This window comes from Palaemon carinicauda, chromosome 32 (assembly GCF_036898095.1).
Source record: "Palaemon carinicauda isolate YSFRI2023 chromosome 32, ASM3689809v2, whole genome shotgun sequence".
Taxonomy (NCBI): domain Eukaryota; kingdom Metazoa; phylum Arthropoda; class Malacostraca; order Decapoda; family Palaemonidae; genus Palaemon; species Palaemon carinicauda.
Window position 1 is genome coordinate 24,029,574 of NC_090756.1, and position 132,513 is coordinate 24,162,086.

General features: G+C 39.8%; 2 protein-coding genes and 1 long non-coding RNA gene across 6 annotated transcripts in view; 2 read left to right on the plus strand and 1 right to left on the minus strand.

Moving 5' to 3' along the window:
- LOC137625334 (serine-rich adhesin for platelets-like) overlaps positions 1-35,892 on the plus strand; it is a 109,399-nt gene extending 73,507 nt beyond the window's left edge. The window contains exons 7-19 of one of the 2 annotated variants that reach the window (XM_068356177.1): positions 1-85; positions 1,091-1,255; positions 2,004-2,190; positions 5,065-5,181; positions 6,447-6,517; positions 21,793-21,946; positions 23,307-23,469; positions 25,282-25,467; positions 26,294-26,473; positions 28,238-28,373; positions 30,896-31,171; positions 31,707-31,920; positions 33,740-35,892. The exon at positions 1-85 is cut by the window's left edge and continues 6,836 nt beyond it. In XM_068356177.1, coding sequence (XP_068212278.1) covers positions 1-85; positions 1,091-1,255; positions 2,004-2,190; positions 5,065-5,181; positions 6,447-6,517; positions 21,793-21,946; positions 23,307-23,469; positions 25,282-25,467; positions 26,294-26,473; positions 28,238-28,373; positions 30,896-31,171; positions 31,707-31,920; positions 33,740-33,917 — 2,112 coding nt within the window. In that variant the 3' untranslated portion in view covers positions 33,918-35,892. The remainder of the gene's footprint in view (positions 86-1,090; positions 1,256-2,003; positions 2,191-5,064; positions 5,182-6,446; positions 6,518-21,792; positions 21,947-23,306; positions 23,470-25,281; positions 25,468-26,293; positions 26,474-28,237; positions 28,374-30,895; positions 31,172-31,706; positions 31,921-33,739) is intronic. The other variant, XM_068356176.1, reaches the window with a different exon arrangement.
- Positions 35,893-48,251: 12,359 nt separating this feature from the next.
- On the plus strand, positions 48,252-85,526 carry LOC137625336 (uncharacterized). 3 transcript variants are annotated; one of them, XR_011040838.1, is made up of 4 exons: positions 48,252-48,313; positions 69,129-69,333; positions 71,337-71,552; positions 85,473-85,526. It is a non-coding gene; the product is annotated as an uncharacterized lncRNA (long non-coding RNA). The 3 variants fall into 3 exon arrangements; XR_011040840.1 differs by having other exon boundaries at positions 69,160-69,333; XR_011040839.1 differs by lacking the exon at positions 85,473-85,526 and adding an exon at positions 71,786-72,455.
- Positions 69,409-120,348, minus strand: LOC137625335 (tRNA (32-2'-O)-methyltransferase regulator THADA-like). The gene is made up of 16 exons (XM_068356178.1): positions 120,232-120,348; positions 118,415-118,533; positions 117,896-118,001; positions 117,165-117,304; positions 114,531-115,199; positions 113,272-113,455; positions 112,177-112,361; positions 111,251-111,423; positions 94,692-95,793; positions 94,432-94,563; positions 94,152-94,302; positions 93,358-93,587; positions 91,150-91,362; positions 89,508-89,675; positions 85,743-85,903; positions 69,409-71,484 (listed from the first exon to the last, which is right to left on the minus strand). Exons 2-16 carry the CDS (start codon positions 118,490-118,492, stop codon positions 69,441-69,443), a joined length of 5,736 nt encoding a protein of 1,911 aa, XP_068212279.1. The 5' UTR covers positions 118,493-118,533; positions 120,232-120,348; the 3' UTR covers positions 69,409-69,440.
- Between the last annotated feature and the right edge of the window lie 12,165 nt (positions 120,349-132,513).

Here is a 132,513-nt window from a genome sequence, read left to right on the forward strand (position 1 = left end):
CCTTCCTTGTTCAGGAAGTTTGATAGGAAGAGTAGGAGCAACACGCAGTCCCCGTCTCTCGATGACCCCAAACATGGGGAAAAAGGTAACGTCTCTGACAGCCCTAATCGAGAAGTAGAGAAGACCCGCTCTAGCCCTATATCAAGTAATGGCAAAACCCGCCCTGTTATTAGTAGCCCAGTTAGTGTGAGGCAGGTAAGTAAGCCCGTGGATGTGGGCGTAGCAAAAACCCTCCGTAGAAGTAGCGCTGCACTTGGTACCTCAGGATCAGACAGCGAGAGTCCCGCTGGGAGTCTTCAGTCTTCTCCTAAACGTATTATAAGCCATCCCCGCAAAGCTAGTCTCGGAAACCAGCCGTCCCCTAGATTGTATAGACATGTTCTTACTCGCCATCTTTCGAGTAGTCAGGAATCTGTAGACAATCCCCTTTTGTCTTCAACTCATTCCTCTCCTCAGTCGTCTCCGCACACTTCCCCCAAAAGAACTAAGATGCCTGCTTCAGCCTCATCATATAGTCTTCCTGCCAGTAGAGACATGAGTCCCCCAGCCCCTGTCATGGGGACGCGAGCACTTCGCGGATCCAGCAACAGCTTTTCAGTTACCATTGGCTTTAAACCTACGGTTGAAAAGCGAAATAGAACCATGAGCGAAGGGGCCGATCTCAATAAGACCTCTCTTTCACCTGCCAAAAGAAAAGAAGGGTCGCGCATTTTAACACAACTCAATAAACGATCCTCTTCCATGGAAATTCTTGTGTGTGGTAAAATTAGGGAACATTGCTCAGATGGAGGGAAGTCACCCGGGGGAAGCCCCTTCTCTCGTGAAGGTAGCTTTCGCCTCCACAGAGAAATATCGGTAGAGACGCTGTTCGAGCTGCCAGAAACCAGTCCCAGATCTAGTCGTACACAGAAGGATTATCAGGAATACTTAGAAGAAATACATGCTCAGAATGATTCACATCATGGGTCATCTTGTAGTTTGTTTGAAGATTCAGAAATTGACAGACATTCAGAGTACTTCCATAGAAGGAGTTCTCACCACAGTCCCGCCGGTAAGAAGCTCAGTTTACCTCACAATATGCATCTTTCAGGCCTGCGTGAAATAGCAACTTCAAATCCAAACCTTCAGCGAACCGGATCGCCGTTTGTGCGGGGCATTCCCCACAGTTCAAGTTTTACCTCCAGCCCCTTCAGAAGACCACATTCCTCTGCTGCTGTATTCTCGCCAGCAAAGAGAGGACTTACATCAACACCAGGTAAGAGGGAGGGTTTCTTATGGTATCCATTGTTGCATTGATAGGAGATATTCAAGTTGCAAGAAATATTTGGATTCTCATTCTTTTGGTGATGTAATGGTGGTAGAACATGATGTATAGTAATGTAGGATACTTGCACTATGTAGTACATTATGTAGATTAACCATGTATTTCTCCATTTAAGCAGTTTTCACTCTTTCTTGGTTGACCTTTATGTCACATTATAGTCATAAATGTTATCAATCTGTGCACATGTTGGAAACTTATTACTCAAGACTGATGTGCAAATTATTGATGTCCAATATATTTCTTAGAAATTTGTCATTTAGTGCCACCTTTATGCATTAAGAAAAAAATTAGAAACCATGATCATATTTAGAAATACACTTTAAATAGTCTGAATATATTTTTCTTTACACGTAATTTCATATAGAACTTTCAGCCATAGAAACTTGTTAGTGCAGTAGATGTAAAGCTGTTTGAATGAATGCAAAAGAGAATACAAATGAATTCACTTCTTTTAAAAGTATTTTATTTAGAATATCTGTAGGAGTTCTCTGTACGTATTCGGCTAGCTCACTAGTGTTAGCAAGATCAGTAGACGAGTTAGATTAGGGGATTGTGGGTTGTAGCCTGAATGTTGATCGTGTTGATTTGATAGTTGCTAATCACCTGTGCCAGATTTATATTAATATTTTGACATATATGAAAATATAAAGGTGCTTTTTATAAAACAATTTAATTTTAGGTGTTCCACCACCACTAGATGGTACCCCAGGTTCTCAGTTAATGCGTGTCGAAGAGGAAGGACCTTGCCGGAAGAATTTGGATAACGAAACGGAGAAGCCACCGAACGTTCTCATTTATGCAGCCAATAAGATGGATTACTTTGTGGCCATCAAGGAAACGTTAAAGAATTGTCTGAATCAGGACAGGTAAGAAGATATGTTAATAATTTGAATAAATAGATTGTCTTTACTATAAGGTTCGGTATATTGTTCTGAAGCATTCGCTTAGCACATAGTGAGACAAATCAAATACATACAGTACTTCCTTATCAATGTCACCACACAACTAATACTTTATATCAGATGTTTCCTTTACATTGTTGGAAGCAAAATTGATTTTTCTCTCCATTTATTTTCTTCTGCATTTTCTCTGATTTTCCATCAAGGCTGTATCTTTGTGGCCCTATAACAGGAGAACTTTAAATTGTAGGGGAGACAGCGTATACCTTGAGTCTACCGATGGATATTTTGTTTTAAATTGTGTAACTTCTATGTGTTTTACAAGATGTTCTTGTGATCAGGGTCAAACCACTCTGCCTTTGTTTCAGTGCTCTGCATGAGGATTAAATCTGGTGAAACTTCTTCCTCTTTTCATCAATAAGTAGAGTCAAAAGGTTGCATTGTAGTTTTTCAAAGTCTACTTAAGTCTGACTTTGATGAAAAACTTGTTTGTCCAGTCCAATATCGTCAAGTTTAGGTTCCTCTGTCACTGTGGTTTCCATTCTGGTGTAACCTTGAGAAAAAATAAAGTTTGGGTGGGTGTGAAGGTTCCAGTTACTCCGCCCATCTATAGCTTACACAGTACGTCATAATTCATGTCTACTGCAGAGGGTCCGGGCTTCGTCAAAGTTGTAGTCTAGTCGTAAGTATAATCTCCGGGTGTAAGAGTAAAGACACTTATTTATTGTGTAGCCTACACTATGTTGCTAATGCTGCCAGTGCTATTGTTGATTGAGCAATATTCCTGTCTCTCTTTGTTGCAAATTCAGTAGCTGTTGATAGCACATTCCTTGTCATTAACTTCCACAGGACCAGTTTAAATCTGAAAACCAAAAACTTCTGTTTGAGTTTTTGCAGTTCTGACATCTTTAAGAATATAGCTTACTTGTTTTGCCAATATTTTTGTACAGTTGTGGCAAGTAAGGTGACAAAAATGCTTAGAAAATACTGTCTAATTAAGTGTATGCAAAAAGATTCTCCAATATTGAAAGAGTAAGATGACAATTGTAGAATTAACAGCTAAGAGAATTTTTTATGTGCTTAATCCAAAAAAGCAAGTTTAGATTAAGTTAAGAATAGAAGGTATTAATACAATATTAAGATATTAACCCTTTTACCCCCAAAGGACGTACTGGTACGTTTCACAAAACTCATCCCTTTACCCACATGGACGTACCGGTACGTTCTTGCAAAAAACTGCTATTTAAATTTTTTTTTGCATATTTTTGATAATTTTTTGAGAAACTTCAGACATTTTCCAAGAGAATGAGACCAACCTGACCTCTCTATGACAAAAATTAAGGCTGTTAGAGCAATTTAAAAAAGATATACTGTACTGCAAAATGTGCTTGAAAAAAAATAATACCTGGGGGTTAAGGTTTGGAAATTTCCAAATAGCCTGGGGGTAAAAGGGTTAAAACTAGTTGGTTATACACTCAAGAAAACTCACTTAAAAGAAATACGTAATTTGTTGGTGGAAATGAGTGCTTGCTAGAGCTAAGCTGCATTATAAGGAGAATGGAAGTATAACTGTACAAGTATGGTACACTGTATCATACAAGGAATCCTTATAGAATGAATTCTTAATTCATGCAGTCTTAGAAAATATACCATGTGATGTTGATACAGCCATATACTGATATACATTATATCATACACAGAAAAAGTTCTAAGAAAAAATACAGATGAAGACCCACTAACCAAAAGGGAGAAAAAAATTAACGTTCGGCATTGAGCAAAAAGACCATTGTAATCTTTATAAAGTAAACAATTCATGCATCACACATGAATAATGTATTGTTAATCAATATGATAGCTGAAATAACATACAATATTATTTAGGAGAGTAAAAAAAATTACAAATTATTGCTTACTAAAGAATTTTAGAAGTCAGAGACTCATGATCTCAGCACTGGAGAAATAAGGTAGTAAAAGCAGAACTTGAAAAAGCTTCTTGAAAGTACCAGTAATTTGGTGAAGAGAACTATAAAGTTCTACAAATCATTGAAAATATTATTATTGGAATGCTGCTGTCTACATACATAAGGATAAAATGGCATATTAATGAAGGAAGGAAGTGAAAAAAAAAACAATTTTAATACTCACCAGGCATTCATTTCAACTTCCCTCCGCCTCATCCTGACTAGTGAAGTCAAGACATCAAAACTAAAGCATCGTGGTGATATGATACTCAATTGCTCTTCTTACCATTCACAGCCATATTATTGCAATAATAATTATAAGGGGCAATTATATTACAGTAAAAGAAAATGGAAAGTTTCTAGATTTTATGGCAGACTTGTGTATTTAATTAGCTTTGAAGGGAAAGCTATGTGAATGCCATAGGAGGTTCTTAGAAATAAATGGAAATGTGTTGTGGCTCATAGATTCTGAATGGCTAGAGAAGTGGGAATTTCCAGTTGTTAAGCAGTTAACAGACATACAAAGACTAATACGGTTAAGCACCAATATCCTCTTGTATTCTACAAAGGGAAAACTAGTTTGGGATTTATGCCTGATGCATAAGTAGGCCAAGTGAAAAGATGTAATGGATTGGTAGTAAAAATATATTTCCTTTTCAAGAACAATTACTTAAACTTGGTGAGTTGCAGGAAATATTCCAGAAAGAATTTTTTGGGGGGATTTGGAAATGGAACTTTCCATCTAATGGAAATTGCTTTGCAATTAACCCATTCTTTGAAATTAAGTAATATTCATCATTAACCCTGATAAAAGAATTAACCATATTGTTCTGTAATTGTTTAAGCTTTGTTTAATTTCATTTTTCTTTTTCTCTTTAAGGTACACACTATATCAACTCACAGACGAAATGGCTTTCAAGTCTCCTTGGTCAGGAAGCACCACGCTACTGGTAGTTTGCGGTGATGTGCCAGCCCATATTTCTACAGCCTTTATCAGGTAAAATTGATTCGATTAATGAGTTGGAGAATACCTGTGTCCAAGATCACTGAACCTGTTGTATGTAACATTTTTCCATTTGTATGAAATTTAAACTTGGAATATTCAACTAGAATATTTTCCTCACAAATTAATTGGTTTTTATATGTATAGTTTCCAAACTTTTATCCTGATCAAAACATAAGGAAACCAAATTAAATTAGAAATGTACTACATTGATTATAAAGTGGCCTTGGAATGGGTAAGCAATGACGTTAAGCTACACCAGGTTAGGAGGAAGAAAGCATGAGTTAAAAGAATATTTTCTTTACAAATTCATTTGTTTTTATTTGTTGATCCGTTATCTGCATAGTTTCCAAACTTTTATCCTGATCAAGACATGAGGAAACTAAGTTGTAAAGGGGCCTTGGAGTAAACAATGACGTTAAACTACCCCAGGTCAGGAGGAAAAAAGGAAGAGTTAAAAGGAAGGTCCAATGCTAAAAGAATTTGTAGACACACGTGTAAGTTGTGTCCTGCGTAATCAGTTTGATGTTTGTGGGATATTTTGTAAAAGTATTCCAAGAATAAATAGGTTATGTTGCTCTGTATTTCTAGATAGCCAGATTTTTAGTCTATCAAAAGTATCCTTTTAAAAGTAATTTATTATAAACATCAAGCCATCACAGAAAGAGCCTTAGCTAATAGATTTTTTACCATCAAAAAGTATCCTTTTAAAAGAAACGTTATTTCTAATCTTCACAGGAAGACCTAAAATCGGCTTCTCATGTATGTCCTAACCTAAAGTTTTTTTATGAATCTGTCATCTTTGTCTATGGGTTTTTGTCATGCCATATCTATTACCAAGTTTACGCTATTGATAACACTTCATGGCTCGCTGTATCTGAGTAAATCCTTGACATCTAGTTAACACAATATTTAGCATCTTGTCATATCTGAGAGCAAATTTCCTCAAAGCAGTTCAGTTGCATCACATTCTCTCTTGGGGTTACTGTGATCAGTGTATTCTAGGTATTATAAAGCAGTCACATCAGCACTCCTTCTATTATACCTTTTTTCCAGCTTCCTATCTCCCACAGTTGCACCTCTGCACTTAATGGCTCCAGCTCCTGTCCATTTGGTAAAAATTCCATAAGATCAAATCAAATTCTTTTATAAATTTTCCAGTAAACAAGATATGTACTTCATTCCATGCAAGGAACTATATTCTATTAAATTGTTTGATAATTTGGGAAATTAATCTTTCAAATGTCTCTCGCCAACAGATACCTGCTACAAGGGGGCCGCGTTCTCTCTATCTGTTCCGACTTCTTGAATATGGCCGTCCCACTTTTCGGTACGTGAGACTGAAATTTTTTTCTTTTTTTCTTTTGAGATGAGATGCATTTGAGTTTTATGAATAAGTGTACACGGTGAATGCTTTTTCATTTTAACGGATTTTACATTTTAAGAATCTTTTTTTATTCATTTAAGTCTTATCACTGCTTTTAGTATAGAGAACAGAGGGGTAAGATCATCACCGTGATGATTCCAAGAGTAAATATATCATGTTTACCTAGTGGCTAAGTGTGGCGTTATAATTTTCAAAGATCATTAGCATGATATTCTCTGGATGGTTGTGGTACAGTAATTGTGCTTTTCTCTTGATTTGTGAGATATAAAAAAGGAGCTTCCATCTATTCCCCAATGCTTGCAACAGTTGTATTTAGACATGTCAACCTCCTAGAAATTGCTTTTTGAGAAGTATCCCCTCTTCCCAATGTTATTTTCCTGTTGTAGCGTTCATAGTGGGATTACTCCCGTTTTGAGTGATCGTTTCCCGTAGCTATATGTAAGATAACTCTTTTCTTCGAAGAGTGGTAATGGAATTCATTGTCTGGTAGTTTTTAAAGCTTTTTTGTATAAATTAGATGATTTAAGCTTTCACCTTGAGAGCTCAGTTTCAGTTTTGTGTATTCAAATTCAGACCCTTTGCATAATTTAGACAGGCTAGAATATGCTGTTAGAATCATAAACTCCTTTTTATAACATTTATTTAGCTGTTAGAATATTAAACTCCTTTTTATAACTTATTAGTTTAGTAATGGAGTCCATTGGAAGCCAACAGGTATTTTTATGCTTTGAGGGTTAGTAAGCAAGAGGCCAGGGAGCTAATGATAACATTTCTGTTCTGCAGATTTTTTTTTAAAGTTTTTATCAAATACCTTTATTTGGTAAATTTCATGAACTTAATAACTTATGATGACCCTATTGTAATTATTCACAAATTGTTATGGTTACTGAGGAAAACTTACAGCATATTCTACCCCCTGGATTATACTGAGGTGCTCCCAGCGATAAATATCAGCGCAGAGGTTGGCATGTACTATGTGATGAAATGTTATATCCTTTAGTCTTTTGTTATTCTTCAATGAGATGATTAAATGGCTCTGGGTAAGAATGTACATTTTGCATTCATTTGAACAAAACATGATTTTTAGTTAGCGGAAACATTTTGCCAAAGATAACAGTATTTTCCCCTTACAGTAGATTAGCTGAGAGATTTTCACCCAGAAGCCAAAGACTTTTAGAATGAATGAATTAACCTGATAATAATATGATATTCTTCTTCTTTTTCAATGTTTTGGGTATGTAGCTTTCGAGCTGCCCTGGACTTCTAGCCTTGTAGCCTCAGGTACTATTATGATTACCCCTTCGGAGATGTTTTCTTAAAAAGACCCTTACACTTGAAACGAGTTTGGTGTAGGAACCCACTAGTCTGTGTTCTTAGAGCAAACGAAAGAATGCAGTTACGACCGACTGTAGTTCCTTTTGAGTTTAGTGTCTTGCTTTCTTTGGCACCGCATCCCTTAGCCGCTTGTGTTGTCGAGCCTTCTCGGTTATAAGGATGATGATGATGATGCGTTTTAAATAGTATAATAGTGCAAATCGCTACTCAACATATGGTCGGTGTCATGTTAGCTAAGCGTGTTCTTAGACCCTTGAGATTTTAATGGTTGCAATTTACAACTTGTGTGGAAAGAGTAAGATAACTTTCTGATGATATATATATATATATATATATATATATATATATATATATATATATGCATATACTGTATATATATATAAATATATATATATATATATATATATATATATATATATATATATATATATATATATTTATATATATATATATATATATATATATATATATATATATATATATATATATATATATATATATATATATATATATATATATATATATATATATATATATATATATATATATATATATATATATATATATATATATATATATATACACACACATATACATATACACATAGTATTTATATGTATACATCCAGCTTGTAATTAACAAGCAACAAGCATCATACCATGAAAAATTTATAATTAATTAACAATAAAAAAGAAATATTTCCATTCCCATTAAAATTCAGCGTGAGATTTGGCACTCATGAATCTTTGGGCCAGACAGGAATCTCAACGGCTTAAGTTCACTTATCATCACAGCCATTTGTAAAGTATTGGTTTGTATATATGAATTATTTTTATATATTCAATATTGAATTATTTGCAGTTCATAATTCTGCTAGAGGGGATTTTTAAAATTTTATCTTTGGGCTTTCAGATTTAGGGTTAAGTCATGGAATATATATAAAGAAAAATATGAAATTTTAAAAAATTATGTTTGTACACTTAAACACGAATTCCTGGCCTATCTCAATACAAAGAAGTACACTCTGACACAAGCTCACTGCTCGGCAAATAACAAAGAGATAGTGTAGGGAGAGATTGCAGAGGTGGTGGGCAGGGCTACACTCAGGAACGCGCCACGCAATAAGGGTGTGACTCGGTGCACTTCCTCAGAACGAGGTGTGCCAAGGATTCGTGTGGCCAACTGTACATAATGTCAAATCGGAATTGGAAAAAGTTATTGATGAAGTATCTATTGATGAAGTATCTTGAAGGGCAAATTTTAATCTCCAGTATGAGAATGTACAATTCACGAAAAATTTTATTCATAATTTGATTTGTAATATTTTTCTCCAAATTGATTCCCTTAAAGATCATCCTTATAATGAAGAAAATATTTATAAAGGCTTTAGAGAAATTATGTTAAAAGCCCATCACATAGATGGCGTAGATTCTGCATATGTGGACTGCGCAGAATGAAGAGCAATGTGGCTGTTATTACTTTTTCTAATTTAAGAAAATAATATATGTGCTGAATGTTAACCCTTTAACTGTTACCCGTGGCGAGAACGACTTCTCGGCCCTGGCGGTTAGTTTAACGTATGCTTGGTGAACATTCCCGGTACCCAAATTGTCGGCGAAAAGCACTAATGCAGAAACGTGTCGAGACTTCGCTATGAACAGGCTTGAGGTAGTACTTCTTGAAGAGTATTCTATACAAACACTCCTTCGTAAAGGAAGCAAACACTTATTCTTTTGAATTTCTTAGTTACTCAACATGCTTTCTGATACAGTAATTTGATTTCTCTCAGATGCTTTTTTAATTTACGCTTATTATCCATTTGCTTTTTTTACGTCTAGTTAGTGTTGCTCTTAAAACACGTTTTACTCATTGCTATTACTATTATTAAGCATTTCAACTTTATTATACGTGTATCTATTCCATTCTCTCTCTCTCTCTCTCTCTCTCTCTCTCTCTCTCTCTCTCTCTCTCTCTCTCTCTCTCTCATATATATATTTACTACTTTTTCACATACTATTTACTATACTTTATATATATCTCAATGTTCATCCTTTTTGTAAATGTACTGTCTTCCACTGTCTAACATTTTTGTACATGCGCATTACAGTCTTCCAATCTTTACCCTTTTTTATACATGTGCTGCATTTCACTTGTTTTATCTATTATAATAAGCTTACACCTGGCAATGCTTGTAAAATAATCTTGGCTGCTTATTATTAATAGCTTGTTTCTTGATCCCCTCCTGCATCAGAAATAAAGCACTAAATGATCTCAAAGGCCCCAGCACTGGGCTGTATTGCCTAAATTTATTCATCAGTTATAAATGGAATAAAGTGACTGTAGGGATGCACAAGAAAGCTACAAGCCAAGAGAACACATGATCAAGAGGAACTGATCTCGAGGGGAATCTCGGAAAAATAAATTATGTGCCGTTCGAATACCTCAGTTAAAATGACCGCAGTCCGCGGATATAGAGACGGGTTACGTACATGTGTATTTAACAGTTAAAGGGTTAAAGTAATTACTTTTAAACAAGGTACAATACATAACATTAAATTCTTTCACATTGTTGCTAGAAATATCACTACAATATAAGTCAGCCTCATTTTCAATTAGGCACACTGCATGTCTTGTCATACTGCACTACGTGTCATAGAGCCGTCTTAGCTGTCCTTCAATACAATTACCAGTCTCTAGATGTCACAGACATTTTGAGTGTATTTCCTACAAAGGAATTTTCTATGCTACTTTCACACGATCATAAAGTGTTCTCAGCTATTGGGAATATTGCTGTTATAATTTTAACGGGTTTCTCTTTACAGTAGTTCATTTCATTGATATTCAGTGTGCTGTTTTCTAATGTTTTTAATCTTGTTTTATTCACATTTTCTAATTTTATTTCTTCACGTTTTTTATGTTGCTTTTAGCCAAATTTTCTCCTAATTTTTTGTCTTATATTTATGCTGATGTAATGTCATTACTTTTTACTATTTGCGTGTTTCTTCCAACAATGACTCCAAGGCACTTCTTAAAATTGCTTATTCGTCTTGATTAGGAAGTTTATTATCTTTGGAGACTTGTATCTTAGGAAATAGCCAAGACCTTGGTCTCTATGAGTTATTTTAGTGTTTATGAGAATTAGCCCTTTTACCCCCACCATAAGGTTAAATTTCAAGCACATTTTGCTATATATTATTTGTAAATTGCTCTAACAGCCTTAATTTTTGTCATAGAGAGGTCAGGTTGGTCTCATTCTCTTGGAAAATGCCTGAATTTTCTCAAAATATTATCAGAAATATGAATTTTTTTTTTTTTTAATAGCAGTTTTTTGCAAGGACGTACCAGTACGTCCATGGGGGTAAAGGGATGGGTTTTGTAAAACGTACCAGTACGTCCTTTGGGGGTAAAAGGGTTAACATGCCGCTAAGCAAATTATGGGGTGGCCTGGTGGTAGCGTCCTTGCCTGGTGATTGCCAGACTGAGGTTCGAGTCCCGCTCAGACTTGTTAGTTCCTTTGGTCGGTGCAACCTGACCATGCTTGTGAGTTAAGGCTGGGGGACTTAGGGGAGCCTATAGGTCTATATGCTGAGTCATCAGCAGCCATTACCTGGCCCTACTTGGTGCTAGCTTGGGTGGAGAGGGGCCTTGGGTGCTGATCATATGTATGTATGGTCAGTCTATAGGCCATTGTCCTGTACATTGCCTCTGCCATTCATGGATGGTTTTTCCACCAGACTTTTGGTAGGAGGTTGGATTTGTAAAATTTACTCTTGTCACATTCATATTTATCTAAGAAATTCTCAGTAAGAGTAAAAGATTTTGACTTTTTTTTAACCCTTGTGTAAAGTGCTAGAAATAGGAATGAATGGCGAGCGATTGTGACGCAGTTCCGGTAAGCCCTGCTGCTTCCTCCGGTGCCTTAGACGACCGCGGAGGTAGCAGCAGTAGGGGACTCAGCAGTATGAAGCTTCATCTGTGGTGGAAATGTGGGAGGTTGGGCTGTGGCACCCTAGCAGTACCAGCTGAACTCAGCTGAGTCCCTGGTTAGGCTGGAGGAACGTAGAGAGTAGAGGTCCCCTTTTTGTTTTGTTTCTTGTTAATGTCGGCTACCCCCCAAAATTGGGGGAAGTGCCTTTGGTATATGTATGTATGTATGTGTAAAGTTTTTATATATTCCATGTTCTGCGGAAGGAAAACTTCCATCTTATTTTACTTCTGGACTTAATACAGTACCGAGTTAAGATTTGAGCGTTGTCTGGTGTCGTAAATTTTCAACACGGTTGATCCCAGGTTGTCATTTCTGGTTATTTACTATGTCATCATGGTAGATCTGTTATACATTCATTGTTTAAGAATCTCAATAAAAACAGTGGTCTACCATAGATGTGAAATATAATTTTGCATAACTCATATTACCTCCTCTAACGAAGTTAGAAAGAGTTTATGTTTTACCCCTGTTTTTGTGTTTGTTTGTGAACAGCTTCCTGGCCACAATTTTAATTGTAGAGCAATGAAACTTACAGGGATTAAGTGTTATGTAAAAAGCTGGAAATGATTAAATTTTTGGAAGCTCAAGGTCATGGTCAAGCAAAATTTCCAATTCACATAATCAGCCATAAGTTTTGACATTGTTGTCACAGAGACTTCAAACTTGGTTCATAATTGAATGTATGGAAATCCACGCCACTTAATACATGTTAGGTCAAAGGTCGAGCAAAAGTTTGAGAAATAAGCTGCTGCGGCAGAGGTCTGCGCTCTACCGAGTGTCCCTCTAGTTGGATCTTGTTATATTCAGTCTTAAAAAAACGATGTGTTCCATTACATTATAGGTTTTATACATTTTGGGGGGTAGCCGACATCAACAAATGAAACAAAAACAAAAAAGGGGACCTCTACTCTCTATGTTCCTCCCAGCCTAACAAGGGACTCAACCGAGTTCAGCTGGTACTGCTAGGGTGCCACGGCCCACCCTCCCACATTATCCACCACAGATGAAGCTTCATAATGCTGAATCCCCTACTGCTGCTACCTCCCCGGTCATCTAAGGCATCGGAGGCAGCAGCAGGGCCTACCGGAACTGCATCACAAATAGTCGGGGAAAAAAGATATTAAAGTTATATTTTATACTTTTAAGAATTGCCTGTTGTCATTGTGATGGATATTTTATTATTGCTTTCATTTCTGTTGCCCCAACTTTGTAACACCTTGGCATTAATGGATCTATTTGTAATTTCACCAAATGTTTTTGCCCAGAAGTACAAACCATTGCTCTGCGAAATTTAATGTTAAATTACCATAAAACGAAAAATGGTAAAATAATGTTTTATATCAATGAAACAAACTTTTTTATTTCTCAGCATTTGTGTTTCAAAGCATCTGCGAGCTTGAAGCCAGGTCTAGTAGCTTTGTTATGAATGGCATGCTTGAAGTTAGATTTCGTTTTGTGTGTGAATCGTTATCAAGCCAGACTTACCATAAGCTCACTAAACTTGAATTTTCGGAATTAAAATCCCATTAAGATTTTATTTTCAGGACTATTTGATTGTCATTTACTATTTGGCCACCCTTTGCCCTTTGTTTTCTCAAGCCATCTCATAATTTTTATTTAATTTAAGGATACAGAAGGTCCTCAAATTACAAACTTAGTAGGATCCAAGAATCTGTTTTCAAGTCCAATTTTGTTAAATTTTCGCCTAGGCCTAATCTTGATTCCATGCCTATGATTTCCAGCTACAAAAGTCAACAAATAATCAGATTTCATATGAAATAGATATCAGGTTATTAGAAATATCATTTTCCTCTCTGTATTAAATTATATAATATGGTTTTATTATAGTATTTCTTTATATTATCTTTGTTATTTTAAGTTAGATTTGTGTTTGTATTTCCAGATGTTTGTAATTCGAATATTTGTAATTCAGGACCTTATTTACTAAACGCTATCACTTGTGTCACATACAGTCACTCTAATGAACCTCTTCCATTTAATTCCATATGATTTTTATGGCGATAATGTGAGTGCTTAAACTTCTAAATAAGGTTTGGTGATGTCTAGGAAAAACAGCTGCCCTGAAAATGTTAGCGCTGCATTGTTCTGTAGACGAGAAAGCCCCGTGGGGTGAAGATACTGTCTTTAGAAGACATTGCATTCTGCTCATAGCATCTGTCATGCGATAGTCACTTTTCAAATCGCGTCAGTAGTAGCTAAGCTTTGTAGGTGCATGTTCAAAGTCAGATATTTGCTACATTTTGAAAAAGAAATTTTGTTGCCTTGTGGTTATACATTACTGTGTATGCTTTATCTAGCGAGAAATTAATCTACGTTTGGTATTGGCCTGTAGAGTATATGGTCAGCAAAGTGATAAAATTAATGTGGTTTGGTATTGGACTTTCATCATATGTGCCTAATAAAGAAAAAGATACACTACATACATACATACATATACCAAGGCACTTCCCCCAATTTTGGGGGGTAGCAGACATCAACAAATGAAACAAAAACAAAAAAAGGGGACCTCTACTCTCTACGTTCCTCCCAGCCTAACAAGGGACTCAACCGAGTTCAGCTGGTACTGCTAAGGTGCCACAGCCCACCCTCCCCCGTTATCCGCCACAGATGAAGCTTCATAATGCTGAATCCCCTACTGCTGCTACCTCCGCGGTCATCTAAGGCATCGGAGGAAGCAGCAGGTTTTTGTAATTAGCCTTGGTGAATATACAGTGCTTATTCTTAAAAATTATACTGTATTTTTTATTTGTTGCTTTGCTCAAAGTTAGAAATCCACAATCTGGTACAAGATGTTTTGCTTTGGATGAAGTACCCGGTAATTACCATTACAATTTCCTCCATTGAGGGGATGACTCGAGAAGTGTACAGCCTTCCAGTTTCTTGGCATGTCTTTAGGGACAAGGTTATCACCTCTGCACTTTTTCTTGACCCAAGTGAACATTAGTAGATTGAGAGCAAACTACCTTCCTGTATTTTATAGGAACAAAGCTATATGATCACTTATAGCTGTATTAAATTTCAGTTTTGTACTTGTTGTAGTTTTCAGTTTTTCAACAAACTCATTACCTATGATTACCTTACATTCAAGGTCTTCCGATGTCAGGATGCCTGAAAACTTTAAATCATTCATTCAAGGTCTTCCTTAATGTCAGATCCTTTATTCTTATTCCTGAGTCGGAAGAAAACTAACACTGCCAATGCACCCCTCTAATCCAGAGGTTCAATGTTTCAAAATAACCATTTTCATGAATTTAGTCTCTTGTTAACGAAGCTTCCGTTTCCCTTAAAAATTTCGCAGATTGTTTTGCCAGAATTAATCTTTTCCATTCTCTGCTAAATGGGTTGATCATCAACTCTTCCTACGCCTATTGACGCAAAGGGTCTCGGTTAGATTTCGCCAGTCGTCTCTGTCTTGAGCTTTTAATTCAATACTTCTCTATTCATCATCTCCTACTTAGCACTTCATAGTCCTCAGCCATGTAGATCTGGGTCTTCCAACTTTTCTAATTCCTTGTGGAGCCCAACTGAACGTTTGGTGAACTAATCTCTCTTGGGGAGTGCTTTTATGAATCTTGTTGCTTTCTTTAACTTCTGTATGAAATAGAATTATGAAATTTAAAGGCAAGTTTATCACCCTTATCCTAGATTGTACTTTGCGAAAAAGAACACTTTTAAGCATAGTTTCCCTTTGATTTGAAAGGTCAATGCTGGTCCAGTGGGATATTTTACAGTTCTCCATTGTTTTTGTACAGTATTTGATGCCATTAAGTGATAACAAGTAACAAGAGATGAGTTATTTAATTTTCTAATTAGTTTTTTCATGCTGCCGAGTTGATATTACACCTCTTGAAGTTTGTAATGTTCTTACATTTCATTCTACTTTCCTGTCATCTTTCTGCTGAATGCCTGTAGGTTCCAGGCATTTGTCAGCCTTTTTGGGAATATGTCACTTAATTGGCCGGGTGTATTATTACACTTTTTAGTAGCAGTGAGATTAATAAAAACTTATTTCAGTTGAAGATTGTCAAATTCAGTTTCATTTAAACATGGCCAGCACCTCACGGATATATCTTTTATCCCTATCAGCCAAATTTGAGGCTTTTATAAGTTTAGTCTTTTACATCTAAAATATAATATTGGCTAATTAAAAGAAGGTTCCAAGAATAACATAGACTACTCCAGGTTAGGTTGCTGGTATCTCAAACTCATGGCCTGACAGTGTCTTGTCTATGCATACATCAACATTGATACTAATGCCTATAATCCAAGGAAATGGGAATTTATTAATATATAAGGGTTTATTAAAGATAAAACATACACAATTGCATCCAGAAAAAATACTGAACAGTACTGTACAGGAAAACTTTCCTGATATTTACGAGAATTTTACAGAATAGGAATCAGGAAAGTAGATAGTAGGTAGTGTTTGGATATGAATGTACTCTATGTGTGTGCTTAACTGATATTATGTATAAGGGGTACCTACTGTGAAAACATATTTCACAATGTAAGTGCATTCTTATGCAAGTATGCCCTCTGTTTAGATTTTTGGGGGTTCATTTTTTACGAGGTGTGATTTCTATCCCTTCTAACTGCCAGTAAGGATGAGTACTGGCTTACACTCAACAGTGTGAGATTATGGATGAGTGAGTTCTTGTAACTTAGTCCTACTGCTTTTCTTACTGCAGCTTTTCCAAACAACTCAAAAAATTAAAATATTTTCAGCCTGGGACCAGGGTATTTATATTAGGAAAGGTACAAGGAAGGACCTTTTTCACCGGGCGTCACAGGCCTCTTCCCAGAAATAGATTTTTCCTTCGTCAAAATCCCTTTTATGGGTACCTTCTTCGGGTCTTTTACGCGGCGAACAGTTCTCCTTTAAAATAGGAAAGAAATGTATAGGATTCGTGAAGACGATGACCGAGGGCTAATGAAAAGTGATAAAATAGTTTGTATGAAAAAATCAAATTTATGCTTGTGTAACTAGTTAGCAATTGATATTAGACTCTTAGAAAGTGCAGAGATTTTATGAGTGATCAGAATATCCCTCCCATGTCCATACTTATAGTCCATTTTTTTTAGCGAGGCAGATTTGCACCGACTCGCAGCGGTGCCCTGTTAGCTCGGAAAAGTTTCTTGATCGCTGATTGGTTAGAATTATCTTGTCCAAGCAATCAGCGATCAGGAAACTTTTCCGAGCTAAAAGGGCACCCCTGCAAGTCGGTGCAAATCTGCCTCGCTAAAAAAAATTGACTATAGGTATTTTATGTTTTATCTCATATAGCTACACAAATAGTAGTTTGATTTTGCTAGATGATAATGAAACTTCTGGATATATACCTATGCAAAAATTCTGTTGATGAAATTACCAAAATAGTATGGATCAGTAAGAACATTAACCATTTAATGGATAGGTAGTTACATATACTGTATATCTGTAGGGGATTGAATCCTCATTATGATCTAGAAAATACGTTGATTAGGTTGCTTAATTTGTTTTTATGTCCCCAACTCGTTATCGTAGTCAATATTTATTTGGTATCTGTCCTTATCCCTTTAGTACCAGTTAAATGATTCAGCTGATGAATGCCCATGTCACTTCAGCCAGTGGAGTTTCCAAAGACACCAACTGTTAGATACTTTGGTAACACTGGCTACGGATTGTCATTGTGGCATCATCCGTTGTTGATTAACCCTTTTACCCCCAGGCTATTTGGAAATTTCCAACCCTTAACCCCCAAGGGTTATTTTTTTTTCAAGCACATTTTGCAGTGTATTTTTTTAAATTGCTCTAACAGCCTTAATTTTTGCCATAAAGAGATCAGGTTGGTCTTATTCTCTTGGAAAATGCCTGAAGTTTCTCAAAAATTTATCAAAAATATGCAAAAAGAAATGTAATTAGCAGGTTTTTGCAAGGACGTACTGGTACGTCCATGGGGGTAAAAGGATGAGTTTTATGAAACGTACCAGTATGTCCTTTGGGGATAAAAGGGTTAACGTAAAGCCACCAGCTGTTGGATTTTGACATCACATAAATTTTGAATGTTTTCTATTTTTTGCCTTCATAGAACCAAGTACTATGAGGAGTTGTGTCAAGGTTGTTTATTAAGAGTTGACAAATGCAGCATGAGATACCTAGTATAATAACAGATGACTGGTTCTAAGATACAATACAGTACATGAAGCCTATTATTTGTTTACAGTAATTTGTAGATTATGAATCGGGGGTTTTTACATACCATGGACCTGAAAATAAAATAGGGTTAGCTAGATCTCTCTTACTTTCTCTGGTACTTTATTTGATTTCATCGCTTCCTCATCCTCTTATTTGGTTGATATCCTATACTCTCTTCTCTTCTGAGCATTTTCCATCGTTTCTTTACGCAGGGTTAGGTACACTGTTAGTCTTTCGATCCTAATTTGTAGGCAGGTATTGTAGGGCATAGTGGTTGCAAATGATATTATTATTATTATTATTATTATTATTATTATTATTATTATTATTATTATTATTATTACTACTATCCAAGCTACAACCCTAGTTGGAAAAGCAAGATTCTATAAGCCCAGGGGCTCCAACAGGGAAAAATAGCCCATTGAGGAAAGGAAATAAGGAAATAAATAAATGAAGAGAACAAATTAACAATAAATCATTCTAAAATAAGTAACAACGTCAAAACAGACATGTCATATATAAACTATTAACAACATCAAAAACAAATATGTCATAAATAAACTATAAAAAGACTCATGTCCGCCTGGTCAACAAAAAAGCATTTGCTCCAACTTTGAACTTTTGAAGTTCTACTGATTCAACCACCTGATTAGGAAGATCATTCCACAACTTGGTAACAGCTGGAATAAGACTTAGGGCTCTTCCACATGAAGGGCAAATGCACGGCGGGTAGACACTGTTACCTGTTTTGTTGTATGGGTGATAATCAAGAGTGAAGATGACATCATAGATGAGGAAACAAACGGCAAGCCATCGAAGTGCCCGAGCCTGTTGTTGAGATACTGGGTGGGCGCCTAACTATTGTCTGACACAACTCTGGCTGAACTCTACCTGGCGTCTGGCCCAAGCCATGCATTCACATGCCTTGGACTGTTGGATCTGGGAACATTGCTTCAAAGCGAGAGAATTACGGGCAAATCAGAGTGCCCGCCCTGCATTTACCCCTCGTGTGGAAGGAGACTTAAGAGTTGCATTACTGTCCAGCTTAGATACCTATGTTTAGCCTTGATAAGTATACACATTAAGTAAGGATCCTTGAAGATAAGTTCTTGGTATCCATGTTTAAAGTTGGAACTTTTGTTTTGTGGATTTCAAAAACAAATTGGCCTTTTTAAGTCTAGTCTTGCAACTGAGATGCTGTTTACTCATTAAAAGAAATTTCTCATATGTTCAAGTCTATCTTGTTTCCCATGTGGTAAGGAAAAACAAAATTGTAGTTTTAAACCTTCGTTTTTATTGGTGTTTTTAACCACTGATTTTCTGAGGTGAGACCTTTTTTTTATTGTTCTTTTATCTTGCCTTTTTTATATTGGCAAATCAGTTGTACTGTATATCTTCCATGGAGGTCACAGGTAACAGGTTTTATTTTTGTCTGCTTTTACATTCATGCTTTGATTGTACTGTGTAACAATATTGTAATACAAAACTCTGTATTAGATGTTTTTATCTTTAATCCCAATATCACTGTTTAATGCATAATGGCTTTTGATAGTTATAAAATGTTACTTTCTTCACATTTACTTTATCCAAAATAAAAACCAGCTTTAGGTTAAGGCAGATCATTTCATGTGTATTATTGTGTTGTTTCTGAAAGAGATGAAACATAGGGTAGAATTTCTCTGTGGGTAATGGTTTCATTCTCCCTCTAAGATTTGTGACAACAGAAAATATTTAAAAGATATTGGTATTTAAAGCATTGGAAGCATTTTGTTCTTACGCCTTTCACTCATACATCTACTGATTGTGTAAGGCCTTATTCATGTGAAATCAATCATTGGCAAACCTTTTCCCTTGCTGAATTCAGCTGTCTTCTAAGAAACATTAATGAAAGTTGCTATTTCTTTTGACCATCAAAATTGCTTATTTCTCTTGAATGTTAGTTCATCAGTTGATCAGCATATCAAGACTTAGCTTTTTGCTTCGCAAGATTCTCAGAAAATTTCCTTTGATGTTAGCTTCTTTTGTTGCTACGGCAGTAATTCTCTGGACCTGTGATTGTCCTGAGACAGGTTTCAAACTTATCTCTTATTCAATCTTCTATGTTCTAAGACGTTTCTTAAGATTGAAACGTTTATTAACTTGGATGCTTCCCAAGGTTAACTCTTAACGCGTTGTTGTCTGCTTTGTCGTGCTTTTAGCAGGATCTCAAGAATTTCCAATTCTATTATGTATGAGCCTCATGTCAATCATTTTTATGAATTGAAAGGGTTAGTTTTGGAAACGTCCCTTCCTGGCAATCTGCTGGACTGGGGTTCCAAACCTGCTCAAGCTCGATAGTTTCTAGTAGTGTTAGCAACCTTACTATCCTTGTGAGCTAAGGACAGGGGATTTGGAGGAGCCTGTAGGTCTACCTGGTGAGTCATCGGCAGCCATTGCTTATCCCTCCCTGGTCCTACCTTCGGTGGAGAAGAGAGCCTTGGGTGTTGATTGCCTGTATATATGGTCAGTCTATAGGGCATTGTCATTGTTCCTTGAATCTGCCGTTCATGAGTGACCTTTAAACCAACCTTGATGTGTTAACTTAAGTAAGGTACATATATTATGAGAAAACACAAGTAAAGAATCCCGTATCCTGCAATTTTATTTATTATTATTATTATTATTATTATTATTATTATTATTATTATTAATTGCTAAGCCATAACCCTAGTTGGAAAAGCAAAATGCTATAAGGCCAGGGGCTCCAACAGGGAAAATTTCCCAGTGAGGAAAGGAAACAAGGAAAAATAGAATATTTCAAGAACAGTAACATTAAAATAAATACCTCCTATATAAACTATAAAAACTTTAACAAAACAAGAGGAAGAGAAACAAGATAGAATAGTTTGCCCGAGTGTACCCTCAAGCAAGAGAACTCCAACCCAAGATAGTGGAAGGCCATGGTACGGAGGCTATAACACTACCCAAGACTAGAGAACAATGGTTTGATTTTGGAGTGTCCTCCTAGAAGAGCTGCTTACCATAGCCAAAGAGTCTCTTCTACCCTTACCAAGAGGAAAGTGGCCACTGAACAATTACAGTGCAGTAACCCCTTGGGTGAAGAAGAATTGTAGTTCCATCCTTGTATCACCTCTGATTACCATAGCATGTTGAAGTTTTACGTATCAAGAAGACGTAAGTTAACCTTCTGTGCCTAACAAGGAACAAAATTGGTTTGATATCAGTCTTCAACTAAATGAAATTTGCATTTTCCTTGACCTTATGGACATTACCAGATTAGGTTTTTGTATGTAAAGTTAACTAACTTATTTTTCTCTAAAAGCTTTACTTATTTGTTTCATAATAGATATCTGGCGACAGCCATCTTAAACTTGATTGAAAGCTAGTAATTTTTATATCTTGATAAGGGATTGAAGTGACTTTTGATGTTTATTAGTGAGAAAATAGTAATATAACTTCTTAAATTTACATTAATCAATTTAGAGTAACTTTGTATCTAGTGATATAATTATATTTTAATTTAGGTTTGGAAAAAATAGGCAATTTCAATTACTGAATAAATTTACGTATTGTTTGCCTTTAAGAAAATTAGCCTGGAAACTTGACAGATGAATATGACTTCAATTATTGAAGCTTTTCGAGCTGTTATGCTATTTATTTACTCGATTAGAAGTTCTTGAGAAAGGCTTGTTATTTTAGGCACAGTGGAGGTACAGGAACAAGCAGTTGTGTCTGTGAGTTACCACCAGTGGTCAGGAGTTCAGCTGTTACACCACCAACACTGCTTCCATTCGTCGCCCCAACACAAGCGTTTCTCCAGGGAAGTAGACAAGCCGAAACCGATTCCAAGCAGGTGAGGGGATGTTGTTTAGTGTTGCATTACGAGCCGGCTATTGTAAGTGGCGTAAAGTGTAAGATTAACCCTTTTACCCCCAGGCTATTTGGAATTTTCCAACCGTTAACCCCCAGGTGTTATTTTTTTTCAAGCACATTTTGCAGTATGTTTTTTAAAAATTGCTCTAACAGCCTTAATTTTCATCATAGAGAGGTCAGGTTGATCTCATTCTCTTGAAAAATGCCTTAAGTTTCTCAAAAAATGATCAAAATTATGAAAAAAAATGTAAATAGAAGTTTTTTGCAAGGACATACCATTACGTCCATGTGAGTAAAGGGATGAGTTTTGTGAAACGTACCAGTACGTTCTTTGGGGGTAAAAGGGTTAATAATAGAAGTGCCAATTCATTTCATCTTCGTGACAGATTCTTTTTGTTGATCCCAGAAAATTCCAATCTTTGGACTCATTTAGTGGAAGTTCTGTGTAAAAGTTGTGTAGATTTTATTGACCTTTACACTGACATTTTACACATGCAGTGATATCCACGTGTTTCAAAGTGGTCAAGCTACTACTTTCACAGATTAAATAGAGCTTTAGACGCACAATTGTTTTGAAGGTTTTGAGAGCTTTTATACAGTAGTATTCATTATTATTATTATTATTATTTGCTAAGCTGCAACCCTAGTTGGAAAAGCAGGATGCTATAAGCCCAGGGGCTCCAACAGGGAAAACTGTCCAGTGAGGAAAGGAAACAAGGAAAAAATTAATTGTTTTATGAACAGCAACAATCTTAAAATAAATATTTCCTATATAAATTATAAAGACTTTAACAAAACAAGGAGGAGGAGAAACAAGAGAGAACAGTGTGCCCGCTTGTACCCTCAACTAACAAAACTCTAAGCCAAGGCAGCTCTCATGTTGAGAGCTTTTTGTAAATGTTACTATTGGTAGTCTATTTACCACGGCAGTTCCCATAATTTTGGTGAGTAGCTGACATGAAAAAAAGGAACGAAAGGGGACTTTTCCTCTCTTCGATCCTCCCAGCCTGGTGAGGGATTCAGCCGAGTTTGGCTGGTACTGTCAGGGTGCCATAGCCCACCCTCCCCCATTGGTAGTAGTTCAATGATAATTGTGCAAAGCATTCAAAGGAAATTCCTCTAAGCATTGTCTGTGATGTAGGCATTTTTAAACTTATTTCTATTTTTATGAGTCCATTAAATGTTTTTGTCATTGTTATCTTTTATCTCCTTTGAAATGTTTGACCTAGTTTTGTCTTTTGATTATATACAGTGCCTTGAAAGGAAATATTAATTGCCTCATAAAACTTGGAGCTGTTAATCAATGATGATTTCTTCTTTATATGTTTTATGCTGGACAGATCTGCTGTGAGTGTCGAGCCTACTCACGTTGAAATAACGGACGAGTGGGGTGGACGCCATCGCCTCAACCTGACCATTCTTGCAACAGATGACACGTGGGGAGCTCCGTCCCTCCTGTCGGCTAAGCTTCAAGGAAATAAGGGAAAAGCTGTGTTTTCTCAGGTGAATTACAAGGAAGTTATAAAGCACTGGACACTACTGTACTGTAAGACAGTAGCATTTTCCAGCCTGTGATAGTAGAAAGTATCTGCTCAGGGTAAAGTACTCATCAATCGTTTGACAGCAGTCATACCTGCCATCGTTATGGAAATGTTTAGAAATTAAAAGCTTGGTAAGAGAGGAATACAAGGGGTAATGGTCAAGGAAAGACTGCCTGTTTTAATGTTGGATGTAGCACCTGGTAGGCAACATATAGATGCGGCTCTGTCAGTTTGAAACCCCCCTTACCCCATGAAAAAAAGTTTTGAAAATATATCTTTTATTATAAAAAAAAAAGTTTTTCAAACCAAGAAAAAAGGATTCTAGCCAACTTAGATCAGAGAAATTTATATTTTTGAGTTTTATATTATGATTTAAAATAGAATATTTTTATTATTAATGTTAACTGTCCAGGTACTTGGAAAAATTGCTTACCTTTATCATAAAGGGTAGTGTAAATAGAATCGTTGTCTTAGAGTTCCTTTAACTTCTTCAAAATGTTATAATGATTAGACAAATTTGGTAGAGAAAACACTTTACGACAGAAAATCAGTGGAAATAATAAAAATACCCATATCAATTGACATTAAAAGACTCCAAATGGAGTGATATATTTCTCTGAAACATTCAGTATTGAACAAAGTTTTAAAGATGATTGAGAACTTTTAGCCACAATTTGCTTAATATTTTCCCTAACTTGGAATTCAAAGGTCATTAATAGAAAGAAATGTGATAGTTAATGTATCTTTTGCTTTATTCAACTTCAGTTTTATAGGACAAGTGTACAGTGATGCCTCAGCATACGAAAGTAATCCGTTCAGGATACGGTTTCGTATGCTGATTTTTTCGTATCCTGAGTCGCGTTTTACATGTAAATAGCCTAATCCGTTCCAAGCCTTACGAAAAGACACCTTTTCTTTCATAAACATGCTAAACTGTAGTAATAAACATGCAATGCAACCATTTCTATCATTCAATAATTAACCCAACCGTTAAAAACAGCCTAATCCATTCCAGAAACCACCATGAGGTTATTCAATAATGTAGTTATAGCCTAGTTATCCCCTCCAAGCCCTAAGAAAACGGTCCGTTTTCTTTACTACTGTATAAAAGTTACGGTACTGTATGTAAAGCATTTGGATCAGTGAAGGTGTATTGTTACCTGTACACCTAAATTAAGGGTTGATACCCTGAAAAAAGGTACTGTACTCTCGGTGACGAGTTGGGATCTCGTAAGCTTTTCGTATCCTGAAAATTTTTTCGTATACTGGGGCATAAAAATCTTTGTATCGCTTTTCGTATCCTGAATTTTTCGTAAGCAGAAACTTTCGTATCCAGAGGTATCACTGTATTTTGATTCTTATTTTCGTATTTCAAGCATTTCATAGGGTAAGGAGCGTTAGCCCAAAAATTACGTACTGTACTTACTTTTACTTTATAAGTGCTTGGGTGTACGAAGATTTAAAAAGAAATAATTTTTAATATCGTCACCCTCATAAACTAACTGCCTAAGTCATTTTCTCCACTTGTTGGGAAATAAAAACAACCTTCTCATTTTCTAATTCTTTATATCATTGTGTCGAGCTTCAATTAACAAATTCTTCTGTTAAGAATTTGTGAATTGAAACTCAATACGAAGATATAAAGAATTAGAAAATGAGAAGGTTTTTTATTTCCCAACAAGTGGAGAAAATGACTTAGGCAGTTAGTTTATGAGGGTGACGATATATTGATTTAAACTATGATAAAAAAATTTATTTTTATGATAATTTCTAGGTGCACTTAGAACGAGATCCGAGAGAATGTTTTGGAGCATCCGAGGTCAGTGCCAAGCTGTCGTCCAGTAATGAAGCACGTCTGGAAATTTTGAAAGACCTCTTGTCCACGGAACTGAGTATGGACACCACTCAGACAAATGTTGCGTCATTGTACACAGCAGCGTACGCTTTGGGCAGACACGAGGTAAATTAATTAGTTTAATGAAATTTATTGTACTTCTTGATCAATTTAGAAGGTACATACATACATATACCAAGGCACTTCCCCCAATTTTGGGGGGTAGCCGACATCAACAAATGAAACAAAAACAAAAAAGGGGACCTCTACTCTCTACATTCTTCCCAGCCTAATTTAGAAGGTAAAATATGTAAATATGAAGAATGTAACTCTCTCACCCTTAAAGAAAGCATTTATATTATGCTCTTGTGTATTGTATTACCAAAGTCTCAAGTATGATATTTTTCCTAACTTTACAAATCTAAGATGTTTAAACTGCCCTTTATCTTCAACCACTCAGTTCAGTCTTTGGGGCCAAAAGTCAAATGGGAATTGATATAGTCAGGAAGGTAGGTGTCTTCTTCCACCTTCCTCCCGCTAACTATCAGATGAAGATTCAGTGGCCATTTCCACTTGCATCGAAGACATACTCCTTTTAAGAATTCTTTATCAATGTTAAGCATTCAGCCTAGAGGTTATTTTGGTGTTTTAGATTTTTTTAATTTTTTACTATTTTCTATATCACTTTAATTTCAAAATATAGTTTATGAATTATTTAGTACCTGATTTTCCTTCGATTAAACAAGTTTCAGTCTCTCAATTATGTAACTTAAAGTAGCTAAAGGAAAAGCTATATAACTTTATATGCAAGAAACTGGGTTCTGATAAAAACTTAGCAATGGCATCTTACTCAAACTCAAGAAGTTAACGATGGTAAAAGGATATTGCACATTGTTTCCAAATATAGATCATGTGATACGCACTCCAATAAAGCATTCTGTGTTCTATACAGCTGAAGCAGGAGCTCCTAAACCACCTGAAGCCCCACATGGAGGGACAAGAACTGAAACGTCCTCAGCTAACTATCCAGTTCCTTTCCTCCGGAGAAACCCCTCAGAAGCCGGATGAACATATTCTTCCAATTTATATGAACTCTTGTCCCATGACTTTTTCTACTGTTAAGTACTTTGAAGTAAGTGGGTTCTTGATTAATTTGGAAAATTAAATGGGGAAGTATTTTGAAGTTAATGGGGTCTCTCAAGTATTTCAAAGGGAATTGGGTCTTGATTAATTTGAAAAAGTAAATGGGGAAGTATTTTGAAGTTAATGGGGTCTCTCAAGTATTTTGAAGGGAATGGGTTCTTGAGTAATTTGAAAAAGTAAGTGGGGAAGTATTTTGAAGTTAATGGGGTCTCTCAAGTATTTCGAAGGGAATTGGGTCTTGATTAATTTGAAAAAGTAAATGGGGAAGTATTTTGAAGTTAATGGGGTCTCTCAAGTATTTTGAAGGGAATGGGTTCTTGAGTAATTTGAAAAAGTAAGTGGGGAAGTATTTTGAAGTTAATGGGGTCTCTTAAGTATTTCGAAGGGAATGGGGTCTTGATTAAAATGGAAAAGTAAATGGGGAAAGTATTTTGAAGTTAATGGGGTCTCTCCAGTATTTCGAAGGGAATGGGGTCTTGATTAATTTGGAAAAGTAAATGGGGAAGTATTTTGAAGTGAATGGGGTCTCTCCAGTATTTCGAAGGGAATGGGGTCTTGATTAATTTGGAAAAGTAAATGGGGAAGTATTTTGAAGTGAATGGGGTCTCTCCAGTATTTCGAAGGGAATGGGGTCTTGATTAATTTGGAAAAGTAAATGGGGAAGTATTTTGAAGTGAATGGGGTCTCTCCAGTATTTCGAAGGGAATGGGGTCTTGATTAATTTGGAAAAGTAAATGGGGAAGTATTTTGAAGTGAATGGGGTCTCTCCAGTATTTCGAAGGGAATGGGGTCTTGATTAATTTGGAAAAGTAAATGGGGAAGTATTTTGAAGTGAATGGGGTCTCTCCAGTATTTCGAAGGGAATGGGGTCTTGATTAATTTGGAAAAGTAAATGGGGAAGTATTTTGAAGTGAATTCGATCTCTTGGGTATTTTGAATTACATGGGATCTTGTGTACTTTGAAGTAAGGTCTTGAGTACTTTGAATTAAGTAGGTTTTTAGGTAGTTTCAAATAAGTTCAGGGTTGATTTGGTCAAGGGAAAATTGATCCTTCTTTTATCTAGCATGGTTGTGAATATCAAAAAGTAATTCTAATGGGATTCATAGACTTTTGGAAAGGTAATTGGATGTTTGCAGTGTCCTATATTTGATGGTCAATCATAATTATTTTAGAGTAGCTTAATATATTTTTCATGATCCCCAATTTAGTTCTTGACTCCTGAAGGTTGTCTGTAATCTCCATAAGAATGTACAGCTTACAGTATGGTTTGTATGGCTTACTGTAAACAGATATAGGCCTGTTTCTAATATGCCAAAGCCCCTGACAGCATTTCTCCTTGTCTTTTAGTTTTTATTTTCCTAGCTGTTCCCTTAAACTCTTCTTGCTCTAGTTTTTGCACAGTATTTAAAAACTACTAATCTCTTTAGCCAGCCACTTTAGATATGAGAAGTGTAACTCGCTAATCGTGTCAAACTACATTAAAAAACTATTTTGTTATTAAAATGTTTAGGATCTTTGGACTTTTGAATTTTTAATTTGAAACCTTAAAGACGTTGTTATACAGTTGCAAACCAGCACTCTCATAACAGGTTAGTTTTGTTGTAGAAAAACATTTATTAGGCTCAGGATCAGGAAAAATATATTCTACTGCATATGTTTCTAAAATAATTCATCAATACAGTAATTAAAAAAAAAAAAATTGTGATTTTCAGTATTACACAGAATGGATGTTAACCAAAGACATTTTTGCAGGCCTTAAAGACAACATCTGTGGGGCGTTTGCTCATATACTGTGATGTGTTGACGTCGAGTATGAGGGTTACTGCCGGGCATCCACCCCTTTTGAATGGGCTGGTCGTTCTTCCTTCTCAACAGACACTAGGCAAAGGTAAAGATGAAAGATATATTATGGGGTCTTGCTTTTATTATGCCAAAACACACGAGATTGGTCAACAGAAATGATTAAAAACTGCTTGAATGAAAGGCTGAGAAAAGACTGTAATGTGTGTTTCAAGGCTGATCCATTTGGCTTATGGCTTGCAAGTTTAGGTAAATAGAAACATTGACTTTTTTCTTTTCAGTCTGAGGTTTTCTGGGTAAATTAGCATTGCACTTTTCTGTGAAATATGATATCATGTTGGATGGTGTGCATAATTTCATAACTTGATCTTTTTACCCCCAAAGGACGTACTGGTACGTTTCACAAAACTCATCCCTTTACCCCCATGGACGTACTGGTACGTCCTTGCAAAAAACTGCTATTTACATTTTTTTTTGCATATTTTTGATAACTTTATGAGAAACTTCAGGCATTTTCCAAAAGAATGAGACCAACCTGACCTCTCTATGACAAAAATTAAGGCTGTTAGAGCAATTTAAAAAATATATATAGCAAAATGTGCTTGAAAAAAAAACCTTGGGGGTTAAGGGTTGGAAAGTTCCAAATAGCCTGGGGGTAAAAGGGTTAATATCGGATTTCAATAAACTCAAATTTACCTTTGCATGTATAGATGTGTAAGTTACCCTTTGCCGAAAGACAAATTATACATCACCTTTATAATTGAACTAGAATGCCAGTTTGCAGCAATAATTCTCTAGAGTCCTCGGTTCTATTCTTACCCTTCTCATCCCAGGTTTCCAAAATCTCACGTGATTTGTAGTTGTCATCTAGTAATCCTTCAACCTTTATACTTCTACAGTGAGATCATGGAAGCAATTTATGTAAATAAATTACTTTATTAATTACATACAAGTAAAAAATAATTCTTTCATTATGTCATAACACTTATATTCAATTCAAGGTCAAAATGTGTTGTCCTAAATGGTATTTGGTCTGAAGTAGCATTTTTTTGTGAACTTTAATATGTGATCACCTTTTTATTTTGTGATAACCTTGAAAGTTGTTTATGTTGCTATTTAGTTTAATATATCTTTTCCACGTCGGGAGTTCTTCCCCGTATTACGATTCCTCCCAATCTCTTGCTCGCTAAAGTTTCTCTCCGTAGATATGGAATTCACCCCTTTGGTGTTTAATTCAAGAATAATTACCATACTCCTTTCTCCTCCGTCTTGCGTAATTTCTGCCTGAATTTTCATCTAGGGCAAATCTTTATCTTTGTTCTTTCTCCATGATGTCCTTGGCTTTTCTGCTGTTCTTCTTGCCACTTCCATACCTGGAACTTCTCTGGTTAACTGCTTGTCTCGTTTGTCATTTTATGTATTTGCCTCTGCTTTGAAGAAGCCTTGAATTCTCTTGCAATTCTTACATAGTTCAGTGTTGTTTTAGGATTTACTCCTTAGGGGAAGCCAAACGCTGTTGCCTTACAAAAACAAAATACAGGAAATGTTGGATGATAAAAGGTCCAAGTCAAAGGTAAAATTAAACTGAAGATTACTGAGATGATGAGAGTGTCACGACTGAGATGGTGTGAGCACGTGTTAAGGATGGATGGTGGAGAGGGAGTGAGGAGCGCTTGGGAGGAAGATCAAGAGGGCGGCAGAGAATTAGATGTCGAGATAAGGTGAAGGATGATATGGAGAATAGAGATTTGGTAGAAGAGGATGCCTTTGATAGAAGGCATTGGAGAGGGTGCATCAAGCAACTGACCCTTTAATGTAGGGATAACGGCGGGGAAGATGATGATTTATATGAAATGAAAAGTATTAAGTTTATTTTCACATTGAAGTAGATAAAAGTCCCTTACTTCTGTTTGGAATAACCACTTTCCGTCCTCATAAAAGGGTACGCATCTCTAATCCATTAACAAGGTCAATTAATTATCGTTTAATGGGTGAGAAGATGATCCCTGAAGTGAGGGTGGGCTACTACAACTTTGCATGCTTTTTGTACACCCAAATGTACATTTAGTTATGATTAAAAGTAATTAGTAACTAATATGGTGTAATTTTTTGTGAAGAATTTGAAACATATATGGCAATTCTTATTCATAATCTATACTTTACAGGTTTTTTTTTTATAGAAGGCTAAACATGTAATGAATGTCGTCCAATATTTTTTCTAGCTCTTTTCAGGTTCTCATTAACATGATTTTGATACGTAACAACTCATTGCATCAGAGTTGACATTATTATTATTATTACAGCATTATTATGATTATTATTATTATTATTATTATTATTATTATTATTATTATTACTTGCTAAGCTACAAACCTAGTTGAAAAAGCACGATGCTAGAAGTTCAAGAGCTCCAATAGGGAAAATAGCCCTGTGACAAAAGGAAATAAGGAAAAACTACAAGAAGTTTAAGAGCAATAACATTAAAATAAATCTTTCACATATAAACTATAAAAAATTGAAAATAACAAGAGGATAAGAACTTCAGAATAACAGGAGGAAGAGAAATAAGATAGAATAGTGTGCCAGATTTTAACACTGTGAATTTTTCAGGTCGTGGTGGGAACACTTGGTTGTCGCCACTAGGCTGCGCAATGTTTACGATCCAGTTGCACGTCACTCTTTCTTCCACTCTGGGGCAACACCTCTCCTTCATCCAGCACTTGATAGCAATTGCTATGGCTGATGCAGTGAGGGAGCAGCCCGGTTACGGCGATATTCCCGTGTGTCTGAAGTGGCCGAACGATATTTATATCGGGAGAGATATTAAAATAGGCGGTGTGATAGTTGAGGCCTCGACCCTGGGAAACGTGGTCATTGCAAATATCGGTAAGTGTGTTTGTAGTGAGATGAATAATTTCTTTGGCTAATTTATTGTTAGTCTTATGAAAAATTATTCTAATGGAACAAGCCATGAAATATTTTATTAAGTTGCCAAAGAGTTGAATGCTCATAATGATAAAAGCAAAGGAACAAAGGACAGGTGCAAAATTGGATGTGCGTAACTAATACCAAACAACTAGAATGTAATTAGCAGACAAAATTTCAAGTGATTAAACAGAAATATACATCACATCACTAATTGATGATTAAACTGTTAGTGATGAAAGAAAGTTTGATAGATACAGTATATACAAAGGAATTTTTTACATTATGAGGCAGATATAAATGATTAAATTACTTGTACATGTGCACATATTCTATTACAATTCATAAGAGTATTCTGGCTATTGATAAATTTTGCTTTTATTTACATTTTTTAAAAAATGTAGAATGTTTAGTTATTCTGTAAATGAAGAATGCTATGATGCATCAAATATTCAATGGTCTCAGTGGTTGAGTTTTCAAAGTGCTTTTCTTACAGGATGTGGTGTAAATCTGTCTAATAGTAACCCGACATACTGCATTAACGATGCCATCCGACAACACAACAAGGACAACGACGACAACCTTCCGGAACTGGAGCGGGAAGTCTTCTTCGCCAGAACCTTCAATGCCTTTGAACAGCTTGTGGAGGTTTTCCAGAAGAGTGGACCAGAAGCAGTGGTCCAGAAGTACTACAAGTATTGGCTACACAGGTGAAGTACCCAATAGGTTTCTCAAAAGGGCTTCCTCTTCCTGTATCGTTGCATAGTTTGGTCGGGTGATGAGATGGGACGAGGAACGGGGAAGAAGTTGTCGGTAAAGTCCTAAGCCTTGATATGAGTTCAGAAACATAGAACAGAAGAAAGTGGAGAAGATTTATTTCTCATCTAATTCCTGCTGCTGCCTCCGATGCCTTAGATGACAGCGGAGGTAGCAGCAATAGGGGATTCAGCATTATGAAGCTTCATCTGTGGTGGATAATGTTGGAGGGTGGGCTGTGGCATCCTAGCAGTATCAGCTGAACTTGGTTGAGTCCCTTGTTAGGCTGGGAGGAACGTAGAGAGTAGTGGTCCCCTTATTTGTTTTTGTTTCATTTGTTGATGTCGGCTACCCCCCAAAATTGGGGGAAGTGCCTTGGTAGATGTATGTACAGTATGTATGTAATTCCTCTGTGTTTGAAATCTTTCTTCTAATACGTTAAAGGGACTTTTTATGTTAGATCTTCAGCAAAGTCAGTCACTAGTATCTGGGTCTGGGGGAATGAGTTGTAGATTGAAGAAAGAGAAGGGATAAAATTCAAGAAATCCTGTATTCTTTGAATGATAGTAATTACAACAAGCAAAGACTTAAGATCAGTATATAAAGGTACACTGGAAATATGGCCACTGTTAAAGAAAATGAAGGTGATCTAGTAAAGGTATGGCTATACAACTTTAAGATTCAAAGCGAGAGTATGTTGGGAACGTCATTTTGAGAATTAGGAAGTGGATGCTTGTGATTTCACAAGTCTGGGAAATAGATCACGATCTCAGAGTTTAAGACTTCAAACATGTCATTGATGGTAAGGAATGAAGAGCAATTAGTCAGAACAGCACTAAGTATAGAACTAGCTGAACAAAGACTTGTTGAAAGGGCTGGGAGTTAGTGGAAAGATGTAGACCTGATGTGATCCCAAGCAGAAAGAAGAACACAGGACAAAGAGAATGAATTTCATACAGGAAAAAGCTAACTAAAAATGTTTCTGATGAGAGGACGAAGATTGAACTAATTGTTGTACTGAGCAGTTACAATGTTTGTGATAATTTCATAATATACGTTGATACATTTCCAAATTTTGTAATATTCAATGATACATTTCCAAAGTATGGATGTGAATGATATATAATCCTTATGGAAAGTCTGATGAGAGCTTATATTAGGTGAGTAAATTTGGTTAAAACTATGAACACAGTTGATGTCTCGCAGGATGTAGATACAGGAGCTAGAGTGGATATGAATGTGTTGAGGTGGTTTGGCCATGTTGAGAGAATGGAAAATGGCTGTCTGCTAAAGAAGGTGATGAATGCAAGAGTTGATGGGAAAAGTACAAGAGGAAGGCCAAGGTTTGGGTGGATGGATGGAGTGAAGAAAGCTCTGGGTGATAGGAGGATAGATGTGAGAGAGGCAAGAGAGTGTGCTAGAAATAGGAATGAATGGTGAGCGATTGTGACGCAGTTCCAGTAGGCCCTTCTGCTGCCTCCGATGCCCTAGATGACCGCGGAGGTAGCAGCAGTAGGGGATTCAGCATTATGAAGCTTCATCTGTGGTGGATAATGTGGGAGGGTGGGCTGTGGCACCCTAGCAGTACCAGCTGAACTCGGTTGGGTCCCTGGTTAGGCTGGGAGGAACGTAGAGAGTAGAGGTCCCCTTTTTGTTTTTGTTTCTTTGTTGATGTCGGCTACCCCCCAAAATTGGGGGAAGTGCCTTGGTATATATATGTTTGTATAACACAGTAATAAAAATCCCATACTAATAGACTCCACATTGTTACAGCAATGCTACAGTGATTGTACAAAACGAGAACTTCAAGTCGGAATCGGCCGTCATCACTGGTGTGGACAACTTTGGCTTCCTCGAGGCACAGTTGATATCTGGGGCTTCGATAACTCTACATCCCGACGGAAACTCGTTCAATATGATGGAAGGCCTGATCTACTCAAAGTGTCGTTAATAGATATTCATTACCGAGAGGTATTGAGGACTTGATTTTTTGAGGTTATGTCAACCTTGATTTTTCTCTCTTTCTCCCTCTGTTTTCCATAGTGTGTTTGTGAGAGCATTCACATGTAAATGGAATGGGAGTAAAGGATAAGGCAGAAGTATGACCTGATGCAGGTTTTTGAAAGGATCCATCCTTCACGACTCGACTGAAAGGGTCACGAAAAGGCAGAGCTGATGAGAATTTTTCGCCCGGCGCGTTTTGGCTTTGGAATACGATACGTGGCAAAGGATGTTTGATTATGCATAATGTGTTTTTTCGAATGGTAATCATTTTACATTTTAGTGTTTTATACTTTCTTATAAGTATGAAATGGAAAATCAAGTTTTAAGTGCTTTATGATCAGTGTATAAATTTGATATGTGCCGTAGCTTTCCTATCGTCGATTTGTAAAGCCCCTGCGGACTAAGTGCTTACGAAAAATGACTGCAGTATTTACGAAAGGCGACGAGAATATTTTTCGACGGGGAAAGTGACGTCGTTCGCTCTTCAGGGACGGGAGAGAAGCTCTTAGAGAGCCGAGAGTTCCAACGACGAGAGGCGTGACGTCAAATACCAGCGTACATGTGCATTTAACTCTACTTAAGTGTTTTTTTATGATTTAGGGCTTTATATTGTTACAGGTGCAGCAATAAACCATTGCAACAGAAAATTTATACAGGACTCAAATATTGTTTGGCAGTCCAATGTACAGGACAGTACAGGCAACGGAGAATAGAGAAGATTCATTCCATTTAACCACATGTTCATGACACTTCTAAAGTCTCCGTAATGTTGTTGTTCCAAAGAAAGAAGATGGGATAGAAACCATTTATTATATGACGAATTATTATTCTTCAAATTAGATGATTATATGCTAAGATTTAGTTTCCCTCATAGCCCCTCTTATTCATATTAGTGTTTATAGTTTATTTATTACTCAGTGCAGTAGTTTATTAATTAATAAATAAGGATGAATAGGTGTGCACTTTTCAGGTGTAATTTTACCACAATGCACATGGTTTTACATTATCCATTACTGAGTTTTCAATTCAAGGAAGTTCCTATTTATTTCGACTTTGCTCGTCTTTTCATTATAAACTACTGAAAAGAATGTTTTCATTCCTTCTGTAATTAGACTACAGTATGCTTCATTTTGTAATTTTGTTCATCTTTTGAATGCAGTTTTACTTCCATCCATGTTACTGATGTAAAACAATACTGTATATATATCTTTACCTTCCTGAACCTTGTTTGTCGGGGGGGCAGAACGCGAGTTGTGCGATGGGAGACGGGTATGCTTGAAATATTTTTGTCCCTATGTATAATTGTTGGAATTTAATTGTATGCATCATCAGTTTTCCTCTCTAATTAAGGAGAGAAGGAAATGCGAAAAGCAAACGGTTGAGGATCCTTACGCAGCGTTTGATTGCCAGGTACAGCTTTATCCAGATAATATATGTGTTTGAGGAATGTGCAATTAGTAGTTGGGCAGTAATTAGGAGGAACCTTATGAAATGTGTATGGCTAATAAGGTGGGAAATGGCAGATATTGCAACGGTAAAAGAAAATGTATGGATAAGATATAGAAGTTGGAATGAGACGGGCCTGCACGAATAGCTTTGTCCCAAATAGGACAGCTTGAGAGAGTAGTCTTTTTGTGGTTATACTGATAAATTTATATCTAGAAAATTATATCCTTGATATAGGATAGTATAGATATTGATCTCTGAAGAAGCATATAAAAGGGATTACTATTGTTAGATCAACTTGCACAGGATTGACCATTGCAGGGAAGTGGGAGGAAATACTTAGGTGTATGTAAATATGTGGGAATTTGAACTGCAGCAGGGAAAAGTGACCTTTTGATAAAGCCGTTTAAATAAACACACTACGAATGTATGTTGTTTTAGACGTAAGTATGTCTGGTCTTCTGTAAATGCTTAAAGACAATGTAGGCTTCATATTCAGAGCCGAGTTTCTAGCAATGCATTGGAGCAGTTTGTTTAATTTGAAATTTAAACTAGATGTTGAGATACTTCGGGAAATCTTTGTAGGAGTACCGTACTTATTCTATTTGAGGTCCAAGGTTTTAGAGATTTTGAAAATGAGACTTTATTTGTGTGGGTGATTCATTGCCAGAGGAACTACACCAGAGGTTCTCTATTGAAGTTTTGTTTCCCTTCAAAGTAACACATCTGTGAACAGTTGTTTGTTGTTTACTAAACTTAGGATAGGTTTATTGTAGTTTATTGTATCATTATTATGCATTTGTTATCTGGATGGAATATAAATTAAATACTGTAGTCAACTTTGATATATTATTACAAATTTATAACTTCTGTTTGTTTGATTGATTTGAATGAAATTTGATGAAATTTGGGATACAGATACTGTATTCTTTTGGGGGTTTCATGCATTGCTAGTTTCCAAGATTTCAGTATCCAGCCATTCCATTCAGCTACATTGCGCTTACATTCATTTCAGGAAAGCAGGTTTAGTTAAACTCGCTTCTTTATCAACAAGTCCTCTTATGGTCGAACCCCCGAGGCATCGTAACAGCTTGGAAAATGATCATGGATCATTTGATACAGTAAAAGATTTGAATAAATTTTTTGTTTATAAATTAATGCTGGATGTTGCTACTCTGTAAGGTTAGTAGGCCATTTTCATTTATCTAAGGTTGCATTATCTCTTGTGGAAAATGACATGACAACAACCAAATTCTTTTTATTGGTACCATATTCAATATTTTGAAGATTGTAAAAGAAAAGTCAGGGAACGAGAGTAGGAGAGAAGGGAAGGACAAGTGGGAGAAGGTTAACCATCGTCATTTATATGCAGATTGATAGACTTGTTTTTTTTAGTTTGATACAGAGTGATTGATAATGTCATTATTGAAGAGGAGAAAGGATTCAGTTTCCATGAAGGGGTGACAGAGAGTCGCCTGTAGAAGTGTGTAAAAGCACTGTCGGGTAGGGAGAAGGTGACCAAAGGCTGAAGAGAGATCAACGATACTGATTTGACATAGTGTCTGGTCTAATCTTGCCCGTAAGAAAGAATGGAAGGATTCAAATGTTTGATTACATGATCAGTTAAAGTCACTTAAATGAGAGAGATTTATTGTTAATTTATTCATCAAATAATGTAATTGGATTGAGATAAGATAGAATAAAATGATGTTGGCAGTAACTCCCTTTCATCGAGTTGAGCTGCGGTTAATTTTTGTCTCTAATCCGCCGGATATGAAAGCAGGATTTTCAGTAAAATTGTTGTCAAGAGAGCACTGTAAATGAGTTTGAGGATATTGTTGATAAAAAGAATCGGTATAATGTGAACTATGGAACCAAGTGAGATTGTTATAAAAATAGAAGGAAGTTATACAAGGTATGATCTTTTCTCAATTTTACTTTACATTTAAATGCAGTCTTTTTTTTCCCCCACCTTTAGTTCTGTTGGTAAATAATGTTGTTTGACGGGATGGATCTATGACAGCATTGTGTTCTTAGGATATATGTCATGTGGGTTAAGCTTCAAAGTACTCTAGACTCTAGAGGACTGGAAATGTATGCATTACATAATTCCATTTGATATTCCAGTCAATTGAGCCTTTTCAAGATGAAAGTTACGTCAGCATAAATTAGGAAACCCGGTGCTGAACGGGACTATTGATAAGTCATGTTACATAACTGTTTAAACTTGAGCATTTGCTATTCTCTGTTGTTGCCTGAACGGTGATGTGGTAGTTATGTGTAGCCACATATTAAACTTGAATATATTTTGCATTGAATGTCTTTAGTATGAATAAACACTCAACTCTTCTGTGAGCTCTTTAAAAGTGGTAGGTAGGAATATGTAAATAAATATATTTGTTTAAAAATTTTATATTAAGCAGTATGTAATTGTTGTTGCTTTTAAATTTTGAACTACTACAGTAAACATGATCTCTTTGTGGAGCCTTTGGTTTTTATGGTGTGGAGAAACAGGCCTTCCACCTTGAAAGGCAGTAGTAGTCCTCATGAACTTTTCATAATTGTAGCAAAATGTTGCTTGTTATGTAATGTTTGAGAGTGATTCCGGAAAGGAAATGGCGCATGAAAGGGGTAAATTCTAGTGGACTTGTTACACATTTTGTCCGCTGTTTGCGGGATTCTTTTGTGCGACATCGTCGCGCCTGAGAGGATTCGCCTTGTTTTGTTTCTGAAAGAACTGTTTTTGTAGAAGTCTTTGTACTGTATTTTCTTTCAGAACTTTAGTTAGCGTTTGGTGTAAGACAAGCCTTTTTTCTTGTGGTTTATTTTGTAGTGTAGAGCAATATGCTTCCATTTACATCAAAAGAGGTATCGTAATTGTTATTGATTGCTTTGTTGGTCGGCAGTGATATCTGTAGTTCCTAAAAGGGAAGAAGAAGATTGGTATTTATGAGGAAGTGATCTACTTCACTCTTAGTGTTGACTTTTTAAAATCTCTCTTTGCATCTTAATCTGTTCATTCATGAACTTGTAAGGGTTCTGAGAACTGCTATAATCATATTGTGTGCTGTAAATGATTATTATTAGATGGTATGTACATTTTCTCTTCTTGAGCAGAAGTAAAACTTTTCCACATGTCCTGGAAAATCTGGTTTGTGATGCAATTTGTCCAAATAATTGTCAAGTCTCAGAAGTGGAAGAAAGTCGCAATAAGTTGTCGGATTAATATGAATTTATATTTATCGATTCCTTTTTCAAGTAAGACGTGTGGAGGGAGCAAACATCATCCACCAGGGGAGATGACAGAAATTGCTTTACCTGCTTGCGATGTTATGTTGCCTGCTCTCGTTTTTTAACTTTGTGCAGTTCAGGAGTTCAGGACCAAACGTGAACTATTAAACTGAAATATTTGCATTAGTTTGAAGTGTTGTGGGTCTGGTAGTAGTAAGGATTCAATAAGCCTTCTTCTTTTCCAGAGAGAACTGTTGGTTCCGTGTTTGGCACGGCATATCTTTCTGAGCGACAACCACTTGCAGCCTAGGCAATAAATAGTATACCGTAAATCCAAGCAAGCTGGGATCTTTGTGCATTACCTGTTTAATCCATATTTGTATTATACAATAAAGTAGTTGAAAATTAATTGTTTTACAGAAATTTCTCGTGATTTTGTTTATTTTGGGCTTGAGGCATGTCGTCCCAATGGAATTCCTCAATGGCAGCTTTTACTTGGGATATTTCAGTATCCCAAGTAGAAGTAGCCATCGAGGAACTTCCATCAGGACGATATGGCTGTCTCACCCAAAAATAGATTTTTCCAATGTCAAAATCTGTAATATATCACTTACAAGATCATAAATGAGCTTTGATGTTGTAAAAGAGGTTTTTCTCTTCATTGCTTCGAATAGCTTCGTTGTATTATGATAAATGTGTATATATATGCTGTATATTTATATGTATACACGCAGTATACCTAACTAGAATATACATTCTCCTATGGGAAACAATAATGCCTGATTGTATTGATGCAAATAATGGAAATGTAGTCCGAGGTGCAAAGGAAAATAGGAAAAATGGAGGGATCTCTTGACCCGTTAGCATTCAAATATGAAATCCACGATTAATGAAATTCTCCTCAAGGCATTGTTGTTTTTGGAATTCCTCCAGGTATGCATATCCAGTGTCCTACACCTTTGCTGGTTCATTGGTGACTAAAGAATTATATTTTCAGACTTTAATAGAGTTGAAATGTCAGTTTGGAAAGAGTTTTTAAAAATATCGTCACCCGTAGATTTAAGGTTTAATGGCAAGACAGAAACCATGCAGAAAAGGCTAAGCGAGGCCTCGGAGAATTAATTTGGGGCTGTTGCTGCCTGCTGCGTTGGAGATTTAAGCGTACGTTCGTAACTTTTTCAGCGAAACTTCCCTACTGTTGATGTTCTTATCTTTTTCGAGAGTGTTTTTAAACTACAAATATGGTAAGATCATCCAAATGTTTGTGTAAACTAGCATAGAATTTGCTAAATATTTGAAGGTTGTACAGTACTGTACATGTGTTACAATTGTGTGTGTTTGCTGTGATCATTATTTTGTCAATTCAAGTATTGGCCAAAAAGTTAATTTATAGGTATTTTATCATCATGAATCTCTTACACCTGCTACAGTTTGGGTCTTCTCTTGTATGGTCCTGTGTATATATCATTTACTTGTGGACTATAATTTTGCATACCATTTTACCTTGAATTTTACCAGGAGGATAAGGTACTTACACACACAAATGTTTACATGGTGTTAGTATGCACATTGTAATTAGGTATTTTTGTCCATGATTAATCACAAATCCAATCATTTGAACTTATTAATATTTGACAGTATACAGAATATTTGTGTACTTCCTGCAAATTCTATTTATCTTTCTATCTGTACTATGTATCTATTTTCTTGGTCTTTATTGTTAAAATCTCTAAAAATATATATATATATATATATTTTCTTATAAGTATCTCCAATGGCAGCCATTTGTGTTCCAAGGTAAACGCGCTTTTAGCTCTTACCGACGGGTAAGTGGCGCCCAGGCGCATTTCCTTGGTCAGGTCCATTGTAAGCTTTGTTCCAGTGAACAGGAAATCCAATCAAACCGTTCTGTTGACTGGAAGGTCATATCCGCCGGAGATCCGAGGAACTGGTCGAGCAGAGCCGAGTTTAGAAGACTGTACCTGGTTTAGTTAATAAAAGAAAAAGATATATAGGGATAAGATCGTACTACGGATTTGTCGGAGCCCTATGCATCTCTTTTACAGATATATTCAGTCGTTTTATAAATTGATATGGATATTCTTTAAACATAGGATTACTGCGTCATGAGCCAGGTCACATCTGTCTATTGGGTAACTTACAGATGCATACGCTTATAGTCTGTACTCAAACGAATTACAGCACACATGGAAGTCATGCAGAGTTGGCCTTATTTAATACTTATTTCCTTGCAAACCTGTTCAGGAAAGTATTTCTATTCTGTGTTCCAGATTTCAAAGGAATTAGAGCTCGGAGATTTTAACTCACACAGATACTTCATTGGCTTAAATATTATAATCAAGTTCTACATTAAGGATACAGTAGTTAAGTTTTGTAGAATTCCACACTAATCACAAAGAATCAACCAGTGTTCTATCTCATGTATATTATATTTTCTTTTATCTGATGGAAATTGTAAATTGGTTTACTGTTCCGTTTGCCAGAATATGTTTATGATAAATTAAGAACGTCTGCTAAATTACTTGAAATGTATTTCAGTCAGAACATCCAAACATTGGAAATTTAGTTTCATAAATTCCTGGGTTATTTCCTCAATTATATTTTGGTATTGATGGTGGTAACTGGTAAAACTTAGGCCTCTCATGTAGAGCTAAGAATTTGGGGTCAGTTGTTTACCTAAGATATTAAAAAAAATCAATGCATACAAGTGGGTGTCTCTGAATTCTCTTTGATCTGCAACACCGAATAAGAGTCAATATCATACCTTGGTTGTGAAAGGGGTTTCCAAGCAGACAAATTATATGCCGAGAGCCAAGTCTATTTTTATTGTATCCGGAAAGCAAAGCACCGATTCCCTTCAATTATATTACCTCTTTAGTTCTTCAAGAATTGTTTTGATACTGTGATCGGGCTAGGGGAGTCGTAATCCACTCACACTAAATGTATGTAATACTGTGATCATTACTGAAGTCAGACTTATTTTTATAGTCTCCTGTAAATGGATTATTCACGGTTTGCCTTATATTTTCCTCCATGGTAATAATTACTTCAGCATCGGGTGTTAACATTTCATTCTTCGGATCATTTTTTAGATCATTTTTAGATAATCTATCGCATCATTCGACAAAATAAGTTAGTAAAAAGACAACTAAAGACATCTTAATTGGTACAAAAGTGCTAACATTGGAGTGAGGGAAGGGATATATATCTTAAACATTTTCTTGAGTGGTACAACCCCTCTGCACTGAAGCCTTTGTGGTAAGGTCCCCCTTTCTGTTTTGCAAAGTATGTAGTGCCAAATACACGTTAGTTGCCGATGTTTTGATTGTTGGGAATTTTCAGAGAAAAGTGTTATTTTCTTCATAGTGGTTTTTTTTTATGAATATGACTTAGAGGTTACAAGATGAATGTTTTCTATGATACTGCATCTGCCTTCTCTTTCTACTGACAGAATAAAATGGTTGTAATTTTCATGTGTAGGTGTAAAATAATTCTGTCATCGTCAAGATTTTAGTTCATTGTTCAGTACTTGTACAGTTTAATTTTTTTGAAATTGTGATTTACAGAGACAACCTTGTTTATCCCCTTGGTTTGTTAGTTGAATGTGGTCTTTTAAGAGCAAAAATTGCTGTCTGGTAATAAATATTTTTGATGTGTTATAATGGTAACGTTCACTCTAATATGAATCATTTTTATCATGTCAAGCAATTGGTATTCATAACTGAAATGCTTTCGAATAATATACAGTATACTGTGCTCACTTTAGATGATTTGAAGATCTTTACATTAATTTTCATAAATAATTTAACAAATAGTTTATCGAAGCAGAAGTATCAGTTAAACTGCAAAATATTGCAAAGAAATACTTTGGTAATCTTTTCTTTTTAGAGTATTTCTACATTTGCTACGAAAATCACCAAATCAAACACTACTTCTGAGATGCAGTGTCCCTTCTGAGATGCAGTGTCCCTTTTGAGATGCAGTGTCTCTTTTGAGATGCAGTGTCCCTTTTGAGATGCAGTGTCTCTTTTGAGATGCAGTGTCTCTTTTGAGATGCAGTGTCCCTTTTGAGATGCAGTGTCCCTTTTGAGATGCAGTGTCCGTTTTGAGATGCAGTGTCCGTTTTGAGATGCAGTGTCTCTTTTGAGATGCAGTGTCTCTTTTGAGATGCAGTGTCCCTTTTGAGGTGCAGTGTCCCTGTCGTAATACCATAGATCGTAGCCTCATCCCAGTAGCTCCTTACCACACAGGCTTCATTTAAAAAAAAAGATAATATATAATGTATATATACTGTTGACTATTGTTAAGTGGCATAGAGGCAGTACTGCACAAGCATGCACTGTGTAAGAGAATTAATGTCAGCAAAGATATCTCCCAAAATTTTTTGCTAAAGCTAGAGAAAATAAAAAGTGTGCAATTTTTGAAGATTAATTTCTCAACAATATTCAGGAAATAAACTTATGTGCTTGTGTATCAACAATCTGTATGAAATCATGTGAATGCATTCCAGTAAAGGAAGTAATGTAAATCAGTTTTATTTGACCCTTTCCTATGGATAAGATCGATACATACTTGCTTCGGAAGTGAGCTTCAGAATGTAGGTTCAAGTGGTTCAATTGGTAGAACTTCAAAAGTTCAAACTAGTTGCAAATGCATTTCTGTTGAAGAAATTTACAAAAGTCTTGTTTCATAGTTTATATGTCCCTGGTCTATTTTAATGTGACTGATTTTAATATGGGTTTTATATTTTTATTTCCTTTATGTAGTATATGTTATTTCTTATTCAATGCACTGAGCTGCTCTCCCTGTTGGAGCAATGGCTGTTGTAGTGCACTGCTTTTCTAACTAGGGTTGTAGCTTGGCTAGTAACAATAATAAGGTCCAAGCTGAATTGCATTATATATTTCCATCAAATTCATTCTTTTTGCTTCCTTTATTCTTAGCTAGTCCAACTACAGTACTTTATTTTTACTTTGCTCTAATTGTAAATCATTTGTTAAGAGTCCCTCAAGAGTAGAATTGTAACTTATAAAACTGATTAATTCAAGTGATGATTCTAACGATAGTAGCGAGTTACATTTTGTTTAAACCTTCATGTGATAAGATAACCCATCATTCCCGTGACTTGTTACATTCTTGATCATCAGCTGTAAGTATATATTAGCTCTTTTAGTTTTGCATAATCTTTTATGTTTTCTTGCATTTATTAGGTGTGTGTGTCAAGATTTGGAGACAAACTGTTTACTTGTGTATTTTTTATTGTAGAGTAATTTTTACGTGGCTCAAAGTGGTTGACAAACCCTAGTCAAGGAGACTTGCAGTGCGAACGATTTGGTTTGGTAACAACAAAATGTTAGAACAAAGTAATATGGATGCAAAACGCAAGTGACCCTGCAGCCACTTTGGCTTAGGAGGAAAAGCCTTTAGAAGCCTCTACTGGATGACGGTCTTACGTTGCAGCATATCTGACCATCAATTAATTCAATGTGTTTGGAAAGTATTAAGAAGCATTCAAAGCCCAAACTTCAAGATATGTAAAACAGATCTTTTATACAGCACCCTTAAGCTAGAAACTGACTGTATGTAAATGATAAATATAGGGTTGATAGTGACAAACATTGATGATGAAGGGTATCGAAGTTGGTGGCAAGACTTTTAAGAGTTGTGATATGTCACAGCTGTGAATTTTTTATGCAGATTCCTGCTTTATGTGAAGGAGGATGCAGAAGGGTACAAAAGGATCACCGGGCACACAGGATTTTTGTTCCCTTTCTATTAGCCCATCTTAGTTTTACAAGTCATGGGTTAGATTTCGTGATATTACGTTTAGCATCACAACTCTCGAAACTGAATGGAGGAAAGGTGAATTGTCAGCCAGTGTACAAGCATCTAGTTTTAGGGATAGAAAGCCCTAATAAGGAGATTCAATCTAAGGCATTCACCTCTCCATCCATACTCGAGAATTCCACTAAGGTATGACAACGTAGAATGAAATGAAATGAGGATTTTAATGAAAAGGACTTCACTTTCATCCTTTTAATTATTTATAGCAAATATTATTTTGCTGGTGCTATTTTCTTAATGTGTTCCAGTTATACCTCCTCCCGTTAATCCTTCATAGTTCTCGTCTGGGTTTTTATATATATTTCTTTTAACCACAGCACATAAGTGTGGTTTTCCCTCTCTTCCTTTCTTCCCAATATTTTTTTCTAGATATCCCTCCCATTTGTCTCCTTGTTTCTTTCTAGGGTTTGCTACATTTCCTGTAGGAGAAACTATATAGTCAACATTTGGCCGGGCTTCAAGAATATGGAATGGTGCTGGTTCCAGAATTAAATACAAAGTTAGGTACAGTACTGACGGAAGGCAGTTCAGAGGAAATTATTTTAGAGTGGGGTTCCAAAAGAGGAATATTCAGATGCATACTTTGGAGAAATGAAGAGACAGTGAAAGATGAAAATGGAATGTTGCTGAAAGAAGATAAGGCAAGGAAAAGGTAGGCTGAATATTTTGAAAGGTTGCTGAAAGTTGAGGATAATAGAGAGGCAGATATAATTGCTGTTGAAGGTGTTGAGGTGCCAGTGATGGGAGATGAGAATGAGAGAGAGAGAGAAAGAGAGAGAGAGAGAGATCAGAAGAGCGGAATTGAAGAAAGCACTAGATGAAACGAGAGTAGGAAAAGCACCTGGTATGGATGGTGTGAGGGCTGATAATTATAGGAAGGGGTTGTAACTACTTGAATGGTTGGTGAGATTGTTTAATATCTTTTATGTTGTCAATGGTACCAGCGAACTTGGTGTGTTCCTGTATTGTTCTGCTATACAAAGGTAAGGGAGATGTGTAAGAGTTTTGTAACTCTAGGGGTATTAGTTTGTTGAGTGTGGATGGAAAAGTTTCTGGTAGTGTGTTAATTAATAGCATTAAGGACAAAACAGAGTATGCAATCTTAGAAGTGCAGGGTGGTTTTAGAAGAGGTAAGGGATATATGGATCAGATTTTTACAGTTATTCAGATATGTGAGAAGTATTTAGCAAAAGGTAAGGAGATGTATGTTGCATTTAAGGATCTGGAGAAAGCTTATGATAGAGTTGATAGGGAACTGATGTGGAATGTGATGAGGTTATATGGAATTGGTGGAAAGTTGTTGCAAACACTGAAGAGTTTATACATAGTGTGACGGCGCCGAGTAAGGCTGTGAACTCAAAGGCAGGTTGGAAACGACTGAGTTCACAGCCTTACTCGGCGCCGTCACAATGGTGACCCCGGAGTGACACGAACACCCAGCCATCTGACTCCAGATCAGAAGGCTGGGTGTTCATGTCACTCCGGGGTCACCATTGTGACGGCGCCGAGTAAGGCTGTGAACTCAGTCATTTCCAACCAGCCTTTGAGGTCACAGCCTTACTCGGCGCTGTCACATTACGGCGCCGAGTAAGGCTGTGAACTCAGTCGTTTCCAACCTGCCTTTGAGTTCACAGCCTTACTCGGCGCCGTCACAATAGGCAGTAAAGCGTGTGTTAGTATTGGAAATGAAGTGAGTGACTGGTTTCTAGTGAGAGTGGGGCTGAGGCAGGGATGTGTGATGTCACCATGGTTGTTCAATTTGTTTGTTAATGGAGTGGTAAGAGAGGTGAATGCTCGAGTGCTTGGTCGAGGATTGAAACTGTATTGGTTGCATTTTAGTCTTTGTCTTCACCTTCAATCCCACTACCTCTCTTCAGTATGACTGCATAGACTCATACATCTTAGTGGATTATATATACTCCCCAGCACTTGGCTTACTGTACTAAGCTCCTTCAGTTAAAACATTTCAAGGAACTAAAGTTATTGACCTAAATTTCGTGTGAAGTAGCCAAGTAATGGACAGCTCTTCTAGGAGTAGGACACTCCAAAATCAAACCATTGTTCTCTAGTCTAGGGTAGTGCCATAGCCTCTGTACCATGGCCTTACTCTGTCTTGGGTTAGAGATCTCTTGCTTAAGGGTACACTTGGGCACACTATTCTATCTTGTTTCTCTTCATCTTGTTATATGTTTTTATCTGGTTATTTTGAGGTTTTTATGGTTTATATTTGAAAGGTTTATTTCAATATTATTGTTCTTAAACTCCTCTTGAAGGTTTAAAGGCTGCTCGTGAGTTGCAGAGGCAAGGGAAAGTGACAATGAACTAGCAAGCAGGACAATGTCCTAAACTCTGATAGGATCAGCGCCCAAGCCCCCTCTCCATCCAAGCTAGTACCAAGGAAGGCCTGGCAATGGCTGCTGATGACTCCGCAGATAGACCCTTAGGCTCCCCCAAACCCCAACATCCTTAGCTCACAAGGATGGTGAGGTTGCAGCGACCAAAGAAACTAACGAGTTTGAGCGGGACTCTAACCCCAGTCTGGTGATCACCAATCGGGGACGTTACCACATCAGCGACCACAACCCTTGTATTATATTTCCTCATTTCCTTCCGTCACTGGGCTATTTTCCCTTCTGGAGCCATTGGGCTTATAGTATCCTGCTTTTCCAATTAGGGTTCTGGCTTATCAAGTAATAATAATAATAATATTAATAATAATAGAATTGAAATATGGAGGTAGTCTACAAAGAGGAAACATTATATTAGAAATAGTTTTTTTCTTTTCATGTTGAAAGGGAGAGGAAAACATGAATAGGCATTGAACAATAGATGGGGTGAAAATGTGATTTTAATGTGTGGGCTTTGATAAGATTGTAAGGGCAGGGGTTAACTACTGCAATGTAATTGTTCAGTGGCTACTTTCCTCTTGGTAAGGGTAGAAGAGACTCTTTAGCTATGGCAAGCACCTCTTCTAGGAGAAGGACATTATAAAACAAACCATTGTTCTCTAGTCTTGGGTAGTGCCATAGCCTCTGTAACATGGTCTTCCACTGTCTTGGGTTAGAGTTCTCTTGCTTGAGGGTACACGCGGGCACAATGTTTTATCTAGTTTCTCTTCCTCTTGATTTGTTAAAGTTTTTATAGTTTATATAAGGAATATTTATTTTAATGTTTCTATTCTCAAAATATTTAATTTTTCCTTGTTTCCTTTCCTCACTGGGCTATTTTCCCTGTTGGGGCCCCTGGGCTTATAGCATCTTGCTTTTCCAACTAGGGTTGTAGCTTAGCATTTAATAATAATAATAATAATAATAATAATAATAATAATAATAATAATAATAATAATAATAAAATGCACTATATATATGTATGTGTGTGTGTGTGTGAGATGATCATCTGATGTTTCAAGTTTTCTGCAGTTAAAACAAGAATAATTGTTTAACTATTTGTCTTGGCTTTCTTTAGAAGCCATCATGTTTTAAGGATAATACACACATACCAAGATATATATATATATATATATATATATATATATATATATATATATATATATATATATATATATATATATATATATATATATAAATATAAAGTAAAATAGATTAAAATTATCACAATTAAAGACAAAAAATGTAAAAAAAAAAAAAAAATATCACGTCAGTTGCCGGTTAGCCAATTTTGCCATTTCACGATCCTTGAAGTTCATACACTTCTTTACACTGGTATTATGGTATAGGCCTACATTCGGAATTTCGGAAAAAGCTCAATGGACAATTTTTGGATTCAACACTTGAGCTATAGGTGAGAACATTTATTATCAGTGACTTGTATTATTGTAGTAAATACTAAAGAAGCATTTCTGTTTGTGTGATATCTTGAGTTTGTAAACTGTAATAGGTAAGTTTTAATTATCATTAAACGCTGTATTTCGCTGCATTAATTAAAATTTCATATAATTTCTTTTACTGCAGGAAAACTGTATTTAGACCCACTATAGTACTGTGTTATGTCTCGTCCTAGCCTTGGTAACAATATTGGGTAAATCTATGATACTTTGATATCTAGTCGGTTTTTACTGTAGTTACGGACAGGGTAAACTTTAATCCTTTAATAACTAATGTATCTGTATATTATATAACTATTACTAGAAAAACGGGAATATCCTCTTAGGAAATGTACGAGTGCTGATTAGTTTGGCATTTTTGGTTACATGTTTAGTAGGGTTAGGGCGTAATAACTTGCGTATATTTTCCCAATTTGTGTTTATTTTCCATGTTTGACCGTCATTATTGCTGCAAATCATTCGTTTTTTTGTAGGAAAAACTCATTTTAATAGGAAAGTTTTCTCTGTCCGTAACTGTAAGAAAACCTTATTAATTTCCCTTTCACCGATAATTGTAAACATCTCAACCTAACTTCTTAAATGGTGTTTACTTAGTTAAGCTTCTGCCTTACCTTAGCTGACCTAAGACGATGACTCATCCTTGCAGAGGTGGTAATTTTTTATTGTATTACAGGGTGAGATTTTGAACAGAAAATATGTTTTCCTATCGTAAATAACGTGATTTAACCGAATTTGCTGTTCATTTCAATCGGAAACAAACAGATCAACCAGTTCGGCTAACTTTAAGTTGCACGGTGTCACTTCTCTTACGAATGTACTGCGAACGATAACATTAGCAACGTTACCAATAATACACAGTGTTACCAACGTTGACGTATGGTACACAGAGTTACCAACGGCACGCTGACATTACTAACGATAGCAATGATAGATATTTCCATACGTATTTTAAATAATTTCTCCATATAAGTTTTACCCAATATATAAAAAGTACAAAAAGGGCACAGAACCTAACAAACCCACCTAACCTAGCCTAGTAGTATGACAGGTCACAAAATAACATTTGATCTACATTGGACGTTGGCAGCACTGGTTACTGTATTTTTTCATGACATAATCTTTGCAACGGTGCCTCCAATGTTTATTCAGCTATACTGTTTTGTATTTTCCTCCGGTTATTATAATTTCAAGAAGGTAATGAATAGAGAAGAAAAGGCTTGTTTTACGTTTATATATCGATTCCCCAGTATGTTTTCCCCACCCAAAACCCCGATTTCCCTCTGGGGGTCGCCCATTATCGGAGGATATAGATGTATATATATTTCTGAAACTATTCATTTGCGACGGGAACGAGTGTCATTTTCGAAGAGAGCGTAATTTTTTATATAAGAAAAAGTAGTTGTTTTCCTAGGTTACATCGCCCTGTAATACACTACAATGAAACCTTACTGGTTACGTTTTCCGTGTTTAGTGAAACTAGATTGGTCATTCGTTGTAGGTAAAACCTCGGATGTAATTCTTCTCGTACCTATACAAGCCTTTTGTCCATTAAAATAGCAAATGTCTTTAGAAGAGCTGGAAGATTCGTTGCTTTGGGGGCTATGATTGATGGTGTAAGAGCCCTCGCCTGGAAATAAAGACCTGGAAATTTGGGTGTGTGTGCGTGCATTCATGTGTGTGCATGTGTGCACGCCTGTATATTCGTTGCAATTATGGGAGTTAACGACAGATTGTGAGCACGTACAAATAGCTTGACAAAGACTGCTTTTTTTCTTTAGCCGTAATGAGTATGGACTTAATGTTGTGTCCTGTTTAATTTTCTCATAGTTTTTAGTTGCTCTTATGTGTATAAAAACCTTTGGTCCTTTAAAATGGGTAATTTATTTTTTAGTTGAGCTGGAACCGCCGTTGAAATTGTTATAAAAGTAATTAACAACGGATGGCGAGCGCGGGTGAGTAGACCCACCCACTCGTCTGTTAGATGTTCTTCACTTTTGTCTTTGGCCCGAAAAAGTATGGCCGTACTATTGCGACCTATCGAAAGTCTTTGATTTTCTTTAAATGCTGGCTGGTGTTGCAGTTGCAGTATGTTTTTCATATTTGGCATAGAAAGGGTGGATTATGCCACTTTTTTTTTTTTTTTTTTTTTTTTTTTTTTTTTTTTTTTTTTTTTTTTTTTTTTTTGAGTAAACGGGTTGCCGATTTACACACTGCATTTCCTGTAGGTGGTATGATTTTATTTTTTTACAATCATTCCTATTTGTTGAGTCCAGCTCATAGCCTCCTGTGCGGTGACAGGTGTATGCCTTGGAAGGAAAGACAAGAGCTAAGCCTTCTCTGGTGTCGGTTTTGGCAATGCCCATAAAGATACCAAGAATGTCTGCTACCGCTACTTTTGTGCCTACTGTACACCTCTGGATCAATCCCCGAGGAGTATGCGGTAGTAGCGAGGTCTTGGATTTACATCACTGGGTTTATCAGGCTCTGGTGGCTTGTGGAGTACCCCCAGTGATCGTCGGACCCCAAACGGAGATTGGAAGCTCTCTTCCTGTTGTTGTGCAGTCTGCCGATGAAAACTTTGACCTAAGGATGGTTGGACCTCCTTAGGTCAGTGATGGAAGGCATTGGTGATGTGACTTCCTTGCCAATGATGACTCCCCTGTTGGTCCCCAAGCCCAAAAGAACTGGTTGTGCCCACTCTTATGTAATTGTACCTGTGCCTGTGAAAAAAGAAACCTTCAGCACAGACTGGAGCCATTTTCAAAGGTGTGTGTAAGTTGGCATTGGTGCAAAATTTATCGGTGTGCATTCGTCCAGTACCTGGTGTTACTCTGACCCCTGTGCCCATCACTCCGACACCTGTGCCAGTCGTTCCGGGCCTGTAGCCCCAACCCGCTCTTATATATGAAAAATCTAAGTTAATGTTATTACTGTTTTTAAAATATTTTATTTTGATTATTTATTACGCCTCGTAGCTTTTCTATTTACTTGTTTCCTTTCCTCACTGGGACATTTTCCCTTATTGGAGCCTTTGGGCTTATAGCATCTTGCTTTTCAAACTATGGTTGTAGCTTAGCTAGTAATAATAATAATAATAATAATAATAATAATAATAATAATAATAATAATAATAATAATAATAATAATAATAATAATAATACTTCTTACGCACAGGTTCTATTTCAGATGTGTCTCACATATTCTGTGTTATATTTGTTTTATTATATATGCATTAAATACACAACTTAACTATAACTTGCATTTCGTAAATGTGTGTACAGTAGTCTTAAAAGTGACCTCTGTTTATAAAATAATTAAATAAGGAACAAGCTATATAAGTATAGATAAGAATATAGGTAGTATTATAATGATCAGTAGGCCTATGATTTAATACAAATATATTGAAAATAACTTTGAAAATAGACAAATTATTAGATATCTGTTATGGTAAAATTTGAACCCTTTGAAATACCAAAACCCGTGGAGTTTTTTTAGTTGGGCACATTAGCAATAGGTGACGCTGATCAGGGACTTGGAGCACACAGGTTTTTTTAAAGTTAGGCTTTCCAGTCATCCCTTTATGGTCTTTGCTGTTACAGCAAACAGTGTGGTTTCTACCCTATGGGGAGGTGTCGTTGTCGATGATGGTTCAGTCTTCGACTCTCCGTTCAACCTATTGTGTGGGGATTACACAGGCTCATGTTGTCCTTGGCGGCTTCCAGGCCAAATGGTACAGGTATTCCATTCTACCCTGTTGAGATCCCAAGGCAACTCCTTAAAAAATATCATAGAAGGTATTTTTCTCTGATAGTATCTCTAGAGCAGATCGCAGATTTCTAATTTTTCTTTTTCTAAGAGAAGTTCCTCTCAGTCGATGCTGTTGGGCCACCAGTCGGCTTTGAGCTTGGTCTTTCGACAGATGGGAATAGACCTCTCCTCCTTGTAGGAGTTGTCTGGTTGTGAGGAGCTTTGAAAAGTCTTGATGATCCCAGGACCTTAGGACCCGGAGGGTGATGTATCCCTCGTTCTGAAGGCATTCACTAGTGTCCGTTTGAGCCTTTACGAAGGTCATCAGTCAAGGTTTAGACTCTCGAGACTCGCTCTGCTCCCTAAGTATCCGTGAAGAGTTGCACACTGTCTCTGCCTTAGTTTCCAACTCTGAGGGGTGGAAGGAGCTCCCCTAGTTTTTAGTGCCACGTTACGTGTCCAAAACTCTAAACCTGCCAGGGTATGACCCCAGGCATGAATCCTTCTTTATCTCCTCGATATGTGATGTGCCAGGTGGCACAGAGAGGAGATTCTTTTATATCCCATGAGATCTCGCATTGCTGCCTGAAAACCCAACACCTCAGACCTTAGTGTCTGTGACTTCCTTAGCACTGGCAGAACCAAGAAAGAGATGTCTGGGCACACATTCTTATTCTAACTTTGTGAGATAGTTCGTACTGCATATGCCTCGACTGCCAAGAGGGTTGAGGTACTAGCTAGGACCAGAACTTGCAAAGTCATGGTTTTGGTCCCACCCTTCCCTTCAAGAGGAATTTTGCAGTCTGCCAGGTGTTGAAGATTGAAGGTTATATGCACCAGACCACCTTCATGGCCTTATCGAGTACCCACAAGTACCTTGATGTCTTTACACTTGTTCTTGTGATGGCTGCTCAAGTAGTTTAGTAGCAAACCCAGCTTCCAAACAGGATGGTAAAATAGAATTAAGATAGAATGACTGGCTCTTTTCCTTCATCTCTTTCTCCACCTCTTTTGAGGACAGAACGGTCGAAGCATTACTCGCTGGCTGTAACTTGATGCTTGTAAACTATACTTTCGAACTCTGTTCTTCAGAACCTGGAGAAGTTATCCCACTTCCTCCCTAGATGAGGGGGAGTATTGTGGAATGTATACCAACTTGATCGTCATCGCAAATAAATTTTTTCAATATTAATCTTACCCGATGATCATGTAGCTGTCAACTCTGTTGCCCGACAGAAATCTACGGTCGGGATACGCCAGCGATCGCTATACAGGTGGGGGTGTACACAACAGCGCCATCTGTGGTCAGGTACTCCAGTACTTCTTGTCAACACCACCTCAATTTTTTCCTCTGTCGTGCCACCGGCTAGACCTACTTGAATACGCTGTTGATTCTGGAGTTATTGTTCACGATTTGGTGATGTATTTGCTCTAGAGTTTAGCCTTCGCTATTCAGGAAGCTTTATCATTAGCTTAGCAAGTTTTTGGAATTAATTTGATTTAATTTTGGTGACGAAGAGAGTATGAACTCTCTTTCACTTTTAAATGGCCGACCCTTTCCTTAGTCGGAAGTGTTGGTGTCGAAGAGAGTATAGACTCTCTTTCTTTATTTTGCTTAACAAAGTTATAGATTTATTTTATATCTCTCCGCCTTTTACAGGCCTCTTCGATTAACTTCCTTTTATTATAAACTTATTAAAATTAATTTTTATGTTTGTTTATATGCGACCTTTCCTAATAGTAGGCGGTCTTTTCTTGGAACCGAAGTTAATTAACTTTGAGCCCGTCATATCGTTTTTACCTGTTAAGATTTTATGCTATTTTAATTTTAATGTTTTTGAAAGAATTTCTTTGATAGTCTCGTACTGTTTTCAAAGTTGAACTAACGTTTTGTTTTGTCTCCGCAGTTGTTGACGTTCAGAACGTTCACCTTGCGCTCTATCGTTACGATAGAGAGAGAGTATTCACGGTTTCACGTTGCAGTAAGAGTAAACCGATTCTAGCGTTTTGTTCATTCTTTTTTAGCTTAAATGATGTTGTGTGTGGGCCATAAGCCCCTCAGTTTGAGGCATAGCCTCCTCAATTTTCTCGTAACACTCAAAAATAAACTATGGGAGAAAGGAAACGACCTTTCCGTTTTCTCTTTATTCCTCTCTACTCTCTACTACAGATTCAAACAAGAGCTTGGGGGAGCACGCAGGTCCCATGGTTCCTTTTTGTAGAAAACTTCACATAAAAAAAATAGATAACATTGCGATACAGACAAGACAAATCCATTTAACCAGCAAATTCTAAATTTCTCACTTTTATTCTCTTTAAAGCTTCCCCAAAGGTAAAAAAAATACAAATATGTGACGAAAACGGGAGAGGGGAAGTCCCGGCTCCCATCCACTCGGGAAATTAATACAGTTTTCACAATATAATCACAATTCACATGGATTACTCTTTATAATTGTAATGACCCAATCATAATAACATATCAACCTTTCAAATAAACATATTTTTCAATAAATCAACTATTTCGATAATGTCAACAAACCTGGGTGCGTTCTCATTGGACAAACACTACACTTACCAGCGTAAACGAACGTTGGGTGCGTTTTCATAGGACAAACAAACCAACATTTAACATCCTCCCCACCATAGGAGTGTCTCAACACTCCTATCATCATCAGAGCCTTCCAAGGCTATCTTATTACCTTAATCTACAAGTCAAGTTTAATAGGAACCTTAATAGGTCTTCCCTTTCGGGACTTACCAACATTAGACACTAAGGGTGATTCTACAGGCTCCTGTCTAAGATTCTCAAGTCTCTCCTCCTGGGAATTACTACCCATTTCACCCTTCAAATCTGTTATTTCTAGATTATACAAATTTTGCACAGGTCTGGATATAAATCCACGTTTGGTTTTAACCTCAACACTTCTAACAACCCCATCTTTTCCAGGATACAACTTAGTAATAACTCCAAGAGGCACCTTAACCTTGGCACCCGTTCATCCTTTACTAGTACAACAGAACCCTCTTTAAGGTTACAATTTGGCTTGAACCCCTTCACCATACAAGGCAGGTTTCTAAGATACTCAGTCTGCCATATTCTCCAAAATTTGTCTAACTGACCCAGACGCACAGCTTCTCTTACACACAAATCCTTTGAGGATACACCACAGTCTGGATCATCTACTAACTCTAACTGAAAACCTGCAGAACGGCCAATTAGGAAATGGGAAGGGGTAAGAGGATTTGCGATATCAGGTTCCTCACCTACAAATGTCAAGGGTCTAGAATTAATACAAGCTTCCACCTCATGAAGTGTAGTCTCTAATTCACTCTTGGACAAAGAATTAGTGCCCAATGTTTTCCTCAGTGCAACTTTCACAGATCTAATGAGGCGTTCCCACCAGCCTCCCCACCAAGGAGCATTAGGTACAATAAACTTCCATTGGGGCGTCAACGAGCCATAATGTTCTCTTAACAGGTTGGAGACACTCACAAAGGTTCTAGCATTGTCAGAGTAGAACACTGTTGGAACACCCCGTCTAGCTACAAACCGTCTAATGGCCAAATTACAATCAACAACCGAAAGAGACTCGGTGAGCTCTAAATGAACAGCTCGAATGACAGCACAGGTAAAAAGAAGTATATACAATTTCTTGGATGGAAAATCAATACAAAATAAAGGACCAGCAAAATCCAGACCTGTAACCGTGAATGGAGGAGCCGACTTAACTCTCAACTCGGGAAGTGGCCCCACAGGCTGGGAACAAGCCGAGGCATCACAACGCCGACAAGCCACACATTCTCGACAAACCTTCTTTGCAATCTGACGAAGGCGAATGATCCAGTAACTGTTTCGTAAAGTGGATACAAGTGTAGCAACACCAGCATGCTTGAGCAACCTATGCTGGAAACGAACTAACAGTAAAGCAATGTGGGTACCAGGAATTATTATAGGGTGCTTACTCTCAAAACTCAAGTCTGCATTCTCTAAGCGCCCTTTTATTCTCAGTAGCCCATCCTCATCTAGGTAAGGATCAAGTTTAATCAAAGAAGAACCCCTTGGGAGGGGGAGAGATCTACTCAGAGCATTTACTTCCTTTGCAAAGGCCTCTCGTTGCACAAAGTACAGCAGTTGTACCTTAGCCTTCGTCAATTCTCCATAGGTTAAAGGTCCACTTAATTTGCGGGACGAAGGTCTGCAATTCCCAACAAATCTCAGTACCCAACCTACTACATTAAGGGCCTTTGTAAAGGAACTCCATCGGGTGAATTCAAATAAGGGCGGCTCATTTTCAACTGCAACACAAACTGCGTCAGTATCACATATCTCTTCTGAAGGAATGTCCGCCCCCCTGCCTTCCTGATGAGGGAGCGGGGAGGAACAGAGCCAAGGAGGACCCTTCAGCCAAATATCAGACTGCAAAAGCTGCTCAGCAAAAACACCTCGAGATACAAGATCCGCTGGGTTGTCCTTGCCTGGACAATGCTGCCAACATGAAGGAGGTGTCAAATGTTGAATCTCAACAACCCTGTTAGCCACAAAGGTTTTCCATCTATTGGGGTCCCTCTTTATCCAAGCTAGGGCTACTGTGGAATCCGTCCAACATTGAACAGAAACCTCTTTACCCAGCTGCAAGGCGGACGTCACAAACACAACGAGTCTAGCACATAACAGGGCTCCGAGTAATTCAAGCCTAGGAAGGGAAACCCTTTTTATAGGGGCTACCTTGCCTCTTGCAACAACCAGCGATACCTTGAATTTATCCCCCTCAGGCACTCTCACATAAACACAGGCACCATAACCCTTTTCTGAAGCATCACTAAATGCATGGAATTGAACATTAGGAATTTCCTTAAAGGGTGACTCAGAAAACAAGTACCGATCTACTCTAAATGACTCAAGCACAGAAAATCCTACAACCCATAATTTAACTCTGCCTTGCATAGCCTCGGGTAATAGCTCATCCCAATCTAAACCTAATCTCCAGATTTCTTGAAACAGTATTTTTGCATGCATAACAAACGGGCATATGAGCCCCAAGGGATCAAAACACCGAGCTATGAGGCTTAGCACATTTCTTTTGGTACAAACAATATCTCCAAAGGGGTCCAGGTTTTCAACCTTAAAGGTAAAACAGTCAGGGGAGGATACCCAGTGGAGGCCTAGAACCTTGACACTCTCTTCACTAGAACCTTCAGTTATAGTTAAAGTCTTACAATTAGAAGTACACTTTGACAATGACATACCAGCCTCCTGCAGGATACCATAGGCTTCTTCAAATCTTAAACTTGCTTCTGCGGGACTATCAGCCCCAGATAGCCAATCATCTACATAAAGATTCTCATACAGTTCAGAAACCACCTCTGTGAGAGGGTATTTCTTTAAATGAAATTTTAAGGTGGCATTTAATAAAAAAGGACTACTCTTATTACCAAAGGGCATTCTTATAAATCTGAAATGTTTAACATTGTTCCCCTCTTTCAACACAAACCTATGAACATCACGGTCCTCCCTTCTTACCTTTATTTGAAGAAAAGCCTTTGTAATATCAGCTGTTAAGGCCACCCTCCAACTTCTAAATCTTAACAACACCTCAACTAAATCAGGGTTGAGTGAAGGACCACTTTCTAAACAATCATTCAGAGATACTCCATTACTGCCACGTGCAGATCCATCAAAAACAGGCCTCACCTTGGTGGTTAGGCTCCCTTCCCGTACCACAGGCCGATGAGGCAAATAAAATATAGGATACCCACCTTCCCGTTGATGGGAAGGAATTTCTTCAATAATACCCTCCTTTTCATATTCATTAAACACCTTAAAATACTGCTCCTGCAGACAGTGGTTTTTACCTAACCTATTATAGAGACCTTCCAATCTTCTCAAAGCATGATGTTCATTATTAATCAAATCTAATTTCATATTCTCAGATTTCCATGGTAGGGCCACTTCATAGCGACCATCTTTAAAACTTACCAAATTCTCAAATTGAACCAAGACTGGGTCAGGGTTCATCGCCTCAGAATGTAGTTCGTTGGGTTTTATGCCAACAGACTCTAGATCCCAAAATTGACTCAAACTACACTCTTGTACATTCTCAATTGCTAACAATTGTACACTTACTCCAATATTACCTTCAGACCTATTAAAGGATCCGGACAAAATCCAACCAAAAATTGTCTCCTGGGCCACAAGCCCTTCATGATACATAACCTGGTTGGGGATCATCATCTTCCAATATAAATCAAGGCCTATCAACATATCAATATGTAAATTTCGATGGGATCCATACTCATCGATCAACTTAAGGTGAGAAAAAGGTTCTAAACACTTAGGGTCCACTTTGGACCTAGATAATGGAGGACAAATTACATCAATCTCAGCAACCTTAAAACTATATTTGTGATCATTTGCCCCTACACTCATTATTTCATAAATACTACACAAATCTGCCTTAGAGGCTTTCCCTCCACCAAAGGCAGAAAATGATAAATACTCAGAAGTCAGCCACTTAGGCTTGACCCGCTTGACCAGTTCCCTTGAAATGTAAGACCGATCTGACCCTGTATCAAACATTACAGTAGCAAATGTGATACCCTGATGGCCTACTACCCTGACTTGGGCCGTCTGCAATACACAACACCTTGAATTAACCTTGTTTTTCACCTCACAAGGTGCTACCCCCACATGGGTCACAGAATTTGACCCCTCTTGCACTCCCTCTACTACAGGGTTATTTTCACTAGCTGTTACGGAGGGTTTCGTTTCAGATCTCCGACATACAAGGGAGTTGTGATTCCCAGTCTTGCACTTTGAACACTTAGCCCAACAGGCCTTGGCATAATGGCTTTTAGATAAACACTTAAAACACAAACGCCGATTACGCACGGCTTCTTCTCTTTCTGCAAGGGGGAGCTTAGTTATACCTAAACACCTTTCACTGGGATGCAGCTTTCCACAGAATGCGCAAAACGTCTTCGAACCACTTTCTTCTGATGAAGTTTGAAGGGCAGAGGCTGAACTGGGAGTGTGCTTTTTAGTCCGTCGTTCTACACTGGGTTCCTCGGATTTTCCAAGGCTTAGTCTCTTGATAGCCTCTGCCCTCTCTCTGCCTTCCACTTCTCGTTGCAAGAACTTCAGCAATCCGTCGAGATCTCCTCTTTTCCGTCCACTACGCGACCAGTCCAACCTTATGTCATGAGGTAACAGAGCAAGGATCATAGGCACCAAGATCCGCCCGTACTGTTCACCTCCAACTCCAAGGGCCTCCAAACTGCGCACATGGCCTACTAACTCATCCTGTAATTTCCGCAAAGAGGACGTGTGAATTTCAGTCCTTGCGCTCCTAGATGAGCTAAGTTGCATTAGGGCTTGAAGGTGAGCTGATATAATGTTTTCTGGATCGCCATACCTTTCTTCTAACAACTCACAGGCTATCTTGTAATTAGCTGTTGTTTGGGTGAGGCCCTGTAGTACACCCCTAGCCTCACCCTCTAAAACAGATTGAAGATACATAAATTTGGAAACAAGAGGCATAGGCTGATCGTCCACAAGTGCCATAAATTGGTCCCAAAATGGCCGCCACTCTGTTATTTTCCCGCCAAATTTCACTAGCTGGAGTTTAGGCAATTGCACACTAAAACCCTCATTACCGACTTCACTGCCTGAATTAATATCTTCACTGGACCTATTAGCAACCAAGTTTCTGTCCTTGCCCAGCCTCTCTAAGGTAGCTGCTGCTTCAGTACGGATTTTTCTTACCTCTTGCAGAAAATGGTGGTCTTCAAGTATTCTTCTCTGGAGCTCGTCAACATCCTCTATAGAATTCTGGTCTCGCTGAATTATTTCTTCCCAGTCGGCCTTCTTATTATCGTAGTCTTTTACGAGACTTGTAATTTCATGCCAGGTCGGATTACCGGCCATGGCTCTGGTCAAATCTTCTGAGGCACAACGCAGCCATATTGTTGCCTTCTCTCTCTGTAGCACTGCTCTCCTAAGTTGATTTATGTCGTTGGGGAATCCAGTAAATTCAGCCTCGCTCTCATCTGATTCCCGGGTCTGGGCACCATGTTGTGTGTGGGCCATAAGCCCCTCAGTTTGAGGCATAGCCTCCTCAATTTTCTCGTAACACTCAAAAATAAACTATGGGAGAAAGGAAACGACCTTTCCGTTTTCTCTTTATTCCTCTCTACTCTCTACTACAGATTCAAACAAGAGCTTGGGGGAGCACGCAGGTCCCATGGTTCCTTTTTGTAGAAAACTTCACATAAAAAAAATAGATAACATTGCGATACAGACAAGACAAATCCATTTAACCAGCAAATTCTAAATTTCTCACTTTTATTCTCTTTAAAGCTTCCCCAAAGGTAAAAAAAATACAAATATGTGACGAAAACGGGAGAGGGGAAGTCCCGGCTCCCATCCACTCGGGAAATTAATACAGTTTTCACAATATAATCACAATTCACATGGATTACTCTTTATAATTGTAATGACCCAATCATAATAACATATCAACCTTTCAAATAAACATATTTTTCAATAAATCAACTATTTCGATAATGTCAACAAACCTGGGTGCGTTCTCATTGGACAAACACTACACTTACCAGCGTAAACGAACGTTGGGTGCGTTTTCATAGGACAAACAAACCAACATTTAACAAATGGTTTTAATTCTAATAAAGGAACTTTTTATTTGGGAAATCTTTCAGTTTTTTTCCTTTAACAATAATATGTTTTAACGATATATATAATTGGGCTCATCTCTCAGGTTCTAAGTCAAGAGAGAGAGAGAGAGAGAGATAGAGACGGAGGGAGAGAGAGGAGGATAAACGTTTCGTTCAAGCGGGTAACGTTATTATCGTTTTTGCTCTTCTCCCTAGTCTCTTTAGGGGAAGAAGGTAAACGTTTCTAGAGTTTTATTCTTGTTCCCAGGCTTTATGCGGTGAGAGATTTTAAACGTAGTTTATTTGATCTAGTGTTTAGTCTCTTTTCCAGCCACTGAATTTTTTATCTTTCATTATGTTTTTCTGTTACATTGTAATACTGTTTTCGCAATTACTAACTTTTAATGAAGGATAGAATTGCGTGTTTCAGGTACAAACCACTTAAAGTTTCGAGTTCAGTGAAATAAGTGCAAACAGAAATTCAAAAGTGATAAAGTGATAAGTGCAAAGTGTTACAGTGTTGCGTTCGAGGGTTCGTCTGTTCGTGCCAGTTGTTCGCCTAGTCTGGGACCTCTTACAAGCTCCCAAGCCCAGGGGAGAAGTAACGTCGAAGGACTTATGGGTTCATCAGGCCTTTATCGACGAACAGACGTTTCCCTCCGTGGTTTCGGGTGTACCCACTCACGTAGCCGACGTGATCACCCCACCCACACAAAGACGAGAGAGCCCATTTATTCCTCGTCTGCGGAAGAGGTTTCTCGCAGAAACCATGGACCAAATCTTGCAGCTTTTAAGTGCAAGTCGGTCCCTTCCGCGCAAGTCCAACTCCTAGGTGTAGCCATTAGCACTGGGTCAGTTCGGACTTGCTGCAGTACGACAACTGCACACCTCCCAGAGAGGCAAGGTGGTACCGCAACAGGCAGTAACTCCGTCTGTTGCCGCACCAGCTGTTTTAGACCCTCAGTCTCAACGGACACCGTTTGTTGTTGTCTTTCATAGACCCTAGTGGTCCATGCTGCAGACTATACAGTCTCAGCTTGCTCCTTCATACAGGAGTATCATGCTGGAAGGTTGACAATGTAGCCTGTTAACCTACAACCCGCTGAGGTTGTGCGCTCAGCAGATACTGCGGCTGCCTGCTCCCACCCTCCACCTGTGAGAGCTCCACCTCCGATGCGCAGTCCACCCTGCCAGACGCATGTTCTTGCTGCGCCTCCTGCTTTCATGCGTGAGTTGCCGCATCGGGAGTTGCCGGGTTCCAGCACTATGAGGCAACCTCCTCAACCCATGAGGCAGGAGCCTCATGCTATGCGGCAACCTCCTCTACCCATGAGGCAGGAGCCTCATGCTATGAGGAGCCTCAGGCTATGCGGCATCCTCCTCAAACCATGAGGCAGGAGCCTCATGCTATGCGGCAACCTCCTCTACCCATGAGGCAGGAGCCTCATGCTATGCGGCATCCTCCTCAAACCATGAGGCAGGAGCCTCATGCTATGCGGCATCCTCCTCAACCATGAGGCAGGAGCCTCATGCTATGAGGAGCCTCATGCTATGCGGCATCCTCCTCAACCCATGAGGCAGGAGCCTCATGCTATGCGGCATCCTCCTCAACCCATGAGGCAGGAGCCTCGTGCTATGCGGCAACCTCCTCTACCCATGAGGCAGGAGCCTCATGCTATGCGGCATCCTCCTCAACCCATGAGGCAGGAGCCTCATGCTATGCGGCATCCTCCTCAACCCATGAGGCAGGAGCCTCATGCTATGAGGAGCCTCATGCTATGCGGCATCCTCCTCAAACCATGAGGCAGGAGCCTCATGCTATGCGGCAACCTCCTCAACCCATGAGGCAGGAGCCTCATACTATGCGGCATCCTCCTCAACCCATGCGGCATGAGCCTCATCCCTTGCAGCATGAGCCTCATCCCATGCAGCATGAGCCTCATCCCATGCAGCATAAGCCGCATGCCATGCAACATGCTCTGCATACCTTACAGCATGCTCTACATACAGCATGCTCTGCATACCTTACAGCATGCTCTGCATACCTTACAGCATGTGCATACCTTACAGCATGCTCTGCATACCTTACCGCATGCTCCTCAGTCACACATCTTTGGTTGTTGCCAACTCACAAGACTGTCAAGCAGTTTCATAACGTTGCCTTCTGGTCTGCTGCTTTTGCACCAGTGAAACCCTCACTGAGAGAACTTAGCTTTTCTCGGATATGGTTCCTGTAGATGAGAAAGTGCTATTCTCCCTCCTTCTGATATTCCCTTGAGGACTCTGTCATTTGGAGAGGAGCCTTAAGCTGCTTAGCCTCCTATGGACTTTTATTTAAGCATAACATGCTTCCAGGGAGGGTAATGGTTCCGCTTCAGTCGCTAACCCCGTCTGTTGCCACACCTGCTCCCATAGACCTTGAGGTTTGTTGCAAGACATGCAGTCCAAGCTTAGTCCTTGTTAGAGGATTTTTTGTTTACGGAGTCAGTGTGTCACTGGGAAGACGTTCAACAACCAGCAGAAGTGACTTGTTGTGACGCAGTGCGGCAACCTCAGCAACCCGATAAGGAGTTGTCTGTACGACCCAGATAGTCTAGACAGTTTCGGGTTGTCGCTGTACTTCCTCGCTTCCCCATGGTTGACAGTTCACAGACTGTGCAGCAGTACCATGATCTTGTGTCCGGCTCCGTCAGACGACTGGCTTTTAAGAGCTCCCACAAGTCGTCGCTCTCTGGAGATTCTCAGATGGACTATGGATCTGACCAAGGAACTGGGCCTCCTGGTCAATTTTGAGGAATCCCAGCTCGTCCCATCCCAGACCATTGTCTACCTGGGTATGGAGCTTCAGAGTCGAGCTTTTCGGGCTTTTCCGTCGGCCCCAAGGATCTACCAAGCCCTAGAATGCATCCAGAGCATGCTGAGAAGGAACCGATGCTCAGTCAGGTAGTGGATGAGTCTAACAGGGACACTTTCATCGCTGGCCCTGTTCATCGAGTTAGGGAGACTCCACCTCCGCCCCCTTCAGTATCATCTAGCTGCTCACTGGATAAAGGACATGACGCTAGAGACGGTCTCAGTTCCTGTTTCCGAAGAGAGGAGGTCTACTCTCACGTGGTGAAAGAACAGCTTTCTTCTCAAGGAAGTCTACCTTTGGCTGTTCAGAAACCCGACCGCCGTCTCTTCTCGGACGCATCAGACACGGGCTGGGGTGCGACTTTGGACGGACAGGAATGCTCGGGAACATGGAATCAGGAGCAAAGGACACTTCACATCAATTGCAAGGAGCTGTTGGCGGTTCATCTGGCCTTGATAAACTTCAAGTCCCTCCAGCTTAACAAGGTGGTGGAGGTGGACTCTGACAACACCACAGCCTTGGCTTACATCTCCAAGCAGGGAGGGACTCATTCGTGGAAGTTGTTCTAGATCGCAAGGGACCTCCTCATCTGGTCAAAAGATCGAAAGCTCACGCTGGTAACGAGGTTCATTCAGGGCGATATGAATGTCATGGCAGATCGCCTCAGCCGGAAGGGTCAGGTCATCCCCACAGAGTGGACCCTTCACAAGAATGTTTGCAGCAGACTTTGGGCCCTGGGGGGTCAGCCAACCATAGATCTGTTCGCTACCTCGATAACCTAGAGGCTCCCGTTGTATTGTTCTCCGATTCCAGACCCAGCAGCAGTTCACGTGGATGCTTTTCTGCTGGATTGGTCCCATCTCGACCTGTATGCATTCCCGCCGTTCAAGATTGTCAACAGGGTACTTCAGAAGTTCGCCTCTCGCAAAGGGACACGGCTGACGTTGGTTGGCTCCGCTCTGGCCCGCGAGAGAATGGTTCATAGAGGTACTGCAATGGCTGGTCGACATTCCCAGGACTCTTCCTCTAGGAGTGGACCTTCTACGTCAACCTCACGTAAAGAAGGTACACCCAAACCTCCACGCTCTTCGTCTGACTGCCTTCAGACTTTCGAAAGACTCTCAAGAGCTAGGGGCTTTTCGAAGGAGGCAGCCAGAGCGATTGCCAGAGCAAGGAGGACATCCACTCTCAGAGTCTATCAGTCTAAAGGGGAAGTCTTCCGAAGCTGGTACAAGGCCAATGCAGTTTCCTCAACCAGTACCACTGTAACCCAGATTGCTGACTTCCTGTTACATCTAAGGAACGTAAGATCCCTTTCAGCTCCTACGATCAAGGGTTACAGAAGTATGTTGGCAGCGGTTTTCCGCCACAGAGGCTTGGATCTTTCCACCAACAAAGATCTACAGGACCTCCTTAGGTCTTTTGAGACCTCAAAGGAACGTCGGTTGTCCACTCCAGGCTGGAATTTAGACGTGGTCCTAAGGTTCCTTATGTCATCAAGATTTGAACCTCTCCAATCAGCCTCTTTTAAGGACCTCACATTAAAAACTCTTTTCCTCGTGTGCTTGACAACAGCTAAAAGAGTAAGTGAGATCCACGCCTTCAGCAGGAACATAGTTTTCACATCTGAAACGGCTACATGTTCCTTGCAGCTCGGTTTTTTGCTAAAACGAGCTTCCTTCACGTCCTTGGCCTAAGTCGTTCGAGATCCCAAGCCTGTCCAACTTGGTGGGGAACGAACTGGAGAGAGTACTTTGCCCAGTTAGAGCTCTTAGGTACTATCTAAAAAGGTCATAACCTTTACGAGGACAATCAGAAGCCTTATGGTGTGCTATCAAGAAGCCTTCTCTTCCAAGGTCTAAGAACTCAGTTTCTTACTAATTCAGGCTTCTGATTAGGGAAGCACATTCTCATCTGAAGGAAGAAGACCTTGCTTTGCTGAAGGTAAGGACACATGAAGTGAGAGCTGTGGCTACTTCAGTGGCCTTCAAACAGAACCGTTCTCTGCAGAGTGTTATGGATGCAACCTATTGGAGAAGCAAGTCAGTGTTCGCATCATTCTATCTCAAAGATGTCCAGTCTCTTTACGAGAACTGCTACACCCTGGGACCATTCGTAGCAACGAATGCAGTAGTAGGCGGGGGCTCAGCCACTACATTCCCATAATCCCATAACCTTTTTAACCTTTCTCTTGAATACTTTTTATGGGTTGTACGGTCGGCTAAGAAGCCTTCCACATCCTTGTTGATTTGGCGGGTGGTCAATTCTTTCTTGAGAAGCGCCGAGGTTAAAGGTTGTGATGAGGTCCTTTAGTATGGATTGCAGCCCTTTATACTTCAGCACCTAAGAGTCGTTCAGCATCCTAAGAGGACCGCTACGCTCAGTAAGGAAGACGTACTTAATAAAGGCAGAGTAATGGTTCAAGTTGTCTTCCTTACCAGGTACTTATTTATTTTATGTTATTTTTGAATAACTAATAAAATAAAATACGGGATACTTAGCTTCTTTGTTAACATGTATGCTGGTCTCCACCCACCACCCTGGGTGTGAATCAGCTACATGATCATCGGGTAAGATTAATATTGAAAAATGTTATTTTCATTAGTAAAATAAATTTTTGAATATACTTACCCGATGATCATGATTTAATTGACCCACCCTTCCTCCCCATAGAGAACCAGTGGACCGAGGAAAAAATTGAGGTGGTGTTGACAAGAAGTACTGGAGTACCTGACCACAGATGGCGCTGTTGTGTACACCCCCACCTGTATAGCGATCGCTGGCGTATCCCGACCGTAGATTTCTGTCGGGCAACAGAGTTGACAGCTACATGATCATCGGGTAAGTATATTCAAAAATTTATTTTACTAATGAAAATAACATTTTCGAGACTGCTATCCCCTTTGGGGGAGAAGGGATCCGTCTTTAAGCACATACCAATCTTCTTGGATAGTCTAGGCCAGGCCCAATCAGGTTATTCTTCCATATGATAGATGGTTGAGAAGTTTCTGGTGTCTTCATCTTTGTACAGGACCAAGTTGATCAACACTTCCAGGGGAGAAAAAGAACATGCTAGTTCAGTTCTAGGGGAACTTCTGACCCACCAATCAGCGGGTTTCCTTAATTAAGAAAGGTTCGTATTTTGCGTAGGAAATAATCTTTAAATTGAACTTCCCTCCTCAACCACCCCTCCCAGTCCTGAGTTGAAGGTCATAAATGAAGCCAGGGCTCCTTGCCTTTGCTCAATACCTGTCTTTTAACTACCTCATGAAATGATTACAATGGCCATCCAGCTTATCCTGAAAAACCTATTCCCCTGCAAAGATTCAGGTTTGTATAGCTAGGATTTTTTTTATTTTTTTTTTTTTTTCAAATTTGTGATATTTCTTTGAGTACCTGTGAATAATTGCATTTTACTCCAGTTTTACTTATTTGGTTGAAGGTATATCCTGCTCGCATTAAGTGTACAAAGTAGCTCATAATAAGTATTGTTTCTACACGTATACAAACGGAGTCATTTTAATGGGGTTACTTTTGGTGAAGCTAGTTACAGCCAGTTGAAGAATTATAAAGGGTCTGGCAGCCTGTATGGCAGCATCACTGCCTCGTACCATATAGGTAGGTACTGTATGATGTTGCTAGTGGCTGATAACTTACTTGTAGCCTGGTCACTGAAGCAATTGGACATCAGTTACTGGCCTCCACTTTTCTTGGCTTTTTTAATGTCTTTCTTTTCTGTTACGGAAAGTGTGAGACAAGTGTGTGTTATGCGTACTTGCCCTTGTGGGACTTTTATGAGCCACCTTGACGTTGATCTTCATCCATTATGTCGTACCCTAGGAGATGATTGTTCATCAGAGTCCCCTTGTGTTGTGTAGTGATTGGTCATCCTCCTAATGGTTGAAGTGCCATGGCCGATGGAAGAGGATAAATGTGAACGCTCTCCTTTGATTGCTCAAGATTTGAAGGAGAGTAAGAAGTTTAGATCTTCCCTTTCAAGCCCAGTTCTTCCCCTGCCTGTCCCTTAGTTATCAGGTCTTACCCAAGACCGAAGACACGGTAATGGAGGATGGAGGCAGTGTGTTTATTATAGATTTCGACGACATAGTTCCGGCCCTCGTCTCTGATCCTTTAGCTTCAGACTTCACTCCAGCTGGAGATCTTGCTATGGCTGATTCTCGCTGGTTACCAGGTGAGGTACTTCATCCTGCTCATTCACCATCTTCTCCTATGAGCATTCTTGGATCATATGAGCAGCTCTTCATCTCTAACGTGGGTTCTGAGTGATTTTTCTGAGTATATTCCGGAAATTTCTCCTCTGTGTGCAGCGTACACACTGCCATCTTGGTCCTGTGCACCAACTATCCCAGAACTTACTGAACTCCTTCCATCTCTGTTGAACATATTCCTCTCAAACCTCGGTGACTTACAGGAATTCCTCTTGCCCCTTGAAGACCATTGGTTCTCTCTTCTCCAAATAGACAAATTACTTTTACCTTCTATCCTAAGGGGTTGAAGTTTCAGGCTCACAAAAATCAATGTACAGTATTGTATCATGTTTGGAGCACCATCCAAGTCTGTTCTGTCTTGTTTTGACTATTGTTCGATTGTTTGGTCATCAGCTGTTGATTTTCTTCTTAATTTGTTGGACAAAACTTATTCTCAATTAAATTCCTGATCTTTATAATCTCTCGCACCGTTGTTCAGTTAATTCTTGTGCTTATTGCATACATTTTTTCATAATTTTGACGATCCTTTGCATTCTGATCTTCCCAGACTGTACCATCTTGTACGTAGTCCAAGGTGTGCAGTTAATTTTAACAGTTTTGCCTTCATCATATGGCTCGACAATATGCGGTATTCTAGAAGTTTTATTCCAGCTGTGATCAGATTGTGGAATGATCTTATCAGCCAGCTGAATTACTGAAACTTCAGAAAATAAAACTTTCAGTGAATGTTTTTACGTTGAACGGGTTAACTTAAGTCTCCCTTAGTTTATTTTGGACAACTATCTTAATGTTGTTACTGATCCCAAGATATTTTCCTTTCCTCATTGGGTTAGTTTTATTTCCTTGCCTCACCGAGCTATTTCCCCTGTTGGAACCGTTGGGGCTCGTAGAATCCTGCTTTCCCAACTAGGGTTGTAGTGTAGCTAGTAATAATAATGCTTGGGGTCACTGGAAAAAATTTCCAGTGGCCAACATTTACCTAATTACAGTAACAGATATTGACAATCAGCAATAGTTTGTATTTATGACATATTTATCGAGAAATATTTTGTATTCTAATATTTAATGCAGTTTCTCCAGACCATTCTAAGTTTGGTGTTTGTAGCTTCGGATTGCCTCTGGCAAGCCAGCCAGAATTTTATAAACAGTTTGTACTATTTTAACTAGATTATGTAGAAAGTTAATGACATTGATTCTTTTAGAATTATCCATAATAATGTTGGAAAGTTATCTTTGTTCAGATATTCTCTTATTGTTATAATTTGATCGGAGATAAACTAAACCAACTACTGTATATTCACAGTTACTCGGATCAGCTTTACATACTTCATCCATGAAAAAGACAAAGGTTTACTTGATGGACAACTGCTATTCAAGACTATACAGTCAATGCTTATAATAAGGACTACTACAAAGAATGTGCAGGAGAGACTATATCAATACCCCTAAACCCACTGAAAATTAAAGTAAATAAAAGGTGAGGAAAAAGTCCAAAATTATAGTATAAAAATAACTTTATTTGATACAAATACATTTATGATTTTAACCTACAGTATTTTGTCTTAAAAAGGTAATAAATTATAGTTATAAATTTAACCAATAGTATTTTCTGTCTTTTAAAGGTAGTGAATGACTAAAATTAAAATCTAATTCAATATTAATGTTATCACTTATAGATGAAAGGGTTTCTTGTGCTTTAATACAAATTAATTCTGCCACAAGATATCTCCTATCAGTCAATCTGTCCTCACCGGTTTTAAGGGAGTCCATAAGCTCTTTGGATCGTTTCTCCAATTCTTCATACTCTCCTAGGACCCATTCAGAAAGGGCATCTTTGGCAATAGGTTTATCAGTGCGTTCACTTGTTTGATTAACGTAATCTCTAATTACCCTTTCGAAGGCCTTTCTTATCTGCGTTCCGCAGTGTTTTTGTTCGCTGTATAAATTAACAGATTGTGACTGGAAGAGACTCAATTTTGGTTTATGTTCACTCTTTATATCCTCGTACTGTGATCTCCAAATGGACCGAAGCAGTTCCCAGTCGTTGTGGTGGATGCTGTGCGTAGTAACGATTTCAATGAAATACTTAAGAGCAAGGTTTGGATGGACAAGTTTGTCTATCTGGTTCTTGAGACAACTTTCAGGATAAAGATATAATAAATGTGATAGGGAATACTTTTGCAACTGTAATACAATCTGACACGAAGCATCTCTGATTAACGAATCTTCATCTTGCACTAAATCTAACACAGCAAAAACCAGCTGTTCGTTTGTGGTTATGTTTGCACACATCTGACATGAGAAAAGAGATGGAAATGCTACGCTAAGAGCTGTGCTAGCTTCTAAGCGGTAGTCTTCTGTTGACGTTGGGTTTGAATATTTACGTACAACAGAGCAAAAAATTCTTACAATTCTACATGTAAGAGGCGAATCAAATTGGTCCACACTGCAGAGGTATTTAATTATAAAGGCAATAACTGTCAGTACTTTTGAAGATATTTTTGCTCCACAAAAACCTTGGAGTAAAGTGAGTAGATTTTCCATGCCTTGTTCTAATGGAAATTGTGAAATTCTGTTTTGTTTATTTAAAATTACATATAAAACTCTCACTAAAACAGGTGATTTAAGGCTTCCAGAATCTTCTAGTCTCTGCCAAATTGCAGTTTCTACCCTTTCCATCCACTTCTCACTTGTGGTATTTTCAATGTAGCCTTCCAAAAATGTTAAGAATGATTCTTCGAGTACCTGAGTGTATAGAATGTTTTTCATGACAAATTTTTCTTTTTCTTCCTCTGAAAACCGAACTATCCCTAACTTTGTGGCTGTCAACACGAACTGCGGCGCCCCTGGTTTAAAAATATCGATAGCATCTAGGTTAACATCACAAGTCTCAACGTTCAAAACTTTGACAATTTTTAGAGCAGCGTTGGCCGTCACATAACATGCGTTGGTCGATTCCAAAATCATCAACGCGAGCGAAACCAACGGTACTCTCACATTATCGTCAGTTATCAAGTTGGGATAGGTATCGAGGAATTCTATGATGGTAAGTAACTTACCGTGCACTTCGTTTGCAGATGACCTTTCGTTCCCCAAAGAACTGATGATACGTTTAACCATCACAACAGCCTGCTCACATGGCGTGAGAGCGACGAGGGAGAGTGCACTTAGCCGGCGAATTGTGTGAATAGGAGACCCCAATAGAAGAAAAGTTACATTGTAATATTTACTCAATCTTTCATTCAGTTTTTGACTTTTCTGTATACCTGTACCTGGAGAAAGTCTTGCAAGTAAACTCAGTACGGGTACCAGATGAGAATGTTCTGTTAAGGGTGACGAAAATGTCCAGTTGTTAAAATCGTTATTATTTTTCAGGTCTTTAGCACATGCAATTGTGTCTTGGTTTATTTTGATACTTTTACTAACTTCACTAGATTTTAATTTTTCTTGTAATTTGCCAATATTCTTGTTGTTTTGTAGGAGTTGAAGGAGATAGTCAGCGAGCTCGTAATGCCTGGACAAAAACTCCGATGCCGTAAGACTATTAAGTGTTGACGAATCGTCGCGAACCTTTTTCTGCCCAACCATCCTCGGAACAACTGCACCATAAAGTTGCAGTGCAGCATTTCTGAAAAATCAAGTTGATTAAAATTATATACGTATAAAGGAAGCTATAAAATTCACACTATCAAGCTGGTAAGTGAAGAGATGGACTGAAATATCTTAACGTGTAAATTAATCACATTGAATGTAAGTACTATGTACAGCACAATTAGATTATAATTTTGTTACTAATCATTATGTATATATTTATAATATGGAAGGTAATTTAATGAATTTTACTTTAGTATAATTTATTGCAGTTCTCCAATAGGTGGTGACCCCTAAATGTAATTTTATATTTCTACACCCCCATCCTTCGGTTACAGTATATGGCTGCACTACATATCACTCGAGAGTTTACCCAGGGTAATATTCCCAACCACGCTTGGCTCCTGCGCGTGCAGGGATTAGCTATTTCTCTCATCTTTACCTTACAATAGACATAACCCTAACAGGTTGGTTTGTGATATTGTACTATTTTGTTCTTACACGAATACAATCCATCATTCTTTAATAAGATTATGACTTAAGTAAAGCTTGAAAAGCAGTTAGAATTTAATAAGGTAGTTAAAACTACGGGCAAGTGTCGGGAAAGCTGCAACTACCCTTCAGTCAGCAAGTCTAGCACTTTCAACTTTGGCTGCATATAAAATTTTGATTTTTAATTCTTTTAACTGTTTGGGTAAATGTGGATAACTAAATGAAAAGTGAAACGATTAAAGTTCTTTCCTGGTAAGGCCATCAAGAATTGTGGCAGGTTTTATGTACAAACAATTCATCAATACTAGTGATTATGTAGTTTTGTATGGGAGCAAGACTGTTCAGTCATACCTTCATTGCATGTGGCTGTATGACAACCTGAACCTGAGGAAGTTGGCCTTCATTGGTGTTTGTTGGTAGAAGAAAATTTCTGCTGCCATCAGGAGTTCTGAAACTGCCACTGGAGTGACCAACTGACCCCCGGCTATATATCTATTTTAGCATCTGCTGTTGTGGTCTCTGCTTCTTTTGAAGAGGTCACAAATGGTCTCTTCCATCCGGGGAGGAATGTCATTGGTCGTCTCTATGACCTCGAATTTTCAATATTAATCTTACCCGATGATCATGTAGCTGCAACTCTGTTGCCCGACAGAAAAAACCTACGGTCGGGATACGCCAGCGATCGCTATACAGGTGAGGGTGTACAACAACAGCGCCATCTGTCGAGTAGGTACTCAGGTACTTCTTGTCAACAAGAACCAATTTTTCCTCTGTCGTGCCACCGGCAAGACCTACTTGATACGCTGTTGTTTCTGGAGTTGATTTCACGCTTTTTGGTGATGTATTCTCTCTAGATATTAGCTTTCGCTGTACAGGAGTTATTATCATTACCTTATCAAGCTTTTTTGATTAGTTTTGGATTAATTGTTGACGACTTTGATAGATTTTGGATTCCCCCCTTGGCTAATTCAAGATGTCTGACCATACACAAGTCCCCAAGTACAGGCAGTGTAGCGCTAGGGACTGTTCTAGGCGTCTTCCGAAGGCCTCTATAGATCCTCACACCGTTTGTTCCAATTGTAGGGGTAAATCCTGTCAATTGGAAGATTGATGTGAGGAATGCGCTGGGCTTTCGGAATTCGATTTTAATGAATTCCTTAAGAATGCACGTAGGCTAGAGAAGGATAGGATCAGGAGGAGTTCGTCTCGCTCTTTTGATTTTTCCTCTCCCCATGCCCCTCAACCTATTCCTTCCCCTGTAGTGGTGACTCCCAACCCTTCTACAAGCTCTCAACCCTCGATGGCGGACATGATGCGTGCCATTCAGGCTCTTGGTGACAGAGTGGAGTCATTAGCTAATGACCGCAATCAACTCTTGGCCGATGTCAAAGAGTTGAAAGAGAAAAGTGCAGTGGGAAGTGTAGTGAGTGCAAGTGCGGTGAAAAGTGTCAGTGTCAGTGTTACGCATGAGGGTGCATCTGTTCGTGCCAGTCGTCCTCCCAGTCCGGGACCTCTTGCAAGCTCCCAAGCCCAGGGGAGAAGCAATGTCGAAGGACCAAAGGGTTCGACAGGCCTTGATCAGCGTACGGATGTACCCTCAGTGGTTGCGGACGTATCTTGCAGAGATCATCCCATCCACAAACAGACGAGTGAGCCCATTCATTCCTCGTCTGTGGAAGAAGTTTCTAGGCAGAAACGCTGGACCAAGGTCTCACGACCTCTCAAGCGCAAGGTCCCTTCCGAGCGAGTCCAACGGCCCAGGTGTAGCCACTGGGTCAGTTCGGACTCGCCGCAGTCTTCCGAAGACTGCACACCTCCCAAGAGAGGTAGAGTGGTTCCGCAGCAGGCAATCACTCCGTCTGTTGCCGCACCAACCACTGTAGACCCTAAGTGGTCTATGCTGCAGTCTATGCAGACTCAGCTTGCTTCCTTCATGCAGGAGTATCGTGCTGAGAAGGTTGACACTGCACCTGTTAACCTACAACCTGCCACGGTTGTGCGCTCAGCAGACACTGCGGCTGCCTGCTCCCACACTCCGGCTGTGAGAGCTCCACCACCGATGCGCAGTCGACCCTGCCAGACGCAGGTTGACATTAGCCGACGTGCGGCACCCTCCGTTGACATGCGTGAGCTACCGCATCAGCAGTGGGAAGGTGCTGTTAAGCTGCCGTGTTTTGACGCAATGCGGCAGTCTCCGCAACCCACGGCAGTCCCCACCACGCACCATCACTCCGCTTTTGTTGTTGCCAGCTCTCAGACTGACCAGCAGCAGCATGATGTTGGATCCAGTGCAGCTACGCATGCACCCGTGCTGCCGGATTCAGCCGTTCAGCTTTCTTCTCCTCCTTTGCCGCTTCCTCCTCAGCATTCGGATGAAGGAGTCTCTGATGACGACGAAGCTGCGCATTTGGACGATCAACACTCCGACATAGAGGAACCCAAGACTACGCCTCCCTCCTTAGACTTTAGGAAAGTCCTTGCCCTGTTTAGGGAGTTGTATCCGGACCAGTTTGTGTCTGCAACCCCGCGCTCACCTCCCTCTGAGTTCGCTTTAGGCATGCAGTCAGCAGCTCCTGCCTTTACGAAGCTAGTACTTGCGCGCTCATCCAAGAGAGCTTTAAGAGTACTGGGAGAGTGGTTGCAGTCCAAGAAGCAACTTGGGAAGACATCCTTCATCTTTCCTCCGACCAAGCTTGCTTCCAAATCTAGCGTCTGGTATGCCACGGGAGAAGATCCCGGCTTGGGAGTTCCTGCCTCTGCCCAGGGCGACTTCTCAAGTCTGGTAGACTCTCCCCGCAGGTTGGCTATGAGACGCTCTAAGATTTGCTGGACCTTTTCGGACATGGACCATCTTTTGAAGGGAGTTTTTCGTGCTTTTGAGATCTTCAACTTCCTGGACTGGTGTTTGGGAGCGTTAAGCAGAAAGACCTCCCCTTCGGATAAGGACTGCCATGCTCATCATGTCATGCATGGACAAAGCCATTCGGGATGGGTCTGGCGAGCTTGCGGCTTCGTACGTGTCTGGAGTTCTTAAGAAGCGAGATCACCTTTGCTCCTTCTTGTCTGCGGGGATCACACCATGTCAGAAGTCGGAGTTGATGTTTGCTCCGCTTTCCAAGTGTCTCTTTCCGGAAGAGCTGATCAAGGGGATTGCCGCCTCGTTGATCCAGAAGGATACCCATGACCTGGTGGCGTCATCCGCACGTAAAGTACAGCTTTACCTTCCGTGCCTAGACCTAGGATGGACACACCAGCATCTAGGTTCATTCCGCCCTTTCGTGGCAGAACCTCCAGCAGAGGAGGTACCCGTGCCGACGGTCAACGTGGCAAAAAGAAGAAGGGTTCCAAGTCCTCAAAAGGCAGAGTCTGACTGCCAACCTCTCCAGACAGCAGTGGGAGCCAGGCTCAAGAACTACTGGCAGGCCTGGGAGAACAGGGGTGCAGACGCACAGTCTGTGAAGTTGCTAAGAGAGGGGTACAGGATTCCATTCTTGCGCAAGCCCCCTCTAGCAACTACTCCCATCGACCTCTCTCCCAGGTACAAAGAGGAGGACAAGAGGCTAGCTTTACAGCAAGAGGTGTCTCTCTTGCTACAAAAGGGAGCGGTAGTCATAGTCCGGGACCATCAATCCCCGTGCTTCTACAACCGTCTCTTCTTAGTAGCGAAGAAGACAGGAGGGTGGAGACCGGTGCTGGACGTCAGTGCTCTCAATGTTTTTGTCACCAAGCAGACGTTCACCATGGAGACGACGAAGTCGGTGCTAGCATCGGTCAGGAAGGAAGACTGGATGGTCTCGTTGGACCTAAAGGACGCGTACTTTCACGTCCCCATCCATCCAGAATCCCAACCTTTCCTAAGGTTCGTCTTTGGAAAGGTCGTTTACCAGTTCCAAGCCCTGTGCTTTGGCCTAAGCACGGCACCTCTAGTGTTTACCAAACTGATGAGGAATATTGCCAAATTCCTGCATTTGGCAGACATCAGAGCCTCCCTCTATTTGGACGACTGACTTTTAAGAGCTCCGTCAAGTCGTCGCTGTCTGGAGAATCTCAAATGGACTATGGATCTGACCAAGGAATTGGGTCTCCTGGTCAATATAGAAAAGTCCCAACTCGTCCCATCCCAAACTATAGTCTATCTAGGTATGGAGATTCAGAGTCGAGCTTTTCGGGCTTTTCCGTCGGCCCCCAGAATCAGTCAAGCCCAAGAATGCATCCAGAGCATGCTGAAAAGGAACCGATGTTCAGTCAGACAGTGGATGAGTCTAACAGGGACGCTTTCATCGCTGGCCCAGTTCATCGCGTTAGGGAGACTCCACCTCCGACCCCTTCAGTATCATCTAGCTGCTCACTGGAGAAAGGACATGACGCTAGAAGCGGTCTCAGTTCCTATATCCGAAGAGATGAAGTCTGCACTGACTTGGTGGAAGAACAGCATTCTTCTCAAGGAAGGTCTACCACTGGCTGTTCAGACCCCCGACCACCTTCTCTTCTCGGACGCATCGGACACAGGCTGGGGTGCGACACTGGACGGACGGGAATGCTCGGGCACGTGGAATCCGGATCAAAGAGCACTTCACATCAACTGCAAGGAGCTACTGGCAGTTCATCTGGCCTTGAGAAGCTTCAAGTCCCTCCTTCTAGGCAAGGTGGTGGAGGTGAACTCCTACAACACTACAGCCTTGGCGTACATCTCCAAGCAAGGAGGGACTCATTCGAGGAAGTTGTTCGAGATCGCAAGGGACCTCCTCATCTGGTCAAGAGATCGAAAGATATCGCTTGTAACGAGGTTCATTCAAGGCGACATGAATGTCATGGCAGACCGCCTCAGCCGGAAGGGTCAGGTCATCCCCACAGAGTGGACCCTTCACAAGAATGTTTGCAGCAGACTATGGACCCTGTGGGGTCAGCCCACCATAGATCTGTTCGCTACCTCGATGACCAAGAGGCTCCCAAATTATTGCTCACCGATTCCGGACCCAGCAGCAGTTCACGTAGATGCCTTTCTTCTGGATTGGTCCCATCTAGACCTGTATGCGTTCCCCCCGTTCAAGATTGTCAACAAGGTACTGCAGAAGTTCGCCTCTCACGAAGGGACACGGTTGACGTTGGTTGCTCCCCTCTGGCCCGCGAGAGAATGGTTCACCGAGGTACTGCAATGGCTAGTAGACGTTCCCAGGACTCTTCCTCTAAGAGTGGACCTTCTGCGTCAGCCGCACGTAAAGAAGGTACACCCAAGCCTCCACGCTCTTCGTCTGACTGCCTTCAGACTATCGAAAGACTCTCAAGAGCTAGAGGCTTTTCGAAGGAGGCAGCCAGAGCGATTGCCAGAGCAAGGAGGACATCCACTCTCAAGGTCTACCAGTCAAAATGGGAAGTCTTCCGAAGCTGGTGCAAGGCGAATTCAGTTTCCTCAACCAGTACCTCTGTAACGCAGATAGCTGACTTCCTTTTACATCTAAGGAATGTAAGATCCCTATCAGCTCCTACGATCAAAGGTTACAGAAGCATGTTGGCAGCAGTCTTCCGCCACAGAGGCTTAGATCTTTCCACCAACAAAGATCTACAGGACCTCCTTAAGTCTTTTGAGACCTCAAAGGAGCGTCGGTTAGCCACACCAGGTTGGAACTTAGACGTGGTTTTAAGGTTCCTGATGTCAGCAAGGTTCGAACCGCTTCAATCAGCCTCTTTTAAAGATCTCACTTTGAAGACTCTTTTCCTCGTTTGCTTAGCAACAGCTAAAAGAGTCAGTGAGATACACGCCTTCAGCAGGAACATAGGTTTTACATCTGAAACGGCTACATGTTCCTTACAGCTTGGTTTTTTAGCTAAAAACGAGCTCCCTTCTCGTTCTTGGCCCAAATCGTTCGAGATTCCAAGCCTGTCCAATTTGGTTGGAAACGAACAAGAGAGAGTACTATGCCCAGTAAGAGCTCTTAAGTACTATTTAAGACGTACAAAGCCATTACGAGGACAATCAGAAGCTTTATGGTGTTCTATTAAGAAACCTTCTTTACCGATGTCGAAGAACGCAGTTTCTTATTACATCAGGCTTTTGATTAGAGAAGCCCATTCTCATCTGAATGAGGAAGACCATGCTTTGCTGAAGGTAAGGACACATGAAGTTAGAGCTGTCGCTACTTCAGTGGCCTTCAAACAGAACCGTTCTCTGCAGAGTGTAATGGATGCAACCTATTGGAGAAGCAAGTCAGTGTTCGCATCATTTTACCTTAAAGATGTCCAGTCTCTCTACGAGAACTGCTACACTCTGGGACCATTCGTAGCAGCGAGTGCAGTAGTAGGTGAGGGCTCAACCACTACATTCCCATAATCCCATAACCTTTTTTAATCTTTCTCTTGAAATGCTTTTTATTGTTGTTTTTGGGTTGTACGGAAGGCTAAGAAGCCTTTCGCATCCTGGTTGATTTGGCGGGTGGTCAAATTCTTTCTTGAGAAGCGCCTAGATTAGAGGTTGTGATGAGGTCCTTTAGTATGGGTTACAGCCCTTCATACTTCAGCACCTAGGAGTCGCTCAGCATCCTAAGAGGATCGCGAGGCTCAGTAAGGAAGACGTACTTAAAAAGGCAGAGTAATGGTTCAAGTCGACTTCCTTACCAGGTACGTATTTATTTTATGTTTGTTATTTTGAATAACTGCTAAAATGAAATACGGGATACTTAGCTTCCAATGTTAACATGTATGCTGGTCTCCACCCACCCCCCTGGGTGTGAATCAGCTACATGATCATCGGGTAAGATTAATATTGAAAAATGTTATTTTTCTTAGTAAAATAAATTTTTGAATATACTTACCCGATGATCATGAATTTAAGGACCCTCCCTTCCTCCCCATAGAGACCCAGTGAACCGAGGAGAAAATTGGTTCTTGTTGACAAGAAGTACCTGAGTACCTACTCGACAGATGGCGCTGTTGTTGTACACCCCCACCTGTATAGCGATCGCTGGCGTATCCCGACCGTAGGTTTTTTCTGTCGGGCAACAGAGTTGCAGCTACATGATCATCGGGTAAGTATATTCAAAAATTTATTTTACTAAGGAAAATAACATATTAAAAACGAGAAATTTGTGCACTCCTCCTTTGTTAGCTTCTAAAGATGCTGCTACTTTAAGGAGAAGAGGAAATCACTGAATTAGTCCTGGAAGAATGATCGACCAGACCATACACACTCGGTCTGTCAGGATGAAAGCAGCTGTCTCCTCCCCTTTTAGTGAGGAAACCCCTTCTAGTCCTGGAAGAGTGATCGACCAGACCATACACACACGGTCTGTCAGGATGAAAGCAGCAGTCTCCTCCCCTTTTAGTGAGGAAACCCCTTCTAGTCCTGGAAGAGTGATCGACCAGACCATACACACACGGTCTGTCAGGATGAAAGCAGCTGTCTCCTCCCCTTTTAGTGAGGAAACCCCTTCTAAGGCGAGACCTGGAATGCAATTCTGTGTCTGTGATTGGTCACATTGTAAAGTTACCTTGTAACTCCTGGGTTGCTGGAGATGCTCCCACAGTAGGGAATGAGATCACATGTTCTTTCCCTGGATGGCCAATCCACGCACACCCTGCAATAACAACCACTCAGGTTTTCTGTCGGCACTCCTACAAGGACCAATGTCTGCTCACACCTGTGATTGGTGACAAGGTCTTCACTTTCTGTTAATCTGTTGATTGGTCTGTAAATGATATGCTTGTTTGCCACCCAGTCCTGCGCTTGTCACTGTACCACAAACTAAAGTACGCCATAATTCATCAAGATTTTGGTGGTGTGAATGGCAAACAAAGTTTCTGTTTCCGGAAAGAAAGCCCAGCTTTGATTGCACCCTCTTTAAGGTATGCTCCCAGTTCATTCTCACTCCTGATCAAACAGTGATCTGATGGTCACCTACTTCACCCCCACTCAGGTTGTTTAAATTCTGAGACTGCCAAGTACAGAGAGTTGTTTCTGTCCAATATGGAAGCAGCTATAACCAATAGACCTGAAGAGGAGGGATCAGGTTGTTTCCAAATTCCCCAGACAAGTTCTGGTACTTTTTCCCTCAAGAGAACATACAGGCAATGATAAGAAAGTGGAGGAAGGCTACCCATAACTTCCTCATATATTGTGCTGTTACCTTCACAGGTCCAGGCCTTACAAAGGGGACTGCTTCCAAAGCTAGGTCACTTTCTCCAGTTGGTGCTTTTTCTAAGAAAGGCTTTGACAGTGCTTCACTTTATCGTGCCCAACCTAGCTATTTCAGGAGGGGAATAGAGGTAGGAAAGGGACACTTGAAATTGACAATCAACTCCTCTGGCTGTTGTGAGTGGGGGATGCCTGTCATGCCAGAACAGCCTGCAACATTGAGCATAAGCCTTTGAAAATCTTCGACCTCCTCTCACTTGCACTCTAATAGCATTCCAGAGTTGTCCTCCAAAATCAATGAAAAGAAGAGATGGGGAAGAATGCACTCTTGAGTTGTTTGGATAAGTTCTCTGGGATTTTACAGTTGAGAAGATAACCGGGAGATGGAAGACCAGCCATCAACCTCTGGTCATTGAACAAGTTTGATCATCAAACTAGATTCAGCATGGAGACAGCAATTACTATATGGTCTGCTTAAAATTGTTCATTTCTCCCCAAAGTATTTGCTCTGCTTTCAGCTTTGGTCCACTTGAATGGGGTAAGTCTAAAGAGGTATCCTGATGACTTGCTGATCCTGGTTTCTTTAAGATTTGCACTCCTGCTGAATTCAAGAGGAGACAGTGTTCTTCGTAATCCTTCTTTTTATTCTGCCCGTACTGCCAAGCTGAAGCTTGGTCTGTGGGCGAGCTCTTTTTGTGCGCTTGAAATAGCACCTAAATGCTCTCATTGAACATAGTAGATTTATCAGAATCGTCAGTTACCCGAAGATTTGAAATCTAGTAGGGCCCAAACCTAAGGTACGCTACACCCGGATTCAGTCTTGGCAAGAAACTTGGGGATGAAGCAGAGTGCCACTTACCCCCTCTCCTTGAATAGCAGAGGCTAAGAGGAAAACCATTTTTAAGACTCAAGTTATGAATCGACATTCGGCTCAACGGTTCATTTAGGGAATGCAGTACTGCACCTTAATTATGTTCCACAGAGGTGGTCTCCCTTCCGACTGAAAGAAGATCGGCTATTTGCTCTAAACTGTATGAGCTTACTCCATCGTGGGGAAAATATTAACCCCTTTCAGTCTAAAGACTAGGCTTAAGGCTGAGCATTAGCCTTTCACTACCAAGACTGAACTAAGTTTTTCTTCCTTCCAAAGGTATAACAAAAACTCTGATAAAGTGGTTCCCCTCGAGCTGAGAGACCCCTTCCACGACACCAACCACAAAAGATTGCTCAGTTCACCTGATAGATGGTGATGGAAGATCACCCCGAGTTGTCCAAACATCTGCTTTGCCCCTGGGTGCAAAAATCCTCTCCAAGAGGTGCTGGACAACCTCAAAGCGTAAAGTCATAGGGATACGAATGTCTTGTGGAAATTATTGGCATGAGGCTGCCGAAGGAGGTTGTATAAAGGCGGTAGTCCCCTCGGAACCTCTGACAGCAGAAGCAGTAAGTCTGGATACCATTCTGCTTGTTGCCACAACAGTGCTATCAGTCATTGATAGGTTGTAGGATGATCTCACTTTGTTGAAGAGTCTCATCATCTATATTGTCCCAAAGGTGTTGGAAGGCGGCCTGTGGGTCTGGTACTGGAGGACAGTATGCTGGAAGTTTCCAGTTGAAAGAAAGAGCAAACAGATCCACTATCTGCAAACACCTCAAAGTCAGGACTTCATTGGTTATCCAAGTAGTTAAAGACCACTCGGAACCAACTACCCGAGTCTTCCTGCCCACATTGTCTGCCAGAATATTATTCTTGCCACGAATCAACTGGGTTAAAGAAACCGAATTCTCTTCTGTCCATGCAGAATCTTGACAGCTAGATGGCATAGCTGCCGTGTAAAAGTACCACATTGCTTGTTTAGGCATGCCACCACCGTCATATCATTCATCAACAATACAGAGTTACTTGAAAGGAGTTGTTGGAAGTGCTGCTCTCAATTCCAGGATATTTATGTGGCACTTCCAATTGGAATCGGACCATAACCTGGAGGCCATGTGCTATAACAGATGAGCCCCCCACCCTCTTTTGATGTATCTGTGAAGAGCATAAGGTCCGGGATAGGAGAAAGGAGACCTCCCCTTTGAGAAGGTTGGTATCTAGTATCCACCAACACAAGTCTCTCTTTGGCTCTTATCCCAGAAGGTTCTTGCTTTGAAACCAGAAGCTGCCACCGAAGGTGAAGTGACCAAATGTGAAGGCACATGTTGGGGATTAGATGATCCAAGGATGTCATGTGCTCCAGCAGAATGGCTAAAGGCGAGCTTGCAGTGAGCCTTGCATTAAAAAGGGATGACCCACTTCCTTAAATCTTTGGATTCTGTTTTGTGATTGAAACACTGCCTAGTTGTGAGTGTATCTGCATTCTCAGATATACAGTACCAGGTTCTGAGATACCTGTAAAGAGAACTTCTTGAAACCAGGTCAAGACAAAGTTGGAAGAGTATCTCGGTGAAAGAGAAGGTTCTCCACCGAGTCTGTTAGAATCAACCAGTTGTCTAGATTATGAAGCAGATTAATGCTGTTGGTGTGGACCCAGGCTGAAACTAATGTGAACTCTTAAATACTTCCTTGTTAATGGATGGATTGGGATCTGGAAGTATGATCGAGAAGACCTCAGGTCTGGTTGTTTTTGCAGTCGCCATCTGAAAGGCATCTGCTGAATAAATCTTCTCAAGGGTGAGAGGTCTGTGACGGGTCTCCAACCTCCACATTTTCCAGCTTTCCCTCAACTTCCAAGTGCCTCTTTACTGTGAAAGGGTTGTGCAACATTAAAAGACATTGAACTGCCAAGAAGACTTCTTTGACATCTTGGTTGCCTGTCTGCAAAGTGACGTTTTGGGTGCTGTGGGGGAAGACATGTTACTGCCTTGTGGAGAAGGGAGTCATGACTTGCTTCTTCCATCGTTCTGCAACTGCGTCGACATCCTCTTTATTGAACAGAAATGAACAGGTATCTGATGAGTTGCAAAGACAGCTTCCTTCTTTGGTATCTGAGCTTCCCTCTTTGGCATCTGCCTCTGGAACTTTGAAATGACACCATCCTGCCTTTTCAAGATCCAGTTAGGATACTGGTTGGCTGTGTTATGAGTCAAGAACTCCACAGCTCTGGACCCAGAAAGCATAGCGTTATTAAACCCCTTTCGTTTATCTACGTGTCTAATATCCAATGGAGCCCTACCAGTAATCTATCCATGAAGAGGCTTGCATCATCAACAAGGCTGTATCTGCCGCAAAAAAAAAAGTCACTCCCTATGCCACCAAGTTCTTCACCATCATGCCCTTAATAGTCAAGGCCAACACTGCTGGATTTAATGCCAGAAGAGATGGATTGTCATTGAGAATGTTAAAGTACTGTACTTTATTTGCCTTACAAAAGGTGGAGGCAGTAATTGAGATGCATTGCTTCCCCTAGGGGAGAATTTTTTGCCCGAGGTTTGCAAAATCACTTATTAATAAACCCTAACACCATCTTTGACCATGGTAACTCTAGCAGTTTTACTATATTGTGGAGCATGGCAGAACAGATTTTAAAACTGTCTCTCTCCCCTTTGGGGGAGGAGTACATGGGTTCTTAGAGTCCACTTTAATGATTTCTAATACAGGACAAGACTTGCAATAAATGTATAATCTGACTCTCCTTGTTCAGCAGCTGGAGCTTTAGGGGTACATAGCAGAGCCAATATGCCTTCGTTGTTATCTAAATCCTGATCTAGAGAATCTTCCAGCTCCAAGCTCACACCTGTAGGAACCTGGGTTGGGTCTGGGTTATCAACATGTACCTCCACCATGTGATAGAGGCTGTGAGGGGAGTCCTGTGTTGAAGGAAGAGAAAAGGTGGCCACTGCATTTTGAATCTTCTGCAAAACATGATCATCTTCTATTTTTGATGCCCAGTTCTTTGGAAAAGTATTCAAATCCTTCCGATTGATGATAGTCGATATTTGTCAACAAATGAGATCTCGCTTAGAGTTCTCAATCCGCTGCTCAACCTTATATGAAGTGCGTTTCATGGAGGAGGCATAACCTTCCCTTGTCTCTTTTGTTTCTTTGTCACTTTTACTGGGATAACCCCAAGTTTTTCCCAAAAGGGATTAAGCTTTGCATGGTCAAACTTTGCATCTAGATTTCTATTTCAGACATGTGAACTGGTGATTTACGAGGTGGAGTTGACACTGGTACGGAAGAAGACATGATAAGGAATGGAGGAAGAGTTAGAACACAAAAGGTGGTATCTGTCCTTCTATGCCTTGGATCCGAGGGAACACCAGAGCTCCCAGGAGACCCCGACACCGGGATACCAATGAGTCATAGTAATGTTTCTGATGATCATGTTCTCATGGGATCAGTCGTTGCCCGAGTGACGGCATTCAAAAGCTCTTTGATTCAGGTGCGAATCTCTCACGAGCTGAGGGTAAGGGGAACTGAGCTAGTGTGCTAGTTGGTTGCGAGGCATGCCGATGGGGAAAAGTCAAGTCCAACCCCCTGTAGAGGCAGGTATGTGCCCCTAGCATCTAAAAGCTGTTCCTTTGGGGGAGGGGGCACAAGACAACCCCAAGGAATGCCACAACTAATGAAGAGCCTTTAAGGAGCTAGACTGCCTTGGGGGAGGTGAAGCAATGGGGTCTTCCTGACCAGAATATTGTCTTGAGGTTAAATGAACATTGCTCTTTTCTGGTTAGCCCTTGGAGGAAGCCAAACGGGAAGAGGCAGGTGGGAACGTACTAGCCGTAGAAGGAAGTGGTAAGGATTTTTTTGGGTTGAGAATAACCCCAAAGGTGAAGACTCTCTTTTCATAATTCATCTTCCTACTCCTATTGTACTGCTCCCACAGGGAGGATGGCCACTCTTGACACAATATGCAATGAAAAGTCTCCTTACAAGAATGTTGTCTGTGTGCAGGATCCATCTCCTTCGCTGACGTAAAGGTACTCAAAGAGCAGCCCGATATGCCGGGACAAACCCACATGCTTGTAGTTCCTCAGAACTTGCACATCTAAAACAGATAAGGGTAAATTCAGCAAGTATTCTGGGAGACGAGAATGTCTGAACTCAACCATAGCCAAATAAAAAATGAGGGTAATAGCTTAGTCAACTCTCCTACGTAAAGAACGAAGGTTTGCATTTGTAAAGGAACAATATGGAAAATGAAGGAATCCTTGTGCTCACGGGAGTCAATTGTTTAAACGTTAGCCAAGTGTGGGTGGTGTGCAATACACAGATCATTGTAGAAAGTTTTAACTTATATTTGGGGCTCATGGCTGTCACTATCAATAAGGGGACAACAATGAACTTTTAAAAGCTTTGATAAATTCCAGGTACTGAATTTAATATTACATATCTAATGTATTTATACTGTACATACACATTTATGAATTCTTTAATATTTAAATATTTTTTACAATTACAGGCAATCTGAAAAGTGGAGTATTTTTCAAGTAATAACTATAATAAAGAAATGTAAAAAAGGTGATAATGTAAGTTGAAATGTTTAAAAATAAATATCATTTAAACAGCAAAACACTTTTATTTTACCCTAGAACTATTTTGTTGATAAATTAAAGACAATAAAGAGATAATGTAAAAGACTTATTTCAGACTTTCCATTTGTAATTTTATTTTTTCTATTTATCATGAACTAAGGTGAAACATGAAATTAAAGAACAATAGTATTTCTCACCTTAAAGCCCAAGAGTCGCTGGTGAAAGCCTTCAGGCACGTCATGGTAATACTTGGCATGTGTTGCACAAGATTGTGAGCCAGGGAAGCATTTAAGACTAAAGAATGCAAAATATGAAGGGCCAATACAGGCGGGTAATCCATCGTGTTTTGTTCTTCATACTGAAAAAAATTACCAAATATAAATATTTCATACCTATACAATACAGAATCTCACTTAATTTATTCCGTCCCTTTAAACCTTAAGAGAATCCTTCATTCTGTAACATTTTAAGTGAATAGAAAGCTCATTTGATCCATTATGACTGTAAAGCAAATATCTTGCATGGAGCTGTACTGTGAATAATAATGATGTTTTACATCTTCATGTCTGCTTCACAAAGCAAAATACACAATTTAAAACACAGTAATTAGGGACAGTGAAATGTTAGCTATTTAGCTGAATAAAAATGGATATCTTGTTAAAATATTCACTCAATTCATACATGCCTTATCAATACTTTTCATACTCACCATCCATAAAAAATCAAGTTTTCATAACCGAGTATTTTTTGCTCCATAACAAAGAAAAAAAAAAAAATAAATAATTCCTAGGATATGATGACAAAATCACTAGGATATGATGACAAAATCAGAAATTTAAAAGTAAATTGTATTTTTCCCCCAGTCTTTCACTGCAATGGACAGTAAACTTTTAATGAGACGGTAGTTACAGGCAGGTGGAGGGTAAGCCCCGGCTATCTGACAGTCGACAGCACTCCCTATTGAACTAAAGACTCGGACTTGCAAGGTGGTTGAGATGGAAAGTATAACTTAGAGGACTTTGTATAGTTAGAAAAATACAAATTACTCCTCAAATTTTATGATCTGTTCTAATACAAATATAAACTATTTCCCTTTAAATAGGAGACATTCCTAATAAGGAGGAAATCCCTTATAAAACAAACTGGGTGGTTAACTTTCCCAGAAATTGTCAGAGCTCTTGGTCCTGAGTAAGAGCTTTGAGTTATGATTCGGATGTTAGGGTAGGTCCTACCAGGCGACGGATAGACGGTCTTGGTAGAACCTATATCCGTGTGATGTACGTATGGCTATTGTGAGGAAATGGGTTTGTAAATATTCAATCCATCTTCCCACTCTTTTAAGAGGATGGAAGAGATACGTCTTCATAAAACTTGTCTGAAAAGGAGTTGCTCGATTATGAAGATTACCTACATCTGGAATCTGGTCCAGCTATGACGGTACAATTGCTACCCTCCCCAGAACGGGGAAGGCCTGTCACTGTGACTATCATTGTAGACTTGTGCCGAAGCTGATATCTTGAACAAGATGTTTCTTGACCTGTGAGGGAGCTAGGTTTGCAACAAAAATTTGTTGATTAGCTACCACTGGTCTAAAGGTAAAGGTTGTGGGTATATTCCCAAAGTTAGTGGGTCATGCAGGTTATCTAGCATTTTAAGACTTGCACAGGTTTTCCTGAATGCTATACTGTAGATCCAATACTCCTGACTTCATGACTTCATAAACTAGAGCATGAGATAGTTCCTCCATCCTCTTGCTGGTTGCACGGTACTGATGATTGATAGTCTCGCAAAGCGAGAACAAAACATTGTTACTGGAAATTATCTTCATCCTCCAAGTGCTCAGAAACAGTTTCTGATGCCGTAATGTCCTCGCAAGAAAGAGAAGCAAATCATCCTGATTCCTGTGTTGCTTTTTATAGAGAAAAGATGGAGAAGGACTCAAACCTGTAGTCGTAGGTGGTTGGGTTTTAGGTTTTGGCCTGGAACTCTGGAACAAAGGAGGAGGCCTTCTTCCTTCCTTCCAAATAGGTTGCGACATACGAAACACCATGAAGCCTGTATATCGCTTCATTGAGGTTAAATCTAGTAAGAAGACAGTCTTGAGGGTCAGATCTCAGGGAGCTAATATGGGACACAAAAGACTTGAGGACTCCGGTGACATCCCACTCTAGGGGCCCCGAGCTTCTGGGGAGAGCAGGACTACTCAAAGCTCTAAGCTCCCAACGAGCATAAACAATTCCCACGATGAGTTAAGGTCTAAGCACTTCAGTCTGAAGAACTGTCTTAAGACTGAGTGCTAGCCATTCACCACAGACAGAAGTTTCACTTGACGAAGGAAGACTAGGAAATCTGCAATCAATTGGATAGAGGCTTCAAGCAGAGAAGGATTCCCTCTATGACCTCAATCGCAGATGACTCGGTTCTCATGGAAGAGAGCTCTAGAGGACATTTGCAGGTATCCAGATACTCCAGTGCAATGCCCTACAAAAAGTCTTTAGCGCAGAGGAGATGCTGGGTAGTTACTAAACAATGAAGTGCATAAGTTGTAGTACCTCTAAAGGATGGGCCATAGGGATAGTTCTCTCAGTATCTTGATTTTGATTAGGAGAACCAGAAAATCTGAATACCATTTGGAGTGTGGCCACTTGGAAACCATCAGTGTTATCCTGGGACCTGGTCGATCTGTTGATTATTCGGCAAACTAAGTAGAAGAATGGAAAAACTTCTCAGGTGTGCATCTGCTTTGCCAAATCAAATAGGGTCTGTTAAATTTCTCAGGTGTACATCTACTTTCCCAAATCAAAAAGCCTGTAAAATGGTGGCCCTCGTATATCGATGTATGCCACGACTGCGATGTTGTAGCTCTTCAACTCTGATGAAAAGCTTACATCACTAGCAATGCTAATTCCAAGTGGGTTGATATGTATGGGTTTTTCTTCTGTGGACTATACCCGTAAGGTGGCTTGGCTCCTTTGGTAGGCGTCCCACCCCTCCTTGGATGGATATTTCTGTGAACAGTAGCATCTCTGGAAGTGAAAAATTGAGTGGAACTCCCCTGGTGAAGTTTTCATCATTCAGCCACTAGACCAGATTGTCCTGAACTTCTGTTCTGCTGGTGAGATTGCTAACTAGTTACACATCAGACACCAATAAAGTGATCGCTGTTATGTTAGTACAGCTTGTGGCCGAAATCAAATGAGTGGAGAGCTGGGGGCGGGGCTTACCCTCAATCTACCAGTAATTACTACTACTACTACGTTAAAAGATTAATGGACATTCCAGCTATGCTGACATCACTTTTAACAGCTGTTCTTGCTAAGCTGAATTCATCCTTCAATTAAAGAATTGTTTAAATTTGTATAGGAACAAATGAAATAATGAACAATAACTTAACAACATCAAGAAGAAAGGTGGGGGGTCAGAAGTGCATTTTAACCCTTTTACCCCCCAAAGGACGTACTGGTATGTTTCACAAAAGCCACCCCTTTACCCCCATGGACGTACTGGTATGTCCTTGCAAAAAAATGCTATAAAATTTTTTTTTTTTCATATTTTTTATATTTTTTTGAGAAAATTCAGGCATTATCCAAGAGAATGAGACTAACCTGACCCCTCTATGATAAAAATTAAGGCTATTAGAGCAATTTAAAAAAAATATACTGCAAAATGTGCTGGGAAAAAAATAACCCCCTGGGGGTTAAGGGTTGGAAATTTCCAAATAGCCTGGGGGTAAAAGGGTTAACACCAAGAGAAGAGACAAGGAACATCCACGTGCTGGGGAGGTCTCACCAATGCTAATCCTTTTTCTAATTTACAAAGGTAATCAGTAATTACTATGTGCATGAGAATGAAGTCTAATCTAAAAATGTGCATTTTACAAAATTGGTCCATTCATTTTAACACTGTACACAAAATATATATAGAAATATGCCCTTCATATGAATCCTCAACCAAAATCTTACTTCCGTTTCGATGATCTCCATCAACCTCCGGACTGTTGTGTCTATGAGGGTCTTGTTATTTCTTGGCGAAGCACCACAAGCAGCTTGCACCATCATGGCCATGCCAGCTGCTCTGCGAGTAATGGACGTGTTGGCTCCTCCTTTTAGATTATTCAAAATGTCATCGACCTGGAAGTGTACAATACTGTATATGTAAGTTTCTATAATATTTCTATACACATATTCCTTACATAGTACAATCAAACCTTCAACAGCCGCAGGATAATGTAGAAATTTACCTAAGTACTGTATTAAGAATGAGTCTGGTTTATATCATTTTTTTTATATAACAACGTTGCCAAAGAAATCAGGGTTGCATATTCTTTGACCCATAAAACTTTCATCATATACCTCGTCAAGTTTTTGACTTGATAATTGTGAAGATTAACTAAACAGTAAAGAATAAATGCAGGAAAATAATCATCAGACCAACTGACGCAAAGGCGAGGAAAATTGGAAAATAAATTTCTGTGAATAATGTTTTGAAGGGTAGAAAATTCACACTACTAAAGAAATATACAATAATGTCAGTTAATTTAAGAATCTTAGAAATTTATGAAACGAAAGCCCATTACTCCTATACAGTGATACAGTACCTCGATAGTCGAACGACTCTAAATTTGAACAAATCGGAGTTCGACCAAAAAATTTGAGTAATTTTTACTGCGGTGTTCGAACAAAAAATCGGAGCTCGAACACAGCCGAACGCGTGGCCGAGTGAGATGAGTGGCCACCTCGGCTACTCTCGCCTGGTCGGGTAGCATTTCAAAAGAGATCGTCAGTCCGACAACATGTGTTGAGAATTTATTGTGATTTAGTGCGTTTTATTGTCTTTTTTAGCCGATAATAATAGGCCCCAAGGAAGTTAGTGATAAGGGGAAGGATAAGAGGAAAACAGTGAGAACAACGATCGAGGTGAAGAAGGAAATTATTGCGAAATAAGAGAATGGTGTACGAGTGTCTGATCTAGCCTTACAGTATGGCATGGCGAAGTCGACCATTTCGACCTTTTTGAAAAATAAGGAAGTGATAAAGAAAGCTGATGTTGCACAGGGAGTGACAGCAATTAGTAAGCAAAGGCCACAAGTAATTGAGGAAATGGAAAAGTTGCTCCTTATATTTATTAAAGAAAAGCAGTTGGCCAGCCACTTCATGGAAGGGGACTCTCCTTCCAAGCAGTAACCTCCCCCTTCCATCATCTCCACATCCATTCCTGCTGCTCAAAGGTACAGTAAATGGTTTAAAATTGTTTTATAGGATTTTCCGACCAATTTCGTACCCATTCAAATAATTATTGTTGTTTAGGTACATGTTTTATCAATATTTTGGGCATTTTGGAATGCATAGGAATGTATAAAAATAAATACTATTATTTCTTATGGGGAAAAAAGGTTTCGGTACTCGAACAAATCGGTAGTCGAACACTGATCCCGAATGGATTATGGTCGAGTACTGAGGTATTACTGTAACTTTATCTTGTTGAGTGATAATAGTAGTACCTGCAGTTCATAGTACAGGCAGTGAGGTGCAGTCTATTTTGACAACTTGGACCATAACTCCTAATAAATCAAGAGAATCAATGTAAATTACAGAAATACTATACCTGTCTGTATATCAAGTGGCCATATTTAGAGTATGGACGAAGGAGCAGCACGCACAACTGACTGTAACATGTCCTAGCTGCTTCCATGGCCCCTTTGTGGCGAGTACCAGTCAACACGCGGACGATGATCGAGCGCAGTATCATCTCGATCTGGTGTTCAGTAAGCAGCTCCATCCATCGTGATGCGCATTCACTTGATACCAAGCAGCACACCTATTGGATAATTCCCCCATTAACTAAAAGGTCTAGGATTTAGGCTAAAAATAAATCCTAACGAGTAGGAATACTACATCTGTATCTTACAATATAAAATATTAGTCCAGTTAGAAGTACATACATACATACATATACCAAGGCACTTCCCCCAATTTTGGGAGGTAGCCGACATCAACAAATGAAACAAAACAAAAAAGGGGACCTCTACTCTCTACGTTCCTCCAGCCTAACAAGGGACTCAACCGAGTTCAGCTGGTACCAGTTAGAAGTAAAGCAATAATAATAAAAAATGTTCTTTCAAAGCAATACTGCCAATATTACAATCATCGTAGAGTACATCAGTTGTGGTTCCACCACACAGTGAGGTACCTCTTCTTTCTTAGGTAAGACAGATACACATACAGTCAGACCTTAACACACGCGGGTTTGACGTTTGCGTATTTGGTTATTCGTACAAAAGCCATATAATTCTATATAGCAAAAGGGCAATGCCTTACTATACAGTATTGTGGTTCACCTACTGTATTTACTTTTGATTTTAATGGTATATCAAAGTTTAGGGGTTTCATTTCTGTTGCCGATGCACAATAACTTTGTCTTTAACTTTACAGTCCTTTACAGTCCTTGTGAAAATTATTGACATTAACTTTCCAATTCCTTAAGTAGTGCTTTGTGCAATTTAGTTTACCTTTTCATAAATCAAAAAGCTATACTGTCATAATATATCAGTTATACCGTATTCTACTTAATGTCATTTGTAACAATTGCAGTAACTGATTAGAATAGTATTAAAAATGACCTGCAAGCAAAACACAGCTGTTGTTATCCATATCAGTTGTTCATAACAAAACAGCTGTTTTTTTGTTCAGTTACTTATGGCTGTACGCATTACTAAAGATACTTACATCATTCCCTTTTGCTATTATTGAACTAAAAGTTGGAATAAAAAGGTGGAGTAAAAACGTTAGTTTAAGATAATTTAAGTCTCAAAAAAGGAATGCACAAGATACGAATGAAACTTAGGGTTCGCATGATATGGGAGATAGCAAGTTACACAAGTTTCATAAGGTGTTACTGTAATTTATTAACTTTCAGGCCCAAAAAGGAATATATAAAGGAGAATTTAAAAAATATAAAACTTATTTGCCCTCAGAAACCTGCAATATAAAGAAAAAGTCCACGATATAGATTTACATATATCTATAAATCAACTATGTACTGAGCGAGCGATAGGTGAACCACGATATAGCAAGGTACGACTATAATGGGTTTTGTCCTTCTTTCTGGTGTTATTTAACCATGAATGTTTTCCTTTATTTGGTGTTATATAACTTTAAATTAATTCTATTGCTTTTGTTTTTCGTCAAGTCTATCTCAAAAGTTTTTTTTTAATAGTATCCAACCCCTGAAGTGTCAGTATTTTTTAGCTATACATTTAAGAGTATGCATAATTTTTTTCTTTACTTCGAATAAATATCAAAGCTTGAAGAAATTACAGTAGCTCTGAAAAACAGAGTAAGAACCTCCCTTGTAGTATAAGGTCACATAATAAAAAAGATATAGTCTGACATTAAAGACAAGATTTACCATTTGACAATGATGTTTCTAACAATGATGTTTCTAAAAGTAGAGTTACTACCCAAGAAATCAAGTCTAATATGAGTAAAATTATTCACAGTGAAAATAACTTTTTCATTTTGATTTTCTAAGAAGATTTTACATAAAGGGCTGGGTATAAGTCCATCTAAACTTTTATATAAAGTATCACCATCATCATCATCTCCTCCTATGCCTATTGACACAAGGGGCCTCAGTTAGATTTTGCCAGTCGTCTCGATCTTGGAGCTTTTAAATCAATACTTCTGCAATCATCATTTCCCACTTCACGCTTCATGGACCTCGGCCATATAAAGTATACAAACAAAAATAATGATGTGCATTGTATGACCATTTTTTTTTTCAATTTAAAGTAAAGTTTATCAAAATCCTTACCTTCATAACTTGCCAACAACACGCTAAAACTAAGGCATGATCACTCGAGATGGCCGTTTCCGATTCGTAAGTCTCGTCAGCATCCTCGCCAAGTGAATCGGTCAAACTCTCAAGTGCTGCAGCTTCAGTTTCCTCACTAGCTTCTGGTAGCTTTCCTTCAAGGCTAGTTTTGCATTTCTTTATCATCATCTCGATGGATTCTCCCATCTCCGCAAAAGAGGGAGCAACGGCTGAAAGTATTAGCAAGATGTACTTAATGACACACTACAGAACATTTCAGTTTCCCCTCTGCTACACCAACATCTTTACTGTGGTCTGTCCATCAGAGAACATCTTGTAACTTAATAAATGAAGCTCAAGAATAAATTTTAAATTCTCTTATACATTACAAATTTACTCAAGAACTATGTAGTAATGGAGACAGCTTCATTAAATTATTCTCAATAACTTCATTATAAAAGATGTGGAATAGCAATTAAAAAAACAAAGTAGAAGTGTTAAGGCATAAATTGATAATAAAGGCAATTCAGTACATTCAACTATCCAATGCTGATTGGAGATAAAAATCTGTAGAGTATATTGTGCTTAAAACAAAATATTTAGAATATTTCAAAATTAAATTAAAATATTAATTGAAGTTTCTTCTCCAGAGCCTATCCTCTTAAATAACTATGTAATTAATTGTATGCACGATTTACATTACTGACTGCAATGGCTAGGATTAGACCAGATTCACATGTAACACACTTATTGATTAGGATACAGAACTGTAAGCATACTGATTGGACCCTTACCTGACCCATTCTTGGACGACATGGCTAACACAGAGAGCATAAACTCGACCATTTCCACCATAAGTTCAAGCAATTGTTTCAAGGGCTTTTGTAAATCTTCAGCCGGCTCTGAAACGCTGCTGTTGTTCTCGCATAAACACCGTCCTAAGGCCTGAAATAGTTGAGAATTTTTTTCCATGAAATAACTAGGTATTTAATCTGGTATTCAGAAGATCGGAAAAACATAATCAGTTAATCCCAGTCATGACACTTTACGGTATTGTACCACACAGACACGTACCAATAAGCTTCCGTGAATGGGAGCTTCTCTCGCGGCTGTCAACATGTTACTCTGGGCTCCTCTAAACTGAGTTTCAACTTGGTCATACAAGAAGGTAAGCAAGTTTCCAGGTTCTTCAAAATCACCATATTCCTGAAATGGGAAATATATCATTAATAAAAAAAAATCAACCCTTATATAAAAGCTAATAATGACACACTATATTTTAAACATTAAGCAAAAGCAATACAAAATGATCAGGAAAAAAAATGAAAACACACCTGTAGAATGGAAGGAATATTTTGGTCACTGTGAATCAACATGATTTTGAGAATGCTTGCTCCACTCTCCACATTGCTTGACTTGGAAGAGTTACACAAAGAGAGGCCAAGAGGTAACCACTTCCGAACTACCTCTTCATGTGGTCTTGCCCTAAAATATTCCAAAATTTCAAGGATCTTTTCAACGTTATCTCTGATGTCATCCATTTCATCGAGGGAACACAAGAGAAGCAACTCAAACGTCCAAGGTAGAGTGAAGTCAACAACACTCTTTGATTCGTCACTCGTGTTTTGCAGGATAGTTTTCGAAAATGAATTCACAAATGAGCAAACAGGCATGAATCTTCTACTCACAGTATACTCTGCTCCATTATGCCTTTCATAAAATGCCAGTAAAGTTTCCTTATACAATTCTAGAGATAATATCCTACGCTGATAGTTACTACCCGGTAGTAAGTTTGAGTGTATCATTGTCAAAAACCATATGAGCAGCTCACCATTGACATATAAAGTAGAAGTGGCACAGAGATTCTTAAAATTAAGGTCTACAAACTCTTCAGTGATCCGGACATTTTTATATGGAGGGGATTTAAGGACAGTGACACACGAATCTCTCAATCGCACAATCAAATATTTGTAACCGGAGATCACATTCTGTCTAAAGGGGGCAGAATCTATGTTCATGTTCAAAGTGAAGAATTCCTTCAACAGCTCTGATTCCATTTGGGTGACTGGCTGTGAGGACTTCTTTGTACGACAAAGAAAAGTCAAGGCTTCACTTCTGACCATTTCATCGGCGTGACTGATGGTGTAACGGATAGCCGTCAGAAATGGGACCGATTCTACATCACAATAGTTTTTTGCTTTCTTCTTTACGCCTAAACAGTATGGGTCATCATCTTCCTCTTTTAAAATGCTGAACTTCATGTTCTCATCGATATCCACACTACCATAGACTCTTGCAACTTTAAGAACTGCCATCCTGGCAAGCCAGCCTTCGGCAGATAACTGAATACATTTATCAAGCAAAGTGTTATGGATATAGGGATATCTTTGGACAGTAGGCGGCAACCACAATGTCAGGGCATTTTGCCTCACAACCCTGTAACACAAAAATGACTTTAATAATAATATTTTTATTTTTTAACATGAAAGACCAATACATCTAAAGATTACTATTATATACATTATGCTAAACTTTATTATAGTTGTGTACTTTGTAGATCTTACACAATCAGTGGAGTCTAAATCAACTTACTAAAGCAAATGACAATTAAATCTATGAATAAATTATTCAAGTGAATCTTGCAAGTTAGTCATTATGCTTTAAAAATCAAAGCCACCAGCTTCAATGGTTAAAGCATAACTACAAGTAAGAATTTAAGTAATATATTTTATTATGAAAATTATGTTTTTATATATTTTTGTTGTCATTTGTATTTTTCCTAACCATATAAACATGGGTCCTAAAATAGGTGTACGACTTCAGCAAGACTAACGGTTTTGACTTTTAGGTCTAGGACTTGCGGGGGTGTTTGAGGCCGGACGTGTAACTTTATGAACTTAACGAATCTATAGTTAGGAAATATCAAATTTTAAAAGTAATTTGTATTTTACTTAATTATATAAATATATTTTGATTATAAAATAAATTTTTGAATATACTTACCCGGTGAATATATAATAGCTGACGTCTCCGACGCCTCGACAGATTCCAAAAACTCGCGAGCGATCGCCATGAAGGTTGCGGGTGTGCCCACCAGTGCCGACTATCGGCCAGATACCGCATATACTTGTAAACAGCTCCAGTTCTTCTCAGTCCCCTAGGTCTCTATCGGGGAGGAAGGGAGGGCCTTTAATTTATATATTCACCGGGTAAGTATATTCAAAAATTTATTTTATAATCAAAATATCATTTTTAAATATTAAACTTAGCCGGTGAATATATAATAGCTGATTCACACCCATGGTGGTGGGTAGAGACCAGTATTAATACAATAAAGGCGTATATGCTTAGAGTTTTTGACAGTTATATCATAACAAAACCCAAATAAATATAGGTACCTGGTAAGGAAGCTGACTCTGACGATTACTCTGTCTTGTTAGTCCGCTTTCCTCACGAAGCCCAGCCATCCTCTCAGGATGCTGAAAGACTCCCAGGAGCTGTTATATCCAGGGCGACAACCCATACAACAGGACCTCATCAAAACCCTTAATCTGGGCGCTCTCAAGAAATGACATTTGACCACCCGCCAAATCAAAAAGGATGCGAAAGGCTTCTTAGCCTTCCGTACAACCCAAAACAAGATTAAAAACATTTCAAGAGAAGATTAAAAGGATATTGGAATTAAGGGAATGTAGTGGTAGAACCCTCACCCACTACTGCACTCGCTGCAACGAATGGACCCAGTGTGTAGCAGTCCTCATAAAGAGTCTGGACGTCTTTTAAGTAAAATGAAGCGAACACCAACTTGCTCCTCCAAAAGGTCGCGTCCATAATACTTCGTAGAGATCTGTTTTGCTTAAAGGCCACGGAAGTTGCTATAGCTCTTACTTCGTGCGTCTTGACCTTAAGCAAGCAACGATCTTTTTCACTCAAGTGAGAATGAGCCTCTCGGATTAAAAATCTAATAAAATACGATAAAGCATTTTTAGACATAGGCAATGAGGGCTTCTTAACTGAGCACCACAAGGCCTCAGATCCACCTCGTAAGGATTTGGTACGAGCTAAATAAAACTTAAGAGCTCTAACTGGACACAGTACTCTTTCAAGCTCGTTGCCTATGATCTCTGACAGGCAAGGTATATCAAACGACTTAGGCCAAGGACGAGAAGGCAGTTCATTTTTGGCCAAGAAACCAAGCTGAAGTGAACATGTGGCTTTATCTGTAGAAAAGCCGATGTTTTTACTGAAGGCATGGATCTCACTGACCCTTTTAGCCGAAGCCAAGCACACTAAGAAAAGCGTCTTGAGGGTGAGATCCTTCAGGGAGGCTGAATGTAATGGCTCAAACCTGTCGGACATTAGGAACCTTAGGACCACGTCTAAGTTCCATCCAGGAGTTGCCATACGACGCTTCTTAGAGGTCTCGAAGGACTTAAGGAGATCTTGGAGATCTTTATTATTGGACAGATCTAAGCCTCTATGTCTGAACACAGAAGCCAACATGCTCCTGTAGCCCTTAATAGTGGGAGCAGAGAGGGAGCAAACATTTCTCAGATGCAGGAGAAAGTCTGCAATTTGGGCTACAGAGGTACTGGAAGAGGAAATGGATGATGACTTGCACCAGTCTCTAAAGACTTCCCACTTCGACTGGTAGACCTTGATGGTAGATGCTCTCCTAGCTCTCGCAATCGCTCTGGCTGCCTCCTTCGAAAATCCTCGAGCTCTTGAGAGTCTTTCGATAGTCTGAAGGCAGTCAGACGAAGCGCGGGGAGGCTTTGATGAAGACTCCTTACGTGGGGCTGCCGTAAGAGATCCATCCTTAAAGGTAGACTCCTTGGAACGTCTACCAGCCATTGAAGTACCTCTGTGAACCACTCTCTCGCGGGCCAGAGTGGAGCAACCAATGTCAACCTGGTCCCTTCGTGAGAGGTGAACTTCTGCAGCACCTTGTTTAGGATCTTGAAAGGTGGAAAGGCATAAACGTCCAGGTGAGACCAGTCCAGCAGGAAAGCGTCTATGTGGGCTGCCTCTGGATCTGGAACTGGAAAGCAGTAAGTCGAGAGCCTCTTTGTCAGAGAAGTCGCAAAAAGATCTATGGTGGGTTGACCCCATGTCATCCATAGCTTCTCGCACACAGTCTTATGCAACGTCCACTCCATGGAGATGACTTGTCCTCTTCTGCTGAGGCCGTCCGCCAAGACATTCATTTTCCTTGCACAAATCTCGCCAAAGGAGAGATGTTACTTGCCTTAAATGGAGTTCCTTCTGATCCGTGGATCAAAGACCCGAGCATTCCAGACTGTCCAGTGGAGCTCCCTAACCCAAATCCGATGCATCTGAAAACAACACATGGTTTGGGTTCTTGATCGCAAGAGAAAGACCTTCTCGAAGTCTGATGTTGCTGTCCCACCAAGTCAGACATGTCTAGACTGAGTTGGAGATTGGGAAAGAGATACTCTCTAAGCCCTTCTCCTTGTTCCAATGGTTTAGGTGAAATTGGAGAGGGCATAGGTTGAGTCTCCCCAGAGAGATAAACTACTCCAGCGATGAAAGAGTTCCCACGAGGCTAGATCAAACTCTTACAGAGCAACTGTTTTTCTCTTGCAAGTGAAGGACTTTTAACAGAGCTTGTTCCATTCTTGCGGGAGACGAAAAGGCCCGAAAAATCAGACACTGTATCTCCATTCCCAAATAAAGAATAGTCTGGGATGGGGTACTGTAAGTTACGACTTCTCTACGTTCACTATGAGACCTAGCTCCTTGGTTAGGTCTAATGTCCATTAGAGGCTCTCCAGACAGCGATATAATGACGACGCCCTGATTAGCCAGTCGTCAAAATAAAGGGAGGCTCTGAATCCTCAAAAAATGTAGAAAGCTTGCTACATTTTGCAAGGGCCTTGTAAAAATAAGAGGAGCAGGAATGAGGTCGAAGTACAGTGCTCGACACTGGTACATTACTTTCCCGTCCACAAACCTCAGATGTTGTTGAAAGTTTGGATGAATCGGGAGGTGGAAGTATGCATCCTGAAGGTCGAGAGAGACCATCCAGTCGCCTTCCCTTAATGCTGCCAAGACAGATTTGGTAGTCTTCATCGTGAAGTTTGTCTTGACAATGAACACATTGAGCGCACTTACATCTTAAGTACTACTGCAGTGAACGTGGCTGCCAGATCATTGGAGCCATCCCTGATAGCCTTGTTCCTGCAGAGAACGTGGCTGTCAGATCATTGGAGCCATCCCTGATAGCCTTGTTTATGCATGACATAATTGTACAGCAAAACTTCAAACGCTCGAAAAACTCCTAACAGGAGATGGTCTAGCTCTGAAGCCGACCATAAAATCTTGGAGCGTCTCATGGCCAGGCGACGGGGAGAGTCTATGAGGCTTGAGAAGTCTCCCTGGGCAGAGGCAGGAACTCCCAAGCCGAGAACTTCTCCCATGTCATACCAGACGCTCGCTCTATAAGCCAGTTTAAAAGGAGGGAAAGCAAAGGCTGTCTCCCCCAAACTCCTCCTGGTGATCAACCAGTCGCCTAGCAAACGTAAAGCTCTCTTAGAAGAGCGAGAGAGCACTAGCTTAGAAAACAACGGCTTTGAAGTAGCTAGGCCTAGTGTAAACTCTGACGAAGGCGAACGAGGAGCAGCAGTTACAAAATGGTCCGGACAAAGATCCTTAAAAATCAGCATGATTTTTTTAAAGTCCATAGAGGGCTGAGCAGCTTTAGGCTCCTCTCCGTCTGACAAAGTCCCCAAAGGAATATCAGTAGGAGGGGGATCAGCAACTTCCTCATCTGAAAGAACCTCGTCCGACAATTGCCGAGTCTCATGAAAAGGAGAGACCTGCCGCGGTGGCAATGCTTGACAGGCAAAGCAGCAGCAGTAGCAGTCAAGGAAGCGACGTCATGTCGCTGCTGAAAGGACTGACCAGCAACAACAACAGGAGTTGATGGACGCTCGACGTCAAGTCGAGACTGCCTTGACTGCCTAGACTGAGCAGTCAAAACAACCCTTGACTGCGGTGCTTGACGCTCAACGTCAAAACAAGGCAACTGAGCTGGTTGGCGAACGTCCTGAACGTCAACACAAGACTGCGGCAGCGGCTGAACGTCAACACGAGGCTGCGGCAGCGGCTGAAAGTCAACACGGGACTGCAGCGAGTGAGGATCCAAGTCACGTGACTGACGTGACAACCTACCGACATCACGTTTCATAACGTCAAAAGGACGAGTAAATGCTCGTTTGGGCGGCTGACGGCCAGAGTCTCATTCAGCGTAACGGCGACTCGAAAGCGAAGGTTCATCGTGAACCTGCTCAACGTCATACTTCTCCATAAGGGAGGCAAGCTTAGTCTGCATGTCCTGCAGGACATTTAGGATCAACGGGAGTCGGAACGGGCCGAGACGACGGTAACGTCTGTGTTGGCAAAACATTGCCTTTACCGCGACCCTCGGACCCCGTGTTACGCTTGCGTTTAATAGGCGAACCGTCTTCCGACGACTGCAAAGGGTCAGAGCTGTCCCCATGGCTACAGCCAGGACGCTGGACCTGTCCTGAAGGGACTGACTTTCACTTAAAGGGTCTAGAAACCTTGCGACAAGGTTTCTTTTGCGAAAAGTCTTCGGATGACGAGGAGAAACTTCGTCTCTCCTGTCTTATGGCAAGGACGTGCTTGTCGAGCAACGTCTGATACCTTTGAGGGAACGTCTGTTCGTTGGTTTACACTCCTCACTCCCTTAGGTCCTACGACATTCCTTCTCCCTGGTGCATGGGAGCCTGAAAGAGGTCTCGGACTAGGCAAGTGACAAGCACGAACAAACGAACCCTCCGCAACACAGCACATGTTTTCTAGCACTCACTTCACTGATATCGTATTTTTCAAGAATTTCACATTAGGCATGAATAAAACTGATATCTACCTGAAGGACGCAATTCTCCCTTACATCAAAAGGTTATAATTGCGAAATGAGTCGTATAATGTAAGCACATTAGTACAAAATGAAACACACATGCAAAAATCAAAAAAACATATACATATATATCGAATAAAACGGAAATATATAAAGTTAAAAAGGATCAGTGACTGGGGAGGAGACTAAACTCTAGTTCACTAACGACTACGTTTTCAATCTCTCACCGTACAGTGCCTTGGGACGAGAATAAAAACTAAAAACGTTTTATCCTTTCTCCCCGTACAGAGACTTGGGACGAGAGTAAAAAAAACTGAATCGAGAACAACGTTACTCGCTCCCAAACTCCTTACTTGGGACGAGAATAAAGATCGGATCGTTCTCTCTTTCTCTCTCTCTCTCTCTCTCTCTTGTCACACACAAGAGAATTGCCCACTTACCCTTCGTCAATAAACAGGTTATTTGACCAAAGGAAAAAAACTGAAAGGACTAAGAAATTGAAAATTAACAAGTTCCTTTAAATTAGTATTTAAAACACTTCAGTTTGAAAGAAGAATGAACAAAACGTCAAAATCGATTTACTCTTTCTGCAAAGTGAAACCGTGATTCTCTCTTTCTCTATCGTAACGATAGAGCGCAAACTGCGTAGCATAAATAAACCAAACGTTAGTTCATCTTTGAAAAAACAGCACGAAGACTATTCAAAGAATATCTTTCTTAAAATATTTTCTAAAAAATATTCATTTCATAACTCTTACAGAGCAAATGATTTAAACTTAACGAAAATAAAAGTTGAATGGGCTCAACGTTGTTTAACTTCGGTTTCCAAGTTAGGACCGCCTACATCTCGGACTAGGGGAGGAATAGGTAAAGGCCGCATATAAACAAAACATAAAATTTATCTTGATGTTTAGTATAAATGGAAAGCTAATCGAAGAGGCCTAATAAAGGCGGGTGAGATATAAAATATATAGAGGAAAATCTATAATTATCAACAATAATTTATAACGTGATAAAATAATTACTAAAAGCCTAAAAACACACTTCCGTACACTGAGGGAAGGGTTGGCCATCTTTACTCTATGGAAAAACCAGAGATAAAAAGGCAAGGGCAAAACACTTTTACTCTCCTTTCAAAAGCATTTCTTTTGAAGATAGTATTGAATAATCCAACACGGCGAAAGCAATAAAACCAAAACCAAGTACTTCACCAATTCGGTAGAAAACTCGAGGTCATAAAGCGAGTGGAATCGACTTGTCGATGAAACCGACAGAGAAGAACTGGAGCTGTTTACAAGTATATGCGATATCTGGCCGATAGTCGGCGCTGGTGGGCACACCCGCAACCTTCATGGCGATCGCTCGCGAGTTTTTGGAATCTGTCGAGCCGTCGGAGACGTCAGCTATTATATATTCACCGGCTAAGTTTAATATTTAAAACTGAATCCTTTAACAGGAGTATACTTTCAGTATGGCTGGAACTAAGACATAAAACTTAGTTGCTGAAGTGTGGCAGGGGAGCCACACCCCCAGCCAGTCACAGAGTAGCCACTTCGACCTTCACCTAGGGCTTGCACGATGGTTTGGGTGGGAAGTTAAAGGACTCAGTTTTGTATAGGTAGGAATAATACTAATCACTTTAAATTTTGTGATTTCTTCCTACATCAATACATAACCTCATCCTTTATTAGACTAATCCTTAAGGGAAGGAAGACCCTATAACCGTATTGGCTGGTTTAAAATCCATGGATGTCAATACATTTGGACCTGATATACGTGTGGGAGTGTTGATTCCTACCACCTCCCAACATTTAAGAATAGATTCTCATGGGTTGGGTTAGGTTTCTGTCTGATGACAGACAGTCGTTGTAGAACCTATATCCTCGGAGGGATATGTCACAGTGTATGGCCAATTGGGTATAATGTATCCTACATTCTGTCCATCCTCCTTAGGGATGATACTTCTATAACCGACTTGTATAGAAGAGATGCTCGGTATGGAAACTTGCCCGCATCAATGTACGACCTAGCAAATAATGAAACGACTGCTGCATACCCAGAGGGGCAAAGGAAAAGAACCAGACCCTCCGTCTCTAATCCTAGACGAGATGCTTATTGTCCTGTACGGATCTAGGTAAGTTAACCCTTTTACCCCCAGGCTATTTGGAAATTTCCAACCCTTAACCCCCATGGGGTTACTTTTATTCAAGCACATTTTGCAGTATATATTTTTTAAATTGCTCTAACAGCCTTAATTTTTGTCATGGTAGGTCAGGTTGGTCTCATTCTCTTGGAAAATGCCTGAAGTTTCTCAAAAAAATTATAAAAAATATTAAGAAAAAAATTTAAATAGTATTTTTTTGCAAGGACGTACCGGTACGTCCATGGGGGTAAAGGGATGAGTTTTGTAAAACGTACCAGTACGTCCTTTGGGGGTAAAAGGGTTAAACAACCTGCTGAGCAGCTACCGCAGGTCACAATGAAAACTTATCTAAAAACTTCTAGGTATCTCAATGATAGTGGGCTGTAAAGGTTGCCTGGTACTTCCAGACAGCTCCACCGACAGGTTCTCCTTGAGGATTAGGGTATATTGGATATTCTGGCTTTGTGTGATTCCATCCGGGGTAATCCTAACATGGGAGTGAGTGTCTGGTTGTTCACGTAAAGCCAGAACAAAATAACATGACAAATTCGGAGATTATTTTGTATTTTTCCTAACTATACAAACCTTAGCTATTTACATGGGGTGATTACTTCGGCGCAGCCAATGACGAGCCATAAAGTTTTAACGAGGGTTTCCTACCCCACCGCTAGTTAGCGGGGGGGGGGGGGGGGGGGGGGGGGGGGGAGCTAGCTAGCTACCCCTCCCTACCCCCCCCTAACTAGCGGTGGGGTAGGAAACCCTCGTTAAAACTTTATGGCTCGTCATCGGCTGCGCCGAAGTAATCACCTCATGTAAATAGCGTGGTTTGTATTTCAGTTACGGAACAAAAATGTTATTTTTATTAGTAAAATAAATTTTTGAATATACTTACCCGATAATCATGTAGCTGTCAACTCTGTTGCCCGACAGAATTCTATGGAGGGATACGCCAGCTATCACAATACTAGAAGGGGGTGTACTTACCAGCGCCACCTGTGGCCAGGTACTCAAGTACTTCTTGTTGACACCTCCTCAATTATTCCTCGGTCCCACTGGTTCTCTATGGGGAGGAAGGGAGGGTCAATTAAATCATGATTATCGGGTAAGTATATTCAAAAATTTATTTTACTAATAAAAATAACATTTTTCAATATTAAACTTACCCGATAATCATGTAGCTGATTCACACCCAGGGGGGTGGGTGAAAACCAGTGTACAAGATTAAAGGATAGCTAAGTATCCCATATTTCATATAACAGTTATCTCAAATAACAATGAAATAATAAGTACCTGGTAAGGAAGTCGAATTGAACCGTTACTCTGTCTCTTTTTTAAGTTCGTCTTCCTTACTGAGCGCAGCGTTCCTCTTGGAGGCTGAATCAACCCAAAGGTGCTAAAGTATACAGGGCTGCAACCCATACTAAAGGACCTCATCACAACCTTTAACCTCGGCGCTTCTCAAGAAAGAATTGACCACCCGCCAAATCAACAAGGATGTGGAAGGCTTCTTAGCCGACCGAACAACCCATAAAAAGTATTCAAGAGAAAGGTTAAAAAGTTATGGAATTATGGGAATGTAGTGGCTGAGCCCTCGCCTACTACTGCATTCGTTGTTACGAATGGACCCAGGGTGTAGCAGTACTCGTAAAGAGACTGGACATCTTTGAGATGGAATGATGCGAACACTGACTTGTTTCTCCAATAGGTTGCATCCATAACACTCTGCAGAGAACGGTTCTGTTTGAAGGCCACTGAAGTAGCCACAGCTCTCACTTCATGTGTCCTTACCTTCAGCAAAGCAAGGTCTTCTTCCTTCAGATGAGAATTTGCTTCTCTAATCAGAAGCCTGATGTAGTAAGAAACTGAGTTCTTAGACATTGGTAGAGAAGGCTTCTTGATAGCACACCATAAGGCTTCTGATTGTCCTCGTAATGGTTTTGACCTTCTTAGATAGTACTTAAGAGCTCTAACAGGGCAAAGTACTCTCTCTAGTTCGTTCCCCACCATGTTGGACAGGCTTGGGATCTCGAACGACTTAGGGCAAGGACGGGAAGGAAGCTCGTTTTAGCCAAAAAAAACCGAGCCGCAAGGAACATGTAGCCGTTTCAGATGTGAAACCTATGTTCCTGCTGAAGGCGTGGATCTCACTTACTCTTTTACCTGTTGCTAAGCACACGAGGAAAAGAGTTTCTAATGTGAGGTCCTTAAAAGAGGCTGATTGGAACGGTTCAAATCCTGATGACATTAGGAACCTTAGGACCACGTCTAGATTCCAGCCTGGAGTGGACAACCGACGTTCCTTTGAGGTCTCAAAAGACCTAAGGAGGTCCTGTAGATCTTTGTTGGAGGAAAGATCCAAGCCTCTGTGGCGGAAAACCGCTGCCAACATACTTCTGTAACCCTTGATCGAAGGAGCTGATAGGGATTTTACGTTCCTTAGATGTAACAGGAAGTCAGCAATCTGGGTTACAGTGGTACTGGTTGAGGAAAACTGCATTGGCCTTGCACCAGCTTCGGAAGACTTCCCATTAAGACTGATAGACTCTGAGAGTGGATGTCGTCCTTGCTCTGGCAATCGTTCTGGCTGCCTCCTTCGAAAAGCCTCTAGTTCTTGAGAGACTTTCGATAGTCTGAAGGCAGTCAGACGAAGAGCGTGGAGGTTTGGGTGTACCTTCTTTACGTGAGGTTGACGCAGAAGGTCCACTCTAGGAGGAAGAGTCCTGGGAACGTCGACCAGCCATTGCAGTACCTCGGTGAACCCTTCTCTCGCGGGTCAGAGGGGAGCAACCAACGTCAACCGTGTCCCTTTGTGAGAGGCGAACTTCTGAAGTACCCTGTTGACAATCTTGAACGGCGGGAATGCATACAGGTTGAGATGGGACCAATCCAGCAGAAAGGCATCCACGCGAACTGCTGCTGGGTCTGGAATCGGAGAACAATACAAGAGGAGCTTCTTGGTCATCGAGGTAGCGAATAGAACTATGGTTGGCTGACCCCACAGGGCCCAAAGTCTGCTGCAAACATTCTTGTGAAGGGTCCACTCTGTGGGGAAGACCTGACCCTTACGGCTGAGGCGATCTGCCATGACATTCATATCGCCCTGAATGAGCCTCGTTACCAGCGTGAGCTTTCGATCTTTGACCAAATGAGGAGGTCCCTTGCGATCTTGAACAACTTCCTCGAATGAGTCCCTCTCTGCTTGGAGATGTAAGCCAAGGCTGTGGTGTAGTCGGAGTTCACCTCCACCACCTTGTTAAGCTGGAGGGACTTGAAGTTTATCAAGGCCAGATGAACTGCCAACAACTCCTTGCAATAGATGTGAAGTGTCCTTTGCTCCTGATTCCATGTTCCCGAGCATTCCTGTCCGTCCAGTGTCGCACCCCAGCCCGTGTCCGATGCGTCCGAGAAGAGACGGTGGTCGGGGGTCTGAACAGCCAAAGGTAGACCTTCCTTGAGAAGAATGCTGTTCTTCCACCACGTTAGAGTAGACCTCATCTCTTCGGAAACAGGAACTGAGCCCGTCTCTAGCGTCATGTCCTTTATCCAGTGAGCAGCTAGATGATACTGAAGGGGGCGGAGGTGGAGTCTCCCTAACTCGATGAACAGGGCCAGCGATGAAAGTGTCCCTGTTAGACTCATCCCCTGCCTGACTAAGCATCGGTTCCTTCTCAGCATGCTCTGGATGCATTCTAGGGCTTGGAAGATCCTTGGGGCCGACGGACAAGTCCGAAAAGCTCGACTCTGAAGATCCATACCCAAGGAAACAATGGTCTGGGATGGAACTAGCTGAGACTCCTCAAAATTGACCAGGAGGCCCAGTTCCTTGGTCAGAACCATAGTCCATTTGAAAATCTCCAGACAGCGACGACTTGTGGGAGCTCTTAAAAGCCAGTCGTCTGACGGAGCCGGACACAAGATCATGATACTGCTGCACAGTCTATAAACTGTCAATCATGGGCAAGCGAGGAAGTATAGTGACAACCCGAATCTGTCTAGACTATCTGGGTCGTAAAGACAACTCCTTAACGGGTTGCTGAGGTAGCCGCACTGCGTCACAACAAGTCCCTTCTGTTGGTTGTTGAACGTCTTCCCCGTGACACATTGACTCCGTAAACAAAAAAATCCTCTAACAAGGACTAAGCTTGGACTGCATGTCATGCAACACAGCTCAAGGTCTATGGGAGCAGGTGTGGTAACAGACGGGATTAGCGGCTGAAGTGGAACCATTACCTTCCCTGTAAGCATGTTATGCTTAAATAAAAGTCCAAAAGAGGTTAGCAGCTAAAGGCTCCCTCCAAATGACAGAGTCCTCAAGGGAATATCAGAAGGAGGGAGAAAAGAACTTTCTCATCTACAGGGACCTTATCCTAGAAAAGCTAAGTTCTCTGAGTGAGGGTTCACTGGTGCAAAAGCAGCAGACTAGAAGGCAACGTTATGAAACTGCTTGACAGTCTAGTGAGTTGGCAACAACCCAAGATATGTTGAGAAGCATGCGGTAAGGTATGCAGAGTATGATGAATGCAGAGTATGCTGTATGCAGAGCATGCTGTATGAAGAGCATGTTGTATGCAGAGCATGCTGAATGCAGAGCATGCTGTATGCAGAGCATGTTGTATGCAGAGCATGCTGAATGCAGAGCATGCTGAATGCTGAGCATGTAGTAAGCAGAGCCTGCTGTAAGCAGAGCCTGCTGTAAGGAAAGCAGAGCGTGTGCATGGCGTTTAACATTCTCAGAAATTCCATGACCAGTGCTAGAGTGCTTTATGCATGCTTGCATGGGGTTTAAAAATCAACATAATGTTTACCTTACATTCATAACTCCTGATTCATATTTTTGCCATGGTTTGAAAATGGAGGTAAGGTATGCTGAACAGCAGAGTCAGAACGAGCTGGAACAACAACAGTGGAAGGTGCAGAAAGTTCCTGTTCCTGTGGTATGAGTGGAGCGTGAAGAGACCGAGGTTGCGCAGAACAAGGTAAAGTTCCCGCAAGCAGAGGTGTCTGAGGCGCAGGATCAGGGTGCACGGGTTGAGCTCGGTGCAGCAGCTGAGGAGACTGACTCACAGGTGGAAGAGGTTGTACCTCCACCGAGAGTTGCACCACCGGTGGAGCAGCCAGGGGAGGAGGAGGAAGAGTGGAGTAATCCTCCTGATCCCAAACCAAAGGTTGCCTTAAAGAAGGCTGAGGCTGAACAACACTGGGAACAGCGAACACAGAAAGAGGTTCAACATCGTACGCCTGGCAGATGGTGCTGCGACTGGGTGCAGCGAGTGCAGGCGGGTTGAGCACAGGCTGAACGGGTGCAGGTGGAGGTGCAACACTCTCAGCCCGACACTCACGCAACAGGTCCGAAAGCTGTGCTTGCATGGACTGTAGTAGAGTCCACAACATCGTACGCCTGGCAGATGGTGCTGCGACTGGGTGCAGCGAGTGCAGGCGGGTTGAGCACAGGCTGAAAGGGTGCAGGTGGAGGTGCAACACTCTCAGCCCGACACTCACGCAACAGGTCCGAAAGCTGTGCTTGCATGGACTGTAGTAGAGTCCACAACATCGTACGCCTGGCAGATGGTGCTGCGACTGGGTGCAGCGAGTGCAGGCGGGTGCAGCACAGGCTGAACGGGTGCAGCCGGTTGGTGCACCACCGGTGCAGGCGGGTGCAGCACAGGCTGAACGGGTGCAGGCGGTTGGTGCACCACCGGTGCAGGAGGAGGAGGAGGTGCAACACTCTCAGCACGACACTCACGCATCAGGTCCGAAAGCTGTGCTTGCATGGACTGTAGTAGAGTCCACAACATCGTACGCCTGGCAGGTGGTACTGCGATCAGGTGGAGCGAGCATAGGCGGGGGGAGTGTAGGCGCACTCTCAGCCCGACAAACTGATGACTGAGGAGAGTCAGAGCTAACCCAATGACTGCATCCGGGTTGTTGAACTTTACTTCGTACGTCTGGCATAGGTCTGGACTTACGTTTAAGAGGTCTTGAGACCTGAGACCAGCGTTACTCTGCCTATATTTTCTCCTCTAAATCTCTTCTGCAGACGAGCAAAATAAGGGCTCAATCGTCTGCGGGTGGGAGTGACGGTCTCGGTAAGACACGCCCACAACCACCGAGGATACTTCTGTGCGCCGATCAAGGCCTGCCGAACCCTTTAATCCTTCGACATTGCTTCTCCCCTGGGCTTGGGAGCTTGCAAGAGGTCCCGGACTGGGAGGACGACTGGCGCGCACAAAAGTACCCTCACGCATAACACTGACATACTTTGCGCTAATCACTTATCACTTTGATTTCTGTTTGCACTTATTTCACTGAACTCGAAACTTTAAGTGGTTTGTACCTGAAACACGCAATTCTATCCTTCTCAAAAGTTAGTAATTGCGAAAACAGAATTACAATGTAACAGAAAAATCTAATGAAAGAAAATTCAGTGGCTGGAAAGAGACTAAACACTAGATCACTCTAGAAACGTTTAGTTTCTTCCCCTAAAGAGACTAGGGAGAAGAGCAAAACGATAACGACGTTACTCGTACGCCTGGCAGGCTTGAGGGAAACGTTTATCCTCTTTCTCCCTCCGTCTCTATCTCTCTCTCTCTCTCTCTCTTGACTTAGAACCTGAGAGAAGAGCCCAATCATATATATCGTTAAAACATATTATTGTTAAAGGAAAAAACTGAAATATTTCCCAAAAAGAAAAGTTCCTTATTAGGATCAAAACCATTAAGTTAAGAAAGAATGAACAAAACGCTAGACACGGTTACTCTTACTGCAATGTGAAACCGTGAACATTCTTTCTCTATCGTAACGATAGAGTGCAAGTTGAAACGTTCTGAACGTCAACAACTGCCGAGACAAACAAAACGTTAGTTCAACTTTGAAAAAGTACGAGACTATCAAAGAAATTCTTTCAAAGACCTTAAAATAGCATAATATGTTAACAGGTAAAACCGAAATGACGGGCTCACGATAATTAACTTCGGTACCAAGAAAAGACCGCCTACTATTAGGAAGGTCGAATATAAACAAACATAAAAATTAATTTTAATAAGTTTATAATAAAAGGAAGTTAATCGAAGAGGCCTATAAGAGGCGGAGAGATATAAAATAAATCTATAACTTTTGTTAAGCAAAATTAAGAAAAAGAGTCTATACTCTCTTAGACACCAACACTTCCGTCTAAGGGAAGGGTCGGCCATTGAAAGGTGAACGAGAGTTCATACTCTCTTCGTCACCAAAATTAATCAAATTAATTCCAAAAGCTAACTAAGCTAAAATAGAAGTTTCCAGTAAAGCGACAGCCGAAATCAAAGAGAAATACTTCACCAAAGTCGTGAAAATACTCCAAGAACATAAGCGTATCCCAGAACGTCTTGTCAGAAGCACGACAGAGGAATAATTGAGGAGGTGTCAACAAGAAGTACTTGAGTACCTGGCCACAGGTGGCGCTGGTAAGTACACCCCCTTCTAGTATTGTGATAGCTGGCGTATCCCTCCATAGAATTCTGTCGGGCAACAGAGTTGACAGCTACATGATTATCGGGTAAGTTTAATATTGAAAAATATTTTTTATGTAAATTCAACTAGGTAATTCCGTCACCTAAAGTCTAGATCTTTTTGTTTAATTACCAAGGTCAAAACAAGAAGTTTAATCGTTCTTTAAAACTTATGAAAAATAATTTAATGGTGCAGAAGTTATATGACAATCAAAAGATAAGTTTACATTAAAAGGACAACTATCTCAACTTCGGAGTTCTTTCCAAGTGGCACTTCTACGCTGACTGGCCTTCCGGTTCTCAGTGCTTTCTACCGAGAGGAGATAATTTCTTACGACCCCAAGGAATTAATCTCACCTGTCCGTGCTATGAAGAGCCTTCACTAAAACATCGAGGAAGTGTTCACTCCAAACATCCGGCGTCACATCCTTCACAATAAGCTTATACACATTAGCACCTGGTGGGGCCAAGTAATTAACCTTGAGTGACTTGTAAAGACCCTCAGGTATGGCTGGATATTTTTCAAGAATCTGGAACAGATCAAAAGCATTGAAACTAAAAACACTTCATTTTGGTTGTTGGTTCTTTGTAGATGAAGTACAGTACTTCGATAAAAATCTTTATAGGATATTAGACTCTTCAACATACAAGATTTACTACAAATAACAGTTAAGATTTATGTTGGGCGGCAATGCAATAAAGTTTGAAGCTACATGTACTACTAATCTTAATTACAGACGCTCAACTTAGATTGAGCTTATGTTTTGATGAACCCATCGAGAGATTAAAATGTTGCAATTTGCATATAACTATGATAAACAGCTAATAGAAATAAGTAGATAAAGAAAAGTTCCAAGTATCAAACATGGAACATTCTAAGTGACCACCTTTCTCAATTCATAATCTACAACAGTGGTTCCCAACCTTTTTTCAGTCATTTCCCCCCTGCCCCTAGTTCAACCATCCAGATTTCCCCCTTCATGCCCGGCCCAGCCCCCATGCCCACTCGCCTGCCTTAGAAATGGGCATGATATTCCAATTCTCCCCTTGAATATCATGTCAGTGAGAATGATATGATCATATCACAATTGAATGGCTAACAACAAATTGCCGCACGTACTAAGTGGACATTTTCCGCTTGTTTTAGTTAGTAGGTAGTGTAATTATTTCCCCCCTGGAAGCTTCAAATTTCCCCCCTGGAAGCTTCAAATTTCCCCCCAGAGGGAAATTTCCCCCAGGTTGGGAACCACTGATCTACAATATACATTTCAATTTCCGCTCACAATTTTAGACCCGGCAAATAACACGGCCAGACTCAGGGGAGGATACGTGCTCTTCAGGTTCCAGGCATCAACCGAGACGAGGTTGGCTACCATTTGCAAGGCGAGCTCTTGGGAACGGCCGGGAGCTTCCTCCTCGTGCAGTTGGAAAAGCTCAATCATGGCGCTGTGCACTAAATCTGGTACACCTGTTAAATGTAAAGGAAAAAAAAAATATGGAATAGCAATGGCTAAGTAATCTTCTCTACTTCAGAAATGTAATGACTAAGTACTGGACCCTCCTCTACCTCAAGTAAAGCATTATTGAATAAGTACTCTCCTCTACCCAGAAAAGAAATGACTATTATTATTATTATTATTAAATGCTAAGCTACAACCCTAGTTGGAAAAGCAGGATACTATAAGCCCAGGGGCCCCAACAGGGAAAATAACCCAGTGAGGAAAGGAAATAAGGAAAAATAAAATATTTTAAGAATAGTAACAATATTAAAATAAATATTTCCTATTTAAACTATAAAAACTTCAACAAAACAAGAGGAAGAGAAACTAGATAGAAGAGTGTGCCCGAGGGTACCCTTAAGCAAGAGAACTCTAACCCAAGGCAGTGTAAGACCATGGTACAGAGGCTATGGCACTACCCAAGAATAGAGAACAATGGTTTGATTTTGGAGTGTCCTTCTTCTAGAAGAGCTACTTACCATAGCTAATGAGTCTCTTCTACCCTTACCAAGAGGAAAGTGGCCACTGAACAATTACAGTGCACTAGTTAACCCCTTGAGTGAAGAAGAATTGTTTGGTAACCACAGTGTTGTCAGGTGTATAAGAACAGAGGAGAATCTGTAAAGAATAGGCCAGACTATTCGGTATCTGTGTAGGCAAAGGGAAAGAACCGTAACCAGAGAGAACGGTCCTATGTAGTACTGTCGAGCCAGTCAAAGGACCCCATAACTCTCTAGCGGTAGTATCTCAACGGGCGGCTGGTGCCCAGGTCAACCTACTACCTTCATTTGTTGATTAAGACAAATGTGTTTATCTCCTGGCAGAGAGGAATAGGCTCAGGAGAAGTGAGGGCCAGGTCACTCTGGGTAAGGGACCTACCTTTTGAAGGGCTTTCCCAGTTAGAGTTTAGAAGATGAAACACACTGGCGGGGTTCTCGGCATTTATTGCAAACTGAGCTTGTTTCGAAGGAGTAATACACAACTCGCTAAGCCTTTCAAGGCCGTGTTCTTCTTTGTACCTCTTAACTACTTTCCTTACATTCTGCAACCAAAAAAGGAGTGCCTGGAAGATGGCAATGAATTAATATGGTTCAAGTTGAATGATTACATTACATACATTACCTGAAACACGTCTTAACCCTTTTACCCCCAGGCTCTTTGGAAATTTCCAACCCTTAACCCCCAAGGGGTTATTTTTTCCCCATCACATTTTGCAGTATATATTTTTTTAAATTGCTCTAACAGCCTTAATTTTTGTCATAGAGAGGTCCGGTTGGTCTCATTCTCTTGGAAAATGCCTGAATTTTCTCGAAAAAATTATTAAAAATACGAAAAAAAAATTTTTATCGCATTTTTTTGCAAGGACGTACCGGTACGTCCATGGGGGTAAAGGGATGAGTTTTGTGAAACGTACCAGTACGTCCTTTGGGGGTAAAAGGGTTATCTTGGACGTTAAACACTGCCACTGAAAGATATAACATCTCAATTATGTTAAAAATTAAATAGCTAAAAAATTCTAAAGCTATAATACTCAGCAAACTTTGGAACATTCACCTTAACCATAGGGCTAAAGGAATGTGCTTTTAAAAAACAAATATAACACTTACTTTAGAACTGATAAGTAACTATAGAGGAAAAACCCTCCTGAATATGATCTGACTGCCTTTCATTATCTTCTTACCTAGTTGGGTTTCCCACGTCAATCTCATCTATTTTACCTTTTGTCGCTAATTAAAGAGCAAACCTTGTAACAGTAAATGAATTTGTCTTGGTAATCTACCTATAGTCAATTTCTTTTAGCGATGCAGATTTGCACCGACTCACAGCGGTGCCCTTTTAGCTCGGAAAAGTTTCCTGATCGCTGATTGGTTGGACGAGATAATTCTGACCAATCAGCGATCAGGAAACTTTTCCGAGCTAAAAGGGCACAGCTGCGAGTCGGTGCAAATCTGAATCGATAAAAGAAATGGACTATAGGTACTGCAATGAGAGCACTGGACAATAGACACTGTAAAACCTTTTGTTTATGCAGTCAGCTATTGCAACAGCCATGTTCACAAAACCAGGACGGCAATAGCGGCCGTCCACTGAAAGGGATATACTGAAGTAGAAAACGTATCTATAATCTAACAGCTTACCTGAAAAGCTTGAAAAGAGTACGACGAAGGAACTCTGCAAATCTTTCTGATGATTGAACCAAGACCATATAGGAAAACGTTTGCCGTTACACGGCCCTTTTCATCTTTAATGATGCCATCATCGCATCCCTCACTTAACGAAGTTTTAGAATGTTTGGGTTCCATTGGCAAGGCACCTTTATTTTGAGATATTCCAACACGCTGACAAGGCTCCATATTTTCTTTTAGAAACTCGTGTGTCTCAGTTTGTTTGGGGTAATGTTCTACCGAATAAATCCAAAGGACACCACAATTCAAAAGACCAAAGATAGTTTTTACCACTGAAAAAGATGTCTCCAAACAGTTAACACTCAGACATGTGTCTCCATCCCCATGAGTACTGTGTAGCTTTGATATAGACTCTCTTGCCCCTTCTTTATCCCTGTGCTGGTCATACATTGCAATGACCTTAAGGAGCTGATAAAATTTTCTAGGTAGGTCCTCTTTTACTAGTACAGTGAAAGCCAAGCACAGTGATGTACCCAAAATTATAGCACAATCGGTTGGCAGATTCTCATCGGCAACAGCAAAAAGAAGCAATTCGAACAACTGTTGTAGAAGGTTTGTAGAAGAATTTTCCAAGGGGGTATCAGTTTTTGAAGAGAGAATCTGCAAGACTCCATAGGCAGCCTGAAAAATATATAGGGATTTCCTTCAAATAACTAACTACTGTACTTAAAACTAATAAATAAATAACCCCTTAAAGATCAAATGGGCAAATACATAATAGTACACTAAGCTACAAGTGGAAAGTTCTACCGGGCAAAAGAAAATTTGGTAAACTTTGTGTATGTGGGCTACACATTAAATCATGATGTACCATATATCAAAACCTTCCTAAAATGACAAATTCGTAGATAATTTGTATTTTTCCTAACTATACAAACCTTAGCTATTTATTAGGGGTTATACTTTCAGCTCCGCCGAAAGTATAACCCCTAATAAATAGCGTGGTTTGTATTCCAGTTACGGAACAATTGTGCAGTAAATAAATTTCATCAGAGGTAAACAGAAAGGTATAATGGAGTTTGTAGCGAAGATTATCTTACAAACATGGAACTAATGGAGATGGAAAAGAAGCTGAGAATTCGTAGATTGAGATGGTTTCAATGAATGACGAGAAGGGACAAGGAACGGTCAGAATGAATGATTGATTGATTGAAAGTTTTCTGGCATCCTGACATCTAAGGTCATTGATACCGATCAGAATGAATGGCTGTCATCATGGAAGTGACAGGACAAGAAACTGTGGAAAATGGTGATAGATGAAGAACTAGCCCTGATGGAAGTGCAAGACAATAAAGGATAAAAAAAATGGAGGGAACTCATTATGCTTTTATCTCGGTAAATGGAAGAGCCGACTACAAATGAAGAGAAAGTTATGACCATTTTGGATTTTAAAAAGAGACCTATTCACATTTATATATACTATACCAAGCAAGTTTGTCTGATGCTTTAAAACAATGTTAATGAATGTATATTATAGAATTGCTTTGGTTTGTTGAATATGTTTTGTTAATTCTTTCAAAGAGCAACAGGTACATACGACATTTCTGTTGTAGTGTTAGTTTTACTCTTTTTATTACCACCATTTTTAAACCAGCACCTATTTTTATATGGTAAACACAAAATCCAGTAATTTGTGAAGCAAACTTCCTAAGAATAAGAATAAATACTTAGAAGAAAAAATGGCCTTCAAATATTACACAGCATATACTGTGTTACAAGTAATAATTTACGTCAGTAAAGAAAAAATAAAATGTGCATATCATTATGTAACAAGCTATCTTTACAATTCATAAGTATCTTGAAATAAAATATAATGAATAGCAGTAAAAATATATTTGAATATTTATATGTATTTAATAAATCAAGGAAATGAGTCTTTCAGTCGAGAAACATGCCAAGCACCCTTTTTAAAAAGTGTCAGAAATCGCGATTGAAAAATAATAATATTAAAAATAATAATAATAATAATTATTATTATTATATTGATAATAGTGATAACAATAATGATAATAATAATAATAATATAAATAATTTGAAAATCGGCAATTTTCAATCGCGATTTCTGACACTTTTTAAAAATGGCGCTTGGCATGATTCTCGACTGAAAGACTCAAATATGTATACATTAAAAACAGAACATGATTGAATGTACCCTCAAGCAATGTAGGTCAAAACAATGGCTACATCAAAGGCCAATGATGAAAATAAAATTAAAAAAAGATAGAAGAGGATGGCTTAACCACAATAAAAGCAAGAGACCTGTCTCTTAAAAAGAAGTTAATGGAAAATATATGCAGGAAGTTAACTCAAATGGTCAAGTATTAGAAACGCAAGGCACAAGACAACAGTATCGTACTAGATTTCCCTTTTACTATGCTTATGCTTGATAAGAAATCACAACCTATTTTGTCTTTTGAGTTCTTACACATGAAAATGGGCATAGAATTGTATACACATACAAATAAAACAATAAAACAAATCAACTCTGATGTGGAATGCAGTCTAAAAGTGCTACACATAGACAAAAACATTCCTTTTCTGTTGCTCACTAATAAAAAAAAATGTGTTACAAAAACAGGGTCTTACCTTCGAGGACACACGGAACCTAGAGATGTCATTCTTCATCATACTAGGATGCATACCAGAAATGCAGCAGTTTATGACAACTGGCAAACAATCAACTACACATTGCTGCAATAATTGGCACCCGCTGGATAGAGCACAAACTGTAAAAAAAAAAAAAAACTTCAAAGGACAGATAATGATGAAAAAATGAAGGGGACGAAAATAAATAGAATTGTATAAAAATCATGTATCAGATATTGTAGCAAATGTAGAGATTGGTTGGTATCTAATTATGACAAGATCATAGTGATAAGCTTTATTTCCTATCCTGTATATGAAAGATTAGATTAACCCTTTTACCCCCAGGCTATTTGGAAATTTCCAACCCTTAACCCCCAAGGGGTTATTTTTTCCCAGCACATTTTGCAGTATATTTTTTTTTTAAATTACTCTAAAAGCCTTAATTTTTGTCATAGAGAGGTCAGGTTGGTCTCATTCTCTTGGAAAATGCCTGAATTTTTTTCAAAAAATTTTCAAAAATCTGAAAAAAAATTTATAGCATTTTTTTTGCAAGGACGTACCGGTACGTCCATGGGGGCAAAGGGATGGCTTTTGTGAAACGTACCAGTATGTCCTTTGGGGGTAAAAGGGTTAAATTCCTTCGTTTTTTACCAAATCCTTCGTAATAGTTTAAAATCTTGCAATTGATCAAGTGACTATGTACACAACATCACCGCAATTGCGCTCCCTACCGTAAAACAGAGCTGTGGCGGAATCATCCTTCAAATACTGCCTGAGCTTCTGAACTACTTCCGATGCCAGTAAGTACTGAGAAGGCGGCGGCAGATCTTCAATGGTCTGTGAAATGGAAAAGTATACAAATACATTAAAACTACAGTAAAGAAATGAACGTCAGGATCCTTATTTGTCCTCGGTATGTGAGTGACAGCAATACTCATTTGATGTTGTCAATGTGAAGGCGGCACTGGCAAGCCTTCGACGAGCGAGGACTGCATTCTAGAGATTTTTCAGAATTATTCAATAACCTCAAGACAATATAAGATGAATATTCACTGTACAGTATATGCAACAGACAAGTAGTTTTTTAGTTAATCTAAAAAAAATCATATAATAAGAGAAAGTAAAGTCAATAAAGTATCGTCATTTATAGACAAAATACAGTTATAAGGTTACATAATGTAACAATTTACTAGATATAGAAGGGGTTGTTAATCAAATTACATTGGAAAAGGTTTAAATATTATAATTACCTTCTTCAAAGTCCTTATATCCCGATCAACTGACTGGGAAAACAGCCGATCCAGTATTTCCGACACATTTGCCTCCATTTCTAACCAAATCTATTAAAAAACCATATCATTCCAGAAATCTGAAAAAAAAGATAAAATGAAATAAAATTCAACTACAAATAAGATAGCAGTGCTAACCTTACAGTAAATACATTATAAACTAACACTGAAAGACCTTGCCATCCTAAAATGAAACCTCTGTGTAATTTCACCTTAGTTCAATGTGTAAATGATTTGTAGGTCCAACGATACCCTTTACTATAAAGGCAACATTGAATATTGTTGTTTTATACAACCACAAGCCTTGTGTTTTTGAGGAATTGAACAACAGATAACTTCACAACCATGGAAGCTTGCATACACTGTACTATGTTTAACCATCATACGCTATATTTCCGGTAAAATCATATAAACAGACGGGACATTTTAAACAGAAAAAAATAGTTTTTCCTGTATCAAATAATGTGTTTTCAATGGATATGACCTTTATTTCGACAGAAAACAAACCAAACAACCCGTTAGATTCCCTTCCTTCCCCACGGCCATAGGTAGGAACCGAGGGTTCAGTCAGGGAACCACAGGCAAACCATATTTCCGATAGAGTATTTTCTAACTCGGTGTTACTGGAGTGTTTATAGGAGTTTTGAAATATTTGGATGCCGTTTCCAGTCAGGACGTCGTACTTTTCAATAAGTACGGATTGAATAAAGAGATGCGTCTGATGAGAATCTGACTGGGAGGGCAACACAAGAATATGCCTTACCTTAAGGTAAGCTATAATCACAGAGTCCTGGACAGAGGGGGGAGGGGGTTGCAGGTGGGATGTATAACCCCCGTTAAGTAAGGAATAGCATCTTAGGTTAGGTTAGGTAAGAAACCTTAGGTTAGGATGCTTCCCCGAGTTTGTTTCCCTTCTGGAATATGGCATTACCGTCATACCTCTACTGTTTCAAAGCTCTATAACTTGATAAATAAATTCCTTCGGCAAATATTTTCACAGGGACTGTTTAAAATATCTATAAACGCACCAGAAACACCCTTTAAATTAGCCGCTAAGGTTATTGATATTATTTCATATAAATTTAAGGTTATCGTGATTATGGCTCACAATGACGATAATAGGTTATAATTACCCAGGGAGCAAAGTTTTTATGGGGATAGAATTAGTGTTTTAGAAGAGATAAGGGTATATGTATGATAGAGGCCACCTGTATCATGACGACTGACGAAGAATACGGCATTGTAAGAGGGGGGTCTCAGGGGGGCATTAGACCCCCATTAGATGAGTAAGTAAGGATACAGATTCTAGGTTAGGTTAGGGGTGGTAAGTTTAGTTTAGTTGGTGTCCATATTTTTCGCTTGCTGGAGGAACTGGCCGCCCATTATACTAAGGCTCCAGGAGATATATTTAACTGTATTGGTTCCTTCTCTTAAGTAATTTAATATTGTACAACTGTACAGAAAAACCGGTAGGGTAAGTTAGGTTTGGTTAGGACTTATTCTATTTTTTTTTTTGTTTAATATAATTATATTTACAGGATTATTACCAATAGTTCATGTTTTTGACAATACAATTAAGCATAATTTCACCTATATACATAATTAATTATTCTTCCAATCACCTAATTTTTACGGTGGCCTTTCATGTAAATACGAAATTGAAAATTCCAAAAATACATTATACAAAATTAACCTAATTTTCATTCAACTAATATAGCTTATCTTAAATTATGAAAATGCCTATCACGTGAGTCAGTGTAATCCTTCTCTATAGTTACCTATTGTTAATCCAATGTGATTATATGGAGTTTTAAACCACAAGTCTCTTTGTTACACTGACAATGCCTTTGACAAATGACAATCAAGCCGTTTAGTCAGTATGTAAACAAAGGCACTACCTTTGCAACGGCTCCTCAAACACTTGACGGATATTAGATTTCCAATTATTTTTTTGGTTACTCTATGCACATGAGCCATGATATGACAATGAAAGAGTCTCCAATAGATTTACTAGATTTGAGAACAAAGTCCTCAGAAGGATATTAGGAGTTGAATGGGAGGACAGGATTAAAAATGAAACTATAAAAAGAGATTATTCTGATATGACAATGAAAGAGTCTCCAATAGATTTACTAGATTTGAGAACAAAGTCCTCAGAAGGATATTTGGAGTTAAATGGGAGGACAGGATTAAAAATGAAACTATAAAAAGAGATTATTCTGATATGACAATGAAAGTCTCCAATAGATTTACTAGATTTGAGAACAAAGTCCTCAGAAGGATATTAGGAGTTGAATGGGAGGACAGGATTAAAAATGAAACTATAAAAAGAGATTATTCTGATATGACAATGAAAGTCTCCAATAGATTTACTAGATTTGAGAACAAAGTCCTCAAAAGGATATTTGGAGTTAAATGGGAGGACAGGATTAAAAATGAAACTATAAAAAGAGATTATTCTGATATGACAATGAAAGAGTCTCCAATAGATTTACTAGATTTAAGAACAAAGTCCTCAGAAGGATATTTGGAGTTAAATGGGAGGACAGGATTAAAAATGAAACTATAAAAGAGATTATTCTGATATGACAATGAAAGTCTCCAATAGATTTACTAGATTTGAGAACAAAGTCCTCAGAAGGATATTTGGAGTTAAATGGGAGGACAGGATTAAAAATGAAACTATAAAAAGAGATTATTCTGATATGACAATGAAAGTCTCCAATAGATTTACTAGATTTGAGAACAAAGTCCTCAGAAGGATATTTGGAGTTAAATGGGAGGACAGGATTAAAAATGAAACTATAAAAAGAGATTATTCTGATATGACAATGAAAGTCTCCAATAGATTTACTAGATTTAAGAACAAAGTCCTCAGAAGGATATTTGGAGTTAAATGGGAGGACAGGATTAAAAATGAAACTATAAAAGAGATTATTCGAGTGCCATATATGGATGAGATCATGGTGAGGGGCAGATGGAAATGGTTTGGGCATGCTCTTCGCACTAATCAAGAGAGATTAGTTCCACAAGGCACTAAGAGAGTTGGAAGACCCAACCCTACATGGCTGAGGACTTATGAAGCGTGAAGTGGGAGATGACGAATGGAGAAGTATTGATTTAAAAGCTAAAGATAGAGGCGACTGACGAGATTTCATCCAGGCCCTTTTCATCAATTGGCGTAGGAGGAGATGATGATGATCTTTTTTTTTTTAAATACTAATAATATGAAACATATATTTCATAATTATCATTTTCAATTCTAATTCAGTTTTGACAATCCACGTTCTTAATATTGTGTTAAAAGAAGTTTTCTAAGTGTTTGGATAATGTGGATTTGACAATTAACATGAATTATTTTAAATAGCTAAGAATATATACAAGTAGATAGGTTATGTAGGGGGCAGGTCCCCCTGTCTGATAGGACCAGGAAAAAGCCTTTTTAAACAAGCTCTTCTCTGTAGATCCATACGTATGAATAATCACATACATACACATACCATTTATGTATACCACTCAACTATTTCCCATTGGCACAGATGAAAATGTACTGAAACACCTTTCAGTTTTTAAAAATCTCAAGTAGCCTACTTGTTTTGTTTTACTTGTTTTGGGTTTAAATCCAACCCTCCACTGAAGTCGAGTGAACTACTTCTCGGGCGGGTCCATATTAATCATCTAACAAAACATTTTCATTATAACTTATACAATTCTTTGATTGTAGCATCTTCCAAATCCTATGATCTTGTGAAGAGTAATGTCTTTTAGTTTCTTCTTAAATTCAATTGCTCCCTTTAGGTCCTTCATTTCAGTTGGCAGTTTATTATAATGTCTAGGCGCACAGTAGCTAAAAGCCCTTTCACCAAATTTACTATTTGTTCTTGGTTCAGATAGCCTATGTTTGTCACTCATGTGTCTTGTGTTAACATTTGTTTCTAGTTCTAGTTTATTCAGGCATTCTTTTAGATATTTTGGTTCATTTTGGTTCAGTATCTTAAACGTTAGTAAGAGTAGCACAAAGTTAATCTTGAATCAAAAGAAAATAACGCCAATAGACAAATTACCCTCAAAGTGTGGATTGAACCTGGAGCCATCAGTGAGAATTAATGTTTTATTAACAATCTTACCTTTTTTAATCATCAAATTGGTGTTAGACGAACGGACTCCTGTAGCAAGGGCTTGGCATGAACCAAAAAACCTTTCCTTTTCCTGCCTGTCTTTTCTTTTCTCAGACTGGTTCTAATAATATCTAATATCTCATGAGGGTATGCCCCTCTCTTTTATTCTTCTCCTGTACTTATCTTTCTCCCTTTTTTCCTTCTTCTTTCCCATCCCGAGTACCTGCCTTCGGGCTATAAACTGGATTGTATCCAGGGGTACTTATCCTTTCCCCATATTCCCCACTTCCCTATCCTTATCCTTACCCTTATAATGTTTTTTTAACAAGATCTTAACAATAAGTAAGATCGAAGTAGGTGCTACATGAGAAAAAGGGCTGATATAATTGCTTGAAATATTGTTTTAAAAAATCTTTACTTTAAAGCAAAGTTGGTGAAGTTTCCACAAACAACGTAATCAATCAACATACCAAGCAGGTATTATATGACTACTGTTTTTTTTTATTTATTTATTTTTTTTTTTAATGGATGCATTTGCACCGACTCGCAGGGGTGCCCTTTTAGCTCGGAAAAGTTTCCTGATCGCTGATTGGTTAGAATTATTTGGTTCGACCAATTAGCAAGTAGAAAATTTTCAGAGGCCTTTCGAGTTACGGAGGTACATTAGAAGGCTCCTAAGTGGGTCCAGTATAGCCAGGAGAGAGGCTGCACAGAGCCTCTAGTAATGCATACTGTTCACTGCGTGGGGTGGACTGATAGCTATATCCTCTATGGGACCTATAGTCAATTTCTTTTAGCGATGCAGATTTGCACCGACTGGCAGCGGTGCCCTTTTAGCTCGGAAAAGTTTCCTGATCGCTGATTGGTTGGACGAGATAATTCTAACCAGTCAGCGATCAGGAAAATTTTCCGAGCTAAAAGGGCACCGCTGCGAGTCGGTGCAAATCTGCCTCGATAAAAGAAATGGACTATAGTTTAAAGGCTGCTCATAACTGGCAGAGGCAAGGGACAGTGACATTGCTCTAACAAGCAGGACAATGCCCTAGAGACTGACCATATATACATATGATCAGCACCCAATCCGCTCTCCACCCAAGCTAGAACTAGGGAGGGCCAGGCATTGGCTGCTGATGACTCCGCAGGTAGACCTATAGGCTCCCACAAAACCCCCTATCCTTAGCTCACAAGGATGGTGAGGTTGCAGAAAATAAAGGAACTAACGAGTTTGAGCCTTGACACCAGACTAGTCCTGAATTTGATTATATATCCGAAAATTTACCTAAAGGGGAAGTTAATGAAGCTAGTAATTGTCTATAGATAGAAAGTTTCTTTTCTTGACATAAAGAAAGTTTTTTTTTTTTTTTTGCAAATGAAAAGGGTCGTCAAATAATATATAAAAATGCATTTTCTTAAATCAGGTTTTTTTCGAAAACTAGTAAAAAGAAAAAAAAGGTTTCTGAAAAAATTGCCTTTTTAGGATAAAAGATTTTCTATAAATTTTTTTTTATTATTTAAAAAAAAAAACTTACCTATAATAGTTTTTTTTTCTATAAATTCAAAAACTTCATCTATAAAAGTTTTTTCTGTGACTTTAAAAACTTCAACTATAGCCCAAAAGTATTTTTCTATAACTTCAAAAAACTTCATCTATAAAAGTTTTTCCTATCACTTCAAAAACTTCACCTATAAAAGTTTTTATTTCAATAAACTTCAAAAACTTTATCTAAAAATTATTTTCTTAACGAAAAAATGTTCAATAAAAGGTATATTAAAAATATATTTTCCATGATTAATAAAAAGTGAAACCCTTTAAATTCCCTATATGATTACCTATTAATCTTTGGCACCGTCGTTCAATTAGTTCATTATGCATGTTGCATAAGATTCTTCATAACTCTGACCATCCTTTACATTCAGATCTCCCTGGACAATTCTATCCTGTTCGTAATACTAGGCAGGCAGTTAATTCTAATAGCCAGGCCTTCTCCATCGTGAGGCTCAATACTACACAGTATTCCAGAAGTTTTATTCCAGGTGTTACCAAGTTGTGGAATGATCTTCCTAATCGGGTAGTTGAATCAGTAGAACTTCAAAAGTTCAAAGTTGGAGCAAATGTTTTTATGTTGACCAGGCTGACATGAGTCTTTTTATTGTTTATATATGACATATGTTTTTGACGTTGTTAATAGTTTATATAGGACATATCTGTTTTTGACGTTGTTAATAGTTTATATAGGACATATCTGTTTTGACGTTGTTACTGTTTTTAGAATGATTTATTGTTAATCTATTCTCATCATTTATTTATTTCCTTATTTACTTTACTCACTGTGCTATTTTTCCCTGTTGGAGCCCTTGGGCTAATAGCATCTTGCTTTTCCAACTAGGGTTGTAGCTTGGCTAGTAATAATAATAATAATAATAATAATAATAATAATAATAATAATAATAATAATAATAATAATAATAATAATAATAAGAGTTCTCTTGCTTGAGGGTATACTCACACTATTTTAACTGTTTCCTTAATTCCTTTCCTCACTTGACTATTTTTCCCTGTTGGAGCCCTTTAATACCATCAAATTTTTCCAACTGGTGTTGTAGCTTAGCTAATAAATCATAACACTGACAGACGCAGAAAGCCACCCAGCTTTTCCAACTGGGGTGGTAGCTCAGCTAATAAATCACAACACTGACAGACGCAGAAAGCCACCCAGCTCTTCCAACTGGGGTGGTAGCTCAGCTAATAAATCACAACACTGACAGACGCAGAAAGCCACCCAGCTCTTCCAACTGGGGTGGTAGCTCAGCTAATAAATCACAACACTAACAGACGCAGAAAGCCACCCAGCTCTTCCAACTGGGGTGGTAGCTCAGCTAATAAATCACAACACTAACAGACGCAGAAAGCCACCCAGCTCTTCCAACTGGGGTGGTAGCTCAGCTAATAAATCACAACACTAACAGACGCAGAAAGCCACCCAGCTCTTCCAACTGGGGTGGTAGCTCAGCTAATAAATCACAACACTAACAGATTCAGCTAATAAATCACAACACTAACAGACGCAGAAAGCCATCCAGCTTTTCCAACTGGGGTGGTAGCTCAGCTAATAAATCACAACACTAACAGACGCAGAAAGCCACCCAGCTTTTCCAACTGGGGTGGTAGCTCAGCTAATAAATCACAACACTAACAGACGCAGAAAGCCACCCAGCTTTTCCAACTGGGGTGGTAGCTCAGCTAATAAATCACAACACTAACAGACGCAGAAAGCCACCCAGCTTTTCCAACTGGGGTGGTAGCTCAGCTAATAAATCACAACACTAGCAGACGCAGAAAGCCACCCAGCTTTTCCAACTGGGGTGGTAGCTCAGCTACTAAATCACAACACTAGCAGACGCAGAAAGCCACCCAGCTTTTCCAACTGGGGTGGTAGCTCAGCTAATAAATCACAACACTAGCAGACGCAGAAAGCCACCCAGCTTTTCCAACTGGGGTGGTAGCTCAGCTAATAAATCACAACACTAACAGACGCAGAAAGCCACCCAGCTTTTCCAACTGGGGTGGTAGCTCAGCTAATAAATCATAACACTAACAGACGGAGAAAGCCATCCAGCTTTTCCAACAGGGGTGGTAGCTTCGCTAATAATCATAACACTAACAGACGCAGAAAGCCACCCAGCTTTTCCAACTGGGGTGGTAGCTTCGCTAATAACCATAACACTAACAGACGCAGAAAGCCACCCAGCTTTTCCAACGGGGGTGGTAGCTCAGCTAATAACCATAACACTAACAGACGCAGAAAGCCACCCAACTTTTCCAACGGGGGTGGTAGCTCAGCTAATAACCATAACACTAACAGACGCAGAAAGCCATCCAGCTTTTCCAACGGGGTTGTAGCTTAGCCAACAATTATAACACTAACAGACGGAGAAAGCCATCCAGCTTTTCCAACTGGGGTGGTAGCTTCGCTAATAACCATAACACTAACAGACGCAGAAAGCCACCCAGCTTTTCCAACTGGGGTGGTAGCTTCGCTAATAATCATAACACTAACAGACGCAGAAAGCCATCCAGCTTTTCCAACTGGGGTGGTAACTTCGCTAATAACCATAACACTAACAGACGCAGAAAGCCACCCAGCTTTTCCAACTGGGGTGGTAGCTTCGCTAATAATCATAACACTAAGAGACGGAGAAAGTCATCCAACTTTTCCAACTGGGGTGGTAGCTTTGCTAACAATCATAACACTAACAGATGCAGAAAGCCATCCAGCTTTTCCAACTGGGGTGGTAGCTTCGCTAATAATCATAACACTAACAGACGCAGAAAGCCATCCAGCTTTTCCAACTGGGAAGCCATCCAGCTTTTCCAACAAGGGTGGTAGCTTCGCTAATAATCATAACACTAACAGACGCAGAAAGCCACCCAGCTTTTCCAACTGGGGTGGTAGCTTCGCTAATAATCATAACACTAACAGACGCAGAAAGCCACCCAGCTTTTCCAACGGGGGATGTAGCTCAGCTAATAACCATAACACTAACAGACGCAGAAAGCCACCCAGCTTTTCCAACTGGGGTGGTAGCTCAGCTAATAACCATGACACTAACAGACGCAGAAAGCCAGCCAGCTTTCCCAACGGGGGTTGTAGCTCAGCTAATAACCATAACACTAACAGACGGAGAAAGCCACCCAGCTTTTCCAACTGGGGTTGTAGCTTAGCTAATAATTATAACACTAACAGACAGAGAAATCCATCCAGCTTTTCCAACTGGGGTTGTAGCTTAGCTAATAATCATAACACAAAGAGACAGAGAAAGCCATCCAGCTTTTCCAGCCGGGGTTGTAGCTTAGTCAACAATCATAACACTAACAGACGCAGAAAGCCATCCAGCTTTTCCAACTGGGGTGGTAGCTTCGCTAATAACCATAACACTAACAGACGCAGAAAGCCACCCAGCTTTTCCAACTGGGGTGGTAGCTCAGCTAATAACCATAACACTAACAAACGCAGAAAGCCACCCAGCTTTTCCAACGGGGGTGGTAGCTCAGATAATAACCATAACACTAAAAGACGGAGAAAGACATCCAGCTTTTCCAACGGGGGTTGTAGCTTAGCCAACAATTATAACACTAACAGACAGAGAAAGCCATCCAGCTTTTCCAACTGGGGTGGTAGCTTCGCTAATAACCATAACACTAACAGACGCAGAAAGCCACCCAGCTTTTCCAACTGGGGTGGTAGCATCGCTAATAATTATAACACTAACAGACGCAGAAAGCCATCCAGCTTTTCCAACTGGGGTGGTAGCTTCGCTAATAACCATAACACTAACAGACGCAGAAAGCCACCCAGCTTTTCCAACTGGGGTGGTAGCTTCGCTAATAATCATAACACTAAGAGACGGAGAAAGCCATCTAGCTTTTCCAATTGGGGTTAGAGAAAGCCATCCAGCTTTTCCAACTGGGGTGGTAGCTTCGCTAATAATCATAACACTAACAGACGCAGAAAGCCATCCAGCTTTTCCAACTTGGAAGCCATCCAGCTTTTCCAACAAGGGTGGTAGCTTTGCTAATAATCATATCACTAACAGACGCAGAAAGCCACCCAGCTTTTCCAACTGGGGTGGTAGCTTCGCTAATAATCATAACACTAACAGACGCAGAAAGCCACCCAGCTTTTCCAACTGGGGTGGTAGCTTCGCTAATAATCATAACACTAACAGACGCAGAAAGCCATCCAGCTTTTCCATCTGGGAAGCCTTCCAGCTTTTCCAACAAGGGTGGTAGCTTCGCTAATAATCATAACACTAACAGACGCAGAAAGCCACCCAGCTTTTCCAACTGGGGTGGTAGCTTCGCTAATAATCATAACACTAACAGACGCAGAAAGCCACCCAGCTTTTCCAACTGGGGTGGTAGCTTCGCTAATAATCATAACACTAACAGACGCAGAAAGCCACCCAGCTTTTCCAACTGGGGTGGTAGCTTCGCTAATAATCATAACACTAACATACGCAGAAAGCCACCCAGCTTTTCCAATTGGGGTTAGAGAAAGCCATCCAGCTTTTCCAACTGGGGTGGTAGCTTTGCTAACAATCATAACACTAACAGATGCAGAAAGCCATCCAGCTTTTCCAACTGGGGTGGTAGCTTCGCTAATAATCATAACACTAACAGACGCAGAAAGCCACCCAGCTTTTCCAACTGGGGTGGTAGCTTCGCTAATAATCATAACACTAACAGACGCAGAAAGCCACCCAGCTTTTCCAACTGGGGTGGTAGCTTCGCTAATAACCATAACACTAACAGACGCAGAAAGCCACCCAGCTTTTCCAACGGGGGTGGTAGCTCAGCTAATAACCATAACACTAACAGACGCAGAAAGCCAGCCAGCTTTTCCAATTGGGGTTAGAGAAAGCCATCCAGCTTTTCCAACTGGGAAGCCATCCAGCTTTTCCAACAAGGGTGGTAGCTTCGCTAATAATCATAACACTAACAGACGCAGAAAGCCACCCAGCTTTTCCAACTGGGGTGGTAGCTTCGCTAATAATCATAACACTAACAGACGCAGAAAGCCACCCAGCTTTTCCAACTGGGGTGGTAGCTTCGCTAATAATCATAACACTAACAGACGCAGAAAGCCACCCAGCTTTTCCAACTGGGGTGGTAGCTTCGCTAATAAACATAACACTAACAGACGCAGAAAGCCACCCAGCTTTTCCAACGGGGGTGGTAGCTCAGCTAATAACCATAACACTAACAGACGCAGAAAGCCAGCCAGCTTTTCCAATTGGGGTTAGAGAAAGCCATCCAGCTTTTCCAACTGGGGTGGTAGCTTCGCTAATAATCATAACACTAACAGACGCAGAAAGCCACCCAGCTTTTCCAACTGGGGTGGTAGCTTCGCTAATAATCATAACACTAACAGACGCAGAAAGCCATCCAGCTTTTCCAACTGGGAAGCCATCCAGCTTTTCCAACAAGGGTGGTAGCTTCGCTAATAATCATAACACTAACAGACGCAGAAAGCCACCCAGCTTTTCCAACTGGGGTGGTAGCTTCGCTAATAATCATAACACTAACAGACGCAGAAAGCCACCCAGCTTTTCTAACTGGGGTGGTAGCTTCGCTAATAATCATAACACTAACAGACGCAGAAAGCCATCCAGCTTTTCCAACTGGGAAGCCATCCAGCTTTTCCAACAAGGGTGGTAGCTTCGCTAATAATCATAACACTAACAGACGCAGAAAGCCACCCAGCTTTTCCAACTGGGGTGGTAGCTTCGCTAATAATCATAACACTAACAGACGCAGAAAGCCATCCAGCTTTTCCAACTGGGAAGCCATCCAGCTTTTCCAACAAGGGTGGTAGCTTCGCTAATAATCATAACACTAAAAGACGCAGAAAGCCACCCAGCTTTTCCAACTGGGGTGGTAGCTTCGCTAATAATCATAACACTAACAGACGCAGAAAGCCACCCAGCTTTTCCAACTGGGGTGGTAGCTCAGCTAATAAACATAACACTAACAGACGCAGAAAGCCACCCAGCTTTTCCAACGGGGGTGGTAGCTCAGCTAATAACCATAACACTAACAGACGCAGAAAGCCAGCCAGCTTTTCCAATTGGGGTTAGAGAAAGCCATCCAGCTTTTCCAACTGGGGTGGTAGCTTCGCTAATAATCATAACACTAACAGACGCAGAAAGCCACCCAGCTTTTCCAACTGGGGTGGTAGCTTCGCTAATAATCATAACACTAACAGACGCAGAAAGCCATCCAGCTTTTCCAACTGGGAAGCCATCCAGCTTTTCCAACAAGGGTGGTAGCTTCGCTAATAATCATAACACTAACAGACGCAGAAAGCCACCCAGCTTTTCCAACTGGGGTGGTAGCTTCGCTAATAATCATAACACTAACAGACGCAGAAAGCCACCCAGCTTTTCTAACTGGGGGTGGTAGCTTCGCTAATAATCATAACACTAACAGACGCAGAAAGCCAGCCAGCTTTTCCAACTGGGAAGCCATCCAGCTTTTCCAACAAGGGTGGTAGCTTCGCTAATAATCATAACACTAACAGACGCAGAAAGCCACCCAGCTTTTCCAACTGGGGTGGTAGCTTCGCTAATAATCATAACACTAACAGACGCAGAAAGCCATCCAGCTTTTCCAACTGGGAAGCCATCCAGCTTTTCCAACAAGGGTGGTAGCTTCGCTAATAATCATAACACTAACAGACGCAGAAAGCCACCCAGCTTTTCCAACTGGGGTGGTAGCTTCGCTAATAATCATAACACTAACAGACGCAGAAAGCCACCCAGCTTTTCCAACTGGGGTGGTAGCTCAGCTAATAACCATAACACTAACAGACGCAGAAAGCCACCCAGCTTTTCCAACGGGGGTGGTAGCTCAGCTAATAACCATAACACTAACAGACGCAGAAAGCCAGCCAGCTTTCCCAACGGGGGATGTAGCTCAGCTAATAACCATAACACTAACAGACGCAGAAAGCCAGCCAGCTTTTCCAACTGGGGTGGTAGCTCAGCTAATAACCATAACACTAACAGACGCAGAAAGCCAGCCAGCTTTCCCAACGGGGGATGTAGCTCAGCTAATAACCATAACACTAACAGACGCAGAAAGCCAGCCAGCTTTTCCAACTGGGGTGGTAGCTCAGCTAATAACCATAACACTAACAGACGCAGAAAGCTAGCCAGCTTTCCCAACGGGGGTTTTAGCTCAGCTAATAACCACAACACTAACAGATGGAGAAAGCCAGCCAGCTTTTCCAACTGGGGTTGTAGCTTAGCTAATAATTATAACACTGACAGACAGAGAAATCCATCCAGCTTTTCCAACTGGGGTTGTAGCTTATCTAATAATCATAATACAAAGAGACGGAGAAAGCCATCCAGCTTTTCCAACCGGGGTTGTAGCTTAGCTAACAATCACAACACTAACAGACGGAGAAAGCCATCCAGCTTTTCCAACTGGGGTTGTAGCTTAGCTAATAATCATAATACAAAGAGACGGAGAAAGCCATCCAGCTTTTCCAACCGGGGTTGTAGCTTAGCTAACAATCACAACACTAACAGACGGAGAAAGCCGTCCAGCTTTTCCAACTGGGGTTGTAGCTTAGCTAATCATCCTAGCACTAAGAGACAGAAAAAGAGCAACATGGATACGAGAGTAAACTAAAGTAGATGATATTCTATTAACACGTAAGAAAAGGATATGGACATGGGCAGGACATATAATAAGAAAGACAGACAATATTAGTGAGATCAGTTTCGTTCAAGCAGGACCAAGTTTCTCTTATTTCGCGAAAGATATTCGGCGCGAATTTCAATCCACGCCAATATAAAAGTAACTAAAAATGGCCATATTATTTTACCTTCGCCGGATATTTCGCGAGAATTTAAATTGACGCCAATATAAAAGTAACTAAAAATGGCCATATTATTTGACCTCCGCCGGATATTTCGCGAGAATTTAAATTGACGCCAATATAAAAGTAACTAAAAATGGCCATATTATTTTACCTCCGCCGGATATTTCGCGAGAATTTAAATTGACGCCAATATAAAAGTAACTAAAAATGGCCATATTATTTTACCTCCGCCGGATATTTCGCGAGAATTTAAATTGACGCCAATATAAAAGTAACTAAAAATGGCCATATTATTTTACCTCCGCCGGATATTTCGCGAGAATTTAAATTGACGCCAATATAAAAGTAACTAAAAATGGCCATATTATTTTACCTCCGCCGGATATTTCGCGAGAATTTAAATTGACGCCAATATAAAAGTAACTAAAAATGGCCATATTATTTTACCTCCGCCGGATATTTCGCGAGAATTTAAATTGACGCCAATATAAAAGTAACTAAAAATGGCCATATTATTTTACCTCCGCCGGATATTTCGCGAGAATTTAAA

Bases quoted from the DNA above. Each gene is read 5' to 3' on its own strand.
- LOC137625335 (XM_068356178.1), bottom strand. From the start codon at position 118,492: ATGGAGGCAAATGTGTCGGAAATACTGGATCGGCTGTTTTCCCAGTCA. The intron at 93,588-94,151 runs GTAAGGGTCCAA...TAATACTTTCAG, and splicing joins GTCGTCCAAGAATGGGTCAG to CCGTTGCTCCCTCTTTTGCG. The intron at 85,904-89,507 runs GTAAGATTTTGG...AATTTTTTTCAG, and splicing joins TGGAGATCATCGAAACGGAA to TATGAAGAACAAAACACGAT.